The sequence below is a fragment of the Heterocephalus glaber genome, unplaced genomic scaffold, assembly GCF_053883595.1.
Source record: "Heterocephalus glaber isolate CG9 unplaced genomic scaffold, H.glaber_assembly_v1.0 deba00001004, whole genome shotgun sequence".
NCBI classification, from domain to species: domain Eukaryota; kingdom Metazoa; phylum Chordata; class Mammalia; order Rodentia; family Bathyergidae; genus Heterocephalus; species Heterocephalus glaber.
In genome coordinates, this window is record NW_028258179.1 from 6,880,225 (window position 1) to 7,023,390 (window position 143,166).

The following is a 143,166-nucleotide window of genomic DNA, read 5'->3' on the forward strand; positions in this document are numbered from 1 at the left end:
TTGCCCTGACCATGCAGTGGCTGAAACGCTTTTGCAGCAGAAAATGTATGTGGTAGCTTGACTGTTCCATCTTTCCAGAGTTAGAATATCCCAGCCTCCACCTACAGATGGGAGAGGCAGAGATTCTCAGGGGAGCAGCATTCAGGTGGGGTTTAGGGGAGACACTTCCCGGGTCCTCACCACACCATTTCCACTCTGCTGGGATGTGTCGCCACCACGTTTGCAAGGAAAATAGCAGATAAGGAGGACTCCTTGGGAGGCTCTGGCTGGCAGCTCCTTCGCTAGCAGCCCCACCTCAGGTGAGTGTGCAAGGCTGGTGGGCGAGTCTGCTGCCCTCTGGAAGGTGCAGAGCTGGGTGACTCTGAGAAAGACACGCAGCTTTGCTCTTGGGAAAGAGCTAACACTGCGGGCTTTGTGACCTTTTGTTGAGGCATGAAAAAAGTTCTGGAAATGTCCACCCCAGGGCCATCTAATCCTCTTCAACACCACGAGTGTCCTCGATTTCCTCATTGAGCTGAGAGTGAAAATGTTTCCCCCTACTTGCCTCTAAGGAATCTCACAGAGGTTTGAAAAATAATAATAAGAAGAAAAGCTTCAGCCCAGCACCCTGAGCCCGCCCGATATGACCAGAGACAAGCCACCGCTGTTCCTCGGTTTCCTTTCTGGAGAGGGGTACGAGATCGATTTCAGCAGTGGCGGCCACAGCAGCATTTGCTTTGGAGGTTGCATGAGAAAAGAAAGGCGGCCTGGATCCGTGGGCGGGCTCGGGACACTTGCCCGGCAGAAGTTCCCCTTCGGTCAAAAGGGAAGTCAATTGTTAACCAGGCCCAGAGTGATAAACAGGGATGCGTTTTAATAAATAACTCACACAGAAGCTTAGAGGCTGGGAAAGACAGGGGGAAAAAATACGCTCCCTTTACCCTCTTAAAGAAAAACACTAGAAAGCCCTACAACACAACAGCTCGTTACCAGCTCTCCATAGAGGATTAACAGGCACTGGGCAGCAAAGCTTCTGGAGGGCTGGCATTCCAGAGAAGCTCTTGGGGGTCTCTGGAAGGAGGATGTTTAATCCCTGAATGTCCGCCCCCGGGCACACGGCTGGGGCTTTGGAGGCCGCCCTGCTCCATGTGTGCACCAGCCTTGCACGCTCATCCACCAGCCTGCACACTCACCCACCAGCCTTGCACCCTGGAGACAGACTGGTGTGAAGGGAGAGACTCTGCACATTCCAAGCTGATTCCAGGCTTCTTAGGTTTCCTGCGAGTGGATTCAATGCCCCCTTGCCAGGATTTGTAAATGTCTACTGCCTGGCTGCCACTTATCTCCGTGTATTTGCTTGTTAATTTATCCCTAGTTCACCCCACTGGGGATGGCGGTGCACAGGTTCCCTGGAAACAGAGATCCCCACTTCCAGCAAGGAGCAGGGAGCTCAGGAGAGTGGGTTGGGGGTGACTGGGGGCTTGAAAAGGCTCCTGAAGTCCCGCGTAGAGGGTTCTGGCTCTGTTAACAGGGCATTTCAGCAGCGCCTGGCCCAGGCTCCTGGCCCTCTGTCTCTCTTAGTTTTGGCCTAATGCCAATTAACGTCAGACACGTTGCCCAGTGGGCTCCAGAAAGAAGGCCCCCCATAGAAAATGGGGAAGAGGGGCCCGCAGCCCATGGGTAGAATTCCTTTTAACCAGACAGGTGAGAGCCAGAGCACACTGTGAAACAGTCATGACAGAGACCGCACCACCAGCTCTTCCGACAGCAGCATTCTGGGCCCCCCAGCCCACTAGTCACTAAAAACTCACTTTGTGTTTCCTCAAGGCAGTGGCGAACTTAGAAGTGTTTTTTGGCTAAAAACAGTGACCTTTCATTGGTCCTAGGTAACTAAAAGCAGAGCAAAGCATGACCTTCATTCTGTGAAACTCTGGGTCAAAGCCTTCTGGGGTCTCCGTGCAGACTTGTTTGTTATTTAAGACATGTTGTCTCTTAGCCCTGAGTCTACCCAGCCTATCTTGACTGAGGACACGGGATAAGAGGCTCACAGGGATGTTCAGCCGCTCCCAGAAGCCTCCAGCCACCACAGGGGCGATGATTTCATGGGAACAGAATGACCCATCGAGGTATGAGGATTCCAGAGCTGTGAAACTGGGCAGAGATAAAGATCAACCAGACCTCAGGGCCACCTACGCTTTCGAAGCTGGACCCGCCTTCCGGGAGGGCCGGTCCGAAACCCTGTACCAGAGCGTGCCCCTCCCGTGCTCCACTTGGAGTCTTTTCCTATCTTCCCTCCAACTTCCCAACTGAAGAGTTTTTCTTTCATTGTGTGCTGTAGTTTGGATTTCTTCCATTTCTACTAAAGCAAGGACCGTGGTAACTGGTGACATCGTCGAAGCACTTGTGCCTCAAGATCCAGCTGCAGGACAGTCACCCCAACCTGTTCAGTCTCCATACCTGCATCCCCAAAGATGAGCTGATCCCCTCCCTTCAAAGCAGCTTCAAACAAAAGAAATCTGCTCTTCGCAGTAAATGTCCTGAGGACGGAGGGAATTTTGAGTTTTGTGTTAAAGATCATTGGTTGTTGCAGTCATTTGCTTGACATCTTTCTCAGGAGGAAATACATGGAGCTGTGTAAGAGGAGACAAACATCTTCCTGGTTTCTGAGTATATCTTTAGCTCGAGCCTCTGTAGGCTGAAATGACAGCGGCTTCAAGGATGAGGACATTTCAATCGTAAATGCAGGGGAGGGAGTGGGGCCGGGAACAAAGCTGGGAGGGATGAGTGGAATCGGATGTGTGCACTGCACTCAGGTTGGGGTGAACGGCTAATAGCCAGGTGTCTGAGCCATTTCCAGGATCCCCAGAGAAGACCCAATGACCTCAGAATCTTCCTTTCAGTGCTGGCTCCAGAGGGAGGTGTCTGGGGAAGAGAAGCTGCGGTCTTGGGTGAAGGACTGGAGAAGCATTCTGCCAAAGTTCCTTCTTCACAGACTGTCATATACTTGGGTTTTATATTTGATAAGTGTAATTGTTGAAATAGGAGGATGTCATATTCCGTAAGATCCGTACTTTTACTTTTCTAACGCATATAAAGGTAGTTAAAGTTCTCTAGGTGATTGTTCACTGGCCGGATCTGAATAGAGCTGAGTGATAAATGACCACGCTGCCCTCTGGATAACAGGCATACAAACACTGGAGCCGGCTGCTCCTTTGCGTCCCATCCACTGCCCTCTCTGCTGATTGGCTCTGGGGCCACCTCTGATAAGAGGGGCCTGTGGCCGGGCTGCAGAGGTCCTCAGGGTAGCTAAAAGCAGGGCAAAACTGGGCATTGCTGTCCTCATCTCATACTTATCCCCTTTATTATTCTTCAGATGTAGGGTCAGATTCTGGCTCTGCTCTGATGTGAGCATGTCACTTAAGGCGTGTCTGTCACAGAACTAGTAGGACAATGCTTGTTAGCTCTCAGTTTACCTAACTTATCTTATCCCCCAAGACTTGCAGGGAGATTCTACTGCCAGTGTTTACAGGGGTTTTGTTCAAGAGGCCCCTGCAGTGCTGCCCAGAAGCCTCAAACATTGTCCTCAATCTGCAATCACTTTGGATTCCAGACACCCATAAGATATCTGGAGCCGGCTGGCGCACACATGTAATCCTAACAGTTGGGAGGCTGAGGCAGGAGGATTGCCATGAGTTCAGGGCCAGCCTGGGATATACAGTGAGTTCAAGGTCAGCCTAAACTACAGAGCAAGGCCCTGTCTCAAAACAAACAAACAAACAAAAAACCTGATATTTTCTGAATACACAAATGTATAATTCAATCGTATTTCGTAAATTTCCAGAGTTGGGCAACCATTCTCAAATTCAATTCTGGAACATTTCCTGGGCCGAGGATGACAGTCAGTGGTAAATTACTTGCCTAGCATATGTGAGGCCTTGGGTTCAATCCCCAGCACTGCAAACAAACAAATGAAACACAAAAGAACATTTCCATCACTCAGAAAGATTCCTGATACCTCTTTCAGTCAGTTCCCATTTCACTCCACCCCCAGGCAAGCTCTCTGCTTGCTGTCCTTGTAGATTTGTCCTTTATGGACCCAATGTGATGGGATCTAGTGCCCCGTGGACCCCCTCAGGTCTCCATCAGCTCCTTCTTCCTGCCCACCACTGGGGCCTCTCCCAGGTCCAAGCACATACCAGACCCCCCTTCCAGTCAGCACTCATACAACAAAGCTCTCTGGGGCTCTCAGCCAAGGGCTCCCATCCTCCTCAGCTCTGCAAAGGGTCCCCGAGCTCTGCTGACTCCCACACCTCTCTACTGCTTTCTTCCTGAGCACTGATTTGTCAGAAGCCACAGCTGTGTTGTCTGCCTGCCTCTTTCCTACCACAACCTGTAAGACAGGGTCTCCTTTCTTTCTTTTCTTTGGTACGGGGGATTGAACTCAGGTCCTTGCGCTTGTGAGGCAAGTGGCAGAACCACTGAGCTAAATCCCCGGCCCCAGGGTCTGCTTTCTTCCGTCTTTATTTTATCATCCTGTGTTCAGCATAATGCTGGCCTAATTCAAAGACTACTGAAGGTGTGGGACTTGGGTATGAGACATTCTGCAAGAAAAGTGCCAAACCGGAAGAATGAAGAGGTTGGAACCCTTAATGCTCTGGCCCAACATGGCGGCACCAAAGAGAGCAGGGCACGGGAGAAATTTCCGCAGGGGCGTGAAGAGCTTCATATGAGTAGGCGGCAACTCTGCCAGTGTGGTGGACAGCTGGCCAGAAGCAGGAGACAGAGGACAAGGACACAGACTCAAGAGTGTCCACAGAAGCCAGGAGAGCAGGTGTGTTTCCACAGGGCACAGGGATAGAGGGAAAAATGAAACCACCCAGAGAACAGATGGACGCCAACAGCACCGAAAAGGACAGAGGCAAGGCCACTCCTGGGGGGTGGCACATCAGGCCCCACGTCCTCCGTGCAAGGGCAAGCCCCTGACCCTGTAATCCTACTCCCGACCCCCCGTCTTCGTTCAGCCCAAAACTTCTCAGATGACCTAAGAGCTAGAAGGGGCTTGTGAGGCTCTGTGTCCAGGGCTCTTTTTTCCAGATGGCAAACAGCAGGGCAGGCCTGGCCCTGGTTAGTACAGAGATGCGTCTAGAGTGGATCTGACTTTCCGGCCCAGCAGAATCTACAGCCCAATCTGTTAACCTCTGAATTAGAACAGGCGTGTTCTGAGTGTGGTGAATACCTGTCTGTTGCCTGCAAGGTTCATTCCTGTGCAGTTTCCTAGCAGTCTCTGGGGAAAGGACAGAATGGCTGGAAATTATTCCAGGATGGAAACTACATCTTGAGGAATCAGCTAAACTAAGAGAAGAACCTAACAGGGTCTATAAGCTATCATCAGACACCACATGTGAGAAATGGGCACCTTCTGGGTGGCTGACAATGAACCAACCTTGCTGGTGAGCTAGCATCTGAGAGATTAGTGACCTTGGTTTGTCACTTCTTGTGTGATGCCCTGAGCTAAAAGCATCTGAAATTGTTAGCTGAAATATGACAAAGTTGTATATAAATTGCATTAATAAGCATAAAATATATAATTGAATTAACAGACAAGACACCCTTGGGTGCTAGAAACAAAGAGGAAAGGAGAAGCCAGGGCAAGATAGTGTGAGTCAGCTTTGCCACCTGGGGCAGGAGCAGGAGGAGGAGTTTCCTGACTCAGGGCCCTGGAGGAGCCACTGTCCACACCCACTCGAAGGCAGGAGCAGAGGGTTGGGGCAGAGTTTGAACTGCAACCATTCCATAAAGCCAAGAGCTCTGGACCTCCATACAGAGGAAACAAAGACATCTACCACCCAGGAGCCTCTCTGCCCAGGGCCCTGACAAGGAAAACTACAAGTCCGGATTTATGTTATTTGTGTTGCTCAGCAATTGATCCTGAGTTGATCATATCCTTGTAGCAACTCCAAACCTTGAGATAACAGCATTATATGAAAGACTAGAAAGCGAGTAGGCTTAGAGTTATGGAAGAAATTTTAAAGGAGAAACAAAAACACCAGGAACACGCACGGTGGACCCAGGATGGCCCCATGATGGAACAGCAAGTAATGAAAACAAAACAGGACAGCAGCAACAAAAAAAACTAATGGAAACTTGAAAGGTAGTTTGAATCAAGGGTAGGATGAATAGATTCAGTTAGATTCTCTTTAGTTTGTGAGCAAAACCCTCCATTTTTTTTGGTACCAGGGATCGAACTTGGGTCCTTGTGCTTGTGCAGCAGGTGGTGAAACCACTGAGCTAAATCCCAGGCCCCCTCCTTCATTTTTTTGATTTCATAAAACATCTCATTTTTTAAAAAAACACCCAAATGCTAGACGTTGTACTGTGTTGAATAATGTCCTCTCCAAATTCACATCTACCTGGAACTTCAGGACACGAGCTCTGTACAGAGGCTCACTCCAGATGTCACCAAGTTAAGACAAGAGAAAACTGGATCAGAGGGGACCTGAACCCAGGGACAGGTGTCCTTGTGTGAAGGCTTGTGAGACACGGAGAGCGACACAGGGACCTGGGGCAGAAAGCTGAAGGAGGAAGCCCTGTGTTGACACAGGAGACTGGAGCCAAGCAGCTGCAAGAAAAGGAAGGTCCTGGATGCAGAAACCAATGTGAGCCAAGATGCTTAGACCCTACAGAGGGAGCAAGGTCCTGTAGACACCTGATTTTAGACCTTTAAACTTCAAAATTCTGAGAAAAAGAGACAACCTACAATGTGGGAAAAAATTTCTACCAGCTGTTCCTCAGAAAAAGGACTACTATCTAGAATATATAAAGAACTTAAAAAAATCAGACCCTCCCCAAATAAATATAATAAATATCAGACCCCCAGTTCAAAAATGGGCATCTGAAATGAACAGATATTTCTCAGACAAAGAAGGGCAAGCAGCAAATAAATACATGAAAAAATGGTCAACATCTCTGGTCATTCAAGAGATGCAGATGAAAACAACACTGAAATTCCACCTCACCCCAGAAAGAATGGCTGCTACCAAAAAATCATGGAACAACAAATGCTGGTGGGGGTGTGGGGAGAAAGGAACCCTGCTCCATTGCTGGTGGGAGTGCAGACTGGTCCAACCACTGTGGAAATCAGTATGGAAATACCTCAAAGAACTAGGACTAGAGGTCCCATTTGACCCACCTATTCCCCTGCTGGGTATCTTCCCAAAAGAATTAAAAGAATCATGCCACAGTGATATATGCACACCCATATTTATAGTGGCACAATTTGTAGTAGCTAAAACTTGGAAACAGCCCAGCTACCCATCAACTGGAGACTAAAGATGTGTGTGTGGTTTTTTTTTTTATAAAATGGAGTACTACTCAGCCATAAAGAATGAGAAACTAGAGGCATTTATAGCTAAATGGTTGCACACTGAGGACATAGTCTTAAATGAAATAAATAGGACACATATGTAAATACTGAATGATTTCTCTGATGTGAAAAACTAAGAGTGTAAATAAGGATTAAAATGTATAACTGATAATGTGAAATAGGAAGAAAAGATCTGAAGGAGTGGGGAAGTGGGAGGGGTAGGGGAAAGGAAAGAAGGGAAAGGAAAAAATATGAGAAAAGGAAAAAATGGAAACAAAGTCTTTGCAAATAGGGAAGGGTGGTGAGGGTGGAGGGAGGGCAGGGGGATGGGGAAAAAATAAGAACCAAGGTACATCATGTAAAGGTACAAGATCCCAATGATGGATGTAACTGTATTGTATACCTAAATTGTACCAATAAACTTAATGGGGAAAAATTGTGAGAAAATAAAACACTGTTGTTCTTGCTAAGGCAACTAGATTGTGATACTTTATTATTAGCATGTAAGAAATTAAGAATAAGAGGCCAGGCATGGTGGCACATGCCTGTCGTCCCAGCCCTCAGGAAGCCGAGGCAGGAGGATTGCTTTGAGTTTGAGGCCAGCCTGGGCTCCAAAGTAAGAATCTGTCTCAAAAACAAAAAGAAAGAAAGAAAGAAATGAAAAAGGAACTAAGAATAAGAATTCAGAGGGAAGGGCCGGGGATTTAGCTCAGGGGTTTCGCTGCATGCTGTGCAAGCACAAGGACCTGAGTTCTATCCCCGGTACCAAAAAACAAAAAAAAAACAAAAAGAATTCAGAGGGAAGAAATGGAGAGAATTGAAGTAATGCAGTATCTGAATCTGAAAGTTTGCAACTCCAAATCAGATGAAAGATGAGAATCCTTAAATTTCACGTTACAAATTCAGTGCTTAAAAATAGAAGATTCTTAGTTAAGTTTGAATTTTAGATAATCACAAAATTTTTTTCATTGAAATAGTTTCTACACAACATTTTGGTCATAAAGATTCTCCTTGTTTAACGACTGAGCTACATTCCCACTGCTAAATGAATTAGTCACTAAATAAGGAATTGTACATAGTATGCACATTACAATATTTAGCATAAAGAAATGGTCAAAGGAAACTCCAACTTGATGACTTTTATTTGCAAAACTCATACTTGCAGAACTGTAATGTGCAACAGAACATAAAACTACAGCACTGTATTATACAATCAGCAAAAATTACAGTACTGGATAAACAAGGTTTACTGCACAAAAAAAGACATTGAGGTTCTATAAACAAGATGTATAGAACTGTACAAAACAACAACAAAAAAAAGAAGAGTCATAAGTCTGAGTGGCAGGTCATAAGTCTGAACAGTCAGTAACCAGGTAGGTCCTTAAATGAGGGATATCTGTACTTACCTGAAATTTAAATGTTACTGGGGTTCTTGTATTTTATCTGGCAACTCTACTCAAATTGAACATTCACAGAGAGTCCTGATGAGGTTAAATTAAAGTAAATTTATGCTTAAACAAATCACTCTGAAATTGCTGTGCAATAATAATAAAGACAAAGCTCTTAAAAGCAATGACCTGACCTAAACAGTGGGCTGACAGCCGATTTCTCTTTACTGACAACAGAAGCCAAAGAATAATGGAATTACATACTCAAACGTCCAAAGACGGGCTGTCAGTTTAAATACATTTAGATAAATCATCATTCAAGGGCAAGGACAAAATAAAATATTTTGTCATCAAGGCAGAGGATCTCTCATTCACAGACCTTCACTTGAAGGATTATTAATTGACGTCCTAGGAAGTAATGGCAAGGAGAGAAATTGATATGCAAGTGGTTAAATTTGAATATTGCAGCAGACAGCCTTTAAAATGCCCTCGGTGAACTCAGCCTCTTGATATTTAAGCCTAAGCACAACACTCCAAGGGTGGCAGGACCTGGTGACCTGCTTCTAACAAGTACGGTGCAGCAAAGTAATGGGATGTCACTTTAAGGTTAGAGGATAAAAAAGCAATGGCTCCCACCTGCGGTCTCTCTTCCATCTCACATGTTGTGTTGCTTCCCATGGAGAGGCTCACACTGCACGAGGAAGAACTGAGGCCTCAGTCCAGCAGCTTGTGAGTCTGTCAAAGGAGGCAGGCGTGAGCTTGGGCTGCTGAGAACTGAGATGGTGCCGCCCTGGTGGATAGAGTGGCTGCAGCCCCATGAGAGGCCCTGACCACCCACTAAGCTGCTTTAAGCTGCCAAGTATTGGACTAATGTGTTGTCCTGCAAGAAGAAATAATGCAAGTAAAGAACAACAGGAATGGCAACTCTCAGGGCAACTAAAGTAAGACATCAAGGGCTGGGGATTTAGCTCAGTGGTTTCGCTGCCTGCTGTGGAAGCACAAGGACCTGAGTTCAATCCCTGGTATCAAAAATAAAATAAAATAGTAAAATAAAATAAGACAGCATGAGATGTAAAATAACGAAAGGGGAGAAGCCAGCAAGCAACTGGCACTCACGTGTTCCAGGCTCCTATGCCACGGATGAGGGTGGGGATACTGATCCATCCTAAAGTTTGTTAAGCAAAAGTTTATATTTAAACTTTAAGAAAAATTAGTGAGGGAATAAAAATACAATTTCCAAACCAGTGGAAATGGGGTAAAAAACCAAAGAAACCCACTAAGAGGAAGGAGAAAAACAGAAGTAAGAAAAAAAGTATAGTGATAAAAATGATATAGTGATGCATGCCTATAATTCCAGCACTCTGGGAGGCTGAGGCAGGAGAATCACAAGCTCTAGCCCAGCCTGGGTGATTTAGTGTCTTTGTAGAACCATGTGGCAAAATAAAAATACTATAAATAAACAAATAAGTAAGTAAAAAGGCTGGGGATATGGTTCAATGCAAATACCTACCACAGCAGAAAGAAAGAAAAAGCAGAGTAAAGGGGATGAATAAATTATGAGAAAGTAATACAAATAAAAGTTATTGTAATAAATATGAATAAAGTTATCTGAATAGTTAAGCACACATTTTCTCATATCACATAAATTCTTGAGTTTGTCATTTCCTCCTTTGCAGCACTCAAAAGAACTTCTAAAATACAATCTGCTCATGAACTGTATTGTTTTGAGGAGACAGCATGCCGGCATAAATCAAAACTAATGATATAATTAAATTTGCTACAGCCAATTTGAAGCTTGGGCTCACGGACAGTGAACTGTGTTCGAGGTCTAGAGCTGGATGCAGCATTCTACTCTGTGACCTTGCATCTTAGTTTTTCATTTGCAGAAAGGAGGGTAATCATAGCCTTAACCTCTTCTCTTGGAATTTCTGACGCTTCCAAAAGGGGAGCTACACCGCGAAGTTCCACACAGAAATCTAAGCCACGCAATCCACAAAACAATCTGGTTGTTCATTGTTAGATCTAAAAATCAATCTTTTCAGTCTCAGTGCTACTTGCTATTCAACACCACCCTGGCCATCTCAGGTACCCTAGAACCACTTTTAATTCAATGCTGTTTTCATCTTTTTCTACCAAACAGCTGCAGGAATTTGCAGTCCAATACTCCAGCTTCCAGTTCTTGGTGGTTCTGTTTCATTCATCCTTTATTAACCTGTCCACAGAGCAGGCAAGCTCCATGGAGGAAGATGCTGAGTGTAAGAAGGCGCCAGGTCTTTGCACACCCAGACCCCATCACTCAGGCCCGACACTGGGGGACCTTCTGTCTCCAAGCCCTGTGCTCCTTACCAGCAGCCCGAACATTCCAGGCTGTGCATAAGATCGTCAGAGACACTGAAAACCTGATCAGCTTGTTTATCCACAGTGAGAGCCTCAGCACATCCTAAATTCTCCCAGACTTTCCCCTTTCCTTTAACTGGCCCCATTCCTCTGAGAGCTCACCAAGGCAAACTCGTTTGGCAGCTTCCCTCACACAGCCCGAAGCAGCTCACACCTCGGCAGGGACTCCAGGCTCCATCACAGAGAAATTCAACCACAAGGAGGAGAAGGAGGAGGGGGAGGAGGAGGAGAAGGAGCAGCACTAGTCGGTGGGCCAGTGCCTGCCAAAGCGGGGGAAGCTTTGCATGGCCTCCACAAGGACCTGCAGGTGCAGGTGGGCCTCAGAGCTCCCATATTCAGGCAGGGCAGGTGGGCCAAAACTCAGATTCCATTTCACCCTTGTTCCATTTTTTTTTTTCCAGTAGTGAGCAAATTAGCCAGAACTACCACCAAAATCCTCTGATGAGAGGCTACAATGGTCCATTCTCAGCTTGCTACATACAAATATTCTCCAAATTTACCACGTGTATATAAAGCTGAACATATATGTAAAACTTCATGAGTGAGCGCACACACACACATATTTGAGGGTTTTGCCTTTATATTTAATCGAACTTGCAACTAGCTTATGAATCCCAAAATTCCTATCAGTTTTTAAAGGACATCCTATCTTTTAGAGAACTTGAGGCTTTCTATTTCTTTAAAATAAATAGATTTAAACTAGTTAGTTATGGGGCATATTCATTAATAGGGTTTTAAATGTGTAATAGCAGAAATAATAAAAAATAGAGCTCCCTAATGCATATGTAAATATATATGCTGGAGTTACTAGTCAAAGGTTGAACTCCATTACAGGAACCCTTTAGAACTTAGAAATGTAGTTCTCCAGTTGTACAATAAAACATTAAAACAAATCTGATGGATGGGAACAGATTCCCAACAAGCCACCTAGAGGGACAAATGGCCTAGAAGTCACTGTAGCTTCAAAAGGGGTTAATATGGCCAAGGAAGGCTTTGAATGGACTTTGGGCTTGAATTGCCCCCTCCCTACATAGCCCAGGAGGGAATTCTTCCCACTGGATCCACCTGCAACTGCAGGTGTTCTCACAAGCGGTTCGGTATGCGTCAATTCTGGGCCCTGAGGACACAGAGTTCTTGAGGCTACAGGTTCAGGGACAAATCTGGATGCCAGTTACTTCATTCAACATGTGGGGCCCAGCCTTGGCCAGCAGCTCCTCCCCAGATGCCACCCGTCCATGGAGTCTGGATGACATCCTAGGGTCCCCTAACTTCTACCCATCCCCTTAATGACAATGACATGGCTCCAGACTGTTGTCCGGGCCCCTCTGCATAGCTCCACTTGCTAGGTCATTCCTCTGCCACTTTGCACTGTGATGCCCTGGAGGTCACAGTAGGGACAACCCTGAGCCAGCTGGGTGTGGCCTCACAGACCCCGGGGCTGCTTTCTTGTTTCAGATTGATCCTGGGGGTTTGCTTCTCCTCCACAGCCCTCCACCTGTCACCACAGTCCCTTGTACCAAACTAGGACTATCCCCACCTCCAAAAGGCTTCCTTTCCAAGCGGCCAACTCTCTGGGTACACCCTATCCTCCAAACTGGGAATGCTGTGTGAGGCATGGAATCCATGCTGTCAGGTCACCCAGTAACCCTAAACCCTACTCAGTGACCTAGAGGAGAGGTAAGGCATTCACGCTGGCTGAGGCGAAAAGGAGACACAGGCTTTTAGAAGGGGACACAGAAGATAACAGTATAAGGAGACAGATGCATGGAGAGAGAGATCCAGACGCTACCCAGATGTGCCCAGTGGTGCAGACTCCTTGGACAGCAACTGTTGCCGTGGAGACGGGATCCTGGATGGGTTTTCAGGTTCTGGTGCACAACAAAGAATTGCACACTGTATAGGACAATAAGGGAAGAGCAGCAAAGTTTAATGAAGTTTAATTAGCTGATGGTATGTTCAAAATGAGTAGGCTGCGCCAGCAGAAAGGAAAATGGCGCCTGTGCTGAATATGTTGGGTTTAAGAGTTTTAGGTGTTGCCCTGGGCCTAGGGCGCCTCCCATTGGGTCTTCAGGGCGTGATTGACAGCATGACTGACAGGGTGCTGAGGCAGAAAGGTTACTACAGATCACACCCCAGAGTCTGGCAGGCTTGGGTCTGGGCTTGAGACTTCAGAATGTTCCAGGACGCCCCAGGGATCTTTGTTTTTTTATCTCTGCCTTCGGGTAGGAGGCCTCAGGACAAAGGCCAAGGGCTAGTCCTAGGCAAGGCCCAGGTTCAGCTGGGTGGGAGGGAGTTGCCCGTTGTACTATCTGTATTAGTGCCTCTTCCCGGGAGCTTTCCAGGTGCTGGGCTTGGAGCGTCCTTCCCCACTCTTGCCATTTGCAGGGGATGCACAGCCCGTTGATTTGCACCGGCTGTGGCCTCCTCCAGGGTACCAGGCCAGGTTCATCCTTGCAAGGCAAACGCCAGGGGCGATGCTTGGAGCACAGAGGTGAGCATCAGAAGGGTATTTGAGCAGATGGTGCAGGAATCAGCTATTCCTTCCTTCAGACTCTCTCGCTCTCATTCCCGCAGGACCCCCTCATCTCTGACTTCCCCTCCCTGGGGGCCAGGGAGGGAGGTTCAGAGCACCCACCCGGACCTTTCCCGGGACCACAAAGCACTTGGGTCCACAGAGGCGGCTCACGCAGTTTCCTGAGCAGCACTTGTCCTCAACCTCTCTGCCCTCATCGCTAAATCCTAAAGTTTCAGCCTAAGTTTCAGTGCTAGGGAAGTGCTGTCCATTTGACTGAATTTCTAAAGTTCACCATTCATTTTTCAGGTCCCCAAACAATTAGGCAAACACGTGTTCACATTACCTATGGTCCTCAAGGAAAAATTCTTCTCAAATATTATTAAAAATATTCTTCCTGATGAATAATCACTCACTTTTTCTTTCCCCTTCTCGTGATTGTTGACTGCACTCAGTGTTTGCCAAAGGCGCAGGTGGGAGCTGTTCCTTGCATCCACAGAAGGTTTATTGTTCGAAGGCACATTGGGTGGGCAGGTGAGGGCTGAGGGCACAGAGCAGCCATATCGCTGCAGTTTCTGGGAGTGGGCGGAGAACAGGCAGAAGGGGCACACTGAGCCCCCAAGCCAGATCTGGGGACACGCAGCCCTCAGGCGACCATGTGCAGCTGTCTGCAAAGCCTGCTGAGAGCCTGCCTTGGGAAGGGCGGGAAGCGAAAGGTTTTCATTTTCAGAACAAACTTCCTCTCCTCCATGTCCACACGCATTTCTAAAATCTTCTGTGGCACAATGGATAGAAACCGTCACGACAAAAATAAAGCCGAGCCACACCCATAAAACACAGGTAAGGACTGATGCCAACTAACTGAAGCGGCTGCTTTGGTCTGCAATGGCTGCTGCAAGCAAGGGCCACTAGATCAGTGGTCTAAAGGGCAGGTTTGTCATCTGACAGCTGTGGAGGCTAGAAACCTGACAAGGATCTCACGGGGACAGAACCAAGAGGCTGGCCTGGCCCTGCCCCTCTGGATTCTTCTGGGGGCTGTTTTGTATCGTTTCCAACTTTCAAATTCTGTGAATTCCTCTGTCTCCAGAGCCAGCAGAAGGTCATCTCTTCATCTTGAAGTCACTGTTAGTAACTTTAACTCTATTCCCAATCTTAATTCCCCTTGTCCATGGAACACTGGTGTTCACAGGTTTGGGGACTGAAGTGGGAATGTTTCAGGGAGCTATTGTTCTGCCTATCCCTGGTGGCCGCTTTTCCCCATCCCTGCCTGGGGCCAGGTAGCATGTGCCACTGTGGCACAATGGCAAGGAAGATGCTTGGACTCAAATCCTGACTTTGCTGCTTGCTCCTTGGCCAAACACGGCCTCCTCTCTGGGTGTTGGTCTGGATCCCTGAGCTTGGGTGCTGGTAGTTCATCCTGAACGTGACTCCAGGAAGTGCTGTGTGAGGCAGGGACATCCATGAAGGAAGAAAGCTGAGAAGCAATAAGCAGGGCTCCCTGGGCACAGTGGCGCTCAGCCTTGCAGGTGCCCCTGAGAGATGCTGGGTAGAAGACGCTCCTCAGAAAGCTCGCACGAACCAGGGGGAGTCTCCTCTGCCCCCACTGCCACCTGCCATGATGGGGGTTCCTCCTCTGGCCCTGGCTCCTCCCCCCGGTCCTGCTCCCTGGGACAGAGCAAGGAAGCCACCCTGCCAGCAGGTGGCTCCAGGCGGGGCCAACCCCACAGGGCCCTGCAAGCAACTGCCACCTTCTCTGAGCTGACGAGGAGGATCACTAATCCCAGAACCCCAAATCCAGCCTGTGCCGAAACCAGAAGCTTTTTGAGAGCCCGAATGATGATGCCTCTCAGGGAAAATTCTGCACCTGGATTCTGGAGATGGGTCACAGTCCACATGCAGGTACACTAAAACCTCTGCAAGAAATCACCTTCAGCTCTGTGTATCATGTGCATGTGAAGCATACATGATTTCAAGCCTAGACTCAGGTACCTTCCCCAACATATCTCATTATGTATGTGTAAGAATTCCAGAACTGTGAAAAAAAGAGAGCAAAATCCCTTCTGGTCCCGACCATCTGGAGTAAGGGGCACTGAGCCTGCACGTACCCTCATCTGGGTTGGGGGCAGCAGGAGTGGACTGATTAGCATTGCTGTCAGTGTAGCCTTGGCACCTGAGACCCTAAGCTGTGGTTGTTTCCCTGACTCTGGGCTGTGGTAGCCAGAGAAGTGGCTCTCCGCCCTTTACAGTGTCCTCCCTGTGACCAGGGGAGTTCGTTCATCTCCCTACGTGAGAATCAGGCACAGAGTGGAAAGTTAAGTCATTGTGTGGACGCAGCCAGCTCCAGGCATAGGAGACAGAGAGGCAGATGGCACCAGCGTCCTGCCAGCTGAGGGTGCTGCGGGCAGGCCAGGGTGGGACCATCAGGACAGTCGGGGGCTTCTCCCAGCAAGTCAGGCTGCTCGAGAGCTGAAAACAGAGGCAGGCCCCTGAGAACAAAAGGAGCTACAGAGCATTCGGGACACCAGCAGCAGCATGTGCAGAGGCCCTGGGGGAGGAAGGAGCCGGGTGCATCCAAGGACCTGCCTCAAGGAGAGGGTAGTGTCCCTGTCCATCAGAGAGCTCAAACTTGCAGTCCCTCTGCCTCGGCCGCTAGCGTGCTGAGATGGCAGATGTGCCAGCATCTGTCGGACAGCGACCGAGTGTGGGGAGACCCTGCCCGGGCACAGAGTCCCCCAAGGGGGACTGCACATACAGTCGTGTTTGACCCAGGCCACAGCCTGGCAGCCTGGGTGTGGTCCTTCCTGTGGATCCATTTGGTTCTACTCAGATGGGCTCCAACCAAGTCTACCCCTTGCCTGAGCAGTCAGCACTGCGACGCAGATCCTGCTGGACTTTCGAGATCCTGTCAGCCAGACAGCAAGGTGAGGCTGCTGTCTGGAAAGGCCCCACAGGCCAGAGGGGAGGGAAGTCCCAGGGAAACCCGTGCAGCCTGCAGCTCCCCAAGAACTCCCTGGGTCCTCCGATGTGCTCTGAGGATGAAGCAGGAAGTTTTGGCCTTCTCCCTGCTGCTGTGGACCGTGTGGCTGACAGTGTCCATGTCCCCGCCTTCGTGTGTTAAACCCCACTCTCCGACGTGCTGGTGTCTGGGCCTTCAGAAGATCATCAGGTTGGTGCTCACATGGAAGTGGGGTCCCCGTGGCGGAAGTGGGATCCTTACAAGAACAGGAAGAAGCGCCCCTGCTCCCACTCTGTTCCCCCGTGAGGACACTGGGGACCCAGGGAGAGGCCCTCACCAGGAGCCCTCTGCAGCGCCCGTGTCTTGGGATTTCCCAGCCTCTGAAGAAAGAAGAAGTGCAATTCTGTTGCTTAAGCCGCTATGTCTGTGGAGCCCGAGCTGACGGCCAAGGGTGGACATGGACGTCTCCCAGGACCATCCTGACGGAGGGTGACACTGCTGGAGAGGCTGCTTCTGAAAGGGCTTGGTGCTAGAGGTCTAGGGCCTCTGAGACCATCAGGCTGGGCTCCTCCCAGTGGTCCCCACACCCAGACCCCCACCCCGATAGCAGGGCTCTCTTCCCATCAGTTCTCTCCAGCTCCCCTTGGCCCTGATCTTCCAAGATGCCTACCTGGGAAAGGACAGGGGCGGAAGCTGGCAGTGAGTACCAGGCACCGTGCCAGCCCCACACCTGCAGGGGACTGCCAGCCCCTGCACAACGCCCTTCGTACTCCACACTGTCAGTGGTCACCTGCCACAGTCCTGGGTGCCCCGCATGAGTGGCGTCCACTGCAGTCACACAGGGCCTGAGCATGTTGGGAACGCAGCTTCCTCATGAACAAGAACAGCAGCACCCAGCTTCCTGAGAAAGGTCCTTTAACAACTTCCCAGTGTTCCCTATCCCCAGTCCCACCCAGATGGACTGCAAGGTCCTGTCAGTCTGCACCCTAAGTAGCAAGCCTTGGGGAGACCCTGAAAGTGAGCAGGGCACACTGACCTGCAGCACCTTGTGCACTCACTTCCCACATTTTCAGCTGCACATCTTGGATAAAACTCCTTTATTTCCATCCAAAGCAGCCCAGGGGTCACAGGTCAGAAGTCGGCCCAGACCTCTCCATGTGGCCTGCAGGAGCCTCTCCCCAGCCTCCCATAGGAAGTCATCTGCTGATGTCTGTGCAGTCAGGAGCGGAGAGAAGCCCACCCTGCAGGCAGCCTCGAGTCCCACCATCCTGCCCTCTGGGGAGGGGGATTCTACTTCTTCTCCCTGCCACATGCTGCCACCTGTAGCTTCTGCACCATGGACATCGCCGCAGGGCAGCCAACAATGCCATGATGCCATAACGCATGTTCTGGGTGCTGGGTGTCGTGCCAGGGGCAGAGAACACTTCAGTTCCAGGAAGATGGCACAGGAGAAGGAGGCTACACCTGGATGCAAAGGCTCCTGCTAGCAGGCTGAGGCAGGTCTCAGGTACACAGGGACCGTCCATCCTGCGTGGAAAGGCTGGGGGCTGGGGAGGTCCCAAGGGCAGGCGTTGGATGTCCCAGGGGGACAGAGTCCCTGAGGCTGTTCAGTGATTCTGAACTTCGTGTGAGTGCCACCGAATGCAGTCCTGCCTACTTTTCGCCAAGGCAGAAGATAAGGAAGAAACAAGAGACCCTGCCCCTAAGGGACTTCTGGGCTAGAGAGGGCCAGAGACACAGGAGAGAGGTCGTGGTGAGGTGTGGAAGGGTTATGATAGCTCGTCCCCAAGAGAGGTCTTCAGGGAAGTTCATGACCCACTGCCTGTCTCCCTGACCCCTGTGCCTGTCAGGCGCCCAAAGGAGGTGTTGGAGAAATCCCTGTTATTTATGGCACTCACCTGAAGAGTGCAGGATGCCCCTTTAGGAAAGAATGCACACTGCTGATTTGAATTTTTGACTCCTCGATTCTAAGTATTCTCAGGACTATAAGAACATGAATTCTGCACCTTGTACTCCAAATGAATTAGCTTTAGACTCGAGCCAAGGAGGGAAGGCTGTAATAGAGCAGTGACAGAATAGAGAAAACAGGTTTGTCTGGTCATAAATATCTTACTTACTCAGCCCAAGGAGGCACAGGTAGGCACTTGCCCTAAATATTGATTAAATTCTAGCCTGGAATCAGGGCTCATAATTGATGGTTGGAAGATTTGAGGAATCACGTTCAGCAAATAAAGGCAAATTGTTTGGATAGCATTGGAAGAGATACTCTTTTTAGATCAAAACCCAGGGGTAAGTAGGGTTGCCATGGAAGCCAGAGTGAAGGTTGTGTTGGAGAATCTGGCCCAGTGGGTCTCGCTTGAATGACAGTGCTGCAGCAGAGGACCTCAGAGCTGGGCATGTCCTCGGGCTCACCCACCCTGGCTTCACCCCATGATGCCGAAAGCATCTGCTCTTCAGATTTCTATTGCTGAGTGGGCAAACGCCAAGAAAACACATGTCATAAGTAGGCTTTCAGTGTAGGCCTTCCACACCCCTCCAGCCCATTACAGACCTATCTCACAAAAAGTCTGTTACTAACACATTGGAGCAACCAAGCCTGCGAGCATCATCCTATCAGCGCCTTGAAGGATATAAACTGAGGATACTTCAAGACTACCTATGTCGTGGATCTAGGGAAAAATCTTCTCTTTACCTGACTGCACAGACTCGAGCTGGGGATGAGACACCATGAGGATATGAGCTCCACTCAGTCTCATCCCGGCGGAAGGGGCTCTGACAAGGCTCCCCTGAGTTCAGCCAGGTGCCACCCACTGTGTCCTCCTGGGTGGCCGGAGGCCGCTGTCTCAGCCACAAGCTCATCAGTTTCCTTCTCTTTGCATCTGGAGCAACAAGGCATCCTCCTCTCAGGGGACTTCAGACTGAAGGACAGGGCTTGCTTTACCTCATTGACCACGTGTCACCGAGTCAGGAAAAGCTACAGTTGCTGATTTTGCAGTAATCGGGGCCACTGGTCATGGCAAATTCCTGGGAAGAACTCAGGAAAAGCTGCTCTGCTCAGGAGCCAAGCTCAAGTGAGCGGATCAGCCATTCTGAAAACTGTTCTTACAGAAATACTCCCTAGCGTTCTCAGAACGGAAAGGGAGAATTTGTAGCTTTTACACAACAAATAGCCACCACCAGCACAGACACTGTGAGAAAGGGCCGTCTGGGCATCTCCCAGGGAGGGACACCTCGTGCCCCGAGGCCTGCGTCACTCAGCACATAGCATAGGAAGGGAGACTCCAGTTCCCACCCAGCCTGGCCTCAGGTCTTGAGTGCAGAAATGAGAAGCTGAGTTCCCAGGATGCATCGGAAGTTATCATATTTGATGATGACCTCGGCCACCTCCAGATAAATACTGGCAGATACCTGGGCTGCTCTGGAGATTTAGAAAGCAAATTCCCTAGAGGGCCTAAGTCTGGCTTGGGAGAATGCAAAGGGCCCCTTGAGGGTAGGATATTGCAGGGTCCTGACACAGCGATCACAGAGCCATTCTGCTGTTCTCAAGAGACATAAACAGGCAGGTTGTAGGGGCAGGGGGACTCTTACTACTTCCTGTAATACCTAAGCCCAGGGCCAGCTATGTCATTCGTGGAACCCAGAGTAAATTAAAACTGTGAAGCTCTTCTTCAAAAGTTAATGAGAGGTCTGGCAGGATAATGCACACGTGTAATCCCAGCTACTCAGGAGGCTGAGCCTGAAGGATTGCAAGTTAGAGCCCAGCCTCGTCAACTTAGAGAAACCCTGTCTCACACTAAAATATAAGAAGGGCTGGGGATGGAGCTGTGGTAGAACACCCGCCTAGCACATGAAAGGCTCTGCTTTCCATCTCCAGCACCACCAGGAAAAGTTGCTGCAAACCCTAAGACAGCAGCAGCTGAGCGGAGCATGAGAGCCAGTGTGGGATGTGAGATGTCTCCCGGGGCGCTGCAGGTACAAAGACCTTTCCACCACAGAAGGGAAAACAGAGGGAAGCACAGGTGGGTTGTGCCGAGGGTGACCCACTCCTGTTTTTGAGCCCCTGGGGTGTCCTGGTTTCCGTGCTTCTCCCTCCAGTACTCTGAGCAGCCCCAATCTGGGTCTGACTGAGTTTGTTTCTTGTAGTTTGTTTCTGTAACCCAGCAAGATCTGACTCATTCACCACCTCCTAGGGGTGCTGTGAAAAGGAAACCAAATAAAAACACAAAGTGTTTAGCGAGTTCCTGAATAGATTGTGACCTTAATAAACGGTGGCTGTTATTATTCATAGGATAGACTTCCTGGAGATTCCCGGGCACCCGCCAGCCTAGGGGGTTTCTGGGCTCAGCACATTTAAAAGTTCCTCAGCGTTGTTCCTCTGCTGGTGACCTCCTAAAAGCCACGCTTCAAGCTTGCTGCCTCTGTGAGCAGGCCCGACTGCCAACCCCAAGCCATTCCAGAAACTTCCTGCCCACACGGCCATTCTCTTCTGCTCCAGCCAGCTACTCTGTCCTCCACGCAGACACGTGGGCCCTAGGACAACCTCAGCAAGGACACTGGGTAGCTGTGGATGCTTCCTTGGCCCATTAAGGGGCCTGACGTAACTTCCCGCAGCTCCGCCATTGGCCCTGCTCGCCCTGTTTAGGACTGAATGAGAGAGCACTGTAGTATCCTGGTAGGATAGAAACAACCGAGGTCCCCTTCATGGAGGCTCATTTGATGGGAAATCCACAGCCACACAGGACACAGAGGTTTTTACTGACTAGGAAGGTGAAATGAGAATCCCTGCTCAACATTCAAATATTGGGAGAGAAGCAAATTCAGTCAAAAGCATATGACCTACTTTTCCACACAGATTTCCCTTTCGTCAATAATCCTTCCTACAGCCTGTGTTATGAAGTGGTGTAAGCGGAATTCCGATTGAAAAACTCATGATGAGATAAAGACGTGTGCTCTGAAGTTGCAGTTTCAGTGACCGAGCCTCAGCTGCGGCCCACATCCCTCAGCTTCTGGGGGACACCACTCACCTCCTCCACCAGGGGCCGGAGCTTCTGTATACAGTGTCTGACCAACGACTCAGGGGACCACGTGTCTGAGCTGCCCAGAGGGTTGGGCCATGTGCCTTGGGGCATGAGCTCCCTGCCTTTCTGCCAAACTGTGTGCTGTGCACACAAATGCTCAGACTAACCAGAACCCAAAGGAAGACTGGCATCACAGTGGAGTTCTGCTCCTCAGGCTGACCGCTCCCATGGTGGGATGTGAATGAAGTTTGAAAAGATCAGTTCAGATATAATCAAAGATCTTGAGATGAGGTCACCCAGGATTTAGCAGGGACCCAAAATGCACTGGTCTTGCCTCTTGCTTTTGTTTGTTTTCAGTACTGTGGGCTGAACCCAGGACTTCAGCACTGATTTACATCCCAATCCCATTTTTATTTTTTATTTTTTATTTTTTTTTGGTACTGGGGATCGAACGCAGGACCTTGCATTTGCGCGGCAGGCGCCAGAACCACTGAACCACAGCCCTGCCCCTTGTTTTTTATTTTGAGATGAGTCAGTCACTAAGCTTCCCAGGCTGGGCTCCAACTTTCGAGCTTCCTGCCTCAGTCTCCCTGAGTGCCAGGACTAGAGTCACACACCAACACACCTGGTGACAAACGTCTTATAAGAGAAAAGCTGAAGGCACGCAGAGGAGAAGGCCAGGTGAAGCTGGAGACAAAGCTTGGAGAGGTGCAGTTTGAAATCCAGGAAGGCCAAGGTCGCCAGAGGCTGAGGCGGAGAACAGATCCTGCAGGGAGGCTCCAGAAGGAAGTGACTCTCAGGGCACCTGGACCCGAGATGCGCAGCTTCCAGGGCTCCGGGGGACACGTCTGTGTTGTCTTAACCCAGCCAACTTGTTCTGGCAAATGCAGGGAGCACGTGTGGCTCTCGAGGAAGATCCCACTGCTCACGGACACCGCGCCTTCCTTCACCAATCCCAGCCCCGCTTTGTGCTGGGTGTGGACACGCACCTGCCTGGACACTTGGGAGTTACGTGCACTTCCACACTTGCCTGAAGCTGACCTTGGAGCGACACAGTCCCTGGCTCCAAAGGGCTCCTGGGAGAGCTGCATGCACCCTGGGCAGGTGCACGCCACTATGAGGAAGGGGCCTCTGAGGACAGACTCCCGAAACACGGGGCGGTTTTTCCTGTGCAGGCTCAGTGTCACCAGCTCTGCAGCGCCAGCTGCCTGCCCTGCATGGCAGATCTGTGCTGCTGGCAGGCATCAGGGCCAGAAGTGCTGCACTTTGCTATGTGGACAAACAAACCCTGAAGTCTCCATGGTGCAGCAGTGAAGGGCTCTGTCCAGCACCCATCACAGCTGGGTGCCACTCCAGCGCTCAGCCTCCTGCAAGAGGTGACGGGCTCTCAGGTCATGTCCACCTTGCATCTCAGTCACCTAGGAATCCATGGCTCTCGGCCTGCGGAGGGGCAGAAGTGTGGAGGGGGACGTCCTCCCCTGGAGCTGCTTGTTTTCACTCCCGAAGTGTTGGTAAGAATCAGCGGCAGGGCCCCATCTCAGTCCTCAGGGCGGGGCACGGGGAGAAGCACACAGGGGTGCATGTGACACAGACCCCTCCTCGATGAAAATGAAGGGGACCCGGGGGGTCACAGGAGGGAGAAGGGCCTGGCTGCTGGCCTCTCTAGAGACTTCTCATCACCCTCTGTGAGGCACAGGGCAGGGACAAAAGTCTTAAAATGCTATAAACTGGGTGCGGTGTCACAGGCCTGTGACCTCAGCACTCTAGAAGGCTGAGGCAGAGATTTCAAGTTTGAGTCCAGCCTGGGCAATTTAGTGACTTATCAAATGATAAAAAGGTGTGTCTGTGCGGTGGGAGCTGAGGATGTAGTTTCATGTGAAGACCCTAGGTTCAATCCTTAGTACTGAAAGAAAAAAGATTCTGTAACAGTAATGACAAAAACAGAACCAGGATGGCAACTGTTACTGAGAGATGCCTTGGCCCTCTGACAATTTAAATCTCACGCAGTAACGCTGCTAGCGCTACTCCAAGGCTCGCCTGGGTGACCATCGTGAGCTTGGTTGAATTAATACCTTTATCTTTGTTGAGCTGAGGCACAAGTGCCTCAGTCGCTGGTGAATCCTGGTTCACTGCCCTCCAGGACAAATATGAGGCCAGAGAAGTCTCCCCCAGCCCCTGCTGAGGGGAGCATCCCCGACAGATACAATGGGAGTCACACTCCTCCCTGCGCATTATTTTTAGCGTACTTTTTCTGTGCTGAATACATCAGCCCGGCACACTTCAAACTCACAGCAAAGCAGAATTTCCTATATGTAACAAAGAATGCAAACCCATATTTATGAAATAAACTGTTGCAACTCTCATCACCTACCATGCCTTACCGTGATGGCTTTTAAATTATACATGGAAATTATTTCCATTTTCATGAGCCGTGGCAGGTGCAATGAACAGCATGAGAAGTTAGTGTTTAAGGAAATGGAAACAATCACAAGGAGCCATTAGAAGAATGAGAATTCTGCAAACGTCTGATGGAAAGGCGCTTATTTTCCCCAGCGGTCCTTGAATGGAAACTCCCACGGCAAGCTCTAGGTTCCGAATCTCACAGGCAGAGAGGTGTCCCCCGTGGGAAGCCTCTCTGGTGTCTCCGTGTGAGCTGGGGTCTGCTTAGCACCAAGAATGAGGCTGTGTGGACAGAGCTGGCCCTGAAGAGGCGGTCACTGAGGAGGTGGGAGCTGTGTCCCTGTCTAGACTTGCCTTGCAGGCTGCCTGGCCATGGCAGGGCTTTCCCATCTATGACCTCATTTCATCTCCAAAACAACTGCAGACTGGCAGGGCAGGGAGCCTCAGCCTCCTGGAGGAGTCAAGGGATCTGAGGTCCAGAAAGTTTGGATGCCTCCCTAGGTGTGGGCCACCAACACCCCTGTGCTCATCCAATGGGTACAGTGCCCTAGGTGAAACAGGGAGGCTGTGCCCTGCCACACACAAAAGGAACCCTAGGACCAGAACAAGGTGAGAGCAGAATCAGATGCAGGCAGGACATCCTTTCCTAGGCTCTGGGGTGCACAGCGTGGGGCAGGCATGTTGCCCACAGTTCTAGGAGGGGTGAAGGCAAGGGGCCTCCCTGTCATCTGCAAAGGGACAGTAATGGCAGCCAGCAACACCAGCCCTTCCTCCTCTTCCTCCAGGACTCGGAGCCCCAGCTTCCTTGCACTGCAGACCCTTCTGGGTGCAAAAGGAGCAGGCTAGGCAGCCCTCAGCCTGGAAGGGACCTGAGGTTTGCACTGGGCACCACCATGGCCCACCAGGAAGGTTCTCTTCACCTTGGTCTCCTCCTCTGGAAGTGCAGAGAGCCCTGGCTGCACATATGACCACAACTGCTATGGCCACCCACATGATAACACGGACAGGCAGGCAGTGTAGACCCAGATGTGCTTAACAACGTCATTTTAATCCATTAACACCGACCAGATCCATGTCCTCCCAAGCTCAGGCTAAACACAACTTCAAAAGCACGTGTGTCCCTTATTCTTTCATGCCATGTGTCAGGCTCTGTGCAGAGTGCATCCCCAGAGTCACACTCACAGGAAGAACCTCAGGGCCACCGCCACACCCTTCCGACACAGTGATTTCACTTTCTGAAAACAGAGGCAAGGCTGAGCCACGCAACCCCTCACCCCAGCTTGAGGGAGTAAGGGACCCCTTTCCCAGATGCTCTCAAACTGCAAGTTCCTCTGGGAAATGGAGGCAGCCCCACCCACCACTGCAAAGCAAGTGTGTTCGCACAGCTGCGTCTGGTGCGAGTTCTGTCCCAAACAGCCCTCGCCAGGGCCAGGAGGAACTGGAAGGAGCGAGCTGTTTAAGGACAAGGGAACACCGTGCCGGAGGTGGCCATAGGAGAGGGAAGATGAGCCCATGTGTGATGGCCACGGCAGGTTTCCTTCCGGGCAGGGAAATGCCAGGGTGTAGGCGTCTGACCTTCTGAAGGATGCAGGGCAGAAGGGAGACAGGCTTTTTAGCCAGACTAGAAGAGAGCTGTGCAATCAAGGATTTGTTCTCCTAATTTTTTCAATCACCTAAAACCTTTTGTCTTCTGCCCTTTGGCTGTAATTTTGTCCTTCCCTGTTCCATGTAATTGTGACATCGAGTCGTACTGTCGGGAATGGGACTTTTTCAAGCTCTGGAGATGAGTGTAAAGGCACAGAACAGTGAAGCAAGACATGCGCGGTCTCATCAGAGGAAACCCTACAAATATAAACTCAAACCTTGAGGGCAAAGTTCAGCCTGAGGAGTACAGGGTGATTACTTAGGACTAAAATCAGCCTCTTCAGCTGCTCAAGATCAGAGTGATGCGGCCATCTGTGGTCATTTTTCTGGGCAAGAGGATGAACAATGGTCACTGAAGTCTCAAAAACCACCTGGCTTCCCAAGAATTTGCTAATTAAGTTAAATTTAGGTTGCACCATAAATTAAGGGTTTCAATTTTTACTTTTATTTCCAATATTTTTGCGTATAGGGTGCCATCATAGTCCCTAAGTGTTTCTTTGAGATTGAGGGGTTTTAGTGCCGTAAAGTGCCATTTGTGTCCCCTTGTCTGGCTACCAGCTCCAGCGGCAATGTGAATGATAGTCAAGAGTCTTGCTCATTTTTAAATAAAAACTTCCAAACCACAAACAAGTTCACCAGTGTGTCAGTTTCAGCATCCTTCTACAAGGTGAAAGCGACGGCTCATCTCAGTAGAGACCTGGAGGAACCACAGTGGCTCTACTTTCATTTTAAGGAATCACTTATTTTACATAATGCCTATTTTATAGTTTGCAACCAGTCAACATAAAGCCACTTGACCACCACTTAGTAAGCCCTGAGTGCAACGTGCCCCACCCCCATGTGGGTCCCCCAGGAATGAGCTTATCGCTTGACATCTGACAAGTGCCATGGGTGTCACCACTGCACCTGCTGGGCACCCTGTCTGTGCTGGCCCCTCACCATTTTCTTTACAAAGTGGACCATTTCTCAGTGCATCTACAGAGCACGATGGCCCCGGTCCCACCGCATCTCCTGCTGAAGAGCACTCAAGTCATGGCGAGCTTCCTTCCTTCCGGTGGGCTCCATCGATGCAGTTTGTCATTGCTAACACCAATCAGCACAGTGCTGAGCTGAGCTTCTTACAACCAGACATCATGCATGAAATGGCTAACAAGTCTGGATCTTTTTAATAAACCTGGGTATTGGGATCATTCTTCTGTAGGATGTGTCCCACCCCCCGAGGGTACAAGGGAGGGCACCAGGCACAGAGGATGAGCTCAGATGCACAGGCTCCCACATAAGCTTCCACAAGTCCACCATTCTTGGGAACCCACCAAACCCAACACCATCTTGTGGTCCATCATCCCCATGGCAGCAGAGGCCAGGAGACTGAACACAAAAAAGCCATCCACAGAAAAGGTTGACTGTATAAATAATTTATTTCTGTTCACAGCATCATATATGCATTATAAAAGGGGATGGAAACAAAAGAATGACTGAGACAGAGAATTACAGCAGTAAAACAGAAAACTGGAACTGGGGGGACAGAGTCCCAACACCGTAACAGAGAAACTGTGAAGGGAATTAATTGTTCTGAGACAATTCCCGTGTCTATCAGAAAACATTTCTAAAGCTCACTTGGGGAGGCCAGCTTCTCCCGTGTGAAACCCATTCCATTAGTGTGAAACCCATTCCATCACCAAAGGGCAGAAGGTGTGGCCAATCAGTGGCTGACAAGAGGGGACTCCCAAGGTGACTTTCTCCATGCTTCCTGTTGGGTCAGAGGTGAAATGGGCTCTTTATTAGGTCAAACATTACAGAGAGCAACTGAGACTCTTTAACCATTAGTTGAAACACCACAGGGCTCTTGACTTTACTGCACAATTACAAACAGTTGACTGCATCCTTAAGAACTGATAATGCGAAAAAACCCAAAAAAACAAAAGAACAAAAACCCCGACCAAAACCATCACGCATTATCGTTGAAGCACGACAGGATTTGAACTGTGACCTGGAACCAAGGTATCGTCTGCACAAGAAGGTTACAGTATTTGGCATCTGCAATGTCACAAAATAAATATATTATTCTCTCAATAGGGTGGAACTACCAAAATGTCAAAGTGCTTAAGAAAATGTTGCATGGGAAGAAAATAAAGGAAGATGGGTATTTTTAATAACTCTATACAGAATCTTCAAATGATGGGACCAGCCCATTTAGAAGTCAGCGAGTTGCAGTTGATATGTAAACTGAAATCCTGCAGGCTTTTTATCACTGCGTAGCTATTTTCTCTACTGAGTTTCTACAAAAAGACCAGCATCAGAGGAGTACCAAATACACTGACAAAAGAGAAAAGGAAGATGGGCTGCTAGATTTCTGCTTAAAAGAAAAAAAAAAAAATCAAAAAGATTTGGGTTTCAAGCAGGAAGCAAGAACTTCTGTTTCCGGTTTTCATATTGTCAGTGAAATGGACAATGGGCATGGGCTTGCGATTTGACAACTCTCATGCTCAGGTATAACCGTGTCCAGTTTCTCTAGGCCTCCTGTGCCACAAAATGTGCAACCGTGTGAGAGGGGGCTGTCAAAATTCTACCTGAAAACACAAATTCAGAGAGGAAATAAAAATCAGTCAGTTGCATGTTTCCCTTTTGACACTGTGTTTCAGAGCAAATGACAGATTCCACAAACCAAGACTCAGTCCTGATTATAAAGGATTTTTAAAATTACATTATTAAAAATATGTCTTTTATTCTTCTCTCATTCTTTCTATTTTCCGAAGCCTCTTTCAAGTAAACTGTGAAGTGCCTGAGTTCCAGGGAGAGTGACGTCACACTTTCTTCCATCTCAGCACTCATCTGCATTTGTCCCAAGTGCTGGCTGGCTGGGAGGCCAGTTCCCACAAGAATGAACTCAGGGCTTCATTCTTCTGCTTTCCCTTCCCTTCTAAATCCATGCAATGAGGTCGGCTTTTGCTACGAGGTGGGGTTTTAGTTTTGGGTGCAAAACATCAAATACTCTAACGAGACATTTTGAATGAAATACTTAAACTAGATAGGCCACAGTGAGCCAAATTAGAAATCCGAACATGTCGCCACTTGTGGTGTCAAGGGATGAAAGAGGGCAGAGCAAAGGAGTCTGTTTTCCTTAGGAGACTATTTCTAAGGTGAGTATTCATTTGTAAAAGTTTTTTTAAAGTATGTTTGAAAACCTAGCACTACGCGGTTAGTATTACAAGAGACATCCTTTGCCAAAAAAACCAAAAACCTGTCTCGCAACTCAGCATGCTCCGTGGCCAGCCTGCTCTCCCAAACCAATCAGTAGGCTGAGAGAATTTAGATCCCACACATGGAATCTAGGTATGAGTGCCGACGGTATGAGTTCAGAGGTCCCTATCCTGCGCATACACCCCATCCGCATTTATGCTGAGTCTTGCCCTTTAAACACCTTTAACTATTCTGCAGACACTAAATGCATCATTTGCCACCACCTGCAACAGATTTTTTTCTTAATTTTTATTGGTCTTCTTGTGTGATAATGACCTACACATGGACAGGGTCCAAGCCGTGGGGAAGAGGTCTCGTTCCAGGCTGCAAAGCAGTTCTCAGCACCGGTCTTCCGTAGCCACCACAAAGCCCTAGGGTAAGGGTATCCGTGCAGCGACTCCCACCGAGGCCAGAGGCACATCCCGGGTCCCAGCAGTCCCCGAGGGCCCAAACCACCTCCTCGTTTGGGCCCAGAACAGGACAAATGAAATTCCAACAGGGGCCTGCCCTGTGACATAAAATTTATTCAGCTTCCGCAGCCCCTGAATGTAAGGGGCGGTCACCCACCCAGGACCCCTCCCATACCGACCTGCCCCAGGCGGCACCCTGGGCTCTGGGGGCCGCAGACCTCAGGTAACTCACAGGTGACCCCCCCCGGGGGGGGGCGGGCGGCCTAACTGCAGGCCTCTCCCGAGTCGGAGGAAATCGCTTTTGTCTCTGTCACCAGCCTGAGCCTTCCTTCCACCGGGGGCCGGAGGGCGGGCGCGCACGTACACCGCCTCCCGGCCCCCGCCCACCCGAAGCTCGGGTGCAGACAAAAGGTCCCCGGGCAGGTGCGGGCGGGGGTGGGAGCGCCGCTGGCCACCGCGACCCCACACCCGGCAGGGACACCGGTTCCGCATGTGGTGCGGAGGCTGCGTTTGAAAAATCCGGAGCAGCGCTTTGGTTCGCTGCCTTTGTTCGGGCGCGGGTTCTCGCCCGGTCCCCGCGCGCGCGTCCGCCCGTCCGCCCGTCCGTCCGTCCGTCCACCCTGGGCCGGCTCGCCGCCCCGCGCATTACCGCTTCTTCTTCTGCTTGAGGGACTTCCTGCGCTTGAGGATCATCTCGTACAGCTTGTCCATGCCCTCGGTGAGGCCCTCGCCGATGATGGCGCAGGCCGGCTGGACGTGGTAGGTGGTGGCCGGGATGAGCTCGTGCAGCGCCAGCTGCTTCTCGATCTCGGCCACCGGCAGCGACTTGGGCAGGTCCTGCTTGTTGGCGATGACCAGCAGCGGCGTCCCCTGGTTCTCGGCGAACTTGGTCACCTTGTGCAGCTCGGTCTTGGCCTCCTCCAGCCGGTCCACGTCCACCGAGTCCACCACGTAGATGATGCCGTCTGTGCAGCGGCTGTAGGACTTCCACAGCGGCCGCAGCTTTTCCTGGCCGCCCACGTCCCAGAAGTGGCAGCTGATGCCCTTGGCCGTGCCGTTGCTCAGCTTGATCTTCTCCGTGTTGAAGCCGATGGTGGGCACGGTGTTCACGAACTCGTTGAACTTGAGCCGGTACAGCACGGTGGTCTTGCCGGCCGAGTCCAGGCCCAGCATGACGATGTGCAGGGACTGGAAGGCCGAGATGTTGGAGGAGATGTTGCCCATGGCTCCCGGCGAGGCGCGGCCCGGCGGGCGGCCCGGGTCACACGGCGGGCATCGCGCCTCGGCCGCGGCTTTGTTCCCTCCGGCCGGGGACGCGGCGGCTCCCGGGCCGCGCCCGGCTGTGGGCTCCGGCTCCGGCTCCGGCCCGGCCTTGGGCGGCGTCACGGTCGCTGCGGCTCCTGCTCCCCTCCCGCCGCGCCTCGGAGCGCCGCGTCTCCCGGCGCGGACCGGACGCCTCGCTGTCCGTGCAGTCACCTCTCTGCCGCGCGCAGCCTGCAGCGGCCGGAGGGCGCCGGCCCCGCCCCTCCCTCCCCGCCCACAGCCACGCCCACTCCCGCCCCTCCCGCCACAAGCCGCCTCGACACGCCCACTCCCCACTCCCCGCCCACCAGCCCACTCCCCGCCCACAAAGCCGCCCACGCCCCGCCCCGCCACTCCCCGTCAGGCCTCCTTGTCCCCTCCGGCGCCGGTCGCCCGGCGCGAACCCCGGCCAGGGCGGCTGCTCCTCCGGCCGACTGATGGCTTCCTCTCGCGAAGACAGCTCGGGCTCCCGGCACCTCCGCCCGCCCGCCGCTGCCTGCTCCGGGCGCGCCCCCGAGGCCGGGCTGGTGTCCGGGGCCACCGGGGACTTCGGGCAGAGCCCCGGCCCCACCTCCTGCCGGGCGCGGTGGCTTTGCCCCTGCTGACCTGTAACGAGCACCGGCCCGAGGCCACCACAGCCAGCAGCGACCCGGCCAGGCCTCCGGGCCCCGGGAGCCAAATGAAATATTACTCACCCCTGGTCGAAAAGCTATACGTGTGCGTGTGCATGTGTCCGTGTGTGCTTCATACGAGGCGTAAGGGAAACAAAATAGCCCAGGCTCAAGCTTTAAAATTTTTATTATAGTGAAAGACACATTGGGCCGGGGATTTAGCTCAGTGGTTTTGTCGCCTGCTGAGCAAGCGCAAGGACCTGAGTTCGATCCCCGGTACCAAAAACAAAAAAAGGAAAGACACATCGCCACGAATCTCCTCAGAATCCTCGCCCTCGCTCCAAAACACCCCACCGTCCCTGCCACTTTCTGAAGCAGTTCCGGAAGCCCTCTTCTGTGGGTGTCTTCGGAGATGTGATCAAAAATGTGGTGACTGCAGCTGCCGAGGACCATCCAATAGAAAGGCCGCTCGTAAGAACACGAGGGTGTGTCATCCTCCACCTTTGTCATCCCATCTGGCTCTTCCCCAGAGTCAAAATGACCATGAAAAGTAAAGACTTTGAATCAATTCAGGACATCGAGGCTCCCACGACAGTGCCGCTGAGGGCAGGAAAGAGGGCTCCAGAGCTGCTGCGGGAAGTGGGAGTGGGAATGAATGTTTGAAGCAAGGGGGACTATCCTGAGAAGGACGGATAGCAAGGTGTTTTTACTGTAATCATTTAATAATTCCTCTTTGCTGCCTCCCGTTCACAAGCTAGGATGAAATATACGACTTCATTTGTACCAAAGCATGTAGCAAGGCCACACCTGTCCAGGGAACAACAAGCGTCCATCTTCAGAATTCCCTGAGGGCCTGGGCCAGGGCAGACACCGCACTATCGAGACTCATCCAGGGGCTTCGGGTGCAAGGTGGGCACTGGAGAGCACCCTGGGCCATCCCTGCACCCTACCTGAGGAGGGGCCGGGGCCGGGATGAGCAGGGTACCTCTGTGCAGACCCGCAGTGTCGTCCTCCCTGGGTGCCTGGGATCACTGGCTTGGGAGACGCCTCCCCCAGATGCCAGAGTTGCTAGTGATGCCCAAGTCCCTTCCATGGCCTGTGCACATGCTGCCATTTTCTTCAGATCATCTCCGGATTACTCCTAGTACCTCATACAATGTAGACGCTACGGAAGGGGTTGTTACACTGTATCATTTAGGCAACAATGACAAGAAAAAAGTGTTGATGCATATTTATACAGATGAAACTTTTTTCTAGTATTTTCCATTAGCAGCTGGTGGAATCTGAACAAAACCCGCAGTTTACAGAAGACTGACTGTATTTATGCCAAGCACAAAGGTCCTGTGTTCTCTCTCCTTTGCTCCAATACTTACCAACATGTTCTTTTAATTTAATGGAGAACAAAGTCGTAGGCTACCTGAATTCAACCAAAAGTGCAGAAATTCAACTCAAATTGAGTTGGACAAAAATGGAAATTTATTCACTGACACAACCGTAAAGTTCAGGATAAATGTCCTCTTCAGGTATGGCTGGATCCAGGAGCTGAAAAATAGACTTTAGATCAAGTCTTCTCCATTCCTCCTCTATTTTCCTTTGTGTTGATTCTTTTCCAACTAGCATTGTGGGGCTCACATCCTTCAAATCCTAGAAGGAAAAAGGTATATCTTTTTTTTTCTGATAACTCCAACAAATCTTGGAGCACACATCCCTTGGGTAGTACTGTCCTACTCAGGATGGTGCAGTACACTGACTGGTGTAGCCCGAGACTAAAATTTGGTGGTTCCCTAAGAACCAGGGCACCGTTACCAAAAGGGCAAATGACAATGAGTAAGCACAAATAGAGGAATTCCGTGCGATGTGCAGTGATGTCACCTCTGCTACTGGGAACTGCGGGCAGACAGGGTTTGTGTTTTTGGAGCCAGTGACTGTCTTGCCTGCCCGCGAGGCCGCCCCCATGAACACCCATCCTCCCCGCATGTTTACCCTGGCTCCCTCTTTCCTCTCTGTGGCAGGCCCGGCTGAGGCTGGGGACTTGTCCAGAACCGGCCTCTGCTGTATGGCCTGGGCCCTCGGAAAGGGACCACCCAGCCTGGCTGCCTCGGCCTCCCTCCGATGACCTCACCGCAGGACCCCACTGTGTCACTGGCTCTGGCCAAGTTGGGCCGTGCTTGATCCCAGGGCTGACGGCAGTTTTGAGTAAAACACCCCACTTGCGCTGATCACCACCGACCGCCTCTGGCTGAGTGTTCCCCCATTTCACAGCCCCATGGCGGGTGCAGCAATCAGGGCTGTCTGTTGTCCAGCAGAAAAAGCAGATTAATGGACATTAATAGAGCCTTCCAGAACAGAGTCATTAAACAGCAGCGCACCATAATTGAATAGCGGCCGCTCTGCCGTCTAATTTCACTCACCAGGTGATAAGTTGATTTTACAGCTGGTAATTTAACTTCTAACACATAAAAATGTCATTTGAATCAACTAGAAACTTTCCTTCAAATATGGATTTGGACTGAAAAACACAGGAATTAGGGAGAGGGGTGTTTACCACCCTCCCACGTCAGACAGGCCCACTCCTGCGTCCTCCTCGTCCACGGACAGCACAGCCCACGCCTAGGCGGCGGACCCGTGGGGACCCCAGCGCTTCCCACCGGCCCTGTTCGAGGGGAAGGTCACCTCTGACAGCCGTTGCGATTGTTACAGTAGTCTTGGACAGTATCTTCCGCCTCTTCGCAGGGCCTAGAGATGCTAGGTCACCCGTCAGAGGGCTTTCCAGCGCTCCTAGTGAAGAGAGCAGTTAACACCGTGCCTCGATTTATCTTCGCCTTGGTAAGGTTGACAGGGTTAACTGCAAGGTGAGTCTGCAGCCAGCCCTGAATGTGGACCCGGTAAAGATCAGAACACGTGCCCTTGTGTTGCACGCCCGTGTGTCGTGATTCGCGTGTTCTGAGGGCAAAGCTACCCTGCCGCGCGGGCTTCCGTTCCGGGTTTAACTGTCCCGGTGCAGGAGCTCCCTCTGCCGGGCTTCTCGTGCAACAGGCGGAGGCCTCTGCTCTCTACCAGCGCACTCCGTTCGCAGAATTCACGAATGGGTGGAGGATCCGGCATGCTTTGCTGCAGCCGTACTTGTTACACCCGGAAAGGGCCAGGCACCACGGGCGCCTGTAGGCTCAGAGCTTGGGCCGCTGGGTCCTGTCTATGAACAGCGGCTCTTTACCAGAACCGGGTTCTGGGAGCCAGGTAGGGTAGGAAGGAGTGTGAGCAGCAAGCTGTGGAAAGAATCACGATTGATGGACGAGGTCAGAAACAGAATCCGGAAAGCCCAGCCAGATGAGAGGCGGGGAGGAACCAGTTTCCGTAGCTCATCCAGCGGCAGGCAGGGCAGCCACAACTGGAGAGTGGACCGGAAGTGGAGAAGGAGGAGGCCAGCGCCACCAGAAGCCGGGTGGCCCTGATTGCAGGCCTCTACGGAGGAGAGCAGTTCCTTAACGAAGAGCCCTCCCTCCATTCCTAGAAGTCTGAGGGACTGGTGGGCCTCCAGAGTGCCCACCGCGCACGGCGACTGTCCCCAGTCCTGGAGCATTGCCGGCCTCCGGCGCTTGAGACAGGTGGAGGTGACCGAGACACCCGTGCTGCGGAGGCCTGGGGCTGGGCCGAGGGCGGGGGCAGAGGACAGGTAGATCTGGGGCATTTGAGGGTTGCTTCCTTCCGGTCACGCGAAGCCTGGAGATGAAATGGATCCGTGATTCAATTATCCGTGTAAGTTCACGATTGTAGTGAAAAAAAAGTTAGCATGCCTTATTTCCAATGTTTGCGAAGCAGCTAGACTCGTTTTCCAGGTTCTCATTTCCCCAACCATTGCTAGCCTGAGCATTTTATGTCATCATTGCTGATTTGGGTAAAAAAAAAAAAAGAAGAAAAAATAGCAGAAGACTTTTTTTGTCATTCAAGTCTTCACTAATAATTATCAGGCTCATTATACACTAGATATGAAAATTCAGAAGGCATTACATTTCCCATAAATATTACTTTCAAATCTAATTCTCACATAGGATTGTTTTCAGTCTCTCCCTAATGCTTAACTGTTGTGTACTAAGGGAGTGGTATCAAGGCACCAGCTTTTGGAACTTGCCTCAGGACTAAAATGACAGGAAGGTCTCATTGGTGCCAGATCTTTCTAGCTGGGGGGAAAGAAAAGGCTGAGTATGCAAAAGTTATTTCTGATTCTTTAACAATTCAATCACCCTAATTAAATGTCTACTGTAATAGCTGCAGTGAGGAAAAAATGAGTAACAGTAAACATCAGGCTATCAGAGGGCTGCACTGTGAACTGAAAAGGGTTTGATAGAAACTTGGCTTCCTCTGGGTCTCCCTGCCTCCTCCTGCCCAGGTGAGTTGGGGCACCTGTTATGTTCATTTAATTAAAATCTACTTGGCCGGACCCAAGAGAGCGGCGAACAAATGTGCTTTTGTGCCTCTGTGAGGTCCTGGCTCTCTCGATGACTGCAAAGGAGCACAGGGTGGGTTGGCGCCTTTCCTTCTGATGCCACAGTTGGCCTTTGGTGGAGGAGCCTCCGTGCAAATTCGGCAACGCTTCTGACTAGAGACTTCAGGTGGCTTGCCAGCAGCAATGGCCACTGGAGATTAGACCTTACTGCCTCTGCTTTACACTGTGAGCCTGTGACCTAATGCTGCTGCGTGCAGCCCAGAGAATTCCCGTCACTCTCTTGCTCCTGCCCCTTCAGTCTCCGAACATGACTTCCTGGGGTCAAGGTGACCAGTGGAGGAACACAGTGGCCTCTGGCTTCCTTCTCGCCTGGCCCCTCCTGGACACTGTTGCCCCTCCGTTCTTCTTCAGCAGGCCTGGCTAACTGGCCCTGTCTCCCCTCTCTTTTCTGGTCCGAGCTGATGACGCTGCAGAACAGAGACGCTCACAGGGTCAGAGTAGTACCAAGCACCAGGTCCTCTGAACGCGTGTGTGCAGAGTCCCGCTCCCCTCGCCTCTCGATGGTGACCGTCGGACTCTGCGTGTGCCTTCTCCCTTGTCAGCAGCCCACAGGGCTGGGGTCCTGTGTTGAGCCCTGGACGTGGTCTCCTCCTCCCTCACCCGTTAATCCCATCTGCATCTCACAATCCCTCAGTCTCCATCACCATTAAAAACCAGGAGATCTCTGCCTGCCTTCTGTCTGTCATCTGTCTGTCTGTCGTCTGTCGTTGGTCGTCTGTTTGTCTCTCTCTCTCTTTCTCCTCCCTCACTCTTTCCTTCTCCCTCTCTGGTTTCCAACAAGGACATCTAACCAGTGCTAACCATACACAGGCTTGTTGCATTTCTTCCCCTCTGCCTCCCCCTACATCCAGTCAACCAAGGACTAGACGATCCTGCTTTGGAAATGGCTCTTGGCATTTAAACTGTGAGAGCTTTGAAATAACATTTATTGGTTTTTCTTCCTCTAAAGACAGCTGTCTTTATTTATGTCATTGAATGCAGATACTTACTTCTGTTTTGCATGGAGAATGGGGTACTTGCCTCTGTCCTCTGCCTGGGAGCTGAGGAAGAGGGGGCAGACTGGACTGCCCTGGACCTAACAGTTCATTCGTGGTGAGTTCGGGGCAGTGCTTCCCGGAGCAGCCTCAGGATCCCCTCATCTGTAGCTGGGCAGGTAAGCTCTGTGGGATGGGCCTCTTATCCTCCCGGGTAGGGAGGTGAATCTGGCTGAGGTCTGTGGCTGCGGCAGCTTTCTTCAATCCAGCTCTTACCGAGGTGTTCTGGAAAAAGACGGAGGAGTTGCCATCCATTTGTCCAGGTCCACAAAGCAACACTGTCCGGTCACAGGGAGGTAAGAAGGGAAGGAGCTGAGGGTCGAGCCCAACCTCAGCCTGAGCCGCAGCCACAGGTACATCGCACGGGCTTTGTGGCCTACAGATGGAATATGGAGGGACTGTCCTCCAGGCAACAATATGAGAACCGAGGAAAGAAGAGACCCACAGAAGGGCACCGGAAGAAGTTGAAATGGCGATAGGGCAGAAACTAAAGGAGAAGAATTTGGTTCCTTTTCTTACTTTTGATATTTTTATTGTAGGCAGAGACTTTACAATTTTTATGGAGGATCCAGCTCTTTAATTGCTTACAGTTGAGCCTCTCGCTCCAGAGAAACTGAGTTTCAAGGGAAGGAGGGAAGGACTGAGGGTACCATTTGATGGGAGAACATCTTCCCGGAGCAGCAGTCCATGCACTGCAGAGGAAGTCTCTGCCCGCCGAGACCTCTGCTTAAGGAGCCTGCAGGTGTCAGCGGCTGTTCCTTATCTCAGAGGACTCTTACGCCTCTCTGGAACCCTGAGCAAAGAGACAAAGGCAGGAGGGGTGGGGAGAGAGGGGGAGGGTCATGCGTTAGGGTGACAGTGCGGGGCAGCCAGGAAACCTAAGGTGAAGGACTGCAGGGAGACTCCAGGCTTCCCCAGGGAAGGACACAGCTACTGGGCTGTTCCCGCTGCAGACCATGGAGTGCTTCTGTGCCACCCAGCCCTGTACTCAGAGGCCCTCAGGTCCTGGGAGCAGCTGGGGCCGGAATCCCCCGAGACGGAAGCCTGGTCCTCATTCCTCGAACACCTCTCTGGGGGCTGCCAGCTGCCTGCAGCCTCACCCACTATCCTGCTCAGAAGGCTGGCTTTGCTCCATTCTCCCCAGCCTGCACCCCGACACCAGCTGGGCTTTGGCATCAGCCTCCTGGGCCTCTGACTGCAGGACAGCTGCTGAGCGGCATCTTGCTGACCGAGGTTCAGCCCAGCTCAGCCCACTTTTGATGGTCAGGCTCAGGCGGAAGAAGCAAGACCAACTAGAAACAGGAACTCCAGAAAACAAGCCTGCTGTGTGTCTACCTGGTATGACCTAGAGGGAAAAGGTAAAAACAAAAGCAAAGGAAAGAGAATAAATTTAATTTCAATGATACCAAGAGCTTACTTATTTCTTATGAAGTTCTAGCTTGTGTATAGAGTATCTTTAAATTTTGTGGACCATGTCATTTGTTAGTTAATTTCCTCCTTGCTGGGACACAATACCCAACACCTACAATTTAAAGGAGGAGAGGGTTGTTGTGGCTTACAGTTTGTGGGGGTTTTAGTCCATAGTTGGCCAGCTGCAAAGCAGGATGGGATGGCAGAAGGGCCTGGCTGGGGGAGAGCTGCTCATGGCATGGTGAACAGGGAGCCAAGAGTCAGGGGAGGAGCTGGGAAGGGAGAGAAGCCACCCAGGCCACGCCTGCCGTGATGCCTCTTCCACCAGGCCCCGCCTCTGCATAGCAAGTCAGCTGTAATGTTGTCAGGATGCAGTCACCTTCTGAAGGCTCCGCCTAGCAGTGCAGGAGGTTCTTGGGGGGCATCTAGATGTAAACCCTGATGTCACTGTTAACGGTTTTCCGTAGTACTAAGCAGGCAGAATAATGAAAATAACAACGATCCTAGGTTTTTCCTTGCCCCAAAATTCTTAAGTTCAAATATGAAAATTGGGCTGGACAGTGGGGCAAATTACTGATTCAAGAAACCAGGATGAAAAGCATGAAGCCAGGGCCGGGGATTTAGCTCAGTGGTTCCCCCGCCTGCCCTGCAAGCACAAGGTCCCGAGTTCGATCTCCGGCACCAAAAAAAAAAAAGCATGAAGCCATGTTGCCAAAAAATTGGCTATAGACAGGGATCTTTCCTAAAAACTTGTTTGTGCTGGCAGGAAATGGAAATGTTCATTTGTAGAAATATTATTCACTCATCTCAGATACACCCATGCAATTAAAATTTGCAGAACTATTTAAAGAGAACAAGATGAATCTGTATGTTGATAGGGTGGAGTAATCCAGATTTTGATAAATTCAGAAAGCATAACACACAAATGTTCCCGGTGTGTATATATTTGTGTGTCTACACACGTTTATGTCTGTATGCATTAGTAGATGTGCATTTGTGCATACATACACCTGCCTGTGGGTGCACGTGTGTTACACAGAGAGAGATATGGGATATGTGATGTGCATGAGAATTTTCCAAGAAATATATTGGAAACCATGGGTGGCGGTCATCTCTGGGAAATGAAACTGAATATGAGGAAAGGAGACTCATGGGTCATTGTAAACCCTTTGTGCTATTTGGATTTGTTTTCTATGTGCATGAAAATATTATTTTCATCACAAAAAATCCATGAAACTCCACTTAGCTAATGAATGCATACAGAAAAAGAAAAATTGCCTGCATAGATACATAGATTTCAGAAGCCCTAAATTTTGTGCTGCATTGTAGAAAAAAGAAAAATAAATATAACAAGTGTCCAGAGGATGAATTACCACGCTGGCAAGTGTCACATATCCATGAATAAGCGATTCATGCTCAGAGGCCTGAGATCCATAAAAGCAGCCTTCCACACAGCTGGGTACAGGCCGGGGAAGCATGTCTGGGCCGGGTTTACGGGCAGCACCAGCATCTTTCTCCTCCTGAGCTGCTCAGCTGCTGCCTCAAGGTCAGGCCGCCCAGGTGAAAGGAAACGTTAGCATTGAGACCTGCTTCCCGTGGAGGTGGAAGCGGCGAAGACATTTGGCTCCGCAGAAACCTTCCACCTTTCAGGACGGTGCGACGCTGCCCAGGCCCCAAGCTCTTGTCAGACTTTGAAATGGCTCTCCGAGGCCGACCCTGACCTAGAAAACCACACTGAACACTGCCCGGGATCTGGAGGGATCTTGTGCTATTATTTAAAAATGAAGACGTCTCCCTTCTGCTGTGGGAATGCAAACGATCTTTCCTAATGACATTTAATCTACGTGGCATTAACACTTTCCTGCGTGAGAGTGGTGGAAAAGCAGCTTCCTCACGGAAGTCCTGGGGGTGGTGGAAAGTTGGGTGCTTAGTGGGTCGTTTTTTTAAAACACATTCTGTGTTGTTCTAGGCAGACCCAAGCAACCACGGCCAGGGCAAGAACAAGAACTGAGAAAGAACTGGAGCTTTTACATTGATGCATGGCTCAGGCATACCTGGGCAGAGTTTCCTACACAGCAAGGACACCTTTCAGCTGGAGGTGCTGGCACATGCCTACGATTTCAGCATCTCAGAGACTTGGGCAGGAGAATCATATGTTTTAGTTCAGCCTGGGCAACTGAATGACTTAGCCAGTGCTATCTCAAAATATGTAGTTCAGTATGAAGGTCCTGGGTTCAATTGCCAACATCATATGTATGCACAAAAAAGCCTTTTATTTTTAAATGATGTACAATTGTGCATTGTGTAAAGATGTTTTGGTCAATGACCAGCCATACAGACAACAGGTGTGTGATTGGCTGCCTGTAAGTCACTCTGCAATGTTCACGCAAGGAACGGGTTGTCCAGTGATGGCATTCTCAGGAGGTATCTGCTGTAAGCATGACAGTAAATTATTTATACACAGATCCTTTTTATCAACGCAAAGTAGAGATGTTCTCTACTTTGTTAAATATATGCAAAGGCAGCAGACACTCTTCCCCTTCAGACCTCAGTGCTTCTTGTTGAAGTGATATTGTCCTAAGAAGCCATTCTTCCGGATCACTTTGAATGTTTTTTTTTTTTGGTACCGGGAATGGAACTTGGGTCCTTGTGCTTGCGCAGGAGGCAGCGAAACTGCTGAGCTAAATCCCCGACCCCACTTTGAATTTTTAATGAAATTCTTAATGAAATTGTTTGATGAACCAAAATGCATGGTATCTGGCATTGTCACTCAGGGAACAATTGTGTATGCCAGGATAGTCAAACTTGTCATTCTGACTGGTATTGATCTTATTTGCTGCTGTCAAATTGACCCTTGCCCTCTCCACAATGACTTCAGGAAACACATTACTGCCTGCCCCCAGCATCATGAACACCCAAGCCAAAGAACTTTGTCAGCAAGTTGAATCCACCCAGGATCTGAAGGCATTGTCATTTGTTTGCTTTTTACATTCTACAAACTTCTATCATCCTCCCCATTACAGGCAGTTGAGAAGGTTGTAAAAAGCTCAGCAAATTCTCCAAAGGTGTCCTGTTCTTGCAAGGTCAAACTGGTGATATCTCCATTTCTTCTGATTTTTAGGGATTTTCCTCTTTTTTTTTTTGTTTGTTGTTGTTGCAGTCCTTCTCCAATAAACACCTTCTGCAACAAAGAACATTTTAAGTCTTGTCTTTAGATTGTTGAACTAGACCTACAGCACTGCTATAATCTCTGAGAAGTCATTATGGGAGGAAGAAATGAGCAGGGGTATTACTGTAAGAAGCCAACTTATATTCTTTGCATGATAACCTTGTTTACTCAGATGCCTCACTTTTCTACTTCTTGAGCTATTTGCCCCAGCACTTTACTTGGCACGAATTACTGAGCACGAGAGACTTTCCCGTCTCAGGTCTCAAGTGTGTCCATGGTGGAGTACACAGGAAGGTGCTCACCTGCGTCGGGGTGTGTGTGTGTGTGTGTGTGTGTGTGTGTGTGTGTGCAGAAGTGCTGTGGCCCTGTTGTAGACGTCTGTTAGGGTGTGGGTGTGCTGGGGTCTTCTCTCCTCAGTGCATCCCCCATCATCCAGACACACCCGGAACTGTGCCGAACAAATCTGCCAGTGTTTCCGGCCTGCCTGCTGTGTAAATAACCTTCAGGGTAGTAAATGGTGCCATGATATTGGATTACTATTCAGGACAGAATTTGGCTGGAAAGAGATACACTGATGAAGGGGTAAGGAGAGAAGTTGTATTTTGAAACATACTATGTCTTAATCCATTCAGGAGGCTGTAACAGAGCACCACGGACTACTTTTCCTCACAGTTCCGGGAAGCTAGAAGTCCAAAGGCAAGGCACTAGTAGATGTGGTGTTTGGAGAGGATCCACTTCCTGGTTCACAGGTGGCACTGCTCTCTCTCACCTTCCAGGGCAGAAGAAGCAAATTCTGGTCTTTTTAGCCCTTCTAAGGTCACTAATTCTATTTATGAGGGCCCCACCCTCATGACCAAATCATGACCCTAAAGTTCCACCTTCTGATACATCACACCAAGGATCAGATTTCAATCTATGAGCTCGGGGAGATTCACTCAATCTGTAGTTTACATCAATGTACAAGATTTAAGGGCAGATTTATTAAAGTGACATGTGAGAGGTGGGCCTAGACGTATACAAAGCCTGAGTGAAAATGAGAGCATCAATTTTACTTTAAAACTTGGGAAGAAAAACACCCTACTCTTAAATATGGGTATATTATGTTGAGGAATGCCAGTTATGTACGAAATTTATGGTAAAACACAAAGCTTCCAAAGACATTCCCACTGCTGGCAGCTCTTTCAGGCTGGTTCCCGGATCCCCAAGGCCGTGTCTATTCTCCTCTGCCACTTGGGGAGTTCAACAGGAAAACATCCAAGAAATCCTGCTCTGGTGTGTTTTCTCTGTTTACCAATACTCTGGGCAGATTTTCCAAGGCAACATACTACCATGCAAATACCACTTTTTGCAGCACAATGGAGGTGCTTTAGGAGCTGAGGGCATCTGATGTAAATGAAAACAAGACCGAGGCCTCCGTAGCTCTGCACTCTTGGAGAGTTGTCATCTTTTATTTTTATCTTGGACACACAAGCTTGAATATAAAGGCTCTGAAGGAAACTGCCCCAGTGGCACATTACTTTTCAAGAGCAAAAACTCCACAAAGAACAACTGATGTTGAAAAACATCAAAGCATTGGTGTGGGGAAGAATATGCAAAGAAGACGAGACACTGGATAATCCAAGTTCTTCCTCTGCAGCAATGGTCAAGTTAAGAACAGGTCGTGGCCGGTCTGAGTGGTAAGACGGTGTACAGGCCTGCAGACACAGAGTTGAGAGTAATCATCTGAGCAGTTTTAGAAATGGCAAGATTGGTTCAGGGGCTGGGAGAAGCTGGGCTGCCGACAGTGCTTGTGGAAGTTCACTGTGAGTGAGGATCCTGTGAGTGCTTCTTAAACACGAGGCTTTGGGGAGCCTTCCCTAATGTGGGCTGGAGGGCACAAGCTTTACCCGCACCTCGGCGGGGTGGAGACTCAGCCTCCTCCTGCTTCTTACGGAGAAAACCCGGCCTGCAGGGACCTGTGTGGGCCCCGTTGCTCTGCGGTAGAATGGAAAGTCATTTTCCTTGAGAGAGATTCTATATTTCTCTGGCTCCTCAAAGAGGCTCTAACTAAATGACATGGGTGGGCTCCAAGAAGGAGACCCAGTAGCTGAACTCTACAGTCACAAGATAAGGAAGGAATGGGGAGAAAAGGAGAGTCATACAAATTGACAGGGCAATTTTAGCTCAGCAATAGAAAAAAATAAGTTTGGGTCCTAAAATAAGTTAACATATTGGGCAATAAAAAGGAGAGAAGAGGTACTTTATAGATGTTGCAGGGCACTGGCAAGCAATGTCTCCGGGACCTTCGATCTGTCTCCTTGTCCACAGCTGGCCGTGGTTATGACAGCAGGGAAGCGCGTGTCATGGCTGTGCGGCAGCCGCAGGAAGTGTGGTGTGTCCTCAGCCACGCGTCCCTGGAGACTGACCAGGAGGTCCAGAATGCCAGCAACTCTAATCGGGGGACAGACAGATCTGCCTTGCTGGGTTCCAGGAATGTCTCCCACCCACCGGCGCTCCTAAGTGCTTACAAACAGATGCCAAAGAAAGGTTTAAAAATATCGGCGATGGCAAGATTTAATCAGAGCCCAAAAGAGAAGCACCAAGAAAGAAAAGGAGGAGGAAGAGGGGCTGGCGCCCTGATTCCTGAAAAACAGATTCCTCGTACAAAGAAATTGTCTTCTCTACGTGATCAGACTCTGCAAACGGAGCTTTCTACAAATGTTGCTATGGGGTTGCTATGCACCGTAAGACCTGCTGGCTTCAATAGAGAAGAATCTCGGTGAAAGATCCCCAGGCGAGGGACAAAGACACAGGCTGCCACAACCCTTGTGAGTTCGAGCGTGGGTGGATACGGCTCACTCTGCTCTCTGAGCCCAAGCCATTCCCTTGGGGTCTGATTTGCCCTGTGCTCTCCCCCGTGGGCTTGATGCTCTCCTACAGGGCTGTGGCTTGAGACGTGCTCACCTCTACTCATGGTTCCTCATGAAAGAAGAAGGACCTGGCCCTCCCTCCTTAATAAGAGCCCCGGGCCTTACTTACTTGGGATGTCAATCTGATGAACAGACTCAAACTTGCTCTGACAGAGCTGCCCCTCAATCCCCAGCCTCCAGCAGTCTGGGGTTTTGCTTAGCAGGGAGTCTGCCTGGGTCCTAGGGCTGGAAACACTAAACTGAGATTCAAGAATTCCAATGCCTTCCTTCTCCTGGACCAGGTTTCCAAACTCTGACTGGTTGTGGTTACAATTTTGAGCACACTGAAGGCTCAAAGAAAAGGAAGTCATTGCGTTTGTCTCTTGAGATCCAACAGCTCTGAAATTGGCCCCAGCCAGCTGAAGAGAGGTGGAAGAGGGGCTGGTTACAGAAGCAGAGGTGTTGTGGAGGAGCCAGCGGGCACAGGGTGCTCTTCACCGTGTGAGGCCATTGGGCAGCTGGGTAGGGTCAGCAGGTGTGCTGGTGCCCAGCTCCTCCTAGACGACCACCCCGGGCAGGGAGAGGGCAGACAGATGGGCACAGACTCCAACCCCACTGTCCTGCGGCGGGATCCTCAGACAGTGGCTCCAGTTGGTGGCTGAATCCAACCAGTTCATAGTTCTCTATGAGAAAATCCTCATGGCAAACTCCGCCTGGCGTAGACGTTCTATGATTTTAATGCACTACTTCGCTCTTTTTCATAGGATTCTATTCGGGCTCTTTGCTGCTATATTTGTGAATGTGATGAGTGTAGCATTTCCTTTTTTGCATCGTCTTAGTAAGCAGGCGGTATTGGTATTGTGCTGGCTTTGTAAGATTTAGTGACCTACATGAAGAAAACTACAGAACTTTCCCAAGAGATATGAAAGAAGGCTTTAAAAAATAGACTAAGGTATTTAACACCAGATGGTAAAATCATTTTAATGTTAATTCCCCCCAAATTAATATTTCGTTCAAGGCAAACTGCACCATCCCATTGGAATTACCCTTTAAAATATGGTAAAATGAAAATAAAGTTTATATAGATGGAAAAAATAGAAATAAGAGTAATGTTGCTACACTTAGGTGCTGAGTGCATTTTCTAAATGTAAAGTATATGGATTTAAATTTTTTAAAGATGTGGGTTTCTGTTTTGCTTTGTTTAGTCATTGTTACTGGTTTATCATGCACGAGGACACTGTCATGGCAACTGGGGACTGCAACTGCCAAGTTTGCTTCTGATCGTTCAGTGAGTTCTGTTTGTAGCCTATAGCAAGCTGCTTTGCTTATTCCTTGTAGGTGAAGAGTTCGAGTTGTAATTACACAGATAGATCATTTCTTATCCAAAAAAAATGTTTTTTTTAACTTCTTTTATTACTTTTTTATGATAAGATTTTGTTTGTTTGTTTGGTACCAGGGATCGAACTCGGGTCCTTGCACTTGCGCAGCAGGCGGTGAAACCATTGAGCTAAATCCCCAGCCCCATTATCCAAAAATTTTTTTGTCTACCATATTCTTAGGTATGTTCTCTCTACTTGTTTTGCCATAAAGAGGCAGTTCTGTGACAAACCTTCCACACAACCCGGTTTCCAACAATTTTGCCCTGTGCTTTTGAAATCTTTCCTGTTTGGCTTCTGATTTATTTAGATATAAAGTTCCATGACCGGGAGCCCTTCCTTCCTGTAGAACCTTTTACTAATACAAAATTATATCTTTTGACCATTGAATGCTCTTTCTCTGTCTCTTTTTGCTTTTTGAACATCTTTATTCCCATCTCTATTTCATGTATGTTTGCCAAATATACTTTTGCTTTATTTAAAAAATTTTTTAGCTTTTCTGAGTCATTTTATATTTATACTTTATATGTGCCTTATTATCAAAATATCTTTAGACTGAAAAAAATATTCTGAATTTGCCCTTTTGAGAGGAATTTAATTAATTCATGTGCATTTATCATAAGAGGAATAAATCTGATCTACATTTAAGAAATTGTTTGGTCTTAGTTTTCATTTTCTTTTGCAACATGAATATTGTTTGGCTTGCTATACTATGCTTCAGTAGTCTAAAAGTTGGCAGGCTTGTTCTGACTTTACTAGTCTTTGAGAAATTTGACTCTTAACCAAAAATAATTTTATTGTGGAGACAGGGTCTCGCTATATAGTTCAGGCTGGCCTTGAATTCACTGTGGAGTCCAAGCTGGCCTTGAACTTGCTGAAATACTCCTGCCTCAGCCTCCCAAGTGCTGGAATTGCAGGCGAGCGTCACTGAGCCCAGCTTCCTAAAAATAGTTTTAAACACAAACCCAACTGATGACTGTTATCAGCACAGCTATTTTCTTCCTCTTAACTGTTCTCTACTTATTTTTTTGTAGTTTCGTGTCTGTTTCCTGAGTCCAGGGTTCAGTGAGTCATCCACAGGCCCCAGGCTGAGGGGCTGGGCAGGGGTTGAGGCGTTCTGGTGAGTATCAGGAGCTCCGGGGTTGTGAAGGCCACGGGCAAACTGCACTTTGGACTTTTCCCAGCTGGGAAAAGCTGCAGAAGGAACACTTGCCCGACTGCCACAAACTCTGTCCACGTTACCTTCTCATGCAAGAAGTGAGACCCTTCCGAGGATGAGATACGAAGTGGGCAGGACAGGGGCTCCGGGCAGTGTGCAGCGATCAGGGGCCACACACCTGGAAACGGAGGGCCTGAGAACACAGGAAGCAGCAGAAACAGACACTCGCCGCCTGGGAAGGAGCCGTGTGGTGCGCTGGGGGAGTCCTTGTGGGTGTGGGGAGAGGTTGAGACCCTCAGGGAGGTGTCAGCCATGGGGGCAGGGGTGCTGATGAGGGTGACAGAAAGCACAAAGCCTGGAACAACCAGCAGCTCGTGATCCACCCAGTAGATACTAGCCAGGTTCTTGGATGCAAATGAAGCTCAACTCCACCTGCTGTAGGTGGAGGAGGAGTTTGCCAGACAGTTATGGGGGATCTTGGCAAAGCAAAGGGCAGCTGAACACCCAGACTGGACAGGTTTCAGCCAGGCTCAAGGGATCAGGAGGCCCAGACTGAGCTCAGGTTCCCATCACAGGGAGCCCCCGGGGAGGGAGATGCTTTGTCCCTGTCAGAGGATGCATGATACACTGGGGACACCATCACTCTGCCCTGGGGGTCACCAGCTGCACTGCATCCTGTCGCTGCCCCCGGGATTTCGGTGCTGCTTGCTGCAGAGTCAAAGACTGGAGCTGTGCTTCATTGCTTCATTTTCCGGCCCCGGGTGCTGGCCTCTGTCCCGAGGAAGGGGCGCCTTGCTAATCAGCACCCTGGACTGAGGCAAGCCTGGGGCGGGACACCCGATCCAGCCCCATCACGCACTGGCCTCAAAGTGCCGTCCAATCCGAGGAGCCAGGATCCAGCTGTGGGTCCCGTGGTGAGAGGTGCACGCTAACTCCCCTGCCTTCATGCTGCAGGCACCTGGGACGTGCCCGGCGTCCCTGTCGCAGGGGTAGCATGCAGAGGGTGGGGCCTTGGTGAGAGCAGGATGAGTGACCGTTGTCCTCCTGAACCTCACGAGCCAGGCCAAGACCCTGCTGTGGCCCCGGGGTCGGGGTGGCTTTGGACTTGACACAGATGACACAGCCAGCACTCCTATCCGCTCCCCCACTAGCCGCCCGACATGACTGACAGCTCTTGGCGAGGGGAGCGGTCTGTTGAACTGTGGGGGACTTTTCCCACCGCCTCGGTGCAGTGCTTTCCCAGGGGCTGTGTGACCCACAACAGTGGGGCACAGCCTCTCACCTCAGGGCACAGGGAGGGCGCCTGCGACCCAGAGCTGACAGCCCAGGGCCAAGGCCGTGTCTGAGGACAGCAGGGGTGGAGCGTGCTGTCATCCTCCGCCTCCGGGCACTGACCTTGAAGTTGAACATGTGCAGCCTGACCCTGCTGTGTGTTCCGCAACCAGAGAGGGCGGGAGCCCAGTGCCTGGGATTCAGCCACCACAGCCGGAACGCGCAGGCAGAGGGACCCCACCCCTGCACCCCAGCCCCACCACTCCGGACCTGGGAGGCACAGGCAAGTCAGAGGAGCCCACTGAGCTCGAGATGCTCAGGTTCACCGCCACAGGCTAATCTGATCCACCAGTACCTGGGATTCAGGGCAGCCAGGCCCGACACCTGGAGCCCAGGAATCCTCGGACGGACGGACGCTGAAAGGGAGGGGTCAGGGGTGCTGTCTGTGTTTTGGAGGTGGGGGTTGGTAAGTCAGTCTTGCTCTGCAAGGAAGGAGAGAAAGAGAAAGGGAGGGAGGGAGGGAGAGAGACCATCAGTAAAGTATAGGATGAAAGCAAGCAAAAACTCAGTTCCGGGCAGTAGGGAGATGGCGGTGAAGCAGCGAGGCCCAGCCTGCCAAGTCAGAAAGTCTGATCTGACCCCCAGGCAGGGGACGTGGTGTTTGTGCCTCTGACAGGGGAGGGAGGAGCCAGCCCTGCCCCTGTGCCTCACCTCCCTGGTGGGGCTGCGTTCTCAGGGGGACCACTCACTCTGATTGCCAGTCTGCCGTTACCATGGCAACCGGGCCTCACAAGCACCTTGGAGGGTGAGCCAGGAAAGATGGCCCCAGAATCGTTCATCAGAATGCCTTAGGGAGACAGGCAAGCTCAAGTTGGCAGGGAGAGGGGAGAAACGGCGGCCAGCTGTGTCAGCAGCAGACCTGCTGCGGCTGCATTTCCTGGGCTGTGAACTGAAGGGCGGTTTCTGCCAGGCAGTCTGCAGACCGGGAGATTCTCGCTGCATCCTTCTAAGGAGGCTGGTCTTCCGGAGTCTGCTTTCTCCATGTCAAATGATGTGGGGTTTTCAGGTAAAAAATGTTAAAGCTCTTTTTTGTAAACGCAAAGGAAGGCAGGCATGCAGATTAGCTGAGAGAAAGAATGAAAAGGCTGTACGTCTGTGAAGTGTCAACGCCAATGCGTCTTCCTTTCCTCTGCCTCCTGCTATACTCACTCTGGGGCCGGCTGGTCCCTGTCTGGGGTCACGCAGAGCCCCCTCATGTGCATGCTGGCGTGGGACCCTCATGTGCTCCATTCCCTTCTGGACTCTGCTGCCCAGGCTGGACCTCTGAAAACCGAGATTCTGCTTCCCCAGCTGCCCCTGTCCACAGCACGTGCAGAGAGAGGCAGGAAAGCAGGAGGGAGGGAGGCTCGCCTGGTCCTCCCCACTGCCCACTGCTGGCTCCACCCCTTCCCTTATCACCTCGAAACCTGGCAGCACACACAGACCTGAGGCACAGCACAGCCAGCCAGCACTTCCTGCAGAAGGGACTCACAGCAGTGCCTCCTGCTCAGCTCGGTGTGGCCTGGGGCTGGTCCTCCAAACCCCTGGGTTCTCAGAAGCCCAACCCCTTCCCTGGTCTGCCTAGTGGAAGAGTGTAGCTGCTTCCCCTGTTCCCCTCTTGCCTTCTTAGCTCTCCAGCCCCTCTTTAATGGACCCCTGTAGTCAGGAGCCAGAGCAGCTCTGCTTCCCTAAGGATGAGTATGATTCTGTGATTCATTTCATTCACACACAGCTCTCCCTTTTCGTTTTTATTCCTGCCCCTAAGTCTATGATGGAGAAGCATAGTCCTCCCCACCTCCAAGTGCTCATTGTGCAGTTAATGCTCCTCTGAGCAGCTTTGAACAGGATCTTCATCCTCAGCCACAAGCATTTCTGCAGGAGAAACTGCCAGAAAGGGAATTCCTCCACCAAACAGCTGTGATTATTAAATTTGACCAGACTTTTCCATTGTTTCCTAAAGCCTACACCATCTACACCACTGCTGATGACTACTTACTTCCCTGTCTGTTCTCTGACTGCCTCCACCCCTCGGGAGAGTGCACCACCTACCTGTCGGATGGAGTCGCAGAGTCACCAGTTATTCTTACTCTGTCACCTTCCAGTAGCTCCTATGTCCTATTCCTGTTCAAAGTCTTGTCCTATAGCCAAAATCTTTATCTCCAGCAGAGGCACATGGACTTGATCTCCTACATCCTTTTGTGAGATCAACATGGTCTTGCCTCTGTTGAGGTGGAGGAGTATGAAGATTAAAGGTTGACCAAACCCATGCCAACCCACATTGTTTACCGTGACTGCCGTAGCACCTTTAAATTACTAAATGTCCTGCTGGCCTGTTTCCTACTGAAGAATAAAGTCACAGTCTAAATTCCTTAGTCCATGTACTTGAAATTTGCCTTAGACAAAGAAGTGCTAATATTTTTCTTAACCCAAGGAGAAAATTCTGATTATGTTCTGTTGACTCCATAAACATATGTACACACATGTATGAGTCAGCTTTCCCACTGCTGGGCAAAATACCCAGCAGCCACACCTGGTGGAGGAGAGGTTTAGCAGAATCGTGTCTTCAATCCATGGTCAGTGGCTCCAAGGCAGGAACAGCATGGCGTAAAGGAGGGGTGGCAAAGGCCTGTTCAGTTCATGGGTCAGGAAACAGAGCAGCGGACAGAGCCAGAGAGGAAGGGGAGGGACCGGATACAGCATCCAAGGCGATGGATCCACGACCCACCCCCTGGGCAGGCTCCCCTAATCTGGTAGGCGTGCCTTAGCCCAATGAAGTTGATATATCAGCATTAACAATCCCAACAAGCAAGGCTTTGTTATTTTCAGCCCATATGGAAGGTAACTAGGTAAACATGCACAGAACAGTAAGAAAAATAAAGCCCATTTTTAGTGTACATTTTGCTCCTTAAAAATACAGACTGAAGAAATTGTCAGTGACCAGGGAAACACCTCTTTTATTGTATTGGGTGCTATAGGCTGAGCTCTGGAATTCTTGGTTTGGGGGAGACTTTAGTACAATATCCATCTGGTTCACTCATGTGCAGGAGAGTCACCCTATGCCAGGCGGCATGGCTGGAGCTGTGGATGCACTGACTCTTCAGTCCTGACCACAATCACAAATGCCCTGCAAACCAGGGAAGAACTCACCTTGGATCACTCTAAGCCACTTGCTGAGGCAGGCACTGCCTGAGTGGCAGGGCCAACGTGGAACCAGCTCCACTGAAGACCACGCATCCCGGGCCTCTGGGTCCCAGCTGCCCGCTAGGAGGACAAGGCTCTGTCTTCCTGGGTCCAGCTGGCCCTGCACACACAGACCTGCCAGGACAGCACTGACTGGAGCCCAAGTCAGAGCTCCATCCCTGTTGGACTCCAGGACTCCACCCAGGCCACCAGCCACACCCGTCCTCCTCTCTGGGCCTCCAGGAGCACTTTCCCTGCAACACCTCCCCACCCTCCAGGGTGAAGGATTGTGGGCGTCTTATCACCTCTGGACTCCAGAGCCCAGGCCCGTCTTAGTCAACACAGGTGTCACTGGGCACCCGAAATGGGGCGGTAAGGGTAGATAAGGCGTGGGGTTAGGGTTGGGACAGGGGAATCCGTCCGTGACCTGGAACAGGAGGAGGGAGCTGAAGGAACCCGTGGGCGTGGCCTCCTTCTTTGGTTCTTCGGCGACTTCTGACGGAGATCACAGAGTGGAGGCTCAGGCTGGTCCCATCCGCCTCCCTCCACTCAGCTCTGCCTGGCTTCGGCCTTTCTTGCCCCATCCCTCTGCTTGCCGCTCTCTGGGCCTTCTGGAATTTGGGCTGGAATCTGTCCTCCAGGGTCCGGGTCTCGGCACAGAGTCATCTGGGGCAGAACTGGGTTGAATGGTGAACTTGGCCTTCTGTGGAACAGGGCGTTCGCCGATGTGATCAAGGACACCCTGGGTCAGCATGGGCCTCGCCCAGGGACTGGGGTCTTCACAGAGGAAGGCGAGCGGGAGGGGATGAGATGATGCAGCCGCAGCAAGTCCAGGAGCACCGGGGCAAAGCCGCCTCCCCGGGCCTTCAGGTGGGCAGCACCCTGCATTTGCCCTGATCCTGGAGTCGTCCTCCAGCTGTGAGGACAAACTGCTGCTGCTTCAGGCCACTCCACTTGCGCCGCCCATTTGGGCAAGAGCCCGGATGACTGATGACGGCGTGGGCCCGCCGGGTGGGCTGGCGCCGCAGGCCGTCCCGGCTGGTGTCACTGGGAGGGCAGTGGAGGCCAGGCTGCAGGGGCTGGGAGGTCAGTAGGAGGGTGGACACCCCAGGGGGTCTGCAGCGTGTCCCCTCTGCCTGGAAACGCACACAAAGCTCTTCCGGTTTGGGCCACGCCCCTCATGAAACAACAGAGGTCTCGGCGGGGCGGGGCAGCCTCGGCCTAGGCTCTGGGCCCTGAGAGCACCCAAGGCTCTGAGCACGACATCCGGAGATCTGGTGTCCCGGGCCCTCCCCTGCCCAGTGCAGAATGACGGACAGCTTCCACTCAAGGCAGGGAAAGCAGAGGCTTCCAGCCTAGCACTGAGTAGCTCCGCAGATTCGTAAGAAAACAAGGTGACCGAGACTGAGACGCACAGCCCGGCCTAGCAGGCTGGGACCCTGGGAGCCGGAAGGAGCTTGCTTGGCACTTCCACCCAGAAAGGCCACCTTGAGTCAGAGGGAAACCGACTGGGCAGAGGGTCTTAACAATCTCCTTTTCTACCCCAGAAGCCTCTGCGACCTTCAGATTCCAGTACTAGGACGTCATGGTCACTGATCCCCCAAACAGGGCCAGGCCCCCAGCGTGGATCCACAGCCGGAGGTTTTCAGGGCCACAAGGGAAGCCCACAGACAAGTGACAAGAAACGCAAATGAGGAGCCCATTCAGTGTGTTTAGAAAATTTCCATTTAAATTGCTAATCAAGCTGAATCCACTTGCGGATGTAGAAATCAACATGTACATGGATTATGTGGAGAGCTGCACCCAGTCGTCTGTGCGAATAGAAGTTGATCCCCCTGGAAGTCAGCCGCCCGGGGGGTTGGAGCTCCTTAGGAAGCCCGGAATCAGCTCTTCTTGGGCATTTCTCAGAACAGAAGTCCTCCAGCAGATGTTATTAACAGAGTTTCACACACACACGGCTCACACTGAAATAAATCTGCGAGGAGCAGCATCTCCCACCCCCCAGGACAGCCTGATGCAGGCGGGAACCCCGATTCTGCACAACCCCTGAAATGGAGAGCCACCCATCGCTGTTCATTCAGGGCAGTGGTTCCAGGAGATGGATGGGAGAGACCAGGTTTGCTGGCAGAGCCGTCGCTGTCTCTGACACATCCGTTGGGAAGTGCTGCTGCATAGCCAACTGTGAGTTTTGTCAGTACAAATTTAATTGCTTACACTTTCAGGGGAGGTGACTCCCACACCAGTAAGTACGGAAACAAATCCCAGCTGCTCCTCTTACCGACGACAGACACCCCATTCCACATAGCAACTGCTTTGCGGGCCTCCCATCTGTCGTGTGTTTACTGCAGGAGGACAGCCTTCCGTCAGACTGAGGAATGGGGACCACTATGACACCCCTCCAATCACTGCTGGGTCCTCTCTCCCCTGCTCTATGACCTGCAGTTGCTCCCTGTGGCTTTGGCCCTGAGAAAGGGCAGGAGGGGTCATTCTGAAGGGAGGGGACGGGGAGAGGCTCAGTGACAAAGATGAAGATGGAAGCACCGTAATAAAGAGAAGAGGGCGAATTTAGGGGCCCTCTGGGAGTCACCTTGGATTTGAAATGTACACAGTGTGTGTAACGCTCCTAACTTGTTTGGGATTGATCTGGAAGGTGTTCCTGCATGAGCTGAGGCTGGGCCAGGGGCCTCCGCTGGGGCAGGCATCACGCAGATCCGGAGCAATCCTGAGGTGGTTCGCCAGCCGGTCCACACAGGCATGTTACTCCCAGCCCTCGGTGTCATCTGTACGCCAGTCACAACTGTTGGGAGAATTCCGTGAAATAGTCCCTGTCAACCAAGAATTCAGAGGATCCTTCTTGTTAATCTTCTGCCCTTCTGTATGGCCGGGGAGGAAGAAACATGGAACGTGCTTGCCACAGCCGGGTGTGGTGGTACACACCTGTAAACCAGCACTTAGGAGGCTGAGGCAGGAGGAATGCCACGAGTTCAAGACCAGCCTGGGCTACATAGTAAGTTCAAGGCCAGCCTGAACTGCATAGCAAGACCCTGTCTCCAAAAACAAAACAAAAAACAAAGCCATGAACAAAAGACTAAGAAAAGAAGACTAGTAATTGTCCTTCAAGGTGGACGACCCAGCCAGGGAGGGCAAACCCAGCCCACAGGGCCAAGCCAGCCCCTGCCTGCTTCTGTGAGCAGCTTTATTGGAATGTGACCACACCTATCCTTTTCCACATTGTCCCTGGCTGCTTTCATGGTACAGGGCCAGAGCTGCATTGTGACAGAGACTCATGGGCCCTCAAACCGAAGGTGCTTACTGCCTGGACCTGGGGACAGGCTGCAGACCCCTGCTCTAGGAGTGGGCAGGCCAGGGCAGGGCGTCAAGCAGAGCACCAGACTGAGCACAGAGATGTGTCCAGGCAGGGAAGGCGCAGGTGGGTCTATGACCAGCTGCAAACACGTTAGGAGCGTGACACGCACTACTTATCTAACAAATTGAGGCTGCCTTCCAAAGGGCTCTTACACACGTCCCCTTCTATTTATCACAGTGCTTCTGTCTCGGTCTCTGTCTCCATGCCTCTCCCTGGTCTCCTCCCTTTAGAGTGACCCTTTCAGCCTTTTCTCAGGAGCAAAGCCACAGCCAGCCTTCTGAACGATCCAGTCTTTCCACGGTGTAAAGCCCTTCTGTACCTGTAACCGGGCCTAAAATAATGCCCAGTGCTCATGCCTCACTGACTGTATACTCCAGGCATGTCCCTGACATAACATATGCATTATTTTGTTGACTCGTCCCAAGACACTACTAAATATTATTGTTATACTAAGGCTTAATAGACAGAGAGCCAGAGGCCCAGAGAGATCTCCAGAGAGCCACTTCCCACATCAAACCTGGGTTTTGGATCCAAGAAGTGTGACTCTCTGCAATAGCCAGTCCTCAAGATGGCCCTCCATGGTCCCTACCTCCTGCTACTCGCACTGTTCTGTCGTCCCCTTCCACACTGGGTCAGGTTGGTGTGACCAGTGGCCTGTGGAAGAAATGGTGGTATGAGACTTCCAAGGCCAGACAGGTTTGTCTCTGGGATCACCTTCTCTGGATACTGTGGTATTGCTAGAGGACTCTCAGGGCTCTCTGACAAAGAACAGCCAGACAGATAGCCAGTAGCTAAGGTTGTGAGGTAAGCTTGTAAGGCAAGCTGTTTGAGGGAGCCATCTTGGAATGAGGAGCCATCTTGGAATGAGAAGCCATCTTGGAATGAAATCCTGGAGCCTTGAGGTGGCCATAGCTGTGGCAACTCTTTGAAGAAATCTTAGGAGAGACCTAGGGCAGAACCACCCAGCTAAGCTGTCCCCAGTGTCTGGAGCCACAGAAACTGTGTGATGCAAATGTATGGGTTTTTTTTCCCCTCACACTGTAATAAAAATACAGAAAAGAAAATTTCATTACTCACATACATTAACTATATTAGGTATTTTATTTTTTAAAATTTATTTTATTGGTTCATTTCAGGTATACAATATAATGACATTCATCACTGGAAATTTGCACTTTTACATAATCTGTCTTGGTTCTTATTTTTTCCCCCTTCCCTACCCTCCCTTCAACCCCTCCATCCCTCCCTATTTACAAAGAATTTGTTTCCACTTTTTCATTTTCTCATATTAATTTCATTCCCTTCTTTCCTTTCCCCTACCCCTCCCACTTCCCCTTCCCCTTCCCCTTTGCCCCTTTTCTTCCTATTTCACATTATCTATTATACATTTTAGTCTTTATTTACACTTTTCAGTTTCTCACACTAGAGAAACTATTTGGTATTTACACGTGTGTCCTATTTATTTCACTTAAAAGTATTGCCTCAATGTGGATCCATTGAGCTATAAATGTCTCTAATTTTTCATTTTTCATGTCTGAGTAGTACTCCATTTTATAAAAAAACCCCACATTTTCTCTATCCAGTCTCCAGTTGATGGGCATTTGAGCTGTTTCCAAATTTGAGCTATTACAAACTGTGTTGCTATGAACATGGGTGCACATATATCACTGTGGTAGGATTCTTCTAATTCTTTGGGGGAAGATCCCCAGCAGTGGAATAGCGGGGTCAAATGGGACTTCCAGTCCTAGTTCTTTGAGGTATCTCCATACTGATTTCCACAGTGCTTGCACCAGTCTACACTCCCACCAGCAGTGGAGCAGGGTTCCTCTTTCCCCACAGCCCCACCAGCATTTGTTGTTGGTTGATTTCATGATAGCAGCCATTCTTTCTGGAGTGAAGTGGAATCTCAGTGTTGTTTTCATTTGCATCTCTCGAATGACCAGTGATGTTGAACATTTTTTCATATGTTTATTTGCCATTTCTACTTCTTTGTCTGAGAAATGTCTGTTCATTTCAGATGCCCATTTTCGGATTGGGTCTTTAAATTTGGGAGGTCTGATCTTTTTAAGTTCTTTATAGATTCGAGATAGTAGACCTTTGTCTGAGGAAGAGCAGGTGAAGATTTTTTCCCACATTGTGGGTTGTCTCTTCACACTGCTGGTGGTTTCTCTTGCTGTGCAGAAGCATTTTAGTAAGAAGAGATCCCACTTGTTGATTGTTTGTGCTAGTTCATGGGCAACTGAGGTTTTGTTCATAAAATCTTTTCCTCCACCAATGTCTTCAAGAGTTCTACCTAACCTCTGTTCCAGCCAGTTCAGCATTTCTGTTTTAATATTTAGATCTTTAATCCATTTTGATTTTAGTTTAGTGTATGGTGAGAGATATATGTCCTGAATTCATTCCTAGAAGTAATCATCACCTTGATCCCCAAAGCAGAGAAAGACTCAACTGAAAAAGAGAACTATAGGCCAATCTCACTAATGAACATAGATGCAAAAATCTTTAATAAAATACTGGCAAATAGAATGTAGAAGATCATCAAGAAGATCATACACCCTGGCCAAGTGGGATTCATCTCAGGGATGCAGGTATAGTTCAACATACGCAAGTCAATAAATGTAATATACTATATCAATAGAGCTAAGAACAAAAACCATATGATTATTTCAATAGATGCAGAAAAAGCATTTGACAAAATCCAACACCCATTCATGATAAAAACTCTAAAGAAAATTGGAATAGACAGCCTCTACCTCAATCTGATAAAAGCCATCTATGAAAAACCAACAGCCAATATCACACTAAATGCTCAAAAACTGAAATCCTTCACACTAAAATCAGGAACAAGACAAGGATGTCCACTGTCACTACTCTTGTTCAATATAGTTCTGGAAACATTAGCCACGGCAATTAGACAAGAGAAAGAAATAAAAGGAATAAAAATAGGAAATGAAGAAGTCAAATTGTCTTTATTTGCAGATGACATGACACTCTATATAGAAGACCCCAAGAACTCCACCAAAAGTCTTCTAGACTTCATAACCAAATTCAGTCAAGTAGCTGGTTACAAGGTCAACACACAAAAATCAATAGCTTTCCTCTACACGAATGACAGACTCACTGAGAGAGAAATAGGGCAAATAATTCCTTTCACAATAGCATCCAAAAAACTGAAATACCTAAGAATCAACCTAACAAAAGAAATCAAAGACCTCTTCTCTGAAAACTGTGGCACTCTGAAAAGAGAGATTGAAGATGATATCAGAAAATGGAAAGACATCCCCTGCTCCTGGGTAGGAAGGATCAACATAGTGAAAATGGTCATACTTCCAAAACTGTTATATAGATTCAGTGTAATCCCAATTGAAATTCCAGCAGCATACTTCACAGACCTTGAGAAAACAATCCAAAAATTCATTTGGAACAAGAAGAGACCCAGAATAGCAAAAGCAATTCTAGGTAACAGAGACATGGCAGGGGATATCACAGTCCCCAACTTAAAACTATACTACAGAGCTACTGTCATAAAACAGCATGGTACTGGCAAAGAAACAGACCTGAGGACCAGTGGAACAGATTAGAAGATGCAGAAACAACTCCAGACACACTGAGCCACCTCATCTTTGACAAAGGAGCCAAACACCCTCACTGGAGGAAAGATAGTCTCTTTAATAAATGGTGCTGGTGAAATTGGGTTTCAACTTGCCAAAGATTAAATGTACATTATTTTAAACTGCAAAGGTAGCTGTGTATGGTGCTACGTGCCTGTAATCCCAGCATTCTAGAGGCTGAGGCAGGAGGTCATAAGTTTGAGCTCATCCTGGGCAACTTGGCAACTTAGTGAGACCCTTTCTCAAAATAAAAAATAAAATAAAATAAGAAGTGTTAAGGATGTAGCTCAGTGAGAAAGCTCTGAGTGCAATTACCAGTATTGCAAAATAAACTACAAAGGTTTATGGTAATGTATTACAGAGCAATGAAAATACATTCTGCAACCCTCACAACAAACTCAGTTCCCAAGTCCATTGGGCAGTATGCCACCGTGTCCACTACTGCCTAGGATGGTGGTCAGTTGGAATTTTTAGGTAGAAAGCTAAGCTTCATATGGCTGGGAGAGGCCAGCCCAGGAAGGGGAAGGTGTGCCCAGGCCTGATGTGAGCTTGTGCCCAACACGCTCCATGGTGGTAGGAGGTCGTGGGTTGGATCAGGTGCCCCCCGGGACACATAGAGATGAAATCAGAGGGATGAGAGGGATCCGACCAAGCAGGGTCCAAGAGGTGAATTTAGATCTTTGGTTTTTGGTCTGGAGGGCCCAGACCAGAGCAGTGACACCATTCCACTCATACTTAGTGCCCTCCTTCCTGCTAGCAGTAACTGGGGAATAGAATTTAATAATAGTAATCACTAGTAATATCAGGCCACTGACAGCTGCGAACCAGGCTTTATGGAGCATCACTTCCCTGGACTAACGGCGTTCATGTGATGGTCACGAACAGCCCCATGTGTCAGTGGGGAAACACAAAGCCGCCCACTGCTGAACACAGTGAGTGAGTTCAGGCCCTGGGCTATGTGAAAAGATTCCCAGCATTACTGGTCATCGGAAATGTGCAAATCAAACCAGGAAGAACCATCTTCCACCCTTAGGATGGCCATCTTCAGATGCACAGGAGTGAGTTGTTGGTCAGGGGTTGGGGCAAAGGGACCCTTGTGGGCTGTTGGGGGGAATGTAAATTAATGCAGCTCTTACAGAAAACAATATGGAGATTCCTCAAAAAATTAAAACTAGAACTACCATATGATCCAGAGATTCTACTTCTAGGTACAGAGACAAAGGAAATATAATCAGTGTGCTGAAGACTTACACATACTCTCGTGTTCCTGGCAGCATTATTTGCAATAACCCAGATTTGCAAGGCTTGGAATCAACAGATTAATGGATAAAAAACGTGTTGTATGTACATGGTAGAATATTACTCAGCCCTAAAAAATAAAGAAACCCTATCTTTTGCAGCAACGTGAACGAACTCAAAGACACTGTGTCAAGTGAAATCAGTCAAGCGTGGAACAACAAATACCACATGATTTATATGTGGAGGCTAATGAACTGACTCAGAACCACAGTGGATTGGTGGCTGGGGAATGAGAAACCGTGGTCAAAAGGTACAGAGGAGGGCCGGGGATTTAGCTCAGTGGTTCCACCGCCTGCCCTGCAAGTGCAAGGACCCAAGTTCAATCCCCGGTACCGAAAAGAACATAAGGTACAGAGTCTCAGTTAGACAGGAGATATGTTTTCATGATTTACCCCTCAGCATGGTGACCATAGTTAATAAAAATGAGTGGGATATTTCAAAATTATTAAGGGTCGATTTTAAGTGTTCTCACTGCAACAACAACAAAAAAGCTAAGTAGGTGAGGTGGTGGATGTATTAATTACTTTGTGTTAATCTTCCTACAGTGTCTACATGTATCAAAATGACACTGTGCCCTATGAATGTACAATTATTATTTGTCAAGTAAAAATCGATTAATTCAGCAAATTTAAAAATAAATAAAATTACCCCCAAAAGGGTTAAACATGGACTAATTAGCAAAGAAACTAAAGTACTCCTCTTCAAAACAATCCTTCTGCCAGATCAACCATACTGAGTGCTCGCGACTCCTCCTTTGATTCCTTCTTTTCCCTGAGTAGGAGTTATTGTCTTTAAGACTCTTGGGAATTTTTCAGTGAGTTCCCTGGAAGGAAAAAGGGTCTAAGTTACTTCTGAGGCCCAAAGCTTCAGTTTTTCTTAAAAGTACAATTTTAACTTTCTACCTATCTTAATTCCTTCTGTCTTATCTCCCCAGCCCCCAGACTCGATCCTTTATTCTAAGGCAGGTGGGAGCCATCTTCTTACAGCTGCTGCAGGATGGGGCCTGACCCTGTCTCCCAGGGGTCCTCTGAGGACCCTAAGTATGGCAGTGTCAGACCCACCCCTGCTGATGTGGCTCCTCCTTACCGCAGGGCCAGTGGGGCAGGGGGTCAACACAGCCGGGGCCCCAACACGGGTGCTTTGAAGACTGGATTCAACACCTCCTCCCACACAAAGGGCACAACTGGGGCTGCAGTTTCCACGACGACGCTCCGGCTCATCCTACGAATCATGCAGCATAAGATAATTGCAAAGTTATCACACAGAGTTGTGATTGTATTATAATCATTATTTGGGGGGAATTAAAATCCGAACCTACTTTTGAAGGTCTTCCAGGTAATTTATTCCAGTATTCCACAGAGTAAAATATGTGCTTTAGAGTAGCTGAGAAAAAAGGGAACAGGATTTAATAGCATCTAATAGCATCTCCAACACTGTTGATTTGGCCAGTGCTAGGGAGTCCGTGTGTCCCACCCACCCCGTGCACAGAGCCTCAGTCCTGCAGCGGAGTAGGAGCTGGGCCGGGGGAGGGCTGGGCCCTGGGGTGGAGCCATCAGTGCCTCAGGGCCTCCCCTGCAGGAAGGGTCCGTTACCCTGGAGTTTGTCCCCTTTCTCTTTTTCATTCACCCTCCCCCCCACTTGCCTCTCTGCCTCCCTGCCTCACTAAGGTGCAGAATGTGGCCTTCACCAGATGCAGCCATTTGGATTTTTAATCTCCAGAACCAGGAGCTAAAATCACCCTCTTTCTTTATAACTCAACTAGCCTCGGGGGCCCTGTTACAGCAATGGAAAGCAGACTAAGACACCCACTCCAGCACTGCTCCAAACAGCAGCAAACAAACGCCACTGCCCGTCTTGGTACAGCGGACTCCCTCCACCACATCCACCATCACAGAAAATCCCCATTCCTGTGTGCTGGAGAGAGGTAAGAAGGTGGATTCTGGGAATGGTTCCCAAGTGACTTCACACTGCCTCTGCCGAGGAGCCTGTCTGCTGAATATCACACATGCATCAGTGACCAGCCCTCTGCAGCCCTGTGAACACCCCTGGCTGGCGGAGGCTTGGCCTAGCCCGGACTGTGCATGTTTTCTTGGCTTTTCTGCCACTTGCAGGTGATGCTCCGGGAAGACTCTGAATTGCAAACTCCTCCCGTGTAGGCTCTGAGCCGGGGAGGGTGTGTGTGTGTGTGTGTGTGTGTGTGTGTGTGTGTGTGTAGCCCACTGCGAAGGCCGCAGTCGCATCTCCGTATTTTACAGATTTTTCACAAGAACAAAACGGGAACTGGGCCTGCCACCTCAGTGGGGAGGACTCTCTCGGGGGAAGCCGGTCTTACAGTGGAGTCAACCAAGGCGCAGGTTCTTGTCCCCCGGGGGATCAAGCAGCCGGGCGGGCGCCCCAGTGGGGCCTTTTTGAGGGGTGCGGGCCCCAGGCGAGGAGGAAAGTGGGGCAGCGGGGGGTGGAGGACGGGGTGGGGCGCAGGACCTGGGTGGGACCGGGGCCAGCGGGCAGCGGGGAAGGGAGCCCCACCCCACCGGCCTGCGACGGAGCAGGCGGCCTGGGCAGCCCACAGCCACCCCGGGCCTCACCGCCAGGGACAGCTCTGACCTCACCTGCACCCCGGGTCTGCTCCCCTGGGCCACTGCTCCCCGCCCCGCCGGGGCTCCTCCGTGCCCGGGGCTCGGGTTACTGAGTTCTTCCTGTGTGCGGGGCTTCAGGGCCAGCACAGATTGAACCGCCCCGGGGACTTCTGTTCTTCAGAGGGGGCCATGAGACAAGGGCGCCTGCCCAGAAGGACCCCAGGGCCGGGACTAGGTACCCAGAAGTGATGAGCAGCAAAGTCGAGAGACAGCACGGAGGAGGGACGTGGAAGGCGGAGGAGCAATTCTTGCGGGGAGCAGCAAGGTGGTAGGAAGGCAGGTGTGGCCAGAGCAGTGGCAGCCCCTGGGAGACCCGAGGTGCTGGGACAGGACTGTGGGCGGGGCCCCTCTGCCAGGCAGTGACCCGGGCTGCACACTCGTGATCACGTGGCTGGGCGCCCTCGCCTGACCTGGCCAGCCCGGGGAGGGCTTCCGGGGACCAAGGGTAACGCTGGTGCTCAGTGCCTGGCACGTCCTGTAGCAGTCGGCCACCCTGATGCAGGGCATGGGTGAGGAAATGCTCGGCGATCGATCTCCACGCCTCCTCACCACTCGGGTGATGGCTTCTTGGTCCCGGGTGCTGACTCCGCAGCCAAAATAATCACCGACAGCTGCTAGGGTTCTCGAGCAGACGCGCAATCTCCCTAGCAATCCCCGCAGTGCGGGTGCGGTTTCCATCCCGCGGGGAGCGCTGCCCCCCGGTGGCCAGGCGCGGGATAGCGGCGTGAGAGCGAGCTCCTTCCTGCGCGTGGGTGTGAGGCTGCCGTGCACACGCGTTTCTGTCCGCTGACACAGGTGAGCTTGGAACGGCTGGGCCCTGAAACTAAATTGATTCCGGACGCAGTGCCGTCGTGTTGAGTTATATTACACACTGTCACACGCATGTGCACACATGCTCACGTGCGTGCACACACACACATACACAAGGGGAGGGCTATGTGATCATTGTGACTCAAACCTGAGACCGCACGTTGGAAATTCGGCCGAAGAGATCTGGCTTTGGTGACAAGGAGAGCTTTTGTTATTTCTCTGGTATCTGAGTTTTGCGTTTGCGAGTGAGAGAAAACATTTACAAAGGTGATGATGAAATATATTTTAAAGGCAGCGCTGTGTGGTCGCCACCATTTGTAATCCAGGAACCCTGGGAGGCTGAGGCAGGAGGAGGCACATTGGAGTCCTGCTTAGGCAGCTTAGTGACTAAGCGAGACCTTGTCTAGGAATAAAAACATAAAAAGAGCTGAGACGTAGTTCAGTGCGAAGCTGGGGGTTCAGTCTTCAGTACCGCTGTACACGCATCTTTATATTCATAATATTCAAGTGCTTTTTTGGTCCCTGTTTTCTGATTTTTCTGTAGTATATTTCTGCATTTCTCACCTAACTTTCTTTGGCGAAACACAGACGTGTGCTCTATGGAAATTCCAGGATGTGGCGCCTTGGAAAGCATGCGTATTTTTGAACCAGAAGGGGAGATGATCCCTCGCATTGTCATTGGGCAGTCCAAGGCGCCTGCTGGCTTCCAGCGCTGCCCGAGGCGGGGACTTTGCCGGTCCTGGGGTGCAGGGGCGCAGCGGAGAGCAGTTACGGGCTCTCACACCGGCTGCTGGCCGAGGAGCTGGGGCTGGGCCTGGTGCCGCCTCTGGATGCTGAGCCAGCGAGGGCCGAGCAGCCGCTGAGCAGCCAGCCGCAGGCCGGCGGCCCTCAGCTCTGCAGGACTCTAGGACCGGGTGTGTGGTGGTGGTGGTGGTGGTGGGGTCTGCCTAGCCCGAGTGAAAACCAGCAAACCCAGTGTCCTTTCTGGTAAGCCCTAGTCCACTCCAGTCCATTCCCACCAAGCTCCGTTCGGGGAAATGCCGGTTTCCGTTGGGGCACCCAGGTGTCGCCGCCCCTGCTGCCCGAAGGCTGTTCAGTGGACACGCGGCGTGGCCCTGTGGTGGCCAATCTGAGTGCAGGGGTGGCGCAGAGCTCACCCCTGGGGCTGTCGCTTCTAGCTGGGAGAGGTGATCGGAGGGAGGACGACAGTCACCGAGGAACCAAACTTACCTCGGGAGCAAATCTGTAGGTCAGGCGGAGTTGGGAGACAGAAACTGATCCTGAGGTGGGGGAAACGAGAGGGTGCCGCGGTGCTGATTCCCTGCACTCCGAGGCAGCATGGGAGCAGCGCCCTGGGCCCCCTCACCCCTTGCCCTGGCCAGGACGCCCCGGGTAATAAAGTCAGAATCACACAAAAGCAGGCCGAGGGACGGTCTGCAGTGGAGGGTGGATGCGGAGGGCTGTGCGGGGCCTGGGGGAGGCGCAAGGCCGCGGCGGCCCCCAGGCAGGTTGACATGCAGGCAGGAGAAGCCGGCCCAGGGGAGGAGCAGCAGGCTCTCCGCGCCCAGGGGACGGCGGCCTGCGTGCTCAGCTGCCCACAGTGACTGCTGAGTGGCTTCTGCTCATCCCGCGTGGACCCCCAGGGAGACACCCGGGCAGTGCCTGGACAGCTCCCGACACGGACGCCCTGGATGGTTTGAGTCCATTCTGTTTCGCGTCCTGCAGACCGGAGCTCCTACTGGACGTGGTTCACACAGGGCTGCTGTCGAAAGCCCCGCCCTGGGTCCTCCTCTAACGTCCGGATGCCGCTGCCGGCCTCCTTCTGCACCTCGCGCATCCCGAACCCCTCGTACCGACGTCAGAGGCTGCTCAAACCCAGTGCAAACCCCACCCTCTTTGCAGGAAACCCACTCGCATCCCTAGATGGCTCTCGAGACCCAACTGAAGGAGATGCTGCGCAAACAGCTGTTAATGCTGCTCGGGAATCATGACGAGGGAGAGTGCGCATGTGCAGCGCAGGGGCCGCTTTTCTCGGAACTGCTTTCCGTCCTGGGCTGCGTGGCTGTAGGGCCGTGGGCTCCGTGGGTGTGTGGAGCCCTCGGAACCTGGGGCACGATCCAAAGGAATGTGATTCGTGTCTTCCCCCAAATGCAGGTAGACACATCTTTAAAGACACCGTCTTCATTGTTTTGACTCGGCAGCCGTCACTGGGGCCAAAAGAGAGAGAAAAAGATGTAGAGCGTTTTAACCAGAACCCTACAGTCTCGAGGCGCGGTGGGGAGCAGGATTAGGGTCTTGGAAGCTCACCTCCCAGACTCACCCCGATTCTCCGCCCGGCTCGGTCTTAGTCCAGTCGAAACCGCAGCAACGGGGGCCCAGTCCCAGCGGACAGCATGGAGCTGTAGGCAGTAGTGTGAGGAAGTCCTCGCCACACCTATGGCTTTAAACTGCAGTGATCGATCAGGGGGGCTCTGATTTAGCCCTCAACTTTTCTGTGTCTGAACATGCGACCTAAATCACGTCTATTTTTAGCAGGATTAGGAAGATGAACTAAATCCCTCCAGGGCATAAGAAACCCACGCTGGAGGACACTTGCAAGATAAGTGTCTCTGGGATCGAAAAGGGCAGGGAGACATTCAGAGTCTGGAAGGCAGAGATACACCTGGGGAGTGAAGTCCGCGGTCTTTTCTGTAAGGCCCTGACCTAACCAATTCCTTTTCTGGACGTCCTCTAAAGTATTTGTGGGTTCCTCGGTCTCTCCGGGAATGGACGGTGCGAACCGCTTTCCTGTGTAGGGCCGAATGGGGTAGACAGAGGGAGGCACCCGGGCGGTGAGGGGGACCCCAGCCCCAGGACCGAGTTCATCACCAGGTGCTGAGTCCCACCACCAGAGGGCGCACGTCGCACACAGCAGAACGGTGGCCGTGGCTGCAGCGTAGAGGGAGGGCGGGGCATGTCGCTGACAGCCTTACAGAGCCGCGGTGGATACGACCCCTTAATCCCGGGGTTCAGTGGGTGTCGCTGTTTAGCAGAGGAGCTCACAGAGGCCCGGAGAGGAAGAAAGTCCCTCACGTTTAAAAAGCAAGTGAAGCCAGGCCTGGCGGCGCTGCCTGCCGTCTCAGCACCTGGGAGGCTGAGGCAGGATGATCCCCTGAGCCCGGGAGTCCTCCCTCGCTTACTGAGGTCTGAGCTCGAAACCCGTGAAAATTAAATTCAATTGGATATTTTAAAAATGGACTCCAAAGTCGTGCCTTTCACACAGCTTTCAGAAATGGCTTGGGACTCGGTTTACTGTTTTACGATCTCATTGAAAAGGGAATTTCCTGCCTCCGAGGTCAGAGTTGTGATGTCCTTGTTACTCCTGCCAGGCAGAAAAGAGGGAAGAGGAAAGGGAAAGGGGCAGAGCCCCCTCCACCTGAGGGGAGGCGACGGCCGCTGAGAAGCAGCAGCTGTGGCGCTGGGTCCCGCGGCCTCCGGACGCAGTGAGGAGGATTTCCACGGCAAACAGGCCAGAAGCGGTATTCCCAGGAGCCTCTGGTCGGCCTGTCCCTCGAGGCTGCACGAGTGAAGGTCGAGGAGTAAAAGGAGGAGGGGACGGCAGAAGTCGTCCTCGGCAGCACGGTGGCGCCCACCTGTGACCCCAACCCCCAGGGGACTGCGAGTTCGAGCCTCCCCTGGGCAAGTTAGCAACTTAACGAGCCCCCCTAGCATTATTTTTTTAAAAAAGGAAGAAGAAGAAGAAGAAGGAGAAGGAGAAGGAGAAGGAGAAGGAGAAGGAGAAGGAGAAGGAGAAGGAGAAGGAGAAGGAGAAGGAGAAGGAGAAGAAGAAGAAGAAGAAGAAGAAGAAGAAGAAGAAGAAGAAGAAGAAGAAGAAGAAGAAGAAGAAGAAGAAGAAGAAGAAGAAGAAGAAAAACGAAAGCTGGGGATGGAGCTCAGTGCAAAGGTCCTGGGTTCAAACCCCAGTGGCACAGGAAACAAACCCAAACCGAAATCAGACCCTGTCACCAGCTTTCAGAGCATCGAGGACTTTTCCCTCACGGGAGCTGTTTATAACCGCGTGCATGTGTGTGCGTGCGCGTGTGCGTGCGTGTGCATGTGCGTGTGCGTGCGTGTGCGTGTGTGCGCGTGTGCCTGTGCAGTCCCGACTCTGCCGTGTGTCCAAGGCCCAAGGCTTGTGGGCCCCGGAGAGACAGTGCTCGTTTTGCTGAGCCACCTGTGCCGTGGCGCCTGGCACGGGGCTGTCCCTGATGTCTGTGGAATAAGTTGGTGACGGAAAACCCAGAAGATGGCACCCGACCACGCAGCGTTTCTAGACCTGGAGCGTGGCCTGAGCCCTGGGGCCCGGTGTGGCTGACGAGATGTCCCTGCCCCGAGGCTCCCCTGCTCCCCCAGCCTGACTCCCACCAAGGCGACCACAGGTGCAGGCGCCTGGGAGTGGGCGCGGCCGCGTTTATTAATAGAGGTGCTGAGGCTCCACGGGCACCAAAGAAGGGCAGCCGGCGTCAGCGACGGGAGTGGCCGATGAGCGGCCGGAGTTGGTCACAGCTGGGTCCCAATGCGGGCAGTCAGTCCCTGTGCTGGCCCCACCCAGGGACCCAGCTTGTTGACCCCAAAGGCCTGAGGCCCCGGGGAGGCGACCCCAGCCCACGAATGAGCGCAGAGGCCTGGTGCGGGGCTGGGATGAACTCTCACAGACTGTGTTTGTAGCGCAGCGTCCTCGCTGCCCTGCAGCATCCGCTTGCGGCCTCCCCCCTGCATTCCCAGGGCGCCGCGCTTGCCCCCCGCCAGCCGTGTCCTCTCCACGCCCAGGCCCCTCCAAGTCCGAGCATTGCAGGCCTGCGTCCCGGCCTTGAGGAGTAAATGAGGTATTGCCCACCCCCTGCCCCTCTAAGTTTTATGTCTCCCAGCTGCGTTTGCGTTTAGCAGTAGCCACCATGCGGCAAGGCTCAGGCTCCCCTGGGTTTCATGTAATCAGTGCAGTGTATCTCTGCTGCACCGCCGGCAGAGTCCGCCAGAGAAAGCACAGCGGAAGCGTGGATACAAGCAGATCCCCCAGATTCGGGCTGCAAGGGCTTGTTTCCTGGTGGCTATTTCCACTTCCAGCCCACATAGGCTGAAGGAAGCAGAGGGGCGCGTTACCCCCGGCTGTACCCTACTCCACAGACGGGAAGTAAGCCTGCTGCTGTGGTTAGAGCTAGGTGCCTCCCAGGCCCGGTGCGCTCATCGCTGGGGCTTTGGGGCGGTGATCGGATGGATCATGGGGACGTGCTGTGAATCAGCGCAGCAGTCCACTGAGGAGTTTAAAGCTAAAAGTAATGCTGAGATGCGGAGCCTGACGGGGGAGGGGTGGACGCTGTGGGCGTGGCCTAGAAGGGCTCCTCCCCTCCCTGGCTCCTCCCTTCTCTCTGCTTCCTGTCCACCAGGTAGGGAGCCGCTCTCCTCTCCAGGCCCCTCTGCCACACTGTTTCTTCTTTGGAGCTGACCAACCATGGGCTGAAACGTGCTCCAGAATAAACCTCTCCTCCCCTAAGTTGTGGGTGTCAGGTATTGTGTCCCAGAGACAAGAAAATGACTCAAACGCTGCCCTTTGGAGGCTCATGGACCTGAGGGAGGACAAGTTCCAGGTGCAGGTGCGAGGCAAGGTGGCACTGGAAGGAAGAGACCTGAGACAGCGCGAGGGCTTCCTTGGGAGATGCTCGGGGAAGGAGCTGATCTCGCAGTGGGGCTGGGGGAGAGCCTGACACCCTGGCACAGGGACAGCGAGGGTGAGGCAGACCCCGGCGGGCGTGAACAGGCAGAGGCTTGGAGAGCCGTGCAGGGCCCGGGGAGACGAGGGCAGCACGGGTGGGGTTGAGCCCCTGACATCCACAGCGCAGCGCTCAGGGAAAAGGCTTCACGGGGAGCCTGCGAGGGCCGAGGTCCAGGCGCCCTTGGACAGCAGCACTGGCCTGCAGCCCAGGGGAACAGGCAGGGCTGGTGGGGCCACATGGCCCAGCAGTGCCCAGTGACAGGGAGGAGAGGAGAGCTCCAGCTCACAGTAAGAACAGCAAGGGGGCCCTTTGGGGACCCCAAGAGGGACTGGTGGGAGGGAGGGACAGAGAGGACCAGATTCCAGTCCAGGTAGGGGAGTCCAGGTCAACAGAATCTGCAAGCCACAAATGAGCGGGAGAACAGAGAGCCAGGCCGGGCTGGAGTCATGGCCCAGGCACTGGTAAATAACAAGGCACACTCATCCCTCGGGTCCCCGGAGGTGGCTTCCAGAATGCCCCTAGCTACAAATTGTCCATAGACCATTTACAATGCCCACTGCAGTGCAAACGCCAGGTGAATAGTGTGGAAATGCTTGTTGCTGTCACATTCAGAGAATGACAAGAAAGAAGTCTGTACCTGTTCAGTGCAGACGCAGGTTTTCCCTGCATGTCTTCAACACGCAGTTGGCTGAACCCAACGGTGTGGAGCCTGTGGATACAGAAGACCCCTGGGTGCAGGGCCGTCGCTGCATCCCTGGGCTGGGTGAACTGACACCAACAGGAGGGGAAGGGCCACGATCGTCCTCCTGTCCCTGAAGGACTCACAGACGCTCAGCATCCCCATGAGGGCAGCCACGGAGCAGCTGCCAGCTCCCAGCTCACAGACACGGGGCCGGGACTGCACTACATGCCACTGCCCATTTCCAGGCTGAGCCACTGCTGGGTTCTGAAGTGGGGGCCCCAGGCTGGGGACATCGGCTCTTCTCCCTCGTTGTGGCCTCTGGGGGAATCAGACTGCAGGGATGGTAACACGGATACCTGGGGGAGAACCAATGGAACTCTGTGCCAAGGGGGCACGCAAACAAACTCGTCTGTGTTCCAGAAATCAGACGCCTCAGGAGAAAGCCACAAAATCAGCGGGAAAATACACACCCAGAAGACAAATGGGTAAATAGACAAAACTGGAAGGCCTGTAACAGTCTCTTTCAAATCCTTAGAAAAGCAAAGGAAGTAAGGGTAACTCTAAACAAGAACAGGGAGTCACGAAAGAGCGGGTTGCTAGGAATCAAGATCAATGTGGATAAAACCCCCAAATTTGGAAATAATTATATGCAGAGGACTGTAATGTTGATTATGCCCGAGGCGGGCTGTGAAGAGCTAACCCCACAGTCGGCTTGTTTACAGAAGTGAGTCCGGCCTAAGCCTACGTGCCGAGGTCAGGGTAACTCGCACCCACATTCCGTTCCCACAACTGAAACCTTCTGATTAGAAGGGCAGTGTTCTAACTACAGCCATATATTTTGTCTATTCTGTTCCTAATTTGAGAATGCTTTGTCTTGTCCTTTCTGAGCCTCGTTTACATTAGTTTCAATAGAAACCACACGTGGCTCGCCTTCTCCCCAATTGATTGTCAATAAAAGTCAGTGCCTGGGACTGCCCAGGGCCTCTGTCGAGGCACTCTGCTTTCTCTCTCCTAGTTCTGTTTCTTACTGTATTTATTTCTCAGGCCTGTGTTCCACACTGGGCAGGGTACTGGAACCTAACTGCAGGGGTCTCTGGGAATTATAGTTATTCAAATAAAAACCTGATTAAATGAGATAAATAATAAGCTGAAAAACTGATGAGGAAATTGGACTTTGTAAGATATAGTAGATAGGATTGAAGAAACGAGTCCATATAAAGCTCAGAGAGATAGAAATATGAAAGTTGCATAAAGAGACATGAAGATCATACCAGAAAGCACCCTATAGAGCACATAGAACAGGCAAGAGAAGGTTAAATAGGGTCGTGGCTGTACCACAGAGAAGGGGATAGGATCTCCCAACCTGGAGAAGCACACTGCTGGCCACAACAGACAAACATGTCAAAAAGTCTGAACTTAGATGCATCATGGGGAAGCCACAGGTCAGAGATGATAAGTGGAGTTTTCAAGCTAGTGGGAAGAAAAGACACTTCTACTAGGAAGTAGCGATCAGGCAGACAGCGGAGTCCTCATCTGCAAAAAAAAAAAAACGGTCAGAAAACTCTGGGGCCCAGTGTTGAGGGCAGATAACCAGCCATGCAGGGCTCCAGGCTCAGAGGAAGTGCCGTTCAGGAGCTCGGTGGTGTATAAATGCTTCTGGACATCTGAATAGCAGGATGGCAATCCTGGGATCAGGATCCAGAATGAGTGGCTGTCAGACAGTAACAGCATGCTGAATGTCAGAGAGAATTTGGAGGAGAGGCCAAAGCTTGTTGATTTTGATCTGGGCGGTGAATCCAACGTGGTTCACATTTATGGATGCATGTTGTAATTCTCGGCAAAATGTTTGTGTTCTTAGGGAAGTCTCCTTATCTTGTTTTAAATTTAGATTTGGGCTTTCAGAAAATACATGGCACTGGAGCAAGGATGTCCCAAACCCAACGTGACTCTTCTGATGACATGACCCTGCTTCTTCCTGTGTTGTCTTCCCTTCTTGAATGCGTTGAATTGGATGTGGCTGTCTTTTCCTCTGGCATCGCCAAGATCTAGCCTATAATCACATTCAGTTTGCACATGGCAGTACAACATTCAATTAAAGTCCTCAGCTTGCTGGATCCAAACCCACCAGCTAGCACACAAAGCTGACATAATGGCCTACTCTGGAAAGCTGCTTTGTAAGAACAGCAAATTACAGTTGTTAAACTGTCCACAGGAGGGCTCTGCTGATGTTCCAAACACAGAAGGCAAAGCATAAAGAAAGAGTTTGGGGGAAAAAGGAACTGAACCTTCACAGTTTAAACAACATTTCAATAAATTACAGGATTCTCTGAAGTGCCACATCTGATACAAAGTAGACTTCAGCTCTGTGTTGCTGTAAGCATTTGTAGCAGCACACAAAAGATGGATGGACACAAAAAGACCAAAGTGTTTTTCTGCACACTGATAGTCTAAGGTACATGGATGATTCCAACACAAAGGTCAGGGGCCTCAGTCTGGTGTTCCGAATGTCTGACTGCTCCGTTCTGCTTTGGCTTAAACCATCTAGCCCTGGAGGAAAGTTATCCAGCAGTCCGGCATGGGTAAGGGCAGTATTTTCTCTTTGTCTCTTTCTCCTTCTCCCACATCAGCTCATTTGCTGTCAGAGCCGTTAATAACAGCATTTCAAGGAGTGGCTCAGTCACAGCCTCCTCTAACTTGAGCTCTGAAGCTATAGACAAATAGAAACGCGGATTAGGGCAGCATCCCCCTGTGCACCAGAGAGGAACAGGGCGGGGGTGCAGTTTGGATTCAGAGGGAGCTGGGGGTTCCTGCCCCTCCACCCCAACTGGACCCTACTGCTCGGTGAGGCTGAGCCCCAGGAGAGAGCATGAGCAGAGGCCTGCACCCCCCCAAGGGCAGCTGTCCACTCTCAGTCTCTCCAGTTAGAGACGTCACCTCAAGCCTAGAGCAGAGCGAGTATTGTCCCAAGTGCCACTCTTACAGTCAAGGTCCCCCACAGACTGACCAGGTGGTACCTGCTTTATCTTGAGGCTTTGGGTGTGGCAATAGTTTTTGATTGACTGGTTGGTTGGTCTTTTGAGACAGGCTCTCACTAAGTAGCTCAGGCTGGCCTCTAGCTCACAGCGAGCCTCCTGCGTCAGCCTCCCAAGTACAGGATTACAGGTGCGCTCCCCATGCCCAGCTCAAAGTTTAATTTTTGATCAAATTTTTTCCTAGTCCAAACTTATGTTATCACGGTGCTGTGACTTAACAGTACCAACAATAATATGTATATTCTCAGCCTTCCATAAAGAGCTGGTGTAACAAACCAGCGTCCAGGTGTTGCTTGTTTAAGGACTTACCTGGTTAGCAACTATTTGGACTGATGACCTGCTGCTTGGACTTTTTTTTTTTTTGTTGTATAGCTGTACACATCTTGTTTATAGAGCCCCTGTCTTTTTCGGTACAGTGCCCCTTGTTTATACAGCACTGTGATTTTTGCTGATGGTACTGTACAGTACAGTGCTGTAGCTTCATGTTCCGTTACACACTGCAGTGCTGTGTGTTAGAGTTACGCAAATAAAAGCAGAGTCTTCAAGCTAGAGTTTCCTTTGACCATGTCTTTTTTTCTGAGTATTGTAATGTGTGGACCACAGACAGTTCCGCATTTAGCAACCAATTCATTTAATGACCCAGGTGCAGGACCAGAACCTGGTCATAAATGAGGAATGTCTGTATTCTTCCTCTTGGCTTTTGTTCCTCCTCATTTCTGCTCCCTTATCCACAGAGAGAGGAGTCAGGTTCAGAGCAAACGGCCAGTGCATCCCTCACTGGGGGGAACAGAGCAGTGACAGTGGAGGGCACATGTTCCCGAGGAGCAGTGATCTAAGTCACTCCGGCAGCTGGTGAGACAGTAGCGGACTCAGAACATTTCAGTCAGGCTGAGTTCCACAGTTCTGAGTTCGAGCTCGGCTTTCACCAGACTTTCGCCAATTCTGCAATGTCCCTCCTTGTGCTGCGAGGTGAGTGAAAAGTGAATTCCTTGGGTGCAGACTTTGAAAATAACTACTGTGCAATCGCTTTTTGGCCTTTTGGCTAAGATCAAGTGTAAAATGACTACTGTGTCTATTTTACTTCCAAATGCAAATTTTCTTAGTCATTAAGCTTTTTTGAAATAATTACAGTCAGAGGAAGTTGCAGAAATGATACGTGGAGAAAGTACAAAGGAGGGTAACTACAGATGGATATGATCAAAATGTTATATGCATGCATAAAGCACCCCACGGGAACCCAATATTTTCTAAAATTAATAGACAACTAATAAAATACATTTTTAAAAAGTGTGCATAAAAAGGGGACTCTACCCCCCAAAAATGATGCACCATGTACCCCTACCTGGAGTTTCCCATGGTAACAGAAATATATAAACTCAACTTTATTTATTTTTATTTATTTATTTTTTTTTAGTACCGGGGATTGAACTCAGGTCCTTATGCTTGCGAGGTAGGCTGCAGGACCACTGAGCTAAATCCCCAGCCCACACTCAACTTTAACACAATTTTAGAACCAGGAAACTGACCTTGGTACCATCTACAGATCTTGTGTGCCAGTTTTACATACACCTATTTGTGTGTATGTGTGTGCACTTTTGCTAAATGGATAGATTCTCATCACCACCACCTTGAATACCCAGCAACGTTCCACCCACTAGGTCTCCCTAGTGCTTCAGTTTTAATGCTCACCTTGTTTAATGATGATTGATCCTTATTAAAATAACAGATTGTGCACAAGATACACTCTTCCCATAGGGACCTCTGATCAAATCCTTTGCCCTAGGACTGATGTGATTTTTCTCACCCAGAAAGAGTTTATCAGAATTCCAGACAAAAATTATAAAGAGGAAATAAATACTCCGTCTTGAATCTTTTGATGCTGCAGGTGAAAATCCCCAAAGTGAGGCAGCTCAGCTCCTGTTCACTGGACCCAGGCTCCGCCCTGCTGCCTCCCGCACCATCCCAGCCTCCCCGGGCAACAAACAGCATCATCTGCCTGGATCCCTGTGCACCCAGCCCTGCGAAGCTTCGCAGCACCCTTGTAAGCCCTGCCAAACCCAAAGCTGCTTCCCCATCCCATTGTCGCCATTGCCACCCAGGGCGTCTTTTCCCTGCATCCGTGTGACGTTCTTCTTAAATGGCAGGTCCTCCTGCAGCCCTGCAGCCACAATGGGACAGCTGCAGGGGCCAGGACCACCAACCCACAGGGATGCTTCCCCACAACCAGCCCTGTTTCATCCTCTGTCGTCAGCTTCCTCCAGGAAGCCCTCCCTGGTGTCCCAAGAGGATGCTGCAGTCCATCAGAGGGCATGCAGGGCTAGCCGTCCACGTTGCCCCCAGGGCAGGGTCTGCCATTGATCCCCATCACCGGCGCCTTCTAGGCTCCAAGCCCCAGACCCACAGGGACCCTTGTCACCATTTCCCTTTGTGTCCTGGTGAACACGGTAGGCAGCATAAGGTGTCCTTTGTCACTGCATTGGGAGCGGGAGCCTGGGAGCCCTGGGGAGCAGGAGGCTGTGTAGAATACTGGGGAGTTCGCAGACTCACAGCACGATGCCCAAAAGGTCACTGCCCTCGGAGGGGCGGTGCCTGCACAGCAAGGCCCTACACGCACCAGCTGCACCCAGCAAAGAGCTCGGCCACCTGTGTCGCCTGCCTCCCAGGGAGTGTCACCCACACGGGGCTCCTGAATCTGACGTGGGGAGGGTCAGACTAACCCAGACATGAGGCGGTCAGCGGGACAGCTGGTCTGGCTCTCTAAGGGGTCAGTAATATGAGAACCAAAAGGCCAGGTGGCCATTGTACCTGAGAAATAGGCAGGAAGAGTCCCAGGTGTGGTGGTGCTCCTAAAATCCCAGCACTGGGAGGCTGATGCAGGAGGATCATGAGTTCAAGCCCAGCCTGAACAACAAGGTCTTAGTGAGACCCTGTCTCTGAAAAATACATAAAGCTGGGGATGTAGCTCAATGTGGAGGTGCTTGTTTCAAACCCCAATACCCAAGAGAGAGTTTTGTGCTTTTATCTATTTGTTTCTTCTTTGTAACAGAGGGTCCTTTTTTGTCCATGACTTGTATGCTCAGAAACATTTAGGCCATTCTTTAAGTACATGGTCTATTATCTACTGTGATTCTCTGATTATTTTATTATGAAATTTTGGTGTTTATATAGAAGAATGAAGAATGATTTTTTAGTATTTTCTTTATAAATATTTACTTGCATTACATTAAAAGAAAAGAAAAGAAAGAGAATCAAGAAAAATAGCAGCCAAATAGAAAGCCAGGTTTTTAAGAATGCTCCAAAGTATATATGAGAGGCAACTAGGAAATTGGGCATAGACTGTTAGATGATTTTATGGAACTATTGTTAGAATACTTAGGTGTGTGTAAGAAATGTATGGGGATTGCTTGTGGATGAGATTTACTATTAAATCATTCACTAATAAATATATTCTGTGTGTGTTGTCATGTGTGAACACATATGCAACAAAAACCGAGCAGGGCAAAATTTGTCAATCAAGGATACAGTGTGTATTGTATTAGTTTTTAAACTTCTCTGTAGGTCACAAAACTTTCAAAATGAAAAGCTGAAACAAGAAAGAGTGACTGAATCTGGAAACATAGTCACCAGGGCGGGGACAAGTGGAGTCTGTGTCTGGAGTAGTGATTTACAACCAAACAGCCAGACGGAGTCACGGAGGACCGCAGTGTGGGTTGAGCATTGCACACCTCTAAGGGGGCCATTTATATGGATAGTTGTGTTAGGTGCCCCTTCTATATCCTGCACAACTGTCACTGTGGCAGTGTGTCCTGGATGAGACTGCTGCTAAAGGTGGTCTGATTCCACACAGAGAAAGGGTGGAGGTCACCTAAGTCGGGGATTCTAGTGTGCAGATCGTGGGGTCACTGGTTCGCTGGCTCGGGCCGGAAGCTCCCTGAGGGCAGACTGTCTGGTGCTGCTATTTCTCTAGTGCAAAGCTCTGTGTTGGGCACTTAATAGGAAATCATTGATTTTTGGTGTAAAACTAAGCTGTTTCCAAGTATGTTTGAAAAAATACTGCATTAAATGAGCATCTTGGATTTCTTGTGGATTTAATATGATGAGCTGCAGAGTGAACTCGGGCGGGAGCATCCAGGAGGTGACATTCTGTAGGCCAGGTCAGCACGGAACCTACTCCGCAGTCTGGCCCACAGGTTCACAGCCCCGCCTGAGGTGCTGGCTCTACCAGGCCAAAAGTTGACTTGGCATTTCGTGGTCAAGAAGGTTTGGGTTTTCCCTCTTCTAGAAGGCAATGTTTGTCACTTTGCCACTGAGGTTTCTTGGGCCTTCTCTTTCCTGGTGGTTCTAGTGGAGCACTCCCAGGCCCGTACATGATTCTGTCAGCTGTTGGGTCCCCTTCCCATATACCCGGTCTTGCTTTAATGAACCGGAGTCTGGGGCCACCCAAGACATGTGACAGTTAACTGGTTCTGTTTGTTACTTCACGAAAAGGACTTTCTCAGTCTGTGGTCACCAAAATCGACTCACACCAGCGTAGAGGCAAAAAGACAATTTACCAGTCCAGATGGCTCAGAAGTCTGGTCATGTTCCCAACATGAATCATACGATGCCTATCCCTCTCTCCATTTCTCTGCCACTGCCTTCCCAGGGAAGGCCTGAAGGCTACGGGGAGCCCTAGCCTCACACCTTGTCAGTTCAGTGGCCTGACTGTGACAGGAAGCATCTCTGTATACACCTGACAGGAAGGTCTTAGAGAAGAATCTCACCCACCCTGCATGGATGCCTATCCCAAAGCCTGCAGCATGCCCAGAACGATGGGGTACTCTGATTGGTCAGCCCTGCGTCTCATCCCACCCCCGGGAGGGGAGATGGGCAGTTCACCCAAAGCCCAGGAAGTGGGTTTCCCAGAAAAGACACTTGTCCTTGTGCTAAGAAAAGAGAAGCAGGGCTGAGTAGACACAATCAGTGGAGCTCCACCACTGACTAGTGAGGATGTCTTGTCACTGAAATCCAGTCTGGACCCCTCATGGGGGAGCCTACAAGATGGAGCCAGCCGGTCTGGGGATTTAACTCAGTGGTTTCGCCGCCTGCTGCACAAGCACAAGGGCCTGAGTTCGATCCCCAGGACCAAAAAAAAAAAAAAAAAAATGGAGCTGGCTGGGTCTTCTGAACAAGCTCTTCCCAGGCCCAGGCCCCTGAGCCTTCATTCTTTCCAGTGGTTGCCTGGACGGCTGCCTCCCAGACCCCACACCTGCCCTGACAGGAAGAATCTGAGCGGGCTCAGGAGCCCAGAGGCCAGCAAACCGCAGACAGGGTCCCCTGCTTTGCCAGACCCTCCTGGAACCGCACTCTGCATTCTCAAAAATGTCCCAGACTCGGGGCTCTGTCAGCGGGAGCTGTCCCTCACCCCGGTGAGGCAAAACGGGGCCTCATCTTATACACATGATGCTTTAGAGACGTTCTTAGGGAGCTGACAGCTAACGCTCTGCTCTCCTGGAAGTGTGGCAGCTGCTTCTTTGAGGGTTTCAGAATCAAGCTCTGCACCTTCCCCATCCCGACTCCAGTTCCTCCTGCCTCCCAACCACCTCCCCTCTTCTGCACGGGAGCAACAGCAGTCCTGGGAAGATGACAAACCCGCCTGATGCAAAGAAGATGAGATCTTTCATTTCTCTAAAGAAAGAGAACAAATCTTTTCCAGACAAAATGGCATAAAATCCTTTCTCTTCCTGACCTGTGCTCAGCTCAAAGATAAACTCCAGAGATAACTCCAGGGCCCCCTGAAGGAGAACCCTGAAAGACAATGAGAAGGAGGCAAATTGAATAGGACCCCAAGGTGCAGAAGAAAGTCGCCGCTACAGGGTGTCCTGGACCCATCCTGACAGGGCAGGTGATCAGGCCCAGCCAGAGCAGGGAGCCCAGAAACCCCCTAGCCCTGAATCAAGAGGAGCTTCGCAACCTGCACCCCAGCTGTGCTGGAAAGGGGGCGCCTTCACTAGATCCTGAGAGCCCCTCTCTCACGGGCAAAGAGGGGAGAAGGGGCCCAGGCACATGAAGCGGCCCAGGAAGTGTCTTCCTCCTGTGAGACTGAGCCTCCTGTCACGGACTGACAGCTGGAGGTCCGCCTTGGGGAGCAGCAGGCGCCCCGGCCCTGGAGACTAGCCCAGCAGACCAGAGCAAAACGCAGAGCCCCTGAAACCTGAACTGTAGCCGGGGCCAACGGAGAAGCCGCCCAGAAGCTGCATGCCGGAGCTAAACAGGGAGGCACCTTCTGAAAGGGCAGAGGGGACCCAGGGCTCCCAACAGCAGACGAGGGGCCCAAGATATGGTTGAACACAGCCCATCGGCCGGGTATGGTGTGCCTACCTGTGACTCGAGCACTCTAGGAGGCTCAGGCAGGAGGATTGCAAATTCCAGGCCATCCTGGGACAACGTAGCAACCTATCAAAGCCTTGTCTCAGAATTAAAAAATAAAGGGGGCTAGGAATGTAGCTTTGGGTGAAAGCTCTGGGTTTAATTCCCAGTACTGTAAAAATAAAACAAAACACACAAACAAAATATCATCTGTCATTTCAAGAACCAGGAAAATTACAATTGGAGCAAGGACTAATAGCGGCTGGAGAGCACCCCTGAGGTGGATCCGATGTGGGGGTAAGGTGATCAGGCTTTTAAAGAAACGGCCACAGCACTGCTAGGGCGACCAACTAAATCCTAATGTAGCAAAGCAGAGTGATGTCCGACGAATGAAGCAAATGAAAAATGAGGGAGATTCCACCAAGGTCATGGAAGTTACCAAGAGGATCTGAGGGGAAGTTACAGAACTAAGAATGTCATGATCCAAAACTTTACAACAGCCATTGGGTGGGCTCAGGAGCTCAGATGGCAGGAGAGAATTGCTGAACGAAGACGGCAATAGGATTCACCCAGCCTGAATACGACAGGGGGGAGAGAGTCGGAGTCCACGAACAGAGCCCAGGGCATGGGACAGTGATAGAGGGGTGCAACCCGTGGAAGGGAGCCCAACCGGAAGAGCCCTGTGGTGATGGCCACATTGTGTCCTAATGGAGGAGACAGCCACGTGCCCTGGGACGCGTGATAAAGCTGTGTGAGCTACACACACGTGTGCGCGCGCACACACACACACACACACACACACACGAGTCCAGCCGGCCTGGGGACACCTGCCGCAGTTGTTAGCCCGGACCAGTCCGTGTCCTGGTGTGACCCTGTGCTCTGACTTCCGAACATGCTACCCTGGGAGGAAGGGAAGTAGGTGAAGCCTATCTTTGGATCATTTCCTTAAACTGCTTGAGAATCTAAAGTTTTATCGTTACAATTTCAATTTTAAAAGGCAGAGTTCCTCCCAGGCAGTGTATCCCATTCTACAGGGAGGACCAACCAGATGTTGGGGCTCCACCCGAGAGAGACTACTTAGAAGGCAGAATTTCAGTGAATTATCTTGAACCAGCTCCCCCATGGGTGTTATCACCAAAGCCTTCCCTGTTCTAAAAGGTGTCCAGGATTTGTTTAAATCAGCTATGGCATGAAACATAGGTATAGCCTGATGTGGTGGCACCCCGTCCCCCCGCCCCTGTAATCCCTGCACTTTGGGAGGCTGAGGCAGGAGGAATCTAGAGTTTAAACTCAGACCGGGCAACTTAACAAGACTATGTCTCAAAATCTAAAAAATAAAAACAAAAGTGGATTGGGCACGTAGCTCACCAGGAAGGCTCTTGATTCAATTTCCAGTGTCACAAAAACAAAACACAGATATGACTATCAGGCAGGAAGAATCTAGGCCCAGAGACTCTCATAATAGGTGTCCACCCTGCAGGCCAGATGGGGGTCCCTGGTCCGGGACAGAAGAGGAGGGAGGACAGAGCTTGGCCGGGGAGGTTTCCTCCGGAAGGAGTGGGAGATGCAAACTGAGGGCTGAATCCTCGGAACAGTCCCAGTTGCTCTGGGTGACAGGGATGGGCCCTGGCTGTCTGGAATCTGGTCCTGGGTGATTTAGGGCAGCGGGAGGATTGGTTTGGCATGAGAGTTTGATAAAGGAGTCGATTAGTCTGGGGCTGTGGATGGTTGCTTTGCTGCAGCAAAGAGGCGATGGCAGAGGAGCTTGCTAAGTCTCGGAGCAGGGCAGCCCTGGAAGGCGCAGCGTCCTCAGGTTCCAGGCCCCAAATGCAAGAGCATCAAAAATACAGAAAACAAGAAAATATAAAGTCCATACCCTCCCCATCTGGCTCCGCTCGAGTGTCTCCCTTTGTCCTTGCTGGACACAGCCATCCCAGGCCCAAACACCCGCAGCAGGAAATAATGGGTGACCAGGGAACGGGCGGACCCTTTGGGACAAACAAACCAGGAAGTAAATCGATTATCTTTGACTGCAGTTCAAAATGACTATAAAATCGCTTTTCCCATCTTCTAACCTACCACAGACACTCAAAGATGCCAACTTAAATGCACACTGCAGAGGCAGAAGCCCTAAGGTAAGAACGAGCCACAGCTCCTTGTCACATGAAGCAGCGAGGTCCCCCAACAGGAGGAAGACTAGTGACCGGCTCCTCTGGGCTGTCCTGTGAGCCAGAAGCTCTGGATCACCCAGGCGCTCGTCAGGAATGCGCTCACAGGCCTCACCTAGCCCTGCTGGATCAGGTCGGCATTTGAACCAAATCCACGTCAGCTCTGAGCAGCTCTGCCTCAACAGCTGCCGCCTCTGCTCTCTGAGTTGCACTAGCTTCCGTCTCTTTCTGTTGAGGTGGTGTGCGCCGCTTACACCTGGGGTAGCCGAGGAAGCACTGTTAGGTGCCATGAGGGTTACTGTGTATTGTGGTTCGGATCTAAAGTGTCCGCCAAAGTCTCGCGTGGGTGGAAGGTGACGATCGTGGGGTGCTGTGTTCATCAGTGGTTCCGTCCACTGGCGAGTCCACAGCTGAGTGTGCCGGAGGAGCGGGGCTGGGTGGAGGGGGTCCCTGGGCTAAGACCTGGAAGGGTACGTTCTTGTCCCCAGCTCCTCCCTGCTCTCAGCTTCCTGGCTGCCATGGGTTGAGCAGCTTTCCTCTGCTCTCCACCATGCACTCCTGCTTCTGAGCCTGCCAACCATGGACTGAAACCCTGAGCCAAAATACACCTCTCCTTTAAATTGTGGGTGTCAGGCATTTTGCCCCAGCGATGAAAAAGTGACTGAAACGATGCATTTCCCAAACATCTTATAAAGTAGCCATTTTAAGTTTTCCCTAAGGGCCCATTACGATGCGGCTGGAATTTGAGGGGGACCCAGCAGCCACCCCATCTCCACTCTGAAGCAGTGGTGGACTGGCAAGGAGGTGTCGCTTCCCTCAGCCTCTTGGGGACCTCTGAACCCAGCTGAAAAGAGCTGACCTTCCTGGGGAGGGGCTGGGCCTCAGGCAGGAACGTACAGGTACGACTGAGCCTGAAAATGGAAGTGCGGGGGTTAATTCTGCCCCAGGAGATGCGTCCGAGGTCTGATCTGATGAACACAGGCTTTGTTTTCTCCATTTCTTCCACCTCCTCATCGGATGAGTCATCTTGGCTCTTTTTATGAAACTTTTGTTGAGACAGGTGTTGAGTTTTTTAAAGGTATTCTGGGCAGTGTTTTAAGAAGCTCGCCTGTTTCTCAATCTGATCTCTGGCACACTGTTTCAAGATCAGCCTCTCGTGATGTTTCCCGTGGTTTCAGTTGATGGTCACAGATTTCATGCCAGAGACAAATAAAGAACTAGCGCTGCTTTCCCGACAATAAGCTTACATCTCAGAAAGAAGATGCACTGGGGTATTATGAGAGAGCCACTCAGCCAGAGTTCCAGTATTCCTAATTATCATCTTCCTCCTAGTTAAGGGAGGATCCAGAGGAAGACAGGGACCATGCAATGAGAGGCAGGCATTGTCCCAGGCAGGCCACATGTGCTGCAGGGCTGGATGTCTTCACTTTTCTCTCTTCGTGGGCACCGTGCACAGCATAAAGGTAGCTCAAGGAAGCAGCTGCAGGAGGCCCATTTCCAAAAGGCTTCTCTTCCTGCAGTGCAGTAAAGAATTTAGACCAACCTGTGTCCCAGGCAGCATTTTCCTTTCTGTTAAAGGAAGAGACTAAGCTTTGTCCCTGCAAGCCCTCCCTGTTCACCGACCTGCTCCAGGATTCTTCTGCAGAGTTCTCTCGTGCGGTTCTTCCTCGGTGGTAATTGGACATTTACCGATTCCAGCCCCAATCCTCTAAGAGAATTTCCCCGTGATATTTTGTGCTTGCTATTTGCTTTGTAAACTTTGAAACTATTTATGCCTGACATGTTTAGGATCGAGTGGAACATAACCAATGGCCCACGCGTTGTGTTTCGAGCGACGTCACAGGTGTTGCAGAACTTGTCAACCACGTCAACAACATCTACTCTGCCTTTTGCTGTTTTATTGTAAAATATGACCATTTCTGGCTTCATCTGTGTTGAGGATTCACTGCCAGTCCCTTTTGTTTGTTTGTTTGTTTGTTTGTTTTGAGATAGGGTCTTGCTATGTAGTCCAGGCTACCTTTAAACTCCACAGGGGGCTATTGGCCACATCAGCACAGCCTGGCCTGACTCGGAGCTGGAGGTGTTGGAGAGCCAGGACCAGGGCAGCGCTGGGGTCAGGTCTCAGCCCCACAGAATGTGGGGAGGGAGGGGAGCGGGGTCAGGGGACAGGCGACAGCAGCTGTAGGGTGCAGGCAGAGGAGGGCCCAGCCGCCACACACTCTGGGATGAGCTTGTCTCACTCTTAAACCTCCCGCGTGCCCCAGGGGAGGGACTTGCTGGTGCTCAGGTGAATACCAGTTGCCTAACTGCCTGTTATGTTTAACCCACACAGTTACAAGGAGCACCTGGAACCAGGCAGATGCTGGACGATGCCTCCCTGGACCATGCACCGCCTGAGGAGCTCACAGGACACAGGCAAGTGCTTCCCCCTACAGACTGCCATCGGCACTGCAGTCACTTTTACACCTGCCCTGCTTGCTTGTTTTGAGACAGGGTCTAAGTTGCTGGGTTGGCCTCAAACTTGTGATCCTCCTGCCTCAGCCCCTGAAGCCAGCCCTGATTGTGAACCCAGCTCTCTCCATAATGCCCTAAAACCCTGCTTACAGCTGACTCATCAGAAGCTAATAAAAGCAAATTTCTCTTCCTTTCTTGGAAGAAAATGTCAGAAAACCCTTGGCCAGGTGTGTTGCTAATGAGTTGTCCAGTGCACCTCTTCTTCCCTAGGAGACACTTGCTGTTTAGGAGGTGGTTTACACAGCATCGAAGGCTCGGGGCAGGGAGGGAGGAATGCTCCTAATGCCAAGGTCACCTCTGCAGGTGCCCAGTGAAGCAGGTAGCGAGTGCCACCTGCTGAAACATGTCCCATGCTATTCAGTGGCTTCAAAACTCCTGCTTAAATACCCCTTTTCATTATGAATACCCTCCTCAGGGCCAAAGAAATTATAGCTCATTATCTTGCCTAATTTGCATGCTTACTAATTATCTACCTCAATATAAAGCATCAGAATCCAAATGTTTCGCAGTAAACAATGATTTAAGTCTGGAATAAACAACTTCCCTTTCTCTCATCAATGTGATTCTCTATCTCATTGCCAGACCCAAGCTGGAGAGAAAAATCCATTTAGGACAGCAGAACTAGAGGTGGGGTGGAGGCTCTTTTATCTCCTACGGCTTTGAGCCAGGAAGGAGGCATTTAGACAAAGAAGACAAAAGTCACACAATAAAAATACCTTTTGGCTGCAAACTGCAAATTTAAAACACTCTATTTCCTGGATATTTTTCTTGCCGGTAGCTTCGCTCATCCAGCTCTTTGGTCCTGAAAGTTGCGGAACTTGAAGGCGAGGGGATGGTTTGCTGGTTTGGCTGAGGCGTTAAAGGGGTTGCAGGTCAGAAGAGGCGGAGCACAGGAAGGAAAATGCCCACTGTGCTCCTGCACTGGGCCTGCGTCTTGGAGCTCAGCATCCGCCTTCTCCACTCCAGCCGCCCACTCTGCAGCAGTCGGAAGTGAAATCACTCTTCAGCACTCATGGCCACTCATGCTCACAGCAGCACGTGTTGTCCTGCCACTGTGTCTCTGGCTCTCATTGCTGCTCGGCAGTTTCTTATTTGTCTTCATTTCTTTTTTAATTCTCCACTGTAGATATTCGAAATATGATGCTCCTTGATCTAAGGGTGGGTGCATGTGTCAATAAACCCATCGCAAGCCAGAAATGCATGACAGCCCCTCGTCTAAAGGACACTGCAGCATGTGGGCTTTGCCTCAGCTCTCGGGACAGGGTGGAGGCTGCGCTTGCTGCCTCTGTCCAGCTCCAGAGAGAGGACTGGACACCGCTAGCCAGGAAAAAACCCAGCTCACAATTCCAAGTACTGTTTCTACTGAATGCATCTCACCTTTGCTCAAGCATATCATCAGATCTGTAAGTTAGAGACCATTTCAGGCACCGTTAAAATGCTAAACTGGCGGATTCATTTCCAAGGGCAGTTGTAACAAATCACCATTCTCTGGGTGGCTTGGGCAGTGGCAATGCCTCGCCTCACAGCTCTGCAGGACGAGGCCGAAATCACAGTGTCAGCGGGGTTAGTTCCTCCAGAGGCTCTGAGGCAGAATCTGTTCTAAGCTTCTCCCAGCTTCTGGCAGCTGCCAGCGACCCCTGGCATCTGTGACCCTTCGAATGCACCCTTCCTGTGTCTGCCTCTGTGTCCACAAGGCCTTCTTTCCTGTGTGTCTCCCAAGGACAACAGCCACTGGGTCGGCACCCAACCTGACCCAGGGCGACCTCACCCAATACAAACACGTCTCAACGTGGTCACAGCTGCAGAGTCCCAGTTTCCCAGAAAGGACCCGAGACAGATTCCAGGGGTGAAGATTCGAACATATCTTTTGGGGAGGACACAACTCCACCCCCCTAACATTGGGATCTGTCAATTTAGAAAGCATTTAATAGATTTCAGCTTCCTTTTTACTAAGTCATTATTCAAGCTGTATACTTTTCGTCAGATAATTTGCATTATCTCCTTAGAGAGAAATCTACTAAGCTCACTTCCTCCGCCTCCGCTGCGTCACTATCCTCTCTTCCCTGTTGCCACGGCTGACCCCCTTTCTCTGTCTCTCCTCTGTCTCTAACTTCCCAAGCGTCCTGAAAACTGACTTGATGCCAGATTAAAACCCACCCAAGGTGCCCACTGCCTCCGGGATCCTCATTCCTATAGGAACTGCTTCTGTCCAGTCCATGTCCTATTTAGAAGCCGTCCTCCTGTCCCTGAAGAGGGGAACATCTCTGTCGGCTTTCCCAAAGTGTGAGAAATCCCCATAGTCCTTGACCATGACTCTTCTACTGGGGGGCTGCTGAGAAGATCAAGGTCGTGTTTTGTGCCCATGGAGAACATGTTAGAAAGGCCCTCTCCTCCTTGAAGCATCCTGGCACCCCATGGATTTTCATGCTATTTCTCGGACCTTTTCCCAGGGACCCTTGACTAACACGGATCGAATGCCAAGGCTTCCCAAGCTTCTGATGAGCCTGTCCCCTACTTCACAAGCATTTGGGCTGCAGAGATGGACATCCAGATAAAATTTTAAGTAGCTTGCTGTGGGTCCTGCAGGTCATGGACGTGTCCCAAGAAGGTGAGAAGGACCAAGCCTACTAGCCATTCCGTAGGAAGGTTTTGGATGGAGGCATCCTTGAGGTATCAGAATGAGTAGGGACAAAGGAAACTGAAACCATTTAACTCACTTTTGTCCCTCCTAGATGTGACTTAGTTCAATGAGCTTGACAATGGTCCCAAAAAGAATTCTAAAATGTGCTATGAAGCAATTAATGAATCCCAAACAATAAGTCAAAGAAAGAATTGCTAAGCCTATTCATGCTCTTCTGTGGTGGGTTCCTGGGGCCTTCAAAAAAGGGGAGGAAGTGGCCAGACTTGCTGATCCCCCTCCTGGGGTGTTCCATGATGTCTCCAGCCTCTTTGGAATATGTGCAATCCTGGGGAACTCATCACCTCCCAAGGCAGGTTCCTGTGTCTTTCAGCTGCTCAGACTGCAAGGAAATTTCTCTTTTTTCCTCTTTGCCCAAACCACATACACTGAGACTTTTTACTTCTTGTGTCCATCAGTTCAAGTATTTACAAGCCCATTCTGTGGAAGCCATCACCATCCATACCTCAACACTGAGCTTCTCCCCATTCAGCCTGGCTTCATGATGATTAGTGGTGCTGGCAGCTGAATCTCTCCATGGTTCCCTGCTCACAGTTAACACTCCAGTAGCTTTTACTAGTAGTGGTAGATGAGTCACAGCTGCTATATTAATCAGATTTCCGTTGCTAAAACAAAATACCTGACATATACAACTTAAGGGGAAAAGGCTTGTTTTGGCTCATGGTTCAGAGGGTTCCATCTATGGGTGGCTAATTCCAAGGCAGAAACATCATGGCAGAAGGTGATGGTAGAGGAAAAATGCTCACCTCCTGGCAGCCAGGAGCAAAGACAGAGAAATAGAGAGAGGAAGAGAGAAAAAGGAAGAAAAACATACCCAAGGAGGAAAATATGTCCTTCTAGGTCCCGCCTCCCCTGTGACCTACTTCGTTCAACCAGGACCTTCCTTATAAAGCTACAAACGCATTAATGGATTAATCCATTGATGATATTTGCATCCCCATGACCTAAGAAGCTTCCAAAAGCCCCACTTCTGAACACATGGGCCTTTGAGGGGACATTTTCTGATCCAGAATACAATATCGTGGCTTCATTTGTACCATTGGACTTCTCATTCAGGGGCTGATGTTATCGATGTTGAGCTTTCTCATATTCAGTCCAGTTTCCTTTTTATTAGTTATTAATTACCACCGTGCTCCGGCATCATCTGCAGGACTTTCTCCAAATGCAGAAGTCTAGTCATCTAAAACCCAAGGACAGAGGGACCATTTTCTCCACGTGGAGAATCTGGAGCTCAGAACTACACAACAGCCTGAGAAAGAAGAGCGAGTACAATGTGCAGAAGGCTCTCCAGTCCGGGGTGAACCACAGCTTTATTGCTGTTATTATAACCCTGTTATCATCCTCAACCTGGTGCATTCCAAAAGAGCACGGGTCATCAAGATTAAAAGGCAGATAACAAACCAGGGAGCAATATTTGCAATAATTATAGGAGACAATGAGATAATATTTTAATACAGAGTTCATAAATGTCAATAAGAACTGTAGAAATTTCCTGGCATAAACACGCTAATGATTAGTTACAAAAAGAGAAACTGAAGTGATGAATAAGTGGGGAAGCAAGGTCATGATATGCCTATAATCAGAGAGCTGAAAGCTAAGATAATGCTGAGGTCATTTCAGACTTATGTTATTTTTTATTTTGTTCAATGCTGTCTGAAGCACAAGGAAGGAGACCCTTGCAAACTGCTAGTGAACTAACAATGATTCCCCCTTTGTGGATGCATTATAAAGCAAAATGACATTCCAAAAATATGCATGCCTCTACATATTAATTTTAACTAGGTTTAATGGTATTTTTAGTAATAAAAATAGAAATAACCTACACGTCCAGCATTCGGTGGGTGTAAATTATGGCTGTCTCCAGCAGAAAGTTTCTTGATCCCTACCTTCCCTGCAAGCCCTCAGGCTTTCCAGATCAAATCCCCACTGTCTGGTGACCACGTCACATGGTCGTTGCCTACCTCTGTGTCTGGTTTCCTCTTCTCTCTGAATTCTCTGTGGCAAGGATGCTTCATTGACCCATCTATATTCAACAAATATCCAATGTTCAATATTCAAAAAATGTTTATTAAATGAATGTGAACAGAGTATGTATGGAATACCCTGTACTCCTAAGATAATACTGATAGCATGTCATACAGTTTAAAAATTCTTACATAATAAAGACAAGTAGAAAAAGGCAACATGTATTTACTCCTACATTCACAACGATAAGAAAGCTCACATTTATTAAGTGCCTTCTATGTTAACTGCAATATGTAGGTATGTATAGTATATTTATAGTCTTTTAATCTTTATATTGATTCTTTAGGGTTCCATCCATATTTTTATTTTAAAGCAGGTAACATTTTAATCCCTTTTACTGATTAACTTGGGCCACTAAGAAACTCAACCAAGATGGCACCAGCAGGAAGTCCAGTGGGGCTCCCACCCAGGCTGCCTGGTCCTGGGAGCTGACCCCCTGAAAACCTCACTTGGGCAAAAGAAAGTCATCAAAAGCTGTACTAAAAATGTATTGCACAAAACTCACTAAACTATTAATCATGGTCAGTTTTGCCTGGTAGGACTATAAGGGATTCATTTTCCTGTATTATCAATTTTCTATGTTAGCCTCAAACGACATTCACAATGGGAAGAAAACAATAAATATTTTGAAAAAGAGAAGATTGGTGACAAATAAATGGACATGTATTCATGACAAAATAAAAATCTTACTTAAAATGTCCCCGAGGGTTCAGTTTTGCTGAAGTCTTAGAAGAGCTTATCCATGAACCAGAGCTGGAGTGTCTTGCTGGCAGCTCACCCGTGTAAGCAGGACACAAGCAGAACGGGGCAGTCAGAGCCAGGCAGCTTACCCAGAAACCAAGTCGTCTAGAATGCAACCAAGCACGACAGTCCCTGCCATGGTCAATTGATTGTGTCAACTTGAGAAGAGAAGCTCAACTAAATTGGCTCAGCAATTCCACACCCTAGGGAAGACTCACCCTCAGGGGTTTGTCACCTGGGTGGTACAAAAATGAAGAAGGAGGGATCTGCTTCTGTTTCTTCAGAGCAGCTCCAGTCTTTGCCTTCATCTTGAACGTCATCTTCTGGCTGCCAGCGCAGACCCTTCACCCTTCCATGCAGACCCATCGGCCCCCTGATAAGGACACGCAGGGGACTCTGCAGTGAGCTCCAGAACTTCGACTGAATCCCTTGCTCTCCAGTGTGCAGATGCACCTTCTGGACTCTTCCACATCCGACTCTGTGGGCGGCCATTGTAAGCCAATCTTATAATTTCTTATATGTCTGTATATCTTGTGTCATATCTGTCTCCCTAGTAAACACTGACTGATACGGTCCATTTGACCACAGATTCCACAACTGCATATTCAACCAACCTCAGATTGAAGGTATTTAAAAAATGTATGTACAGACGTTTTCTTATCATTACTCTTGAAATGGTACAGTACAGTAACTGTTTCCATAGCACTTGTATTAGGGATTATATGTCTCTATAGAGGATTTAAAGTACATGGGGAGATGTGTGTAGGTTATGTCCATCCATCAGGCTGGGGAGGGGGTGACTTTGGGTCAGCTGGACACAGCTTCACAGACTCCAGCATGGCCAAGCACTTACTCACCCTGGCAGGAGCAGTCCTGTCAGCGTTTCACTGTAAGTTGCCACTAATTTCAAGCTGATGCTGATGAAATGAGACACTGAGACAGGCTAATAGTTTCCGGCCCCATGCTGGTGGCAGCTGAAATGTTTATTTTCCTAGCTGAGGCATTGATCCCACAGCCAGGGGTCAATTACAGAGACTTCCAAGTGAACTATGACTAATTTAAAATATTTTCCAAAAACATAGTTGGGTTTCACTGTAATGTGCTAAACAGGCAGAGAGTCTTTTTCAAGCACTATGAATTCTCAGTAGGGCAGCAACCCTAAATGCTGTTCATTTCAGGCAAACAGAGAAACAAGGACATATTTCTGGTACACGTCACTCGCTTCAGCCAGGCCCTGGGATTCAGAAAAGTGGAAATACACAGCGATTCATTCGTCGACTTTCAGTATTGAGATTCAGAAAACAACCAGGATTAAAGAAAGGATCGTTACAAAGGGCACTTTTCAAACATCTAGGTTTTCCCAGTGAGATACTGAGGCAGGAGAAGAAAGGGAGGGTCCAGCGCCTCGAAGCCTGCTTTCTGGGCTAGAGCTGAGGTATCTGGTTACCATGGAAACATCTGGGAAAAACAGAAGGGTCCTCCACGAAGCCTACTTTCTAGGCTAGATCCACCTTCCCAGATAAGTGTTAGCCTCAGTCCGCATGCCCCTGTCTGAACACAAGGGGAAAATATAGCCAGATAACTTAGCTTATACTCAGCGAGTCCTCCGAGATGCACCAGAGTCTTCTGCAGCATTTGGGGGGACGCCATCCCAAGTACCATGTCACTGACTATGCAGATTTGAGCCCCGGAGGCTTTGGGCTCCAGGACAGCTCCTCCAAGGTCCATAACAGGCTGAGTCAAGTCACTCACACTTCAGACCAACCCTCAATCCCACCCCAAACCCTGAACCCCAAAACCCTCAAAACCAAGCCCCTCAGGGCTGTGAGTCCGGAGGATCTGCCTTTCACAGGCCACTCCCACCCACCTGTGGAGTGGATCTTGCCTTTTCTCTTTCAAATCAACCATTGATCCTCCTGCTGCTCTCCGTATGCCGCTCAATTCTTGGTTTAGGACACCAGGGACCTGGACAAGCCCCCAACCTGGCAATGACACTTAAGGCAAGGCATTTGTCATCAATTAGGGATTAAAGTCATCCAGAGGGCATGGGTTTGAGAAATCATCAATCACTGTCACAGCTGACTGAAAATCGGTATGCGAATAAGCGTTTCATGCTCCTAAAATGGATATTTAAAAATCTCTTCCAGCTGACTCCCACAGCATTTTCCTATAGCCACAAACCTACAACGCTGACCCCAGCTGGGCCCCCCGAACTCTGTGAGGAAGCTACAAGACACCCATTTCTTTGCACATCTCGCAGCCCACTGAACGCGGACAAAGTGTGTGTGATTGGCCACGTCCTGAATACTCTGGCTTCTAATCATCTTCTCTCTTTCTAGCATATGATTCCAGCAAATGGGCCCAGGAGACTTTAACCCTAAGTTACAAGTACTTATTCACCTGTGATGTCCTCAGATTGGACCTTCTTTCCTAGTAGTGTTTTTAATATATTTTTAAAATTAGTATGATTGTGATATATAATAATTCTATTCATCTGGGAAATTTGTACATGGACACATCCCATATCACTCATTTTTATTTCTCCCTTTTCTGCCCAGTCTTCAGTCTCCAGATCCCCTTCCCATCTGCACAACTTCCTAAAGAAATTTTAAAATTTATTGCAACAAATTTTACATTTCCCTTCTGTTTCAAAAGGCCAGACCAGACTATTTGCACAACTCATCAACTGATCGCCAGACCCCGTTTTTAATCAACAAAGCTCTCTTGGCCAGTATTAGAAGCCAGAACATCTACAATCAGAACATCTTAACCAATGTCAGACGCCAGCCATCCTCCGCCCCATGGAACCCGGGTGTGGGTGAGCACTAGGCCCGTGCTCAGCTGCATGCATTAATGGTAGACAGCATGTGGGTGTATGTACATACTGTGAAATGACCCAAGATCTCACTAAAGGGACGCAGATCTCCAGAATCGATTCATCCCACATATTGGAAACTTTGTACCTTCTGACCAACGACTCCTATCCCCCCACACCCAGGATTCTACCCTTGTATCCTGAATCTGACTTGTGAGAATTGCTACCGTGGTTTTTCATTTAACCTTTCAAAGCTCCAAACGTTAGAGAGACTCTGTCAAAATAAAATCTCAGGGAACCATTTTTTTCTTTTATCTCATTTCCTGCTTCCCTTTCTCCTCTCCATTTCCACCGAGCAGGATTTCAGCCCTGAGCTAAGGAGGAGGAACACACTGGGGAAAAATCACAGACAAATAACACAAATAAAGAGAAAGACAGTTCGCTTTGAGTCTGAGGCCTTCAAACCCGGGGTGGGCTTACAGCATGGGAGGTTGGGAGATTTGAGCAGGGTATGAGGAGGCCCACAGGATGGGCAGAGGAGAGGGAGAGAAGAGAGTGTGACTGTGGGTAGCCTGGGAAGAGTCTTTCTGGCCCTGCTCTTGGGGGCAGGGTCCTGGGCAGGGACCAAGAGGCCAGCCCTGAATCTATGGTATGAATGTGTCCCCCCAAACTTCCCAAGTCAGAAGCTAATGCCCGCATTTACATGTTATTGGGTTTGGAGGCAGGGCCTGCAAGGTCGCTGGGGTAAGCTGAGGTCAGCAGGGTGGTGCCCCTGTGACGGGATTAGTGCCCTTATAAGGAGAAGAGACATCTGAGCTGCAGCTGTGCTTCCAAACCTCGAGCTGGCCCACGGTGTGATAACACAGCAGAAAGCCCTCCCTGGGGCTGGAGTCTTAATCTTTGACTTCTCAGCCTCCAGAGCTGTGAGAACCAAACTCCACTCTACACATTTCCCAGTCTCAGGCATTGCATTACAGCAGTAGAAGTGGACAAGGACAGCTATGGGGCGGACACTGCAGACAGTGAGCTACACAGTGGCTGAGGTGGGTTCCAGCCATCCAGGATGCTCAAGGACTCAGAGATGGACTCCACCACTCCAGACCTTTGTCATCACCACTGGGTCAAGATTTGGAGAGTGAGCGATCACAAAGGGAGAAAGGGGACATTGCTGGACATCCAGGCAGAGTCCAGTCTATGGCTTCTGCTTCAGACCAGTGGCAGCTGCTTCCTGGGACTTTGAGCTCCATGGAGAGATGGAGACACAGCCCTCTGGGGCGTGGGTGATGGCAGCTCCCCTCCCAGGTTGGGAGCTGAGGCTTCAGCCAAGACCACAGGACCCTGGCTGACCCCCTGGTGCCTGGGAACCTGAGAGCTGCCCCCGCTAAGTGCACCCCACTCTAAGGGGCAAGGGCTGTCCCTGGACACAGACTTGGGGCAAGCGCCTGGGTAGTGTTGTACGTGGGAGTGTCTGTGCCTGCTGGTGCATCTGTGCACACACATGGGTGCACTACACAGAGACGGAGATGGAAAGGCACTGCATGATCAACCTTGCAGAGCAGCCCAGGACCCAGCCCTCCTGGGGACGGGCCTTTCAGCGTGCACACAGAGGTTAGTGATCCCGAGGCCAGCAGTGTAGGACACAGATGTGATCGGTGACAAGGACCCAAGGCCTTCAAAGTGGGCAGCACTTGCAAGCCTGGTCATGGGAGTGTGCCCAGCTGGAAGCAGGGAGAGGGAGGGCAGAGAAAGAGGGTGGAAGGGGTCCGTGCCAGGCGTCCTGGGCATGCAGGGAGGGCTACGGGGTAAGGAGAGGGCAGTGTGCATTCTGGGAATGATGGGCTTGGGCAGAAATGCTTCTAAGATCGCCACCTTTTGCTACACACACACACATACACACACACACAGCACACGGGCATACTAACTCTCCTTTTGGTCTGTTTGTCTCTACATTGTCCGACCCTCACTCCAATTTCCCGTCCTTCAGGAGCCGCCTGGTGCCAGAAATCTGAGAAGGAAACTCAGGGAGCCAGGCTGAGTCTTCCAGATCATTTCCCTCTCTCCTTTTCACCTGTTTGTACTATAAAAGTTCATGGAATGATGTCCTGCTGAAAAGAAAGTAACCCATGCTTGGTGCCGGAGGAAAGATGAACATCACCAGCCCCGTTCGTCTTTGGGAAATAATTTGTAACTAAGACGGAAAAGTGTTTCCAGATTTTCTCTTTCGAACCACCACGCTGGGAGGCAGGCTGCCTTCTGAGCACCGCGCCCCCTCTCCGTTTCTGAGGCCGTGTGGGAGTCGTCGGGAGCTCTGCGGCTGGGTTCTTCGGCACCGGCACTGAGAAGCCTAGTTCTGATCCAGTGGAGAGAACTTCTTCAGCCTTCTCAGCCCCTGCTCCCTGCCCTGTGGGTCACCCATCCATGGGACAGCTTTCCCGCCGGCTGGAGGAACATTGTTCACTCCCTCCTTCATGGAAATAGTGGCCAGAGCAGGGTGACAAGGACACAAATCCTTCCTCCGAGCCAGCAGCCAATAAGCAGATCACAAAGGGCGCTGCTCACAGATGCCCCTTGGAACTGTCCGGCCATCGAGTCCCCAGCTTGCCTGGTGGGCACTGCCTCATCAGATGCTAGATGCCCACCCATGTTTATGGCCAAGGAAGCCTCTGCCTGGGTTTGCCAGTGTCCGCCTTTCTCCACGCTGTCTCGGCCTCCTCCTCCTCCGGGGAAGGGGAGCTGTCCGAGCCCCTGGGGAAGGGAAGGCTGTCCTGCAGGCCTCTCCAACGGTCTGCACTTGGGAGGTCTTACATCCCATTCCTCACTGCCACCAGCATTCACCGATGCGTACACGGTGATGTACGGGTGACATGGGGTTCGTCTGTCTCCTGGGGTTCCCAGACTGAGGGGCTCTGGGAGGCAGAGTGAACCAACCCAAAGTTCATTGATGCAGAAAGGAACCAAGCAAAAGACATCAGATCCACATGCTCCACCTCAGAAGCACTGGGGTCCCTCCGTGCTGCCTTTCACACGATGTGGTCAGGAAGGAGCAACTACTTCCACAGAGGTGAAGGTCCACGATTGGATGAAATAGTATTTTAGAGCGATCGAAGCCATTTTATTTCCTTAAAATCCCTTTATTTTATTTTCCCTTAAGATGCACGGTGATCATTTTCTGCGCCCAGCGGGCTTCCTCCTTGGCCCCAGTCTCCGGCCTCCCCTGTGCCTGGCGGGATGACACGGGAGGGAGTTGCAGCTGCATGCGTGGGCTCTTTGCAGGCACCATGGGTGTGTGCTTTTCTGCTTCATGTGTTTGGCCTCTGCGTGGACATTTCCATCCGCCCAGGGTCTGCATCACCCCGTTCCACAGAGAGAAAGAAACCAGCGCCTGGACCTGCTGAGTTCAGTGCTCACTCTGTGTAGCCAGGGACGACTTCTCAGCTAAGGCCTTGGTCCGGGGTCCCCCAAAGACAGACTGGTCACCAGGACTTGGACATGGGGGTTACTTGGGGCTGGGAGTAGGGACAGTGTGGTGGAGAGGCTTGGGGACCCAGCTGACCCAGGCCCCACCACCCTGTCCCCGCGTGGGCCCTGTGGACAGCCTGGGCAGTCACTGAGGCACGGGCTTCCTGCCGTCCCTCCAATGGGAGGAGAGCAGGGTCCTAACCGGTAGCGCTCATCCCTCATTGTTGGGGGGCTTATTTTAGGGGTGTTGGACCCCCAGGATTTCTGTGGGCTGAGCAGGCCCACAGAAGTGGAGATGGTTTAAGTAAGTGTTCTTTTGCTTGTAAAGGTGTCATAACTTTCGTCTGTAAATAAACTGACAACAGGCACACTAGCAGGAAACACAACGTGCCTGTCAGCAGGCCGAAACCCTGGAAGCTGACACTAAGTGTGAGCCTCGGAGGAGGACAGCCAGGGGCTGCTGATGGGGATGAGCAGGGAGGAGGTCTGCATCAGCAGAGGGAGGCAGCGGGACAGGAGGCCCTGGAAGGAGGGGGTGCTGCGTGCAGGGCTGTCCCGTTTCAGATGCGCCTCCCGGGTAACAGCCCTGCGAGGTCAGCTCTGTCAGGGCCAGGCGTCAGGTCCCAGATCCTTCTTCTAGGCGTAGATCTTTCCTCAGCAGACAGGAAAGCCGCCTCTGTCCCGGCTTGCTTACTTCGGTGATGCAGATAGACAGATTTCATTTTACAAAAGGGCAACCTTTCAGCACTAATCCTGTCTGCAGTTTTCTCTGTACCGCTATCCCAAAACAGGCCAAAGAAATCTATTCCGAGGTCCCACACTGCAGCCTGGCGGGCAGAGCAGCAGCGAGATGCAGGTGAGGTGTCAGTGGCCAGCGGTGAGGGACGCATGGGCGGTCGGAGGCCGCAGCTCCCACGGTCCGGTCTTCCGAGCCAGCTTCCCGGTCCCCCGCAGTCAAAGAAGGAGAAGCAAACCCTCCAGACTGAGAAAGGAGACCGCAGGGCTGCTTTCCGCCTCCCCTTCCTTGTTACTTCAAGGTCCTGGCCTGTTACCACCTCAGCCCCCTTGCACGGAGGATGCTCTCCCTGGGGACAGAGGGACCAGCGGGAGGGAAGAGTCGGAAACCAGAAAGAGGCGGCGTTTCCTGTTGGCCCGGGCCGAGGGTTGGAATTAACGTGAAAACGGACGGAATCCAAAGAAGAGAAACTGGAGCTGGTGAAATTCAAAATAGGATCCACAGGCCTGGGGCTCTCTCCCAGGACAGGGGTAGCTGTGAGAGAGGAGCCGCCTAACCTGACTGGGCCGGGGAGGGTGACCGCGATCCCGCCGATCCCGCCGGGACGGAGCCGGACCCCCGGGACAGGACAGCGCCAGCCTCGGGCAGTACCTGCTCCCGGTGCCAGGGGGCGCCCCCAGCCCCTCACCCAGAGGCCTCAGAGAAAGGAGCCCAGAATTCCCCAAAAGACCACGCTTGGAAAGTGTCTCGTTAAGATCGTCCACCGCCCCGATTAAGGTCCGATTAGGCATCGGGTTGAGTTTAAGCAACTCTTTCCCCAGCCGAACACTCTCGGGAATCGGGGAGAATTCTGAGGCTGCAGGTTAAGGGTTAGACTCGGGGTGAGTCCACCGAGGCCAGAGAAGAGGCTGCGGTTACGCTTGCGGGCCTGTCCTCCCTGGGCCTGGACGGCCCCCTTCCTTGGGGGGAGTGGCTGAGGCCTTGCCCTGCTGCGGCGGGAGTGGCCTGTGCACCCCCGTGATAAGCAGGTGCAACACTATGGTGAAAGGGCGGTAATGAAATCCGCGTGGGCAGCCACTGGGGAGGCTGAGGCAGGAAGGTCACCAGTCCGAGGCCAGCCTGGGGCATTTACTGAGAACCAGGGGCCTGATCGATCTGCTTGTTAATGACTTGTCAAAAGCACCTCAGATCCACATCTAAACATGCTGCTCAGAGGGATAATGTGCTTGACATGTGCTTAAAACCTTTAAGTGCACACATTTTAGAAGTACACATTGCCTATAAACGCGCCAGTGTGGCTAGCATGTGCTTCAGATGGTCCTCAGTATAGTTGACTCTATTAAAATGTAACAGTGTGCTAAAACATGCTGTAAGTAGAAGTGAAAATTGGGCGTCTAATTTTAAAAAGTATTTGAAATATAAAACATGAAAATGTCCATATTTAAAAAGCTAATACATTTCGATAGAAAGGCACTAAAATGTGAATAAAATTGACAAATGTATGGCCACATATGCACAAATTGACAACAAATTACTAGTAAATATCTGGATAAGTGCTTCCCTTTCCTAGAAATATTAAAAATAATAATGAGCAGTTATGAATAACTATACTGCCCAGTAATAAAGTACAACTCTATGTACTAATCTATGAACGATTTTTAAAAATTGCAAATGCCAAATAACCATGAGAATCTGTCAAAATAAAAATTCTCTGCCATTGTTGGCTGGGATATCAGTTAAATATCTTGTCACTATTTAGGCCATGCCTTTCCAGCTTCTAATCTACTTCTAGAAAGCTAACCTGGGAAGATACTTCAAACTACAAAGATTTCTGTACAAAATTGTCTTGGTCAAAATATGTAAAATGAAAGAAAAAATTGGAAAGAACTAGGTAACGAAGGACAGGTGAAAGAGACTGGGGGTTTCTGTGAAATACCGTGCTAAATGTCCTGTTTCACAGAGTTTATAATGGCTTGGGGGACTATTTCTCTTCAATATTAATTTGCCCCACCAAAAAATACAATATTGTGCTGACCTTTAAGATATTAAAGATTCTTAAAGCAGCTATAATTTTTTTTATAATGAAAGTAATGAGTAAATTTTCATTTGTCATCCACAATAGTGAGAATCAGATGATTTAAAGAACACTGAAGTTTTATTTTCAAGTATTTTTTTTCTCAGTTTTTGAGACAAATATCTGAGCGATCAGACTGATCCATATACTCGGAACCACTTTTACATAATTACAAATGACTCACAGTGGAAAGCAGCTTGTGTTTTTCATTCTGACTTATGTGTAAATCCCTTCTTTTGAGGAAAAATAATTTGGTCTTTATTATTCCAACACGGAGTGGGTATCTGTCGTCAATGAAAATGTCAGCGCATTTTCCTAACAGAATATACCTTTTGGTATCGTGGAGAAATTAATTATTCATTGCTCTCAGCTGCACTAAAATTCGTCTCCTGCTGGGTCCCTCATGAGCAGGGCTTTGCATTATTAATGCGCCCGATTTACAGGCATACAATGCAGAAAGCAATTTCCATAAAATCGCTGAGTGTTCTGTCTTGTTCATTTGGAATGATTTGGAAAATGGTCATTCAACCCGATTATTATGGTAATGTGACAAATTTATGTGGTATGTTAGAAACAATGTTGAGAAATTTGGTGAGGCAGTGAATCCTAAAACAGGTGTCTGAAAACTGCCAGTGACTCCTCTCTCAAGCGGGAGACAGGGAGCTGCATCCCCAGGCCCACAGATGGGCCCCGAGGCCCCTGCGGGGGACAGATGCCCACAGTTTCCTCCTCAGTTTGCTTGCTATGGATCCTCTCCTCCACTCGCTGCAAGGGAGCTCTGGGGACTCCGGGCCTCCCCTGCTTTTGGGTCCCCCGCCTGCCACACCTGTGGGTGACCAGGCCAGCGTCTCCCTGTCCTTGCCTGAGGAATTCGGGACCAGGGCCTGCGAGGCTGGGTGGCTGGCAGCCTAAAACACGGGGGCTGCGAGCTCACCTCCACCTTCCCGAGTTAAGCAGGGTGCCGTGGGGCGCAGTGATCTCACTCCTAGGTCTATGCTCACAAGACCCCACTGCCACTCGCGCACATCCATGCCCACAGCAGCCTGTTGGCCCCCACTGACCAGCAGAGGTGCCTCGCTGTCCCCCAGCGAATGAACAGAGCAGCCAAAGGGCATCGTCTGTGCACACAGTGGCCTACGACAGGGCTGTAAGAAGCGATGAAGTACAGGCGGGTGCGTCCTAGACACATCCTGGATGCAGATAGACTGCAAAGCCTTACACTAAGAGACAAGCCATCGCAGAGACCACACACTGAATCATTCTATTCTTACAGAGTTCCAGAACTGGGCTGGGCGTGTGCTGCACACCTGCATCCTTAGCCCTGGGGCCGGGGGGCGCTGGTCGGGCAGGAGCAGCACCTCGAGTCGGAGTCCAGCATACATGGTGAGACCTGTCTCACAAACAAATAAACAACCCCCCCCAGAAAACAGACTGGCAGTTGCCAGGGAGGAGACTCAGCCAGTGCAACTGCCTCCGGGTACGGGTTTTCTTTCGGGGATCAGAAAGGGCCGGTGGCTGCACACCATTGTGAATGCACGAATGCTCCACAATTCTGCATCTTAAAATGGTTGTTTTGTATTAAGTGAATTTTACTTCGATGACAAGAAATTCGTGGAGGGTTGGGTTCAGAGCTGCACTTGGGTTTTGGAAAGACAGGCGCTCCGCTGCTTTATGCTTCAGCAGGGACTGGAAGAAGGTGGCTTCAGAGGGGACAGTGGATCAGGTGCACGGGGGAAGCCAAGCAGACAGGGGAGGTTGTGTCCCTCACTTACAAGAGGACATTGAATTGCAACCGTCTGAGACTCAGGGTCCACTGAGCACCAAGATGGGCCACTGCTTGCTGGTGGCCGGGACTCCAAGCTGAGCAACACCTTCCCCTGCCCTCTCTCTCGGAGCCACGGCACCTGTGAGACTTAAGGTGATTCCCATTTCCCAGGCAGTGACATGAGGGTTGCAGGGAGGGCCTTGTGGACAGTCGGGCAGAGCCGGGTCCCAGCAGAGGACACTCTCAGCACCCCAGTTTCTGTCTGCTGTTACGCAGAGCTTGCGTGGGAAGGAGAGTCAGGTGTAGGATGGCATAGAGCATTTGCTCTGAAGAGAGTTAAGCGATGAATGTGGAGCCTTTCGGGGAAGTGGGCCAGAGTGGTTGGGACAGGCGTGGAAAGTCTCCCAGAAGCCTAGCTCTTCTCCAAGCATATGGGAACCCAAGCTCCCTGGACAAGAAGCTGCATGTGTCTACATGCCTTCTGCTTCCTTCGGAAATATCGCCTGGCTGGGTGAGCCCTTTGCCTTTGGGTTTTACAGGTTATCCCAGCAGTCACAGCTAGAAGAAGGTCACAAGGGGTCTAAGGCTGCCCTCTTCACCAGCAGGTCCTCTTCAGAGACGTCCATGCCCCCAAACACTGCCCTTCAAGGTCAAGTGAAAGTCATCGTGAATGGCTGTGGCAGCCTCCTGTGGCCTCCAGATTTCAGCCAGTTTGGGGCGGCTGTCTAAACCACACTTTGCTGTCAGGTCAATCAGAGCACTAGGGAAATTTGGCAGCTATTATTTCTGAAACGGTCATGTTTTTCAAAAAGTGCTTCACTAGTGGGGCTTTTAACGTTGGCAGTTATTTCAAGGGATTTGTCAGTTGGTTCCCACCCATTCGTCAGAGCAATGTTGCAAAGCCGTTAGCAAAGCTCTGATGATTCGCAGGGCATCAGATGCAGAACATCGCCCCGCCGGAGTGTCTGATCTTGGCAGCCATGCTCATCCGGGGAGGGGGTGTCCCAAGGCGCCTACAGACATGTGCCACCTCTGCCTGTCCCCCCTCCATGCCCAAAGTTAACAAAAGGCAGGTGCCTGGTGGGTGCATGCTCAGGAACTCACTGGGATGGTGATGACTAGGAATTGGCGGAGGATGCCCCAAATTGCAACTCATTCCGAATCCAAGGCCATATCTCTGCGATTCTCAGGGCCAGAAGCAGCCTCAGGGTTGGGGGCCCACCAAGGCCACCACAGCCTGGAAGGGACTCCGACCTGCCCTGGAGTGAGGGGTCTTGCAGACAGATCTGGAGGTGAAGCTGCCCGTTGCTCTGGCCTGGAGTGAACCTCAGCTCCCAGGCGCCTCGTGTCCACAGTTGGGGTGGGAGGAGATGTGGCCCAGGGAGGAGTCCCTGCAACCTCTGCAGTACCCAGATTTCCTTCTCTCCCTCCATCAACACGTAAGTCAGGGGCTTCCTCTGGGTGTGCACAAAACCAGGAGGGAGCAGATGGCCAGACACTGACTTTTCTCCTCCCATGGTGCTCTCCCTCACTCTCCTCTCTCTCAGCTGCTTTTGCTCCTCTTCCTCCACTTCCCACCCATCTCCCTCCTCCGCAGTCTCCCTGGGTGATTTCCTCCAGTTTTGGTCAAATTAATATCATTTGCAGGTGGTAATTAAATATTACTCTGGCCCAGGACTAAACCTGACCTCAACCCACTGAGCTAACCATGGACTCAGACACCTGATGCCTCTGCATTCAAGATGGCGCACTCCAAGCCCGCTGCAAGCCATATACCCTGACGCCCCCATGCTTGTTTCTGGTCATGACTCAACGTGGCTGTAAGAAATCTGGGTGCATCCCTTGTCTCTCCTCTAAGTCATTAATATAGATCAGGCTCCTGAATATTCTGAAATTCTCTGTGGAGTATTCTGGAGTCTTCTCTGGAGTACCCTAGAATGCTCTCTGGGATATTCTAGAATTTTCTCTCATCCTCTCACAGGTTCCCCTTGACACAGTGCTTTCAGAGCTATTGATACATATAGATTTTTTTTTTGGTGGTGGTACCAGGGATCGAACTCTGGTCCTTGTGAGGCAGGCAGTGGAAACACTGAGCTAAATCTGCAGCCCTCAGAGCTATATTTTTAAAACCTCAATTCCTCCCCTGCTTGAAACAATACCACACTTTAAGAAGTCCACAAAGACAAGTCTGAGCCCTTGGGTCTGTGAGCTCACAGCCTTCTTCGGCTTGGTTTGGCCCCATATCCTAGGAGCAGTCAGGATGGCAGCTGCCCTGGGGCCTTTGCTCACGCCCTGTCTAAATCCAGAGCCCCATCATCCTTCCTTGCCCATCAAAGAAGCCACATTGGCCACTTTTTCTAGCCTCTTTGAGGGCCACACGTTTCCCTGACAGCATTTAGGGAGCACCTGTCACGTGCAGGCCACACAGGGCACTCAGATGCCTGTGCCAGGACCTGGGGTCTCAGAGTCACCGCCTGTCAGTGAGGAGGACAGAGATGGGGCAGGGGTTCACCGCCTCCTGAGTGTGGCCAAGAGACGGCCCCAGACAGCCCCGATGGTCCCCATTTTGGCAGCGCCCTGAGGTGTTTTGTCCCCTCACACCTTGCAGGGCAGGCAAAGGGGGGCCCGGGGCAAAGCCAGGGAGAATCAGCAAGAGGGCAGAGTGGGAATGCGGGAACGTTCTAGAACAACCTCATCCTCCAAGAGCAGGTGCTCCCGACGTCGGACAGCATGACTCCATGAGCCCTTTCCTCCAGTTTTCTTGTAAGAGTCCTCAGACAGGAGAGCACCTCCCAGGCCTTTGGGTCTGAGTCCCAGCAGACACAGTGGCCAGGGAGCACTCCCTGTTCTCAGAGCCTCCCTCAAGCACTCATAGAATCAAATCATGTCAAAGTCAAACTATTTCTACACCACAGGTCCCGGGTGTGTTCCCCAGGCCAGGAGGCGTGGGATGTAGGGACAGCAGGAAACCCCTGTGGCCAGCCCAGAGCGCTTTCCCCTTTCCTGTGCAGTTCCTCAGGGGCCGTGGGGACCGGAGACCTTCCTGGGCTTGCTCACACATCCTCCACCGACCAGCAACCAGCAACCAGCGTGCCCGATGCTGGAGGGGTGCCTGGCTCTGCTTTGTGGAACCGCCTTGATGAAGCCCCACTGCTCCCCAGGACCCCAGCCCACTACTGAATCCAAATCTGCCCCCAAACAAGGCTTCCCTGTGGTGCCCGTTAGCTTTGGAGATGACACCCACCCCACCCTGGCCTGAGTACTGGGGATGGAACCCAGGGCCTTCACACTGAACTGCATCCTCACCTGTTTTTATTTTTATTTTGAGACAGGGCCCCACTGAGTTGCCCGGGGTAGCTTTGAGCTTGCTGTAACCTGCCTGAGGCTCCCAGGGTGCTGAGATTACAGGTGGGTGCTACCACGCCCAGCAAGAGGAGCCCTGTCACAGCGCATGGCCATCACAAGCCAGTGAGCTCGGCGGCTGTACAGAGTCGGGAGACAGAGCCCTCCTGCCACCTGGAAAGCGCTTCTCCACCTCGAAGGTGCTGAGGGACTTCCTCCTTGAGAACTTTTCAGACCCCTCTGCTGGGCTGTGGTCTCCCTTCTGTTAGAGAGTTGTCACTCCGCCTGACAGTCTGGTCCACACACCAGTCTCCTCAGCAGAGCAGCCAAGACTGAACTCCTGGAGATAAGAGGAACCTTGCCGTGGGGTCCCCATCCCTGAACCCCAAATCTCTCCAAGGCATTTTCCCACGGCCACCACTCTCCTTCCCTCACCCCTTCCCTTGCTTTCCTTTTTTCCTTCCTTCCAGTGGAAATGCAGAAACCCAAAGAAACATGGCCGTGTCACCCAGGTACCAAATGCCCTGGTACCTCCAAGTGGGTAGAGAGCACTCAGAATGAAACAGGGAACTCCTGAGGCCACCGGAGAAGGTGCGGCAGCAGAAGATGCCTTGGCTTCTCACAGCTGCAGCCCCACATGCTGAGGGGCTGCCCATTCTGCCACATCCAGAGACCTAAGAATGGGGGACTCGAATTCAGCATGCGCAGTGTTACAAGGTTTCACATCCATAAGGAGCCTGGAGAGTCACCTGCCTGGAGCATGAGCTCCTTAAAACTCATTTCTGATGGAAAAACGTGCAGCTTGCAGCCCACATTCCTTTAATTTTTAGTGATGAAGAATTGCTTATATTTGCAAATGGAAATACCCTGCTAAAAGCAGAATGCTATAAGCAGTGATGTCTTTTCTTTCCAAAGACCATCAGTCTGCTAAAACCATGCCATAATAATAATAAAATGAAATACTTGGTGGATAACTTTGGGGGCACAGTTGGAACTGTAATCTGCGGGTGATCTTGGGGTTACCACTGCAGCAAACACCACTGGAGAGGATCCCTAGGGCAATTGGGAAGTGGGTTCGGGGACACACTCTGTACACACATGCATGTCCCCAGGCACTGGACATGGCTCAGCTCACAAAAACTCATTAGTCACGGAAACTGAGTTGACAGTCACACAGACGCCCAGCTCCCCAAGAAGACAGGCAGACAGTGGCTTCCACGCAAATCCAAACCTCTAGGTGTCCCTCACACCACCTGACAGTCTCACCCACAACCTGATGGCTGCAGTGGGACAGGCCTTCGCCTCACCCCAAGTCTCACAGCTCAGACAGGGGTAGAAAGCAGAACCAAATTTTAAGGCTGTCTTCTCCTATTTGCTTATCTCTGCCCAAAGTGTGATGAAATTGCTGAAGACATACAGGAACCAGAGGCTATTAAAATTTTCTTAACTGAAACATGAGACTGGGTCATTCGATAACCATTGTTCCTATCAATTAGGGTTTTTTCCCCACATTCTGCAAGCTCAAAGGAGAAGCTGCTAGAAAAAGATCTCATCGCATACTTCCTCCAGTAACACAAGATAGGATTATTTTTTAACCTCTTTGAAATCTCCCCCAGAAGGCTTTCTAAATAATACAATCGAGGTCGTCTGGGAGTCTTCTTCTTCTTATTATTTTTTTTGGTACCAGGGATTGAACTCAGGACCTCGCACTTGAGAGGCAGGTGCAATGCCACTGAGCAAAATCCCCAGCCCTGGGAGTCTTTTGAAAATATAGTCCTGTGCTAGACGTCAGCTAACACATCCACCATCCATGTGTTACAAATCCCCAAAATGTCCCTTCCTCTGGGCCAGAGAACATAGTGGGTGAGTCAAGCTTGACTTGGACTGTTAGAGTAAAGTCAAAAATTTCTCCCTCCCCAAAATCTCCTGTGTTCAGAGGTGGGGCTCTGGGAAGTGATTAGATCAGGCATGTAGCTGCATGTGCCGTTAGGAGAGGTGAGGGCCCAGTTCCAGGAGATGGGTGCCTGGGGCATGACTCTGGAGGGTATTTCTCTTGCTTTGCCTTTGTCCTTCTCTTTCTGCTTCTGGCTGCCATGAGCTGAGCAGCTTCGCTCTGCCAGGCCCCTCCACCATGCTGTTTCTGCCTTGGAATTAGCTGAATCCCCTGAAACCATGAGCCATATTTACACTTCTCCTTGAATTGCCGGTGTCAGGAATTTTGAGCCAGCAACACGACAGCTGGTCAGTACAGCTTCCCTGACCAGGCACCTTTGTGCAGTACACAGGCTTTCACAACTGTACATGGCAACCCTGCCCTTGAGTTCCCCAGCAGATTCTGATTTGGAGGGGCTGACCAAGTCTGAGTCTAACGCATGGCAATGGTGAGAATAGATCGCTGCTTTGTATTTCCACAGCAACTGTGTTTACAGCGATCCTCTGCACCTGTTTGTGGATGCATCATTATAACTCCCTAGTAGATCCTACCCGTGGAAGGAGACAAATGTGACTCTTGGTTAAGGGAGAATTTGAAAATACGATATTGTCGTGTACGAAGTGCCTCTGAGTCCCTGTTGCGTTCACTGTTGCTGACACGGAAGTGTTCAGGATCGGGCTCCGATGCCAACTAACCAGGCTCAGCAAAGTGGCCTCCAAGCCCGGGCCACGGCCTCTCCCTCCCACTCAGCTCACTTCCTGCCATGGCCCGCTTTGCACCTGTCTGCACCAGGGGTCACCTGACCATGCAGAGACTGGAGTCTCCTGAGCGCCCAGGGGGAGAGAAACCATCTCCACCGAGAGGGCAGAGGGCGCCTCTATCCACGCAGCCCTTGAAAGAAAACTGCATGAGAACCCACACCCGGCCTCAGCGGCCGAGCCCCGCCCCTCAGCTTCCTCTCGCTGTGCGGAGCAGCTGCTGTGGGCGACTTCCACAGTCAGCGGGGATGTGGACTCGGCTCCTGCCAGGGGCCCGTGAGGGTTTCACTGCGACTCCAGAGGGGCCCCGAGTGAGCTGTGCTGCTACAGAGGCCTGAGTTCCACTGTGCCGGGAAGTGGGGTGATCCCGGGACAGGGGTCGAGGAGGACTCGGTGCCTCTGCTCACCGCGCTCGGCCCAACCCGAGCCGGGTAGACGGCAGGCCGGAAATGGCTGTGGTTGCACTGGTTCACAGCCCTGCTGCCTGCCCATTGCTGTCCCGATGCCCTTTTGACTCTGTGCCTCCATCCCGCCTGCTGCCCACTCTCAATTCTTCCGGTCAGCATGGGGTGCCCGGAGCAGCCACCCGTTGTGCGCATGCTCCATCCCTGCTCCCTTCTCATGCTTAGTCCGCCACCTGTTGGGCGCATGCTCCATCCCTGCTCCCTTCTTGTTCCTAGCCCCCCGTTGTGTGCATGCTCCCACCCTGCTCCCTTATGCTTAGCCCATCACCTGTTGTGCGCATCCTCCATCCCTGCTCCCTCCTCGTGCCTAGCCCACCCTCAGTCACCTTAGTGCTGTGTCATTTGTCATTTCTCGAAGGACAAAGGTGATAATAACAAATTGTGACTTAAGTGCTCTCAAGCAGTCATCTCTAGCACAAAGATAACTCTTACTGCAACATAAAGAACATGGAATAGCACCCGAGTCTCAGGGGAAAACCTTAGGCCCCAAATGTTACCAGTTTGCTGTCTAATGTGGCTGCTGAAGAAGAGACAGCTGTCCTTTAAGTCCTGAAACTAAACATGAAGTTATGATTGGATGTCATTATTATCAATCACTTCAGCCCAAGGGTAGGGTATAAAATGTGCCAGAACAGCATACGTGGACCCCAGACCCTGGTTTCAAATATCATTTTTCAAGAAAAAGGACCAGGGCTCCATGGAAAGGGGGCTGATCAAAGGGCTGGGGCAGGAAATAGACACGGGGCTGGATCATCTTGTAGTGCCGGAACATAAGGAAGTGCTACAGAAACAAACAAAAGAGAAGAAAAAAAGCAGCCATTGCATAATGTCAAAGGGCACAGCAGCTGATGGAAAGAGCTCCCAGGGGCTGAAAGCTGGAACAAGTTGAGCAGCAAAATAGAGAAAGCGGCACTGGATTATAACCCAAAGTATAAAATCAATGTCCATGAATCTATACTGATATAAATGACTGAGTAGATGAAATAAACAGGGAAAGAGGATACAAATCTGTCCAACAGTGTTCTGAAAGTCATGCGGCTGTGCCATCCTGGAGAGGGCCTGACCCCTTTAATGTGGGCACTTGGCAGCTTCCTCAGGGAGCCATGGTGATGGAGGAGCACTGTTCTACTCAGCCTGCTCACAGGCAGCAGGGCGTGTCTTGCCATCAGACCAGACCTCGGCAGGGGCTTAGGTTATTATCCCTGGGAACTTAACCTCCTTCCTATTCTCAGGGCTCCTCACGAGTATGTACGCTATCAGATATCTTTCCAATAAACTCCTTCTATTTAATTACCTGGTGCCATTTTCAGTTGCATTTAACTAAGAACACTAATACATTTAGAAAGGAAATGAGATCAGAGGTTAAACCATGGCCGCGAGCATAACCCATTCTCAGCTCTAAAATCATTCATTGTGTGCGTGGGTGTATGGGTATGTAAGTGTGTATGCGTGTGTGTTAAATGAGGGTGAAATAAAACTTGCAGAACAACAATGTCTGGGGTTTTTAATGGGTGGAAACATTAAGAAGCTCCTGCTAAAATTTGAAGGTTAGAAAGAATAATCACTTAGTATTTGCTGGGAAAAATCTTATAGTTGAGTTAAAACTTTAATGATAGCCACTAAATCAATGAAAATATAATCTATAGATTCTTCATAAACAGAGGGAAAAGATAATATACAAATTTTATTCATTTGACAATAGGAAGGAAAGGACAAAAAAGAACACAGCCTCAATAAATATAAATGGACTAGGCTTGTCAGTTAAAAATGCAGAGATTATCGGGTAAGACATTCAAAAATCTAGCTGGTTATGAGAAACACATAGAATCACGTAAAAATGCACTGAAAAGTTTGAATTAATGATAGGAAATGGCATACCCTACACATTCTGACAAAAATAAGATAACTATGTTAATGGTGGACAAGCAGAATTTAAGGTTACTAGCATTAGCAGACATAGAGGACATCATATATTAGAAAGGGATCAATCCAATCAGAATTGTGTATCTATCTGCATACCTTTAGTGACACTGCCTCAAAATATGCAAACTTTAAACCACTGAGATTTCCACACATATATATTAGAAACTGACATAATAAATATCCAGGACAAAAATTAATAACTAGCAAATTAAAATTAACTATATATAAACTGCTATCACCTTAAAATATATAGACACTCTTTAATAAAAGTGATCACATATAAAGTCACAAAAAGTATCAATACATTTAAGAGAATCAGTAAAATACAGATCGTGCTAGCTAGCCATAGTGCAATTAAACTGAAAATCACCAATCAAAAATGCATTTATTAATAACTTAAAGAATAAAGAGACATTCACAATGAAAATTACAGAGTATCTAAAACTGAACAGCACAAAAATGCTATGTATTTCAAAACTTGAAGAATATAGTTAAATTAGTACTTAGGATTTAAATTATAGCCTTAACACATTTATTAAAAACAATTTTTAAACAAATGAGTCAATTCACTTCAAGTTAGAGAAAGAAAAACCACGCAAGTCTAAAAATAGTACCAGGAAAATAACAACTGTAAAAGCAGATTTTAATAACGTAGAAAAGAAAGAAACAGTAGAGAACCAAAAATTCAAAAGGCAATTCATTTAAAAATCTGTAAAATAATGTAGGTCATTAAAACAGGAGAAAAGACTTCCAAACATGAGAGGACTAAATGGGGCTCTGAATGACAATACAATAGTTGGTTAGCAACCACCACAGACTGCTACGTGTAACTAAAGCTGACAAATTTGAAAGTTTAGTAAAAAAAAAAAAACATTTCTAGAAGAGAAAGATTAAATTCTAGGATTCAAGACATAGTTCACAGTGTCCTAAAATACTTTAAGGCTCTCTGTGTCTGCAGCTCTGGAAGATCAGCCTGCCTTCCCCACGGGCACAAAGGGCTCATTTCTGGGAACACACCTGCCTGCTCTGGTCACACCTTGGCTGTTGCAGGAAGGAAACCACCAGGTATGTGTGGCCTGGCAGAGAGGGTTCAGGTGCCAGGCTCTTGGGGGATGCAGACCAGCTGGACAGGAGTTGGGAACGCACCCAGGGACTCTTCCTCCACCCCTAGAAGGGGAGTCCCACCCGCAGAGACATTGCCCCAAGCATAGCCCCTCCTGTGAGAAAGGCAGGCTGCCAATCACAGCCCTCGGTGAGTTTTTGGAGAACCCGAGCTCTGGAGGCCATTCTGATTGTTTCTGCTCAGATAACCAATACTGAGTCACAAAGAAATGGGAATTTTTATTAAAATAATATACACTGAAAACAAGGAACTGATTTGTTGTCAAGATTCCTGCTTAAAAAGACAGCAGACTTGGATGAGTTTATGGTAGGTTTTGCCATACTTCAAAAAAGAACTATCCTAAGTGATTATTTGAGAGACCTGAAAAAGAAGACCAGCATCCAAACCTACTTGAAATATCTGACATGTGTCCATTTCACCAAATGGACTGAGGCATACAAGAAAAGGAAAAGGCAGAGCAGTCTTATTTATGAACATTCATGAAATAATATTAAATGAAAAGTTTGCCAAATCAAACTTAGTGCTGTATTTAAAAAAAAAAAAAAAGAAACAATGCAGGTTTATTCCAGAAATCCATGATTTTTAGAAAGCAGAAGAAGGTGTTATCGTAGTATCCCATGCTAGGGAAATAGGAAGACAACAGCTAAGGGAAATCTCCACAGAGGCAGGGAGGTCAGGCACAAAATTCAACACCAATTTATGACTGGGAAATGCTCATGGAATTGGGAAAAAGAAGCAACTTTACAATGTACTGCACATACTAATTCTATCAGTCTGCCTCTAGAGATATCAGGTCCAGAGCAGAGCAGGATATCTCTAGCCAGAAATGGCCTCTAGGGCCAGGGATTTAGCTCAGTGGTCCCACTGCCTGCCTCACAAGTGCAAGGTCCTGAGTTGATCCTCAGTACCAGAAAAAAAAAAAAAAAAGGGCCTCTAGTCACTAGCTAAAGAAATAAGAAAAAGAAGCACTAAGTTTACAAAAAGCAAGAGATAACATCATCCCTACTTGGAGACGTGGCCATTGTTTATATAATATATTCAGGAGAATGTTTGGATAAGCCATGAAAATTAATGTAAGAATTTGCAAAGTTTCAGGATACAAAATCCATGTTGCAAAGGCAATAGCATTCCGACAGCAGTAATTAAAGTGCTGGATTAGCGTATGACATAGGAGACCTCCAGACTTCTGTTGCGGGCCGTAGGAAGCCAGTGGCCCAGGGTTGCCCTTTCAAAGTAGACACCAGAGAAGTAGGCACAATAATGGCCACAGCTGTATGACCCTGGACCACCGGCAGCACAGGACCATGAGCCCGAAGGAAGGGGCCGTACCACTGGTTGCCAGATTTTCCTGTGGAGGAGGAGGCAGTCTCTGGACTGTGGCTTCCAAAGGGTGAGCCCAGGCAGAAAGGGGGATTCCTGCAGAGTTGAAGATACAGGAGGGTGGAGCTGGGGACCACACATAGCCAGAACGTGAGCAACAGAGCTCTCACTTGAGAGAGATATGCCCCAAAGAGCCTGCAGGAGTCCCCTGAGTCACTGGCCAAAATCAAAATGCTTGTGTATAGGGTGGAACCCTCGGAGGCTGGACAGGAACAGTTTCTGAGGAAACAGCAGAAGAGACGCTGTTGAACTCCACTAGCATTTATTTAATAAAGACCCTAGATGGGCTGTGTCTTGAAAAATGGAGCTAAGGCAGCCCCAGAATAAAAGCTTCTTTGGGTTCTCCCAAAGGAGATTAAAAACAAGCCATTAAAAACTCACTAACAGACTAAATATGAAAAAGTCACTACCCTAAAAATACTGAGGGGCCCAGTCAGCAGCAGTGACAAATGAAGTAGAGTCCAGGGTCTGGGGTCGGGGATGTACTGTGAGGTTGGATGGGGAAGAGGTAGCTGATGGGGAGGGCTCTCCACAGATGCAGAGTCCAATACCCTGATGAGGACATTGAGTGCTGTGACAATCACCCAATGGCTCCAAGAAGCCCAGGACAGTGCTCCCTACAGAAAGTGACCTGTCAAGGTGGCTATGGCGGGTGGTAGAAGAAGGTATGAAATGGTCCACGGGAGTGGGTAGATAGCATGAGAGACCAGAAAACCTACCAGAGTACTGTGTTCCCAGAAAGGTAGCCCAGAAGGTACATGATTCACCAAAACTGTGAGAAGCGGCTGGTCTGAGGGCCACTAGGGACATGGTGAAGTACAGAGGAGCTTCTTCTCCATAAGCAAATGCTGGTGGTAGGCAGTGCCACTGAGAACTGGGCTCATGGCTGCAGTGGGAGCAACAGGATCTCAGACTGAAAGCCAGAGTCAGGGGCATCCAATCCTCAGAAGCCAGGCAGATTAATTGGTCATGGGATGGAGGTTGGAGGGGCACCCAAGGAGTGTGACTGGAGATATCTATTTGAACTTGACCTCTCAAGGAAAAAGTACATAGGCAGCCAACAAGGGAAATACCTACCTGTACAATCACAAGTCACACATGATGACCAGCTACTATGGAGTCTGTGATGCCATGGCAATATGTATGACGACCTCCCAGTCCTTCCCTACAGGGACCTGTCTCCAGTCGTGTGGATACAGGGCCCTAGTGATACCTGGGATTCTCTTAGGGGCCAGGCATAAAGTGAGCCCTGGACCAGCTTAGCTCACTCTAGATTCACTGGGACCACAAAAACCACCAGTGTTCACATCCTCAGGCCCTGGGTGTGTGGTTGGAATTTATATTGGTAGGTAGCGCACAATTCCAAGATTGGTTTCCTGGCTTACAGGTAAGAACTATTGTAGTGCAAAAAGCTAAATGAAAACCTCTGAAATGGCTTCCCCTATCCCCTAACTCCTACACAGGCACCAGCAACATGGTTAGTGGACACTAGAATCTCATCCTAAAGACATTGCTATAAATAAGTGCTACTTTCAAAGACCCTGGATTGTGAGGCCAGGACTCCCACTCTGTCTCTTCCTTAACTCACCTGTCTGGCTCCTCCAAAAGCAGACTAATCCTGGAGGAAGAGAGGAGAGGACAACAAATTCAACTTCCCAGTAGCAGTTGCATTCCCTGAGTAGGCATCTTTACCGGAGCAGATTACCTTAATCTCACGTACTATACACTGATTGCAGTTTACTGACGCTTCAAGCACATTCTCCATCCTTGTCAAAAAAAGAGGACCAGGAATATTCCATGTTCGCTTCGGATGGACCAGTGTGCACATCTTCAGGTACTATAATAACTGTTCTACCCCCCGTCTTTAAGTATTATCTCTGAGAGAATGGGCCTATTGGATACCTCTCAGAACACTGTTGGTCCAGGATCACATGGCAAAGAGGCTGTAGTATTTCACTCACACCCAGCAAGAGGGAAAAAATATTTTTTTCTTTATTCTCTGTAATACTAGATTTTATCATCAATGAGTAAGCAGATTTCTGGATTTAACTTGGGATTTTTAGACTCTAGGAAAGTTGTTTACAAATTGTTTGGGTTTCTTTTTCTGTGTCTTGCCTGTTCATATTTGCTGGCCATTTTTATATTTCATTGTATTTTTTGTGTTTAAACTTGTAAAAAACTTTAAATACTGGTTTTGTGGCTTGTGTCTAGATGACCTCCAAGGCCTCATGCAGTCTTTTTCGAAGGTAGCTGAATCTGGAATGTGTAATGCTAGGGTTAAAGGCGTGTGATTGCTAAATCACTACACGTGAGTGATTAGCTTGCCACAGCCAAACCCAGTAGTCTGACGAAGATAAAAGGAGCAGAAAGACACTGATAAACTCCCTTGTTGCCCTACCTTGTGTGCCCCATGTTGTTTCTCTTCTGGGATGCCTGTTTGCCATCCCTGCCTTGGTGCCAGCCAACTATGGACTGAAAGCTCCTCAAACTGTAAGCCAAATCAACCTTTTCCTCTTCAACTTTGGATGTCAGGTATTTTGTTTCAGCAACAAGAGAAACGTAACACAATTGGTAAAGATTAATTCTATATCTGTCAGATCTTATAAGTAAGATTAATCCTGCATCTATCAGATCTTGCAAATCACTTTCATAGTCTATAGTAAGGTTATTTACTTGTTTTACTTTTTGCCATTTATATGTTTTTCATTTTCTATCCAGTCCATTTTAACCTGGTTTCCAGCCTTATTATTCTTCTGGAACCAGTCACTTTGAAGTTACCAACGACCTCTACATTATTAAATTTATTGTAGAATTTTCTGTCTTCATCTTGCTCAACCCAGTTACAAATCTTTATTTAACCTCTCCTAAGGTTCAATTTCTTCCCTGGTAAATACAGTCACTACGGACAGCTCTGCAAGAGTGTTGCAAACATTTGCATACATGCCTGGAGGAAGCATGGCACCCACTGCTACAGCTGGTCAAAAGCCTACATTTCTGTTTTCTGTGTGTCCTCAACCTCATCATCCTAGAAAGATGCTGCTCAGCAGTGCAGGAAGCAGGAGCAAGCATTGATATAGACCTCCCATGCCCCGGAGCGGTGCTGGTCGCGTCCCACAGCAGCACCAGCACTTCAGCTTTCAAATGTGAGAAGCAATAGAAAAAACTATGGAAATGACAACATTACCAACAGCTTGCCTTGTCCCAGACACCTTTCTATATGCTTTACAATAAAAGATGGAATCCATGTGGAGCACTGTAGCTGGTTCAGCATCAAGCTAAGGGCTCTATACTGTATGTCCATTCTCATCCTCTTCGATACTACTTTTTAGGCAGTACCATACTCAACATGGCCACTCTGCACTCCTTCCTTCCAGGCAGACAGACAGGAGGCATGGGCCAGCCCACATATCTCGTCTCCCATCAAGAGCTGTGGAAAAACCATCCTCCCTCTAGCCAGAGTCAGCAGGGACAACACGGAAATTCATGGAAAGTTCTGAGCATATGAGAAGGTTTTTCTGCTAAGCCTTTGCCAAAACTGGGGGCCAGGAGGCAGAACACCAGCTCAGACATGTTGAACTGGGCCCTTACTGGGTCAGCCTAACATTGAAAAGTCCAGACATGTCACCTAGACGCTGTCTCTGTGGGTATGTCGGGTGGGCCACCCTGACTGTCTTTCCACCCAGTGGCTCTGCTCACTGCAAACACCTGCCTGGCCCCAAAGGAATCCAGGTTCTTGAGCCCAGACCCTGGGTCTGTGCCCTCAGAGAAAATGCCTGTGACAGCCACACTCCACTTTCGGTGGAGTGGAGTGGAGCTTCTTAGAGACAAGCTGCTCAGAATTCTCTGCAAGACCCATGAAGACACAGGCATTGCTTGGTTCTCCCACTGGGAAGGTGCAGGGACAGCATGGCCCAGAAGTGAGTTTACAGACATAAGGGAGGGAGGCAGATATTAAACCCGTACCAGGAGGAGAGAAGTCAGGCTCATTGTTGAAGGAAAGCAAATCAGGCAAACCCAAGATGAACTTGAGCAACCTTCTATAATCATAGAGGAAATGAATAAAAAGATGAAAAAAATAAGATAATAGAAGCAGAGGACTAGCCAAGGAGACTCAATCCATGAATAGAAGCTGCTCCTGACAAAGAACACCCTAGATATTAGCAGGAGGTGGTAACAAAAGATATTAAGAGAACTTTCCTGACCCGCATTAGGTGAGTTTCCTGGAGGAGCAGTCCACAACCCAAGGCAACATTAATGAACAGAGATGGGCTTATATATTTTACTTTATTTCAAAACAACAAAAGAATGACTTGGAGCTTAGCCTCCAAGAAATGAATGCCAGGTAAGTTGGCCTAAAATATCTCCTCTGCTACCCTGAGTGCCAAGAGGCCATAGAGAAGTACAGGCAGAGCTACAGGGTGAAGTTCGGGGGTCAGGAGTCACAGACATGGTGGACACACCAAGCATCTCGTTCCTCAGCCTCTCCAGGGAGATGTGGAGGGACAGGTCCCACCCAGGAATCATCTCCTAGTGTCCTGCACCCACAATGCAGTCCCAAAGAGGGATGTGGCGCTTTGATCAGCAACACGCCCATGAGGAATGGGAATGGAGCTCAGCGTCAGAGCGCTTGCCCATCATGTGTGAGGTTCTGGGTGCAGTCTCCAGTCCTAAAAATAAAAACAGATGAGCTATGACCTCCTCCACAGATGGCCCGACCACCCCTTTGGTTCAATGCCTGTGAGGTTGAGCAGGTCAACATGTCACATGGACCCTTGGTGGGTGAGCTGTCACTTGGGTGCACCACACTGGGTATGAAGGAGGGCAACCCCTGCAAATGCTGGGGGAGCAGACTAGATGGAAATCCACATCCCCACCCATCCTGTGCTGACACTGCTGCTGACCCTTGGCTCGGTCATGGCCCCATGTCCTGGGGCCTGTGCTCTGGGGAGGGTACACACAGAATGTGGATTACTAGACTCTGCCATGGACACATTCCTGCTTTCTGCCTAGCCCTCCCAGACTCAGGCATAACAAGTCACATGCTTGGTTTGGGGCTACCAGAGGCTGGAGCCCGTTGAACTCATCCAAGAGACAAATGTCAGCTATCAGCCCCTGAAATTGGGTGCCGCCTGTATCCCTGCCCTGTCCTTCCTTTGGCTATGCCTGTTGATAACTGCTGTGACCCCAAGACTCACCTTCTGCGTGGCAATGCCAGCTTGTCTTTTTTTCCCTTTACAGGTGATTTCTTTTCAAACTGCCATCCTGTGCAGGTATTTTTCTAATTTGAATGTTTCATGTCAAAGGTTTCTTTTGGAGACAGAAAGAGCAATTCAGCATTCGATATAATTAAGCAATGGCCCATTGATTTGCTTACCACTGTAAATACTCCTTCTAGTCTCATTCACTGTGTTGGTTCCTAATGAGTTTATCCTTAAATAGGTATTTACTGATGTCTTGACAGCGGCAATTCCAAAGTGCCCGGAGGCCCATCCGTATTTAAGCAAAATGAGCTAAGTTATTCAGAATTCAAATATGACCCCAGCGCTGTGTTTCCTGCTGTCCTTATGAAATGAGCCTCAAAAAGATTGCAATTGAGAGAAAAGAACCATGTTCTGGTTTTTGTAAGTGAAACCGCACTTCTAACAAAGCCTGGCCTGTTCTGACAGTTAACAAACACTCAAATCCCTCACACTGTGTCATTTAATGAGCAAACTGCTGCTCTTTTTAATGAAGCCAAAGTGATGGTGAGAAGCGCAGATATTTCCCCAGGAAAGAGGGAAGGAAATGTTAATTACAAAGCAGTTCACATGGCAACGGTTGATAAATGAAGCCAGGAAAATGATCCTCTCCTTATTCTCCTTTCCTCTGCTAAAGAAGAGATCTGAAAAGGCAACTTGATGTCTCACTTTTGCTGTGAGGTTGCCACTTTAAGTTGGTTTCTATAGACCCATCATGTAGGTGGCTGGGACCAACACAGGATTGGAGAGGACAGAAGAGGACCCTTGCAGGAGGAAACAATCTCCTCCCGCTCACCTCCCATCAGCTGCCATGCACCTGCAGCGTTGAGTCCCTCCATTCCTGGGTCTTTTAACTTTGCTGGGCTCAGTGAGTCCTAGCAGATGTCTCTGGAGCTGGGTTGTGGGCTCTGGGGAGCAACAAGGTCTGCCTTCCTGGCCAGGCTTTCTATGTTGCATGGTCAGTTTATATTTCCATATGCATGAACTGCTTCCTTTGTTGGCAGCCTGCATCCATTTCCCTCTTGGAGAGAATTTCAGAGGAAATTCCCAGTTTCAGAACTCAAACATGGAGCCTAGAGGAAGTCAGTCACACTTCCCACCCCCTGGCATTAATGATTGGCTCAAAGATGGACACGTGACCTTGACCAGGCTCATCTGGGCCAATGAGATACATTTGAGTGACTGGGCAGAGGACCTCTTTCCCCAGTGGATCTAAAGCTATATGTAGTTTGAGCAGCTATCTTTTAATCTTTTAGTGCCTTTCTAGATTCTTAATGGTGATATTCAGTTTTCTTTTTTCCCAGTGAGTCTGAGACAAACATATTGGTTGCATAAATGTTGCCATTTCAGTCTTTGTTTTTTCTTCTGGTACTGGAGATTGAACCCTGGTCCTACACACTGAGCTATTTCTCCAGGCTTTTCTTTTTCTTCTTTTGAGATAGGGTCTCATTTAGTTGTCCAGGCTGGCTTCAAACTTGTAATCCTCTTGACTCAGCCTTCCTAGTAGCTGGGATTACAGGCTCATTTATTTTTGCTGTTAGTATTTCTTTTTTTCTCTTTGCTTTGGGTTTAATTTGCTCTTCTTTTTCTAAGGCCTTTAGATATAAGCTTAGATCATTAACTGAGAAATTCCTTTTTTTTTTTCAAAGATGAACACACAGTGCTACGGATTTCTCCTTTGAGGACCCTTTCAAATTGACATTGTCTTCGGTTTTATTCACTTCAAAATATTCTTTAATTTTTCTCGTGACTTCCTCTCTGATCCATGGGCTATTCAGAAGTGTGCTATCTGATATTGAAGCATCTGGTGGTTTCTGAGCTATCTTCCTATGGGTTTTTAGCTTGATTCCATCAAGACTGTGATCGATCTGGGGGGAAAGCCTGGGTGGGGCTCAGGCCTTTGTTCCAGAGACTGTTTGCTCCCCCAAGCTGCACCACAGGGGGTTCCTCACAGGTCTTGATCTGCCTGTCTCTTCCTGGTGAGCACCATGAGGTCTGGGAGAAGTGGCTGCAGGTGTGAATTCCTCGTGTGTCTCCTACTCTCAGGAGTTCTCTGTAGCACTTAGCCTTTAGTCTTTTGTCAGACATTTTGCCTGTCTTGTTTGGCATTGAACTTTTCCACCCCAGGTATGAAGAGCTTGTGTCTGGTTTCTCCGTATGGCCTCTTTTCCTTCTATGTTTCTTTTTTTTTTTTTTTCTTCCCCTTCTTGCATTTTTTTAGTTGAGGTAAAATTCACACAACATAAAATTAACCATTTTAAGGGGTTCAGTGCAATGGCATTTAGTACATTTACAGTGTTGTGAGACTCCTGGCCTCTGCACAGCTCCAGACATTTCTGTCATCCTTAAGGATACCCTGCACCCATTGTTATGGCTGTGTCTAGCTGCCTCCAAAAGCCTCATGCAGTCATAAGTGGGGCTTTTCAGAGGTGGCTGGATCTAGGGTGTGTGATTGATTCAGAGTGTAATGGTAGGATTAAGGGTGCTAGGGTTAAGGGTGTGAGTGCTACCTGCCCTAAGGGCGAATAGCCTGGACACAATATAAGGGACAGAAAGAGGCTGGCTGCTAGTTACTTGTAGTTGGTTGCTTGCTTGTTTTTGCTGTCTTCTTCCTGTCATGAACTGTCTCTCCTCTGTGATGTCCCTCTGCCATGCCACCTGCCTTGGAGCCAGCTGACTATGAACTGAAAACTCTACAAACTGTGATCTAAATAAAGTTTTTCTCCTTTAACTTTGGGTGTCAGGTATTTTGTCTCAGCAATGAGAAAAAGTAACTAAGACACCCATTAAATAGTCCCTCACCTCCCCTCAACCCCCTAAGCAATCGATTTTCTGTCTCAGTGTGTCTGCCTGCTCTGGGTATTTTGTATACGTGAGTGAAATGATACCATTTGTGGCCTCCCGTGTCTGGATTATTCCTCAGATCTGAGATTGGTTGCCTGTCCTGTACCCTCCAATCTGCTGGGAAAAGTCATGATCTTACAGACTGGTGTCTTACTATGGTTGCCAGGTAAGAGGCAGTTTAGTGAGTTAGCTTATAAGTAAGCAGCATGTAAGATAGGGTCAGCCGGTTGCAAAGAGAATAGAACTGAGTTAAGAGCTAATTCAAGCCATACAGCTAGTTAAGCTTAGAAATGTAAAAGCAAATACAGGAAAAGGATAAAAAATTAGAATAAGGATGGTCAGGTAAGAATCCTTCCTCCCAGCAAAGAAACTTCTTAGGTAGAATACCTGTTAGTCAATGATTCCCCCTACCTCCAGAATGAACTTCTGTGGAACTTAAAAATGCAAAATAACTGGTTTCCTTTGAGCTTGGCCAGCTTTCAACTCTACAAAGCCTCTTGTACTCTACTTATCCATATAAAACCGAGACAAACAAAGCAACCTGGTGACCCCTTGGGACCCCTCCCAAATTGGGAGCTATTTCTCTTCTTATTTTTCTAATAAAATATTCCTAATTGCCTTCTTTTGATCCATGATTTCATTCTTTGACTTCATGAGGCAGAGTCAGGGTTAGGTAGTTGGTATGGAATTAATTATTCAAAGGGTGCCCTCCCATCTTTTAATACCCTAAGCAGAAGCTGGAAGCCCAGAAGATTCCCTTCTGCAATCCTCCCCAGTTCCACATCCTCTTCCTAAATTACCAGATTGGCTATTTTTTTGTTTTGTTTTATTTTGAGACAGGATCTCACTATTAGTTCAGACTGGCCTTGAACTCACTGTGTAGTCCAGGCTGGCCTCGAACTCACAGCAATCCTCCTGCTTCAGCCTTCCTGCTGGGATTATAGGCATGTGCCACCACAGCCAGCTCAGATTTGCTATTATCTAAAGCAACTGCTTAATTAGATCCTAAGCTTTTTTGGTGTGTTCAGTTTTGGTGGTAGTTCTGGTAAAGGAGTAGTTATATGAAGTAATCTAAAATATTTCTCCATTTTTGTAAAAGCACAGTCAAAGGTGGTATCTAATAGGTGTCTTATATAGTTGAAGGTGTATGAACATACTGAATGGATTCCACACAGATTTCACTGTCAGAAAATGTTTCTTTTCAAAAAACCATGTTGGCTTTGCCTTATCACATAATGGGAAATGTAAAGCTTGTCATGAATTCTTTATTTTCTTGGCTGCCAAAGGGCTAAATTTAACTTTCAACCAGATTAACTCATGGATTTTATGTTTCTGGAATATTGATTTCTGCTTTCCTTTTAAAGGATCCTTGATTTTTTAAAGTTTCATTCTTATTTTCTTGAAAAAAAGTTGTAAAACAAAATGAATTTAGTATGATATCAAATGTTTATATTTAAATATCTATATACATCAGTTGTAAAATAATTTATGAAAATTTAAAAATAAAAATATTAAGACCATCATGGACATAACTCCAAATCACCACATTTAGAACTAACTCTTCTACAAATTTTCTTAAGATTTTTTTTTCAGTACCAGGAATCTAACTCAGGACCTTGAGCTTGCCAGGCAGATGCAGCACTACTGAGCTAAATCCCCAGCCTCCAAATTTTCTTAAGAAATCTGTGCTAGGTTACAGTATATACCATAAAATGGATGTGCATTTCCCATAAGGGTACAATAAGCAATTAAAATGAAATGTAAGCTGCTTATAAAAGTGATAGGAAAAATGGTGAAGAATCATTCTCCTTATTGTTGTTGCCATTGTTATTATTATTATTATGAATTATCATTATTGTTATTGTCATTATTATTTTGTGGTGTTGGAGAATGAACCTGGAGCCTTTGGAATGAGTCACATCCCTGTCCCTTTTTTTAAGTATTTAGTTTTGAGACAGGGTCTTACTAAGTTACTAAATTGCCCAGGTTGGACTTGAACTTACAATACTCCTACTTCAGCCCCCCAGAGGGCTGGGATTATAGACATGTGTCACCATGCCTAGCTCTTGGTTTGAATTTGATTTGTGAGTACAGTCACTTTTTTTTTTGCAGTGCTGAGGATCAAACCCAGAGAGCACAGTAGGCAAGCACTGTACTTATGAGCTCTATTCACAGCCCATACATCTAGTTTTTAAAAAGTAAAAGAAAGTGGGGCTGGGGATTTAGCTCAGTGGTTTCACTGCCTGCTGCGCAAGTGCAAGGACCGGAGTTCGATCCCCGGTACCAAAAAAACAAAAGAAAGTAAAAGAAAGTATGTGCCAACGCTAAATAAAAAATACATATATACAGATAAGTGTAATCTAAAGTGTAGCTGGCTTGAAGTACTCAGAAACACAATGCTGAATTAAGTAGCAGCCACTGAAAGCCCCCTTCTACTTTCTGACAGAGAGCTTTTTTCTGAGGAATGCCTCTCCATTACCTGGGGATACCTGGGATGTGCCCATAATTCCTTGCCTGTCAGTTTCTAGGCAGAGGCTGGCTGGCTGGGGCTGCAGATGCACCAGGCTCTCATGAACAACCCTTAAGATGCTTTCCAATTCTGAGATGCTTGGGCCAGATTCTCAGTCCATGGACAATTTCAGAATTCTCTTAGAGCCCCAAACATAACAGATCAATGTCAAGGCAAATTAAACACATGAGGCTTCTTATAAACAATGTCTCTGCACAAGATGAGCCTGGCTTTTAATTCTATTACACAAATTCCATTAAAGAAAACTTCTAAGGGAAGAAGTTATGGTGAGGATTGTTAAAGATGAACAATGTATTCAAAGGCAACTCAAAGGGATCTAACTTCTTTTTTTAAAATTAAAATCATGCACATCTTAAATACTCCTGTATTTATGAGAATTCATCATGAATCTTCCCTTGATGGCTTCTCACAGTTCCTATTAATCTGGAGCATTTTTTGATCATTTGCGTTTTGAAAAATTCCTGAGTTCAGCAGGGTGTGCATGTTTCAGTAGTTGTCAAACCCACACACAGAAACCTTTGCAACCTTTCACTCTGGAACATATGGTTATTGTCCAAAGACACAGCTCAGCCTTCTACGGTAAGAGGTATTGGGGGGGAGGGGATCATTATTTGTGTTACTGTATAATTCAGGGCTGCTTAACTGCCAGATTTTCTAAAACTGCCAAGGAGGATTCAATGGGGATATAGGATTTGAAAGTTAACCTGAGCATTTGAAAGTGAAACTGCGTAAAGTGGGGAAAGGGCTCAACAAAAGAACCTTTTCACAGGCAGCACAATGCAAGCTCTAAGAAATTTAGAGGACGTGAGCAGAAGTATGGACAGAGAAGTCTGAGCTCACCTGGGTTCTTCAGGAGTGTGATGAAGTCAAAGTTACTCCAAGGACAGCCCTGTCTGGCCTAGAAAGGTTGTTGTGAAGTTATCTAATAATTTAAGAGGCCTATGATGTTCTGCTTTGTTAATTTGTATAATGTAGCCTTGCCTAAGGGAATAGATGTACTTCACAATTTTTAAAAAACAACAGCTCATGAATAAACAATGGGTCTAATGCAAAGCACTTCAGGCTAGAGATCCAATTCAGAGCCAGCCATGCCCTGACCCATTTGTGTCAGCCCACAGGAAAATACAAATTCTGCTCCACAACCAGTGTCTCCCAACCAGAGCTTGAAAGGTGTCCTTCGAGGCCTTTGAGGGGCAAGTTTACCAGGAAATACCACCAAGTGAAGGAAAACAGACATGGTGGTGAAATAGCAGTAATAAAACTGGCTCTGCTTTGTTCCCATGGCTGCATTTACATGTCAGGAACGATGGGCAGCTGGCTCCATGGGGCTTGGGACCAGGAAGATGCCCTGAGCTGAGAAGCAGAAGTGGTTTCCAGTTCAGGGATTTCACCAGATTCCCAGTGTCTTTCTCATCCCTTGCTGGGAGCGAAGACCATCAGCCCTGACTGCCGTGTGAGTCCAGCAGGAATCCTAGAATGGGAAGGCTGCGGCCTCACCGGTGTGGGCTGTGCAGGGAACTTGCCTCAGTGGTGATGGAAATGAGAACCAGGTGGAGGCACAATTGACAGCAAAAGCTTTCACTATTAACAGGTAACTAGTAATGTGTAACTAGGTGAGTGTAGCTAGTTGTAGGTAACTAGCTGTGATTAGTAGTTGGTAACTAGCAACAGGTAATTGGCAAGGTTAACTCCTAACCTGTAAATAGTAATGTTTAACTAGCTGTGGATAACTGGCAATGGGTAGCTAGTAGTTGGTAGCTAGTTGTGGGTAATTAGTAATTGGTAACTAGCTGTGGTTTTAAAAAGAATTAAAATGTGTTATGTGTAAGGTCAGACTGAGGGACAATTGAAGACCACTGAGGCAGGCAAGGGCTAAGCAACAGGCAGTGACTTTATTGCCGTCTGGGAGCAGATGGGTCAAGGGCGAGAAGGCCGCTGGCTCTGAGGAGGGTGCTTGTGGTTATATGGGGGAGTTCAGGTAGGGGAGGGGCACTGGTCAAGAGGGTGGAAAATTTGAGAGTACCATGGTGATGGGCCTGGGGCAGGCTGATAATCAGGGTGGAGGTGGGAGCAGCAGGGCAGCTGCTGGCTTCTTGTGATCTCTGTCCTGTGTGGATGCGGGGAGCAGGTAGCGGGTCTGTTTGGGTGGGGGTCTGACTGGGGGAACCTGTCACCATGTACATGTACCAACTCCCCACAGTGAAGTTAATCATTATGCACTACAAACATGTACTAATAAAAAAATTTAAATGCTCAGTATTTTTCCTATGATTATTTTTGTTACAATTATGTAAAGGTGCCAGGCATGGTAGTGCATGCCTATAATTCTAGCACTTAGGTAGCTGAGGCAGGAGGATCGCCCTGAGTTCCTGAGTTCAAAGCCAGCCTGAACTACATAGAGACCCTGCCTCAGGAAAAAAAAAAAAGATGTGCAACTATGCAAACATTAGCTAATGTTTTTATGTAAACAGTTAATTATATGTGTAGTGCAAACACACAATAAAAGAATAATCAAGCAGAAAAAGTGTACAAAATGAAAAATCAAGTCTCTTTGATTCTGGTCCTTTGATTGTTAGTCCTACAACCTAGAGGTGAGTACCAACTGTGATCTCAGAAGTACCCTTCTAGGATGTGTGCAGATAAAAGCAAGCAGAGCACAACCCGCATGTGATATTAATCAAAAAAATAAAGCATATATGAGATAAGTTCAAAACATCAGTTGACCTGGTTCTATGAGAGGATCAATAAAGTAGGTTGCATTCAGATAGACTGGATATGGAGGAATCATTTTAGAGAAAACAAACATCAGGTAAGAGGAAGAAACCATGAAGAAATTCAGGTGGGCAATTTTAAATCCATCACTGGGATCAAAGTGAAAGATCTGTTTTTTAAATGAAAATGTGATTACCCAAAGTGATAGAAATAGAGGAAATTATCCAAATTCTCATATCTGGTTTCAACAGAGTGCTAAGGAAATAAAATTTCCAATATAAATTGTGTCCAAAATTTATTTACAGAGTTGTTCTAAAAATTAAAAATACATTTTCACTCTGCTATGAAATTCCTAAATAAAACAATAGAGAAAACAGGGACATGTGTTTTCAAGTTACTATGACCTTGCAATACATACTCAAAAATTGAGCAAAGAATCAATCCAAGTAGACTATTAGAAAACTTGATCCTTTGTAATATCCTCTCATTTCTGTAAGCAGATAAAAATATATAAAGTATACACAAAATTTGATGAAATTTAGCCCCCTGTTCTGATAGAATACATTAGGTAAGAGAGAGACTATTTCCTTACAGTCATTTTGAATGCAGCTAAAACAAAATTTGTGTCCACATTCACCCATGGGAAGATTTACAAGAGGTGACAGATCTGCTCATTTTCTTGGTTGAATTATTTAAAGATATAAATTTATGTCAAATATTCCATTGTATCCCATAAACATATACACCTCGTATTTGACAATTAAGAGAAAATTAAACATGAAACTTGCTAAAGAGAAGGCAGAGAGTCCGTCCCCACCAGGGTGGGTGAAGGATAGGTAGGGAAGGTCATCCTGGAGCACCCCAGCCACCCCCTCAGAGGCCTCAGGCCCCTCGATCCACTTTGGGTGCTGTGGGTTGTGATTCTTAAAGGAGATGCATGTCAGAAGCATTCCCAATAAGAAGACAATATTCTGCTTTAGCTCCAGAACTGTTTACTATTGTTCTGGAGTTTCTAGCCCATAAAACAAACATGCAAAAAACAACAGAAAAAAAGAGAGAGGAAGAGGCATTCTGTAAAGGGTAAGAATGTCTTCAAAGGGTGAGACAGTTCACCCAAGAAAAAACAGGAAGTGGTTTCCTGACCAATAAAAACTACAGTAGCTCGGTGGGTGTGTGGAGTGTTTCTGTACTGCTAGAGAAGATTGCAAGTTCAAGGGCAGCCTGGGTAATTAGTGACTTGAGGAGACCTCGCCTCAAAAAAAGAAGCATATGGAGGTAGCTTGGGGGAGGGTTATAGGTTCGATCCCCAGGACCAGAAAAATGTATAGTGGCTAATCAAAGAGTAAATAAATGCACAATTGTTCAAAGCTTTTCAGTATAAAATCAATAGCACAGCATTGTGAGTAACTTATATGCATTGCAGGGCAGACTTATGAACATTTACTGGAACCCTGAGAAAACTATAAAATTCTACTAAGAATGAAAAAAAGCATTAAAAGGAATATTGTATAGATGTTAATATTCACCAAAAAGTTCTGTCAAAGTTCACACCACTCTTGTTAAAAATACCAAGAAGAAAGCTCTTCTCATATGGTTATGTCAAAATTAGACGTCTTCCAAAACAAGAAAAATTTATGAAATTAGTAAAATAATTCCAAACAATAAGGGGAGAATGAGCCTGGAAGAAACAGACTCATCAATAGGACTGAACAGGAAATAGACAAGTAACTTCCCTCTGTGTATTTTTTCATTTATAATATATTTATTATATATATATCATATATAATAATTTATATGTAATATATGTCAATATATTTATAATATATTTTTTCAAATATATTTTATAATCTGTATATACATATTTCATGCATCACAAGATGGTGGCACATACCTGTGATCCCAGTACTCAGGAGGCCGAGGCAGGAGGATCACCACAAGTTCGAGGCCAGCCCGGGCTACATAGTGAGATGCTGTCTCAAAGAACTAAAATAATAATAATAATAATAATAATGATAAAATGAATAAAATCAATGGAAAAATAACAATTCACCTCATTAAAGGTGAGAGCATCATATTGTAAAAGTTAATGCTGAATTAATGTACTCTTATTTGATCCCAATAATGTAAGTATAAAAAAAAATCAAGTACAATACCAGATTTAATACAGACGTGTTTATTTAATTGTAAATAAGTGAAGCAAGGTAAAAAATAAGATAGAAAAATACAAGAGATTTTATAGATTGTTTTTTCATGCCGATAATTCTCACTGACCTACAGTCCTGCCTTTATTTACTTTGAGACAGTCTCCCTAAGTCACTAAATTTCCCAGGCTGAGCTTGAACTTTTGATCCATCTCTCTCAGTTTCCCAGCATGCGAGGTTTACATATAGGCTGATTATATTTTACTCTACTTCAAGCTTCGTGTTCTTTTCACCTTGAAAAAGTCACGTGCAAAACTATTTAATACAAAGAACAACCCAGTGAAACATTTAAAAAAAATGCTAACCAAATACTGCACTTCTTTGCCTAAATAAGGAAATCGTTTTTCAAAAGTGAAAAGACCTGTAGTGGAGCGGAAAGTTGTTAAAGTTTCCGAGAGATTGGAGCTTTTGTGAAAGTTTGAGGACGCCGACAGTAACTTGCCCAGAGAACGTCTTTTCCGGATCATCCGGCACCCTGAGATTGTTAGGGGATCCCTGCCTGGTGTTTAAAAGTGTATGTTGACAGCTGCAGCTTTGACAAGACCATTTCCTCAGTTTGTGGGAGGGGCCTTAGCTTTAGATGCAGAGACGGGGAGGACTCTGCTTGTCTTTAGGGAGCAGGGTCGGGACTCACTGGAAGGGTGAACGGCCAAGCATCAGAAGGTCCGGTCTGACTGTTAAGATGCCTCATCCTCTTCACTGCCAAAGGGCAGCCACTACACTTTCCCCTTCCGGCTTCTGGAAGAACGACCAGGACTCCCACAGACCAGCAGATGCACAGCAGAGAGAGGCTAAAGACAAACTGCCTGCGGAGGGGTCTAACCATAGAAATGTGTGGAAGACTCGCAGACTCTGGACTGTCCGTACTTTTGAGCATCCTTACGAAAGCCATACGCCTGGTTAATTTGCGGGTTCCTGGTTCTCTTTCAGTGCTGTGCTGGTCTCTAAAGCTGTAAGAGTCAGAGCCCTCACTCTCTTCCTAATTACCCACGTGTGTGTCATTCATGGCTGACCTTTTCCCTGCCAGTTCTGAAGCATTCCAATATACGGAATTAACCCCGGTTGAATATTTTGCAGATGTGTTTATTTTTCTTTGAGTCTCTCTGGATTTCTTGCACCAAGTTCACATGTTTTCCCCTGGGCTCCCTGACCCATTGCCTCTCCAGCTCCCATTGGGACAAATAATGGGATTGGCAGGGGTAGCCAAGGGTGAGTCCTGTTTTGGCCCAATTATCCAGGATAAATTCAGAAAGACTGATTTATGCAAATCTCTCGTGGACTGGGATAGGAAGTATGTTTTTATCCTGCCTGCTTCTTTTGAATATTTCTAGGAATCCGGATTGGAAGAAAACTCTTTGGGTCTCCCTCTTTACAGCACAGAGTATTTGTCCCTAAATTTAGACTTCTGGGGGGAGAGTGAGAACCCCTCTTAGGCATACACTCCTAGGCTAAATTCTCCATTCTGGCTCATTGAAAGAATTGAGCCAGTGAACCAACAAGGATAGATGTTTACATCCGGTTGGTTCCTGGCCCTGGGACTCACCTCATTTAGAGAGGTATTAGAAATGGAACCCCTAGACAAGCACATCCTATTCTGATTTAAACAGAATCTCATCTAAGAAAAGTATTTTACCCTGAGGCAAGGAATGGGCAAACAGGGAGAATCAAACCCAGAAAACCGGTTTGTCTGGTCTTAGCATCCGGGACTGTTCACAGCTCCCAGCCTCCATGAAGTCTCCGCGTCAGTACTTCCCCAGGAGGCCGCTCCTGGGCCTCACACAGCTCCCTCCATTACAGGAAGGGCTTCATTTTGTCCTCTCAACTCTGCCTCTTGGCAGGAGGCTGAGGCCTGTCAGCCACACCTGACCGGGGCAGCAGGTGGACAGGGAGCTGAGAACGCTGCCCTCTGCTCTCTTTGGCTAATTTTATGAGAAACTCACAGAAGGAGCAGAGCACCAATAAGTCTGTGTGACGTTTTTATTGTTGCAATCCACGTTTTCAGTACCATAGTTAATGTAAACCTCATTCCTTTTGTGTGACTATCCCAGAGCACATCCGTTCTGCTGGCAGCTTTATTGCCTGATTGCTGCAGGATACAAGGTCTTAGATAAATCCAAGAAAATGTGTTGGAAATTACTTTAAAGTCTCCTAAAATAACACACTTTTGGGGAGTTGTTTGTTTATCAATTGCAAACCATACTTCTCATTGATAGTACAGAAATGCTAGATTTTGCAAAGTGGTCATTTACAGAGCAACAAGAGCTCAGACACAGGGGATGGGGGTGGGGGCAGAATTATTGACTTTCAAGACAGAAAAGAAGTAGAAAGTTGACAACTGGCTACAGGATGAAAAGCCCAACACGCTGTGTGAACTGTCCATGCACCAGGCCTCTAGCAGAAGAGCAACACATCCTGCATTTTTCTGCCCCTCTGTTTCCATCATTGCTACAAAATTTTGTCATCTCTCAGTTGTCATATGTTTAGCTAGATCTAACATAGAACAAAAGACATCCAGGGCTGTTATTTATGGAGCAGGCAGGCAAATGCACCTGTATGAGTCTAAAGTAGATAGAACAATTAGGGGATATGGACCACTCCCCCTCCACTCACCAGAATTTGGGCAATGCCCCAGGTCCAACCCCATGATCTTTGTCCTAAGGCCCACCACCTAGAGGCAAAGATAAAAATAGCAAAGACCTGTAGCTGGCCCTGGTGGCACACACCTGTACTCCCAGCACTTGGGAGGCTGAGGCAGGGAATCACTGCGAATTCGAGGCCAGCCTGGGTTACACAGGGAGACCTTGTCTCAAAACCCCCCCAAACAAAAACAAAAACAAAAGACCCCTGGAAATTCCTAAAATTCCAAACCAGGTACATACCTGCCAGACCTGGCACATGACCTACAATAACCTTATCTCACTTGGAACTCATTAAAGGTTCACACATATGAACTGCATCTCACCCATCCAGTTATAACAGTCAGAAAAGACATAAGCAGTAGTACAACTGATATTATTGTAGATGGTAAGTTAATTAGATATCTTGTGAGGAGCCAAAGTGGAGGACAATGAAGACACATTCACTGAAGGCCAGCATTGTAAAGGAGAGAAACTACCACACCCACGTAGGATGAACAGCAGTGATTGATATTCTAAACAGGTATCAATCACCTGGGTGGGGGCCCAAGGCCTTCCAAGGAAGATCCCTGACCCACCCCTTTCCACCGAAAATCCTTGCTCATTCCTTGTACTCTTGCTATGTGACTTGTTTCCTCATTGGATCCCCACTTAATCAATATTACCTAAGCAACTTTATTTGTCATAATCTTATTGGTTGCTCATAGTTTTGCCCACCTTTTGATTTCTCATTGGATCAATATTACCTAAGCAACTGTACTTGTAATCTTACTAATTGACTATACTTTTGTTCCACTTTGAACCCACCTCACTTCCTGGCTTTGTTCCATAAAACACCTTTGAGAAGTTGGGTAAGTGGCCAACCCACCTTCCAGACCCCCTTCTGTCTCTCTTAGAGAGAAGCTCTCTTTCTCTCAATACATTTTTCCTACTCTTGACCTCCATTGTTCCTAGAATTCATTCTTCGATTTCAGAGAACTTGTGCTTTGGCTATCTAGCAGGTTTGGGAGTTACATCTCTTCCCCTATATCAATCTGACTCATCACCTGTCAATCATGTTGCCAATCATGCTCTGAAAGAGCAATGGGAGGTGCCCTCTGCCTGGCCCACATTTTCAAATCCTTAGGTCCAAGGATTCCACACCTGTGCCATTTTTCCTTTTCTGTCATCATGAGCCTTCTTGCTCTGAGTATACTGTACTTCCCCCCTTTAAACTTCAGTAAACTTAGCTGCTTTTTCCTTACCATTGCATGCTATGTCAAATTCTTTATTGTCATGCACAAAAACCTGTCCCAGGATGCCATCACCCACAGTAACAATTTCAGTGCTCAAAGCCACCTTGAAAACAAGAATGAGAAACCTGAGATCATGGAGGTGGGGTAACCCAGCCTTGATGATTGGGTGAGGAAGCCCAGCATTGATCATAGCTCTGCCGGAAGGCACAGGTGCCTCTCAAACTGAGTTTGCTTCAATCTCTTTGGCTTGATGTTCTGAGAGAAGACCAGGTGGTTTTGATTTTCCTGGATGCCATGTGACAGAGCAAAAATGACAGTTTAGACTGGGGTGGAAACTTCAGGCTACACATTTGGGCTAAAAACTCAGCGCTGATTTTATATGCAATCATGCTTTAGTTCATTTATTTCCAATACTGGAATGATGTGGAATATTTATTCGAGGCTAGGAATTACTGAGGAATCAAAAGAAAGCTTTTGATCCCCTTTGAGGTGACAATCAGAATTCATGACATAGATTAGGCAGAATCGAGTTCCTGGAAACACATATTGGTGGTGGATGGCATGTTTGGCTGAATATCAGTTTGTTCATCTATAAAATGGGAGAGCCATCATAAGGATGCCTCTGAAATGTGTGGCCAAAGTGGGTGCCTCCAAAATATCCCAACAATGCACCATCCTTAGACTTCATTACATTTAAGACCTGGAAGAACCTGGGAGTTTGTTGGAAAGGTTTCTCAAGAGGCCCTTGGTAAGCTGGAAGGACAGAGAAGCAATACCATTTGAACTTAAAAAATTTGGCTAGGTAGCTGGCAAGTTATCAATGTTACAGCTTATATTCAATTGTATTTTATTTATTTAACAAATAAAACATGTGGGCCTACTGTATGCTGGGGCCTATGACATCAACCCTGCTTTCCTGGATGTTATGGATCTGCACAGCTCATCTGTAATGTCTTACATCTCCATCTGTGTCTAGAATTACACAGCACTGCCACAATTCAAAGCTGAAAGGGAGGACAATTGAAGCTTATCATTTATACGGCCCCACCCAGGAAATAGAATACTATGGAGGCTGATACCATGTGTCAGCTTCCAGGACAAGATGTCCATCCTTGGTGTAGGAGGGAATGGTGGAGTATACAGGACTGGAAGCAAAAGCACCTTCAGCCATAGTTTCCTGCTTTGGGTCACAGACTGTTTGCAACAACCCAAGGACTGCTTTGCCAGCATGTCTGAGTACCCTACTAAAGTGGGTAGCTGGCCACTCCTAATAACTATGAAAGAGTTAATTCTGTATAAACCGAGCTCATAGTCTCTTAAAATCAAGGAATGAAATCTTGGACAAAAAGAGGAAGGTAGTCTCACAAAGTTGAAGAATGAAATCACAGACAAAACGAGGAAGTTAGGAGAGTACTTATTGGAAATAAGAAAAAGAGAAATAGCTCCTCTCTCCAGGAGGGGATTCTGAATGGAAGTTCCAAATTAGCTTCTTTGTCCTGCTCTTATATGAGTAAGCAGGGTACAGGAAAAAAGTCAGTTATCACCTCATTACAAAGAAAATATGTTCAAAATAAACCAGCTATTTTGCATTTCTATGTTCCTCCAAGTCCAGTCCAGGTAAGGAGGAACTACAACTGACTTAACCAACATACTCTGCATGAGAACCTTCTTCCTGGGAGGAAGGGTCCTTAGCTCTTCATTCTTATCTTGACTTTTTATCTTTTTTCCTTTATTTTCTTTTACCTTTCTATGCTTAACTAGCAGCATGACCTGCATTAGCTCTTAACTGAGTTGTGTGCTATTTTTCTCTATCTGACTTTACCTTAGGCTGCCCTGACTGCCTCCTGATAGGCTTACTAATTAAATTATTACCACTGGTACTTAGGTGTACCTTTGCATGTGTGTGTACACTTGTGCAAGCATCTGCATCTGCTCACCAAAAGGGCCATGTCTGTCTGGGGAGGAAGATGACTACAGTCACAGAGTTCTATAAGTGGGAGTCAAAAGGCAGAGACAGTTTCATGTGGGTACAACCTGTGCAGCCCTATGAGGTGTGGGCCTGGTTGAACACTCCGTGGTCGTCATCTTGATTCCTAAATATTTTTTTCCACTGGAGGCCTGAATTTTCCCTGGGTCCCACAGATGATGTGGTCTGTTCTGGGAGTGTGCCTCTAGGTGAGTATGTAAGAAAGAGATTGTAGAGGAACCCATATGACCCAGAGCTGGGGTATCACTGTTGGTGTCCCTTTCCACCAGGCATGGGTACCAGCCAGCTACATGGAGGCTTAGGGAGCTACCAGATCAGAGCAAGGCCCTGAGGGCTCCCTGCCAAGCTGGGCAGTGGGGAATATTAAATCCTGATTAAGCATTTAAACTAGAAATCAGGCCAGGTGTGGTGGTGCTTATAACCCCAGCACTCTAGGAGGCTAAGGCAGGAGAACCACAAGTTTGAGTCCAGCTTTGGCAACTCAGTGACCTAGTGAGACCCTGTCTCAAAATAGAAAATAAAAAGAGTTGAGGATACAGCTTCGTGTAAAGGCCCTGGGTTCAATCCCCAGTGCTGAAATAGGTAGGTAGGCAGATAGGTAGGTAGGTAGATAGATAGATAGATAGATAGATAGATAGATAGATAGAATGATACCAGAAATCAGGACACTGTGCCTAAGAGTTTGTCTTTAAATACCTTTTTTGAATTCTTGTTATTCAGAGCAGCATTCTCTGTTATTCATGCTCTGAGGTGGGCAGCAAGGGCCGCCCCCCCATGCCAAGCTCTTCCCAGCCTGACCGCTCCTGTCGTTGGTGCCTGTGGTGAGGCCTGCACCCTCCATCAGTCTCTGCCTCTGACAGCCTCTGCCATCTGTGAGGCCCCACTCCTGCAGCTGCCTCGCCCTCTCCGGAGAAGCCTGACTCTCGGTCTCACTGCAGAAGTGGGATCTCTACATTTTTAGTATTTTATTGTCATCTCTTCTTCATCCTGGTGGTAGACGTTGCTCCTTTGCACCTGCTTTTCCTGGACTCCACAGTCCTTCTCCCCATCATTTTGGGATTAACCACTTCCTGTTAGCTAGCAGCAGGTCACATCGCATTTCCTTGTTCAAATGGATGGTGTGGGTTCTGTCTCCATCTGCATGCAAGAGAGATGAGGCCCTTTCTGATGGATCATTTATTATACAGCTACAGCCTGTAAGTGAAAGTGCAGAGTTAAAATAAAGAATGCTCAAAGGTCAGCACAGCAAAGGTTAGGATAGATAGCATCAAACTGTGTGTTTTTCTCACCGATGGCACAAGCCTCTAGCAGGAATGGGACAGAAGGGCTCAAACCTTCAATGAGGAGTTGAACTGGATGTGAGCAAAGGCCACATCTAACCTTGAGAATCTCTGATTCCACAGCGCAGTCTGAGTTTTGTTTGTTTGAGGGGTTTGTTGTTGTTGCTGTTGTTGTTTTGCTGTACTAGGGACTGAACCCATGGCCTTCACACTGAGCTATATCCCCTAGCCCTTTTAGACACGGTCTCATCAAGTTGCTAAACTGCTCAGGCAGGGCTTTGAATTTTGGATCCTCCTGCTTCGGCTTCCCAGAGTGCTGGGATCACAGGCATGCATCACCACACCCAGCATGCATTCTGGGAGTTATTCTTGCCTCCACTAATAATAGGCTCTCCTGAAGCCCATTACCCTTCCCAAGAGTGTATTCGTGGTTTAGGGTTAGAAAGCCATGGACTAGATGTGAAAAAGCAGCTAACAAGTTTTGTTGAGAGGAAGAGTTTTCTTAGGGACTTGAGAAATGACTTTATAACCTTTCTCCTCCATATTACTGCTCACATAATACAATACTCCATAAGCACCTACCTTTGGAATTTGAGAAATACTCTAACAATTAACAGCTTAAAGAGGCCACTGGATCTGATCGGTCTTTAGTGACAATCCTGGAAAAGGTCCAAATTCAGAGTAAAGTTTCTGCTGGATGTGTATCACTTTCTCGTAAAGTGGAAAATTGCTGGGGACCATTTACCTGAATCCATCCCTCGCATAAGCAGAAAGCTAAAAATACCAGCTTATTCATTTTCTGTGCACATTACTTACAACATATGGCCACAAAAATTCTGCCCTATGGCTATGTAAAGTCTACCACTACCTTTAAATTTCAAGCAATTGCTTCTTGATTTTCTAGAACTTTTACTTTTAACATTGATGGACGATGACTCAGAGAAAAATGATTCACAGCACTTGCTTAATCACTGTGAATTATATCTTTTAGCAATTGACATTGATCCTTTGGTCTGATTCATTTTCCCTGGATTTTACTTTTATGTGATTTCTTTCCTGTTTTTTTCTTTGTAGTCATCTTTATAATGCTCATTCTTCTATTTCAACTTTTAAAAATTATTTTTAGCTATTTCATTTTACACTAGACATTTTAGATATGCCACTGTGTTTTTGTTAGGCATTGTATACATAAATGGATTTTTAAAATTCATTTAGGAAATTACTTTAAAGGGTGGTGAACCCATACAGGTTTTAGCATTGTGTGTATATGTCTGTAAGTGTTGTAACCTTCCTCAGCTATATTATTCCTCAGGTAATATGACTCTCTACTTCATAAGCACCTACCTTTGGAATTTCTAGAAATACACTATGTATGTATTTTTGGGGGATTAAACTCAGAGCCTTCACACTGAGCTACATCCCCAGCCCTTTTACTTTTTATGTGAGACAGAGTCTTGCTAAGTAACTAAGTTGCCCAGCCTGGGTTTAACTTGGAATCTCTCTGACTCAGCCTTCTGGAATGCCGGGATTGCAGGTATGTGCCACCACTCTTAACTTTTAATCCTTTGCTTTAATTTTTCTCTTCTTTCTCATCTTTTCTAAACCTCATTTCTTTTAGGCATCGTTGTCCTATATAGTGTGCACTTCATATGTTTGGCACATGAGGCAACGGAGACACAGCCTTTACCTCTTTGGTAGTTGAAGTTACGGAAATATTTGGTTGTCCGAAAGAAGGTAAGGGGAAAAAAAGCACACAAGCCAACCTTTGGGGGCCGTTTACATTAAACAGTGGATGGATGATCCCAGGAGTCCTAGGAGAGCCTGGATAACACAGAACCATGGCTGCAAAGGGAAGAGATGCTCTTGAGGAGAAAAGTTTGATTAACTCCCTTCACGGCTCTGGAAGCCCAAGTAAGATGTCAGCTGAGAAAAGATCTTTGGGTTTGCTAACTAAAATATCAATACAGAGCCTTGAGAAGTCAATTTCTGCCAAGGGGCACAGGCCAAGGGGAAGCGAAGGGAGGTGGGTGCTGAGAAGGTCTTGTAAATAAGCTGCTCTCTTCTTGCAAGACACTGAGCAGAGGATGAGAGAGGAGGGAAAGGCTCATAGCAACAGGAGACATAGGGGGCCCCGCCAGCAGGAGCCAGGATATGAGAACGGGTACAGCGAATCCAGGCTGGTGCGGCAAAGCAGCACAGACATATTTGACAGAGCAGAGTCTCCGAAGAGAAATGCCAATAGCTTCAAGATGCCACCGAAGACAGAGCAGCATCACTCCCCCCTCAACCCTCGAGGGTGAGCATTAAGCGCGAACTTTACAATCAGCCAGGCTCCATTATCCCTGTCGATGTCTGGGGCTTGTGGGGGAAAGTAAATTATCCCCACAGCTGGAGCAGGATCATGGCTGCCGATTCTGAGCCCGTATGTTCAGTGACTATGCCCTGTAAAGGTCAGAAGAAGAGCACAGCATCGTGCGCACTCGCGTGTGTGTGCGTGTGTGTGCGCGAGTGTGGGTATTCTCCATGTTTCTACCTTATCTGTGCGTCCCAATCACCCTGGGAGATTTTTAATTTAAGCAACTTTAAAGAGAGGCTCAGAAGTTAAGTGACCTGTGTAAGGAGCCAGAGTTGCTTGGCAGTGGGAGCAACTCTCCACCCCAGATCTGGTGGCTCTGAGTTTCGTGTTCTTTTCTGCGCTTCCTTCTTCGCTCATCTCCTGAACAGCCAAGCCACACACAGAGACAGAATGAGAGCGTCAGCACAACAGGCCACACACGTGACACACCCGTGTTCTACCTGTGCTCTCCTTCCTCTCCTTCCCACGACTCAGCTGCCCCTTCCTTGGCGGTGAAGGGCAGCCCTCAGGTCTGCCCACGTTGTTCTCTTCTTCCAAGACCTGCATGATCACAGGGGTGTGGCAGAGGCATGAGGAGAATGAGGTGGCAGAAGGACCTAGAGTGCCTTGACCCACAGCTCAAGAAGACTATGTGGAGTTCCCAAAGTGATCCAGATAGCTTCTAAAATGCTTACCATAATTCCGTAGTTTTAAGGGTTTAAAAATGTAAGACTACATAAAATTTAGATTTCTTTAAATCCAAATAGAAATTATATACACATAATTTAAAATCTTATGAAGTTCAAAGGTTTGTTTAGTTTAGCTGAAAATGTATTCAAATGTCTTAAGTATGAGAAAGAATGCTGGGTGTCACTCAGTGATAGACCACTTGCTTCATTCTTGTAACTGCATAAAGTGAAAAAAGAGAAAAGGGATGGAAAATCAAAGTAAGTGATCATCCTGGGGCTGGGGTCATGGTGGAGCTGTTGACATCTGATCTGTGTGCGAGAAGAAACCAATGAGCAGCTCCTGATGCCTGGCACAAGGGCTGCATAAGTTTGGAGAGCAGCCCCGTACCAGTGTGCGGTTCAGTGCCTAGTGTCATTAAAGGTGCTCTTCTGACTCAGTGAGTGTGTGATAGCTCTTCTACGTAAAAACCTCTGGCTCTACACTATCACAGGTAACTGGAGTGTTTTAGTATATTGAGTTTCTTTAGTTTTATTCATTGTCAACTCCAGAAATATTTAAAATTCAGTAATGTCAGTAAATAGAATCTTACCTGTCTTCTTTAATGGATAGAAATCTTTCAATTCCAAAGAGTTTTATAATTAAATGTAAAATAATTTAAAGAACTCAAACCATAATGGATACATAATGGATAATTTAATACACTGTAATATTTAAAAGAATGTAATCTATTATTATGAATGCCTTATTTCTATCTCTCATACTCTAAGGTTGACTACTTTAGACCCTTCATTTTAATTTGAAATGTTAACTAATTTATCCACAGATTTAGAATATATAAGAGAATTTTAATCATGTGTTTGCATGTACATGTACAATAGTACAAAAAAACTATACTAGGTAAAATTTTTGTTGTCATTTTACTTTTAATGATCAACAATAAGGCTGACAGGTGACTTCCAACTGAAATACTGGGAGCCAAAAGGCAATAGAGTGACACCATTAGATGTTGGAAGAAATCAACTCTAATGTAGAATCCTGTTATGGCTTATATCTAGATGTCTCCCAAGGCCTCATGTGCTTACAGATGGGGCTTTTTGGAGGTGTCTGGATCTAGGGTGTGTAATACTGGGATTAAGGGTGTGCAGTACTAGATTAGTCCACTAATTGGTTTATCATAGTTCTGGGTGTGGATAATGGGAAGGCCCACCCTGGGTGTGGGTGGCACCACCCAAAAGGCTTGTGGCCTGAATGAGATAAAAGGGAAAGGGAGGCTTGCTGCTGCCGCCTGCTGCTTCACTGCTGCCTTATTGCCTGCACTACCATGGAGTGTTTCTCTTCTGCCATGTCATGTTCCCTTGGAGCCAGCTGACTATGAACTGAGACCTCTTTAGTTTTTTCTGGGTTTTTTTGGTACTGGGAATCAAACTCGGGACCTTGCGTTTGCAAGCCAGGCACCAGGAACGGAGACCTCTTTAAACCATAAGCTATAAATCTTTCCTCCTTTAACCGAGGGTGTTGGGGTATTTTATCTCAGCAATGAGAAAGTAACTAAGACAAATCCTCACCTTTCCAAAGTATTCTTCAAGCCAGGCATGGTATTATATACATAATCCCAGCACTCAGCAGCCTGAGGCAGGAGGATCGCTAGTACAAGCCCAGACTAGCCAACTTGGCAAGACCTTGTCTCAAAAAAAAAAAGGGCTGGAGATGTATATGAGAGAAAAGGCCCTGGGTTCAGTCCTCACACCATAAAAAAGTATTATTGAAGATGAAGTTAAAATAACATCGTATTCGCATAAACACTGACAGAATACACTGTCAACTGATATAAGCTAAAAGAAATACTAAAAAGAATTCTTTGAGCAGAAGAAAAATGATTCCAGATAGACACATCATACAAGAAAGAATGATGCGCATTGCAAAAGGCAAATGTGTAGGTGAATTGTAAATTATCATCGACTATCCAAGAATACTAATAATATATCATGAGGTTAAAAATATAAAATCAAAATACATGAGGCTATGACAAAAAGCAGGTGGGGAAAACAGATTTAAAGTGTGGTAAGCTCTTAATATTATGGGAAGTGTCAGAAATGTTGACATGTATTGAATACTAATAAGTGAAGAACGGTGTTAAGGTTTACAGTTAGATGTCTCCCCAAAGACTCATGCTCATAGTTGGGTTTTGGGGGGTGACTGGATCATGGGGGTGAGATACTCACGAGTGGACTAGTTTAGAGATAATGTGATGTTGGGAGGTGGAGCTGGGTGGAGGGGGTGGTCACTGGGGACGTGGCCTAGAAGTTTCTGTCTCCCTCCTCTTCCCTTGATCTTTCTGTTTCCCAGCTGCATGCCATGAAAGTGCTTTCCCTTTGCCATGCCTCTCTGCCACCCTGTCCTGCCTTGTAGCCAGCTGACTATGGGCTGCAACCTCCATGAACTATGATGCAAAATAAACCTGTCCTCCTTAAAATTGCAGGTGTTGGCTATTGTGTCTCAGGTGTGAGCAAAGTAACTCAATCAGATGGATATGATGATATGTAGTAACCACCAAAAAAAAAAAAAAAGGAATGTATAATAAAGGAAAATCTAAATAGGAGTATAATAAAAACTATTAATTAATCTAATAACAGTATAAAGTAGAAAACAGAACAAAGAATACATTTCCACTGTGTAGACTTTTCAGCGAATTTAGTATTTCTACCAGTTACAAATCCATTGTCTGTGGTTTGACCTGAGTCATAGCTATGAACGCCACCCATCTCTCCACATGTTTCTTCCCTTGATCTTTAGGAAAAACTCTGGAACCAGGCACAAACACGCATACCTCACTAATAAAGAATCAAACAGTTCAAATACTTTGCCTTGATGTCTTAGCATCACTACCATTGAGAGCTTTTGTCTCAGTGATGCAGGGGACAGTGGCCTCATGACCACTAGTCCTGCCTCCAGCAGTCCTCCTGGGGCACCACCAAGGTGGAAGAGAGTGGGACCCTCATTATTCTTTGGCTGGGACAAGAGCCACACTTCTTCCTGGACCTCTGAACCCACTGTGGGGTGTTGGAGCACTACACGGTGGGTAGCACTCAGAGCCTAGGCTTTTTTTCCTTCTGGTCTTTGGCTGGAGCAGTGCAGTTATTGTCTATGTTTTCTGTCTTGATTGGCTGCCCTCTCCTGGTTCTTTGGCTGGACAGCAGGCTTCAGTTGGGACTTCAGTTTGTCCATACCTTTCCATGTTTCTGGCTTCTTCAGCTCTAAACCTGATATAGATGTAGAAAAAAACCCCTGATAAACAGCATCATGGTATCCTGTGGGTCCTGTCCACCTTCTCACCACTGAGACTCCTTTTGCTGTTTTATATTCAGTGTCCAGGGCTTTTAGCTGAACTCTGCAAGATGAGCAGGCAAAAGCACACCTACCCCATCTTCCCAGGAGTGGATGTTTGGCAAGAACTGAGTTTTCAAAGCTCAGTTCAGCCCTAAATGCATCCACCAGACCTCCCATTGTCAGGAGTGGTTTGCTCTCGTCCAGAGGAGGCGGGAGCAAGGAAATGGCCACACTGTCCTCCTGGAGCACCGGGCAAACCCCATTCCTGTCCTCTCCTCCTCAATGTTCAGTTCCTGTTCCTTCATTTCTCAACAGCCCCTAGCGCAAGATGAAAAATGCCAGCCAGAATGAGCTGCTTTGACATCTCAACACTAGCATTTCTAATTCAACTCCAAAGTCTCCTGATGAATCTCAAGCTGTCTTTGTGGTAGGCCTGACCCTAACATGTCACCGGACTCTATCGATAAAGTCAGGAAACAGGCTGTGGCATTCTCATCCCAAAGAAAGGAAGGAGGAGCATCATCCTAGCATGGATGCCAGTAGCCCTTCAATCTAGGTCTGCAGTCACCAAGTAGCCACGAGACCTGGACCATCCATGCCCTTTGATCTCCTTAATTTTATAACATATATCTTACCCCAGGCCATGAATTCTATGGGATAAGGTAGATGCACCTCAACATGATATAACAGCCATAAAAACATCAAAGGGTTTGAAGACAGTTTTGGGCTGGGTTATATGTGTGTGTCAATTTCTATGTAGTCAAGTCAATTTCCAGCAGGGCCAGTGAGGTGGATTTGTATGTCAGTAGCAAGAGATTATGCAAACTCATGCTCAGGAGAACCTGATGAGTCACACCCTTTGTATTTATCAGTGACAGCATGCACCAGTGTCTCCTGTTAGAGAAGGTAGTCTAGCAGCCATTCCCCACTGTCTGGTCACCAGCCTTCCTCATTTATGGGCACCCATGCCATGGGCTTCCTCAGCTGATCATTTGCTTCTTGGTGATGAATGTCACATGACCCTGGGCTGACCAGTCAGAGTAGCCCATCTTTCAGGCCACCATGACTGGGGGCATGGGAGCCTAACTGAGTGATTCAGAGTCATTTCTTAGTCCTGCTGTGTGAACCTAAGAGAGAGATTGAGAGGCCAGAGTGGCCAGTGCCCACTCATCACACTGTGAGAAGGGAGCCCACCTAAAGCTGGACAACTTGGGAGGAAAGCCCATGAGGGCCTGATGACGTCCTTTGGATGCTACAGAAAGCATTTCTTTAAATTCCTTCTAATTTAATTCCTGAAATTTGCTATTTAGGAAACTTGGCTTAATAGTGGTGAGTGTGCTAGAAACCACCAACAGAAGTCTTTAAATTCCTCAATTCTCCCTGAGTGTCTACAAATCTACTTCAGAGTTGCTCCACGCAACTATCAAGAACAGATCTGTCCTTTGGGGAGAAAGGCTCAGCAGGATAGCCAGAGCATTGCTTTTCTGGAGCCACTTGTCTTCTGGTCCAAAATTACCAGACAGAAGCCGTGGCTCTTTCTGAACATCAGCTCCCCACTGCCCAAGTGCACACACTTGGCTTGTAGGGAAATCCATGTCTGTCACATCCAAATTCTAGCAAGGTCAGCTCCTTCAGCCCCTAATCCCCAAGAGCTATGAGACTCTGTCCATGCCAGGGGCAAGTTCTTTTGAAACACATGAGACAAAGAGCAGTTTTCCTAAGAGAAAGAAAAGATAGTTTTCTCTGCTGAAGACAGACTGCCTGCCTGTTCCTGTTAACGCTCTTGTCATACAAGACATGATCAAAGAATACAGTCAATGTTTAAATTTTTAAAAATCATTATAGTAAAAGACGTATTACCAAGATAAGTTTATTCACAGAGTGGAAGACTATTTTGAGGAAGATTAGTGGCAATATGTCTTTTACTGTACTAAAATTTTTAGATTTAAAATATTCTGTATTATTGATCAAATATTTATGACACCTCATGGATCAAACATTTATGATGACTTCTATCATATAAAAATGTCAGGCTGTGTCCTCATCCACCTCATTCATCAGGTTTGGCACAGTGTGATTTCTGGTTCTTTCCCAAAGTCAAAATGACCATGAAAGGTCAATGTTTTGAATCAGTTCAGAACACTGAGGCAGCCACAGTAGAACAAGCAGATATTCACAAATGAGGACTGGCTGTACTTGTTTGCAGATCCCTGAGTTAACTTCCTGTAAATTAGCTGATGGCTATGGCATCAGGGATGGCAATGAGAATCAAATCCTCACATTAACTCTGGACAGTTGATGAGGCTGCGAATGGGGGCTGCACCCCGCCCCAGGGGGGCAGGACACTGGTATCCGATGTGGGGTACACAGAGACACACTGTGGCTCAGGTTACTGGAAATCTCCCCAACCCCAGCTGGCTTTTCTGATCCTATCTAATTCTACAGGTGAACAAGTTTGAGATTATTTCTTTAACATCCAGGTGTTTGTGCTGCAAAAGTGCCACATTCCCTTGAAGCACAAGACATTGACAACTGAATGAACAAACGCTCAAAGTGTCCTTCTTGATAAGCTGTCATGCATGGACCCCCACTTAAGGCTATTGATGATTTGCTATGCGCATGACTCAAGAATCACCATTTCACTTGCTCTCCAGGATCTGGCCTCTGAGAAAGGGTGGGAACTCTTGGGAAGTTCTTGGATGCTGTTTCCTTGCCACCACTTACTACCCTCCTCTTCCAAATTCTTACCAGCTCACAATGGACACCAGAACCCAGTTGCAATCCAAGCATAAATCTATACCTGCTGAGCAGAACTTAACAAGAGCTGAGTGTAGAGCCTCTCAGAAACAATGTTGAAAGCTCCCTTGGGCCTGAGTCTAGGATGGAGCCTTGCACCCCTTTGTGCCAGGACTGGAGGCAGCAGGACCCCCTGAACCAGGCACTCCTGACCCTCCCAAGTTGCCCATGAAGACCTGGATGTAAGGGAGCAGAGGCTGGTGCTACCTGGGGCAGGCACTGCTGTCTTTTCACCCCAGGATGAGGGGAAACACCATGTAGCTCCTCTTGGCCCAGGCTCAGCCAGGCCTTAAGGAATGGAGACCTGGGAATGAGAACCTGGCCCTCCTTTTTGACATATTCCAGAGTAAACGAACCAACCAGACTCACACATCCACCCCAGCAGGGAAGATCAAGCATCCACTCCTGACTTGCTTAGCAGTGTCGAGGAAGTTCTTGTTTATGGGCAGAAGAAAGACACAAGAGAGAAAGCAATGTATTTTCCCTGTAGAAATCGACAGCTATTGACAATCAGGGCCACAGGTGAGGCTTGGAGTAATGTGGCCTGATAGATAAGGCAGATCTTTCCTGGCCAACCCCAGTCGGAAGTAGAGTGTGCCCACTCTAACCAGAGCCTCTTTGGATATGAGCTCTCTTCCCTAAACAGGAAGAG

General features: G+C 48.8%; 1 protein-coding gene and 4 long non-coding RNA genes across 9 annotated transcripts; 3 read left to right on the forward strand and 2 right to left on the reverse strand.

Moving 5' to 3' along the window:
• Nucleotides 1-27,056: 27,056 nt before the first annotated feature.
• On the reverse strand, nt 27,057-31,601 carry Arl4c (ARF like GTPase 4C). Its single transcript, XM_021247383.2, has one exon. The coding sequence runs from the start codon at nt 30,529-30,531 to the stop codon at nt 29,953-29,955; it is 579 nt and encodes a 192-aa protein (XP_021103042.1). The 5' UTR covers nt 30,532-31,601; the 3' UTR covers nt 27,057-29,952.
• Nucleotides 31,602-34,107: 2,506 nt separating this feature from the next.
• LOC106008014 (uncharacterized) lies at nt 34,108-61,905 on the forward strand. Of its 5 annotated transcripts, none has more exons than XR_015450593.1 (3): nt 34,108-34,976; nt 36,706-48,315; nt 51,116-61,905. It is a non-coding gene; the product is annotated as an uncharacterized LOC106008014 (long non-coding RNA). The 5 variants fall into 5 exon arrangements; XR_015450594.1 differs by lacking the exon at nt 51,116-61,905 and adding an exon at nt 50,032-51,109 and having other exon boundaries at nt 36,706-49,098; XR_015450595.1 differs by lacking the exon at nt 51,116-61,905 and having other exon boundaries at nt 34,110-34,976; nt 36,706-47,010; nt 48,206-51,109.
• A 159-nt stretch (nt 61,906-62,064) lies between these two features.
• LOC110346409 (uncharacterized) lies at nt 62,065-92,142 on the forward strand. Its single transcript, XR_002390445.2, has 3 exons — nt 62,065-62,959; nt 83,287-89,425; nt 91,588-92,142. It is a non-coding gene; the product is annotated as an uncharacterized LOC110346409 (long non-coding RNA).
• On the forward strand, nt 70,575-75,847 carry LOC110346406 (uncharacterized). Its single transcript, XR_002390440.2, has 3 exons — nt 70,575-71,985; nt 73,173-73,407; nt 74,324-75,847. It is a non-coding gene; the product is annotated as an uncharacterized LOC110346406 (long non-coding RNA).
• Nucleotides 92,143-114,969: 22,827 nt separating the features above from the next.
• LOC106008017 (uncharacterized) lies at nt 114,970-123,241 on the reverse strand. The gene is made up of 3 exons (XR_001182567.3): nt 122,156-123,241; nt 115,900-116,011; nt 114,970-115,371 (listed from the first exon to the last, which is right to left on the reverse strand). It is a non-coding gene; the product is annotated as an uncharacterized LOC106008017 (long non-coding RNA).
• Nucleotides 123,242-143,166: the final 19,925 nt, after the last annotated feature.

What these genes read in the sequence shown, in the direction of transcription:
- Arl4c (XM_021247383.2), bottom strand. Translation starts at nt 30,531, where the DNA reads ATGGGCAACATCTCCTCCAACATCTCGGCCTTCCAGTCCCTGCACATC.